General features: G+C 36.3%; 1 protein-coding gene across 3 annotated transcripts; it reads left to right on the top strand.

The window, feature by feature from the left end:
- The first annotated feature begins 6,248 nt into the window (after positions 1-6,248).
- ARSJ (arylsulfatase family member J) lies at positions 6,249-92,969 on the top strand. 3 transcript variants are annotated; one of them, XM_064383929.1, is made up of 3 exons: positions 6,249-6,294; positions 6,662-7,332; positions 90,001-92,969. In XM_064383929.1, the coding sequence occupies exons 2-3, from the start codon at positions 6,929-6,931 to the stop codon at positions 91,400-91,402; spliced, it is 1,806 nt and encodes a 601-aa protein (XP_064239999.1). In that variant the 5' UTR covers positions 6,249-6,294; positions 6,662-6,928; the 3' UTR covers positions 91,403-92,969. The 3 variants fall into 3 exon arrangements, with proteins under 3 accessions (XP_064239999.1, XP_064239998.1, XP_012329335.2); XM_064383928.1 differs by having other exon boundaries at positions 6,255-6,294; positions 6,658-7,332; XM_012473912.2 differs by lacking the exon at positions 6,249-6,294 and having other exon boundaries at positions 6,598-7,332.
- Positions 92,970-144,179: the final 51,210 nt, after the last annotated feature.

Consider the following 144,179-nt stretch of genomic DNA (forward strand, 5'->3'; position numbering starts at 1 on the left):
TGGCTTTGCAGGGTACAGCCCCCCTCCTGGCTGCTTTCACAAGCTGTCACTAAGTGTCTGCAGTTTTTCCAGGCACATGGAACAAGCTCCCAGTAGATCTACTGTTCTGAGGTCTGGAGGATGGTGGTCCTCTTCTTACAGCTCCACTACGCAGTGGGGACTCGGGACTCAGTGTGGGGACTCCAACTCCACATTTCCCTTCCATTCTGCCTAGTGTGGAAAAGGTTCTTCATGAGGGCTTGAATCTAGAAAAGATTCTTCTTGAGGGCTCTATGCCTGCATCAAACTTCTGCCTAGACATCAAGGCATTTCTATACATCCACTGAAATATAGGTGGAGGTTCCCAAGGCTCAATTCTTGACCTCTATGTACCCAAAGGCCCAACACCACATGAAGACCACCAAGGCTTGAGGCTTGCACTGTCTGTAGCAACAGCCTGAGGTATACATTGGCCCCTTTTAGCCACAGCTGGAGCTGATGCAGCTGGGACACAGAGCACCATGTCCTGAAGCTGCAAACAGCAAAGAGGGTCCTGAGCCTAGCCCAGGAAACCATTTTTTCCTTCTAGGCCTCCAGGCCTGTTAAGGGAGGGGCTGTCACAAAGTTCTCTGACATGTCCTGGAGACATTTCCCCCATTGTCTTGTTGATTAACATTATGCATCTTGTTACTTATGCTAATTTATGCAGCAGCCTTGAATTTCTCCCCAGAAAATCGGTTTTACTTTTCTATTGCATAGACTTCAGATTTTCCAAACTTTAGTGCTCTGCTTCCTCTTGAATGCTTCATGGCTTAGAAATTTCTTCCCCTGGATACCCTAAATCATCTCTCTCAAGTTCAAAGTTTCACAGATCTCTAGGGTAGGGGCAAAATGCTGCCAGGGTCTTTGCATAGCAAAAGTGACATTTACTCCACTCCCAACAAGTTCCTCATCTTCATTTGAGACAACTCAACCTGGACCTCATTGTCGATATCACCATCAGCATTTTGGTCAAAACCATTCAACAACTCTCTAGGAAGTTCCAAACTTCTCTGCATTTTCTTGTCTTCTTCTAAGCCCTCCCAACTGTTCCAACCTCTGTGTGTTACCCAGGTCCAAAGTGGCTTCCACATTTTCCGGTATCTTTATAGCAGCATCCAACTCTTCCGGTGCCAATTTACTATATTGGTCTGTTCTCATGCTGCTAATAAAGACATATCTGAGAGTAGGTAATTTATAAATGAAAGAGGTTTAACTGACTCACAGTTCCACATGGCTGGGAAGGCCTCACAGTCATGGAAGGCTAAGGAGGAGCAAAGTTATGTCTTACATGACAGCAGGAAAGAGATCGTGTGCAGGGGAACTCCCCTTTATAAAACCATCAGATCTTGTGAGACTTATTCACTGTCATGAGAACAGTATGGGAGAAACTGCTCCCATGATCCAATTATCTCCCACCAGTTCCCTCCTATGACATGTGGGAATTATGGAAGCTACAATTCAAGATGAAATTTGGGTGGGAACATAGCCAAACCATATCAGAAGCAAACTCAACTTAACATTTACTAAACCAGCAAGTTACCCATCCTACTTGGTCTTATTCAAAAAGTGAGTGTTGCTCGTGATAGCTTAATGGCTCAAAGCAGCCTAACTTCCATAACCTAATAAAGAGTTAATAATACTTAATAAGGAGTTTATTATGTCATCCATATCAAAATGATCATATTAGGACAAACGTTTTTAGGCTATCTGTATATTAATTTAAACTTGGTGACATTCCTTCATTTTTAAGTATTTAATGTACTTATAAATGGAACCAAGCAGCAATTGGGTTTTAAATCTTTGTAATAGTCTGTACATCTCTGGATTGGCTGTTTTCACAATTTTTTAAACCTACACTTCATGCTGTCCTACTAGGCATCCCTTCAAATACTTTTTTTACACATAAGAAATTTGTAAACTATTCAGTCTATGTATAGTGGGAAGTTATGGGAAATATTATTTTAATGGTGAGATTTAACATGGATGTTTCAAAGAAATACTATTTAACTACCTGCTTTACTGCTTGCTTGTGATTTTATTAGCATCTGTGTTCACTGATAGGTTACCCATACCCACTCCTTCACCCCGCCCTCCACCTCTGGGCATCCAGTTCCCTTGGTCTTTCCCTTGAGGAACCCCAGGCACCCACCCTGTGAGGCCTTATTCATGCCAACCTGCTTTGGTAGTGGCCATTCCCCCAATTTAACCTACTCATTCTTTTCTATTATCCAGTCAAACAAGGTCCTATCTTGGGTTCCTTATTCTTTCGTCCCTTTTGCCCCGCTCTTAGTTGATTAAATCTTTCTAAGTTTTTAATTAATGCCCTTCTCCCATCAGGTAACAAAACCAAAGCATAGTTTTTTAACCTAAGGAATATTAACCTAAGGAATACTTTTAACCTAAGAAATATTTACAAATTTTACACACCATGGCAGTTCTGTGATTCTAGACTTTATTCCCTCAAGTCTCTCCCTGAAAATGCCCTGGGAACACTTTTCCTATATTTTTCATCATGTCTTACTCTAATTTTTAAAAAATCAACAGGTTCTGTACTCTCAGAGTAAAGTTACAACTCTTCAAACTTTGATAGACTGAAGCAGTTCATTTGTAACTTCTATGTCTGTAAATCCATCCCAGAAATGACCTCACTAAAATATTTTATGGTGTTATGTTCTATCCAAATTATTTTATTCCTCCTAATGCCCTCAAATCAGTTTCCGGCCCTTCGTACTTTTTCAAAGCCCCTCAAATCTGGTGTCGTCTGAACTTCCTAACACTGTTTTCCATAATCTTCCAATCCAAACATGTGTTCAGTGAACTGGTTTTCTCTTTTCTTTAACCTGAAATGTCCTTCCTTTAACTTTCTCTCCTCCTTCCTAAATTTTTATCATACTTAAAGTAGGCATAGCTTTGTCTCACCTTCTGCTTAACTCTCACTTGAAGACTCAGTCCATACAGATTTCATTTCTAGAAAAAAAAATCTATTTTTCTTTCCTTTTTTTTAACTGAATCAAGTAACAGCTTAATTTTTTATATAAACATTCCACAACTAGAGTTTGTGTGTAATATGAGCATATTCAAGCTGAAATAAACCTAAGATAGAATTCAGTAAGGGCAACTGATGCCTGAGTACCAAAATGCTAATTCTAAATTATAGAGGGTCTTTAACTGGAGACTTTATGAGAATGCTAAAACTGTTGCTTAGAGTGCATGAAACCCAATCCCATAATGAGAAATGCGAAGTGTATGTACTTATAATACCAGTCCATGTACTACAAAGCCTAGGGAATTCAATAGCCTCTGATGTCATTCTCCATGACTTCCTTAGGGATGTGAAATGAGTCTTACCTACTGTGGGTAGGGCACTCAGCTGGCTTTGATTTTCCTCTTTGAGTCAGATCTCATTTGATCTACTGTGCCATGGCCATTCTTGTTTCTTGGCTCTTATTACTAATTGCAAGTAGTTCTTAGTCTTCCTTAGTGTTAGTGCTGTTTAATCCAGAAATGGCCTTTTAGGGCCTGGAATCTGTCCTTCTATCCTGAGTGTACAGTATCTGCATGCTTCGTGTGAGGATTAAAATTCTAACTCTGGCAGCTGTGTTATCTCTGTGCTATGTGTCTGGCAAAGACTTTAAAGCCCATTTGTAGGAAGAATATCTTTTGTTAAGCATCAGCTTTGAAGCCAGATAGATTTCTAAGTCTAAGTTTTCTATAGAAAGGGGTGACAAACAAAATAACATGCCCTCAGTTTAAAAGGTCACTTCCCTGAACCACCTCACCTAATAATTGTGCCCAATCTAAAGTAAGTTTTTTTGTGTGTTTTAACACTTCTTTGAAAACGTTCCCTTTTTTTTAGAACATTTATATAGTAACTATTGGAGTTGGGTGATTCATTGATCAATGTATTTCTTCTCCACCCTGGTGTATATTCCAACAGAGTAGAGACTGATTTATTTCACCATTACCTTCCAATCCTCTAGCATTGGCCTAGCTCCCCAAATATTTGTTGAATGGAAGAATACCTCATAAGATTATTTTCCTTCTGTAAAAGGAAAGTGAGTAAACTGTATACAGCACTATATAAACAAACATACCCAGTCAGCCTCTGTATTCGCAGGTTTTACATTATGGGATTCAACAAACTATAGATTGGAAACGAGAAAAGAAGAAAACTAAAAATGACAATACAACAATAAAAATAATACAGTCTAACAACTATTTACATAACATTTACATTGTATTAGCTATTATAAGTAATCTAGAGCTGTTTTAAAGCTTAGAATATTTATTAATATGTAGGTTATATACACATACTGCACCATTTTACATGAGAACTTGAACATTCATGAATTTTGGTATTCCTGAGGGTTCTGAAACTAATCCCTGATAGATAGGACTGTATATGTGTGTATGTATCAGTATATAGAGTACTATGGTTAGCACATTGTAAATGTTCCATACATTTTGATTGTTTTATTATTATTGCCTGGAATCTGAACTGAAAATATGCCTCATTCTCACAGAACATGGACACTTCTTGTGCTATGTCACAAGAAGTCACTGACTATGCCCCCAAATAAAAGTCTAGATTGATCAGAATGTTTGTGTCTTTCCCATTCAAGCACGTGGCTAGGCCCATTAAGCCTAGAACCCTACCCCTCAGTGCTTTTCAATCCCCTCATACTCAGTACTCCCATTACATATTTGGTGACTTAATTTGCAGAATTGCTAAACTCACATTTCCGAACATGTCTTCTAAAACGGACCATCTCTGCCCAGATTAGCCAGAAGGGCTGCAAGGAAGAGCATTGACTAGAAGGCCTATAGCAGCTAGCAAGGTTAACTTCATGGAGCCCCATCGCGTCTTTCAAAGTTCCCATTTCACAAAGTTTTGCCTGGGAACTCAGCAGGAACTTTAGCAACAGGAGATAATTAAAAATAAATGAGTAAATGAAACCTAGATTTATGTTTCAGTCAATTGGGAGAATCTGACACGGTGTGTGCCAGCCCACAGTAGGCATTCAGTAAGTAACTGTTGAATAAATTTAATAGTAGAAAAAAAATATCTCAGTGGCTCTTGGCATTCATCGCTTCTTCTATGAAGAGAGACTACTATACAACCCTCTCCTGCCTTTGAGAAGGGCTTTAAAACGCTATGATTCTAGTAAAATCAAGAGTATATTCACAATCAAGACGAGTTTTTACAAGGCTTTCACTCCACACAGTAAAAGAAAGAAAAAATGATGAAGCTCCCCGAATTACTGGATGGGAAACATCGGCTTCTTTAATGCAGGAATGCAGACTGGCTTCGCGGTTCTAGAAGAAATGTATAACTCTTCCTCTCCAGGCTCTTGGCTGGAGACACCCTGTGGGTAAGTTAGGGAAGAAGTAAGAGAGCGGGCAATTCCCGTTTGTTCACATAAGGCAAAGGTAATGAAGAATCAGGCTGTAAAAGCCAGCTATTAGGAGAGGAAATAAAACTTAAAAATTTGTCATCGTTAACTGTTAACAAAAAAAAAAAAAAAAAAGGAGGTGGGGACAAAAGAAATAGGAAAATGACGGTGGTGGGGGGACGAGTAAAGGGAAACCTGAAAAGGAAACTGGAAAGAGTGTCCTGCGAAATTTGTTTTTACTTTTCCTCCTTTCTCACTCCCTCCAGCAGCTTAAAAAGTTTGCAAGCGCTGCTTTCGCGATGGGAGGCAGGGCTCTTCACCTACAGACCCACGAAGAGAAGCGCCCGCTTCAGCCTTCCCCGTTCGCGCCGCCGTCCTCTCCCCCTCTCGGGGTGATGGGCAGGAGGCGACACTCTTGGGACGCGGTAGCCCAGGCGGATCCCCCGGAATCCCATCTGGCTCGAGCAGCGCGCAGCTCGCCCTCCTCCGCCCTGGCCATCCACCTCCCGGAAAAAGGAAAGATCGAGCCTCTAAACCGGCCTTTCCCCTCCCCCTCTTCCCGGGGAGCGAAGGCAGAAAGTACCGTTCTGTGATTCACTGGAGAGAAAGGAGGGAGGAGGCAAAAGAACTCGGAGTGCCAAAGCTAAATAAGTTAGCTGAGAAAACGCACGCAGCTCGCAGCGCCTCCGCCGGGTGCGCCAGCTCCGCGAAGACCAGGCGGGCTCCGCGCGGACCGGCCGCGGGGCTGGGGACCCGGCTTTGGCCTCCACGCTCCCCAGCAGCCGGGAGAAGGGATCGCATCCCGGAGTTTCTGCAGAGAAGCGGGTGGTTAGCGGTGGAGGGAGATCAGGAAACGGCTTTTTCCTCACTTCGCCGCCTGGTGAGTGTCGGGGAGATTGGCAAACGCCTAGGGAAGTACTGGGAAAAAATGGAGAGCCCTGGGAAAGTGGAGAAGGTGATCAGGAGGCCGGTCCACTACGGCAGTGGATCTGCCCGATGACAGCCAGACGCGAAGGGTCCACTTCGCAGTTCTTCCCAGGTGTGGAGACCGCGGCACAGACGGCCGATCCCACCGCCCTCCGTGCCAGCACTCCCGGGACAGTCAGCCTCGCTCCCCAACGTCGAGGGCGCTCTGGCCAAGAAAAGTTCCTGTCCAGTGTGATTCTCAATTCCTTGCGTGATTTTTTTTCTCCAGACAACTTTTTGGTGAAGACGTTAACTTTTTTTTTTTTTTTTCTTGGAGGAAGCTGCTCTAGGGAGTGGAGAGGAGGAGAGGGAACTGTGCTGGAGAAGAGCGAGCTCTCCTTGTTTTTCCGAAGTCCCACCCATTAAGCCATCACTTCTGGAAGATTAAAGCTGTCGGACATGGTGACAGACGAGAGGAGAGGAGGATTTCTTTACTAGGTAGAGTCTCCACCGTCTGTCGGGTGTACCCCTCCTGGATGCATGTGTGCGCCCGAAGCGACGTGGGGCGCGTGGTTCTCAGCGTGGAGTCTCACCTGGGACTCCAGTGAATGGCTCCTAGGGGCTGCGCGGGGCATCCGCCTCTGCTTCCGCCTTCTCCACAGGCCTGGGTCTGTCCTGGAAAGATGCTAGCTATGGGGGCGCTGGCAGGATTCTGGGTCCTCTGCCTCCTCACTTATGGTTACCTGTCCTGGAGCCAGGGCTTAGAAGAGGAGGAGGAAGGGGCCTTACTAGCTCAAGCTGGAGAGAGAGTAGAGCCCAGCACAACTTCCACCTCCCAACCCCATCTCATTTTCATCCTAGCGGATGATCAGGGATTTAGAGATGTGGGTTACCATGGATCTGAAATTAAAACACCCACTCTTGACAAGCTCGCTGCTGAAGGAGTTAAACTGGAGAACTACTATGTCCAGCCTATTTGCACACCATCCAGGAGTCAGTTTATTACTGGAAAGTAAGTGTTACTACTTCTTGTATTTATTCCTTGGCGAAATCTTAAGCATTTAATTCAGATCCAGCTTCTAATTTAAGGGAGTAACAGGAAGTATGGGTGACAACTGAATGAATGAATGATGTATGGTATTGGGTTATGGCGTTAAAATAGATACAATGTTAATGATCTTAATTTTCTAGTCACTAGTGTAGTCTAGTTTTCCTTTTACACAGGGTCAATTGTAAGTTTTTAAATGAGATGAGAACGTATAAACACCCACCAATTAGAGATTTCCAGAAATGGTCTCCTATTCCAAATCTATTCTACTTCTGAGCATGCTCAGATTTTGTTTCAGATGTCATACTAGAATTCACACTCACCATCACTAATAAGAAAGATCAAAAAACGTTTTGACACTTGATACATTCTTAAATCTAGAATTGAATGGTCAGAGCCACAGATCCATAACAGAGAAAAAGAGCCAATGAAACAGATATAGGGTAATGTAAAATATGACCAGTTTATGTATGACTGCTTGGGTCTTTGATGGGTCATTTTCTCTTACGAGATCACTAGTGAAAACCATATTTAATTACCAAAGCAGTTCTCAAAGTGCAAGAAAATTCAATAGTAAGTGCTCAACAGGAGTCAAACTTCCCCAACTTCATCTGCAGTTTTTTGCTGCTTTTCACAGGTCTGGGATTTTCTGACTAACCAACAGAAATCAGACTATTTAGATGCTTAAGTAAAGTGCTTTTCATATTGCTGCTTTGCTAAAAAGCTAAATCTTCTACTTAAAGTGTTCACATATTTTCATATTTTTACTCTATCCTGTCAGATTATAGGCCACTGCAATTAATGTGAATGTACAAATTCAGCCTGTGGAATGAAGATAAACTAGGAGGGTCAGGGATAAGCTGGACAGAGGTAGAAGAAAAGCCTGTCTTGTGATTTCAGTTGCAGGGCAGGGAACCCTTCCTTCATGAAGTTGTTTTTGGAATTGAATCCTATAAAAGTAGCCAGTATCCACTGGAAAATTAAGACTATTTTGTAAGAATCTAGGTTGTCTTGCACAGACTTTTGCTTACAGCATGATTTCCACCGCTTAGCAAACGGTCAGAACTTAGCATCATTGCCAGAAAATGAAAAAATTATTGTCCTTCCCTCTCCTGAGAATGAGAAAAGTCTCACTGTACATCAGAGTCATTTTAAAGGTTAACTGTGACATCAGAGACTCAAGGGTATTTGATATTTATAAAAGAGCAGATTTTGGCTGGAAAATCATAAGTCCATCTGGTGGCCTGGAGGTCAAGTTCTTCATGTCTAATCTCAAGCACCTTTATATTTGGCTCATGAAATAAATGTCTCGCAAAGCCTCACTGGACACCCTCAACTAACTTATAGAATTTAGATTTACACAGATAGCCAACAGTGGTTGAAAATATGTAACTGAACTATATGAATTTATTTTTCACAATAAAACGTATGTTCAAGGCTTTTCACCAAACAGGAAAATTTGTTCTTAAACATTATCTTGCACTGAAACAATATGTAGGTTTTATCTTTTAGCCATTATGTTTACTTAATAAAATGAAACAGAAACTAAGTTGGAAATATTTCCTAATTTTTCTCTTTGGTCAAAGATTGACTCATCTGTACTTTCAACGCAATCAGACATCTGATGAATTTTTTCCTCATTAAAATTTTTTATTCAGTGCAACAGTTTGTATAACTGTTTTATAGACAAAAAGTACAAATAGCTACTGTGATTTGATTTAAATTTCTATTTGAATTAAAAATTTGAAGACCTTTTCACTTGCAATTCTCCTTTTAGACAAATTGCTGGAAAATTCCTTTAAATGAACACAGATGTAAGAAAGAAAGTGGTATGGAAGCCCAGTTATGGACTTAATATTAACCCATTTTTGCCTGAGGTTGTATTTTTTTAAAACTTTTACAATCACACCCTGGTGATGACCTTGAACAGTAGGATATAAATAATTCCCACATGCTGAGGGTTCCAATAATGGAACACTAGGCATAAATGAGTTATTAATGCGGGTTTCAGAGAATATGCCATTTATCCTCTCCATGAATACATGTCTATGCCTTCTGGATCTTCTAAATTAAAAAAGGAAGCAATAAAACAAACTGAAATGAACTAAACTATTTTAAGGGAAAATGGGTTATGTGAAATGTGACATGATTCAAATATCTTCACATGACAAAGAGTTTACATAATTGAAGCTGAAGCTACTTTTCCTACTATTAACAAAACAACACTCCCTTTATATTTTTCTGGAGCAAAAAAATGTAAAAATCTATTTCCGTTTACTGCACAAATCTACAGCAAATTTCAGATTCCTTTAATAATTTACATTATAGTAGTCTGGCAATATTGACTATCAGTCAGCCTGTCAATAAACATTCATGTGTACAGACTCCTGCATTGGAGCTATGAAGAAGAAACAAGTAACTCCTAATCTCTGGATAGTAGTTTTCAAATTGTTGTGTGCCAAAAAAGTCAGTCCAAATGCTAGTTAAAATGCAGATTTCTGGGCCCTTCAGCTATGGTAGGTCTGGGGCTGACTGTAGAAATCAATAGTGATTTAATGAGCGTGTCAGATTATTATGATAATGACATTAGCAAAAATAAATTAAGACTATTAGTATTAAATGTTTGTTACTGCTGAGCAGTCAATGTGTTCCAGGGTAATGCATTGTCTCATTTAATCCTTGCAACAACTTTATGTAGTTGCTGTTGATATACCCATTTTATATTGATGTGGCAACAGATTCCAAGAGGGGTAGTGATGCAGGGATTCTATGCACTGGCCTTTGAGAAACAGCATTCTACGTGTTCACAGTTGTCCTGATAAGATAAAAGGTTGATTGGGAAAGTAGCTGCCTGTGTTTGATTTATTTCAAAGTAATTTACACACATTTAAAAAAAAAAATTGCAAGTAAATATATGGATTAAAAACATCATTTTTTCTTAGCAGAAAATATTGTGAAAACCTCAAAAAAATTATAAGTTTTGCAAAATTTAGACATGTTTATGCAGACTTTAGAGGAGGAAAGTTGACAATCTGAATTGAATTCATATCTTTGATAATAATTTTGTGTTTTTACTATTTTGTTACTCATTTATCCCACTTGAAATACCATGAAGATCACTGTTAATAAATGCAAAGGTAACTCAAATAATGTTTATATCTAATAGGATACTTGATAAATCCACTGTGCTTAAAACAATTCACTACTCAACTGGTGTCCTCACCAAGGGTAATCACTCTCCCAATTTCCTATGCCTTAAATTAATTTTGCTTGGTTTTGAACTTTATATAAATGGAGTTACAGAGAGGGTACTCTTCTATGTCTAGCTTCTTTTAGCATAATGTTTGTAAGATTTTTCCATGTTGTTGCCTGTAGATATAATTTATTCTCTATCATTGAATAGTGTTCCTTTGTATAAGCATATTATAATTTACTTACCCATTCTACCGTTAATAGACATTTGAGTTGTTTTCAATCTTGGGTTATTATGAACAGTGCTACCATAAAAATACTTGTATATGTTTTTGGGTGAACATAAGTACTCATTTCTCTTGGGTATCTGTCAAGAAGTGGAAATCTTGGGTTAATGGGATGTGTATGTTTAGTTTTGGTAGATACTGCTTAAGTTTCCCAAAGTGATTCTACCAGTTTATACTCTCACCAGTAATCAAATGGGAAGTTCTACTTGCTTCACATCATTGCCAATATTTAATATTATCTTTTTTCATTTCAGTCAGTCTGGTCATTATGCACTGCTACATCATTACGGTTTAAATTTGCATTTTCTGGACAACTAATAAAGTTGAGCATCTTTTCACATCTGTATGGACCAATTTTATATCCTCTTTAAAGAGATATTTATTCAAGTATTTTGCCAATTTTTTTCTTTAGATGATTGTTTTTGCCTTATTAATTTGTGGTAGTTATTTATATATTCCATTTGTTTGTTAGATATTAGTATTGCAAATCTCTTTTCCCATACTGTGGCTTGCTTCTTCACTCTCCTCAACAGTGTTTTGGTTTTTTTAGTGTTTTTGTTTGTTTTGTTTGTTTGTTGTTTTACTAGTTTTGGTGTGTTTGGGTTTTTTAGTGGTTTCTTGTTTTTGTTTTTGATTTTTTAATTAACAGGAGGCTTTAATTTTCTTGTAATCCACATTATAATCTTTTTCTTTATATGTCCTATTTAAGATATTCTCCCTACCCCAAGATCATGACCATGGTCTTTTTCCCCTAAGAGTTTTATTGTTTTATTTTTATATTTAGATGACAATTTATCTGAAATTAATTTTTAGTATGGTGTAAATGAGAGTTCAAGATTATTTTTTCCATGAGTACATCCATTTGACCCACACCATTTATTAAAAAGACCATACCATCTCCATTACACTGCAGCATCACCTTTTCATAAATCGGATGAATGCTCATGTTTGGTCTGTTTGTGCAGTATTCCATTCCAATTCTCGTTCTTGTTGTCTATTCGTTGTGTCAATGCTATGTTCTCTTAACTACTACAGCTTTATAATAAATATTAATATCTTGAATGTAAATCCTCCTGATTGTTCTTCAAAATTGCCTCGGCTATTTTTTACCAGTTCATTAATCGTCATAGGAAAGAAGAAAGAGTATAGATGTACAGATGCAAATAGCTTGGAAGATTTGGTTTTCGGACTCTGAAGTAGTTCTTTTTTGAATTATCCTACTTTCTAAGTAAAGTAGTAAATGAGGAAATTAGTTGAGAATGAAGCTCTGAAGGTTTAACGAGAGAGAGAGCGATACAAACTATCTGCTAGGAGAGTGAAAAAGTGAATTGGGTAAAGAAATGAAGTAAAAATACTGGGCAGTAATGACAGCCCACTTGAGATTTGTGGTCATTTTAACAGAAACCAGACATTTTTGTTAGTTTTTATCCCACCCTGTTCTGGTTCTTGTGTGCAGAAGTACAGTTGAAAAGATGGAATTAACTAGGTTTTGGGATTTGCCAAATGAATAGCATGGTGGATCGTGGACTCTGAGCTTTGCAAAGAAAGGGGGAATAATATGGGGGTGTATTTTCTCTTAAAAAGTGCTGGAGTTAATAAATTAACTATCTGGATGCAGTTGAAGTGATAACACTACAGTAAACTTGGAAAGCCCAAAAAACAGATAGTAGTGATTGGGAAGGTGTATTCATGGGATCAAAATTTAGTATATAGTATAGGTTTTGAAAATTATAGGGTAATGAGTGCTAAGGTCAGATGGAAGAAAATATCTTTGGAAGTAAGGAAGGCAAAGTATTTGAAGGAGAGTGTTGAATAATCACCCTCATGGTTATCCATTGGGAAATCATTGAGAACAAAAAGAAATAGTAGCAAAGAGGACAGTGAGCCAGTGCTGGAATCATCTGTGAATGAGGGGTCAGGTTCCGGAAAGGCCTGAAATTGGACGAAGGACTCTAACAGGAAAGATAATGAGTCTATTGTCTGTTGCCTTACTTTTCAAAGGAGTTGAGCTTTTAAAGGGAGACAAGAGCCAAAATTGTCTAGAAGTGCCAGTGAGAAACTGAGAGGGCACTCATACCTGCTCCAGGCTTTACGAATACTGGGATGTAAGTAAAAGCCCAGCCCAACTTGAAAGTATAGCAGGGACATCCAGGAGTCAATTACAGCAAAAAGGTACAGGGACTGTCCAAGGAAGAGATGAGGTTAAAGAGGATTTTGCTTTGAGTCCAGACTGGACAACATAGTGAGACTCTGTCTCTAAAAAATAAAAATAATTATCTGTGTGTGATGGCATGCACCTATAGTCCCAGCTACTAGGGAGGCTGAGGTGAGAGGATTCCTTGAGCACAGGAATTTGAGGCTGCAAAGAGCTATGATTGGGCCACTGCACTCCAGCCTGGGTAACAGAGCAAGACCCCATCTCGTAGAAAACAAAAGTTTTAAGGAGAATTTTGCTAGAGAGCAGAGGGCATATTGGAAAGTGTTAGAGAGTTAGGATGGGGGAAAGACTGAGTGAGAGTAGAGAAGGGACATACACATAGATATTAGAATCTGAATGAAAGCAGATAATTGGCAAGTTTGGAGATTTGGTAAAGAATTAAGTAAATAGGGATGAAAAATATGGCGAGATTTTTTTTCCCAGATAGTCTCTTAGAAAGTGGTGAGTGTTCGGTATTAATTATAGCCTCTTTCTGGAGATTGACTCAGCTGTGCCTTGCCAGCTACAGCTGCACTGTACAAAGTCAGGCACTCAGTCGGGAGCTCTGCAGGCCTAGTTTGGACTAGAAAGACAGGATTCAGATAGGCCTCCTCTGTGGATGGCAAGGGGCTGTCAAGGCAAGGGAACGTGTCTTCCAGTTTATAAAATATTGCTTTTAGATATTAAATTTTCGAGTTAGAATTGTCCTAATGTTGGAAACCCTGAAAGTAACTGAATTCTTTCAGCCACTCTGATAGGAGAAAGAGTTAAGTATGCTTAGGGGAATAGAGTTTGATTATTTCATTTCATAGGCATGTTTGTACACATACACTCATTTCCCATTTGCTTATTGTAAAAGGCCCAGTCACGCATGCTTCATCTTCCATCAATTTCTTTTATTCAAGGCCTAGTTTTAAGCAGCATGTTACACCCAGACAATACTCAATAAATATCAGTTACGTCAGTTACATGAGTTCCGTCATTACTTTCTCATATATTAGTTGATATTTAAACACTTAGAAAATATTTTTTTACAGTAGGGCATGAAAAAATACCTCAGTGAGGTAACACTACTGGGAATATATCTAGAATTATAAAAGAACATTGAAACAAACTCTAATTACTTAGTTATTTTTAATTGATACTTAAATATTAGTATATTTTGTTATTTATTTGATATTTAGTTGATACTTAAACATTTAGAAAAATTTACATGTTTACTGTTAGAAGTTCAGGAGAAACCAGAGTTTCCTTCAAGCCTTACTTTGACTCTGGAAAATGAATATAACAAGTGGAGAGAGTGGCTTTGACGCCTCACATATCCATTTCAAAAAGAATGGCTCAATAGTCAAATCATTTAACAAATAGCTGCATATTCCTATTTGACCATATGGGTTTTCCGATAGTAAAATTATGGTCAAGTCAACTATTGGCACACTCTTAAGATCAAAGTTTATAATTTTAAAGAGTCTTAAAAATAGCCATTGCTGGGTCAAATGGAATTTCTATTTCTAGGTCCTTGAGGAAGCACCACACTGTCTTCCACAATGGTTGAACTAATTTACACTCCCACCAACAGTGTAAAAATGTTCCTATTTATCTCCATCCCTTCCAGCATCTGTTGTCTCCAGAATTTTTAATAATTGCCATTCTAACTAGCATGAGGTGTATACCCAAATGATTATAAATTGTTCTATTATAAAGACACATGCACACATATGTTATGTTCATTGCAGCACTGTTTACAATAGCTAAGACCTGGAACCAACACAAATGCCCATCAATGATAGACTGGACAAGGAAAATGTGGCACATATACACCATGGAATACTATACAGCCATAAAAAATGATGAGTTCATGTCCTTTGTAGAGACATGGATGAATCTGGGAACCATCATTCTCAGCAAACTGACACAAGAACAGAAAATCAAACATCACATGTTCTCACTCATAGGCGGGTGTTGAACAATGAGAACACATGGACACAAGGTGGGGAGCATCACACATTGGGGTCTGTTGAGGGGGAGGGGAGGGACAGCTGGGGGTGGGGAGGTTAGGGAGGCATAACATGGGGAGAAATGCCAGATATAGGTGACGGGCGGATGGAGGCAGCAAACCACATTGCCATGTATGTACCTATGCAACAATCCTGCATGATCTGCTCATGTACCCCAGAACCTAAAGTACAATAAAAAAAAAAGAAGAAGTAGTACTCATATTAAGTCAAGAAAAAAAAAGCCATTGAAGTGAATCCCTGTTCAGGTAATTCTACTGGGTTTCCTAAATAGCTGTTCTTCGAGGTGGAAATTTATCCAGGTGCTGGAGGCTGACAATATCTTGTGTCATCCAAATGACCTCTCTTAGAAATCAAAGATAGGAGGACCCAAAGACCTAGAGCCCCTGCTTTTAATATGAGCTCAGTTTAAAAGCTGTTTTATTTCAAAGTTTGGTTTCATTCAGCTTTTTCCTATAGCAACATTCTTGTTTTTTTTTTTCTTTTTTTTTGTTACTTGAGATATTTAAAGACACATTTGGCTAGTGGCTACCATATTAGTGCAGCTGTATAGGATTGGTGGTCATTGTTTAATTGACTAATGGTATACTGTGTAAGCTGCTGTGGTAGTTTTCTTTTAAAAAAAAAAAAAAGTAGAAAAAGAGGAAGAAAGAAAGAGAGAAAGAAAAAAAAAAGAATGAACAAGAGGAAGAAATAGGAAGAGAAAGAGGGAGGGAGAATGGGAGTATTGCTTTATTGCCCAGGCTAGAATGCAGTCTAAAAATGGGAATTGAAAACCTCTTTTATGCCAATAATTGTGCTTAACAATGGAGACAGGTAGGAATAAGGGAAGAAAATAACAAACAAGCAGCCAACCAATATTTCATTTAAACCTATGAAATGCTATGCAATTATTGAGGAGTGATTTACTTAGTCACTTTTGGAATAGGTGTGATATGGAAGAATGTGTGTTTTGTGTATTTGAAGTGGAGAATTCTATAAATGTTTATTAAGTTTACTTGTTCCGGGTCTGAGTTCAAGTCCTGGATGTCCTTGTTAATTTTCTATCTCATTGATCAGTCTAATATTGCTTATGTATCTAGGTGCTCCTGTATTAGGTAAATGTCCTTCTTTGCCTCTTTTGATATTTGTTGCTTTAAAGTCTATCTTATCAGAGGTGAGAATTGCAACTCCTGCTTTTTATTTATTTAATTTTTTTGCTCTCCGTTTGGTTAGTGAATCTTCTTCTGTCCCTTTGTTTTGAGTCTTTGTGTATCGTTACATGTGAGATGGGTCTGGATACAGTATACCGATGGGTTTTGGCTTTTTATCCAATTAATAATATATATGAGTTTAATACTGCCATTTGATGCTAGATGGCTGTTTTGCCCATTAGTTGATGTAAGTTCTTCATTATGTTAATGCTCTTTACTTTTTGATTTATTTTTGGAAAGGCTGATATTGGTTGTTCCTTTGTATGTGTAGTGCTTCTTTCAGAAGCTCTTGTAAAGCAGGCCTGGTGATGGTGAAATCTCTAAGTACTTGCTTGTTCACAAAAGATTTTATTTTTCCTTTGCTTGTGAAGCTTAGTTTGACTGGATATGAAATTCTGGGTTGAAAGTTCTTTTCTTTAAGGACGTTGAATTTTGGCCCCCCACTCTTTTCTGGCTTGTAGGGTTTCTGCTGAGAGATCTGCTGTAAGTCTGATAGGCTTCTCTTTGTGGGTAACCTGACCTTTCTCTTTGGCTGCTCTTAGTATTTTCTCCTTCATTTCAACCCTAGTGAATCTGACGATTATGTGCCTTGGGGTTTGTCTTCTTGAGGAATATCTTTGTGGTGTTCTCTGTATTACCTGGAGTTGAATATTGTCCTGCCTTACTAGGTTGGGAAAGTTTTCCTGAATAATCTCCTGAAGAGTATTTTCCAACTTGGATTCATTCTCTTCGTCACATTCAGGTACACCTATCAAACGTAGATTAGGTCTTTTCATATAGTCCCATATTTCTTGGAGACTGCTCATTCCTTTTTATCCTTTTTTCTCTAATCTTGACTTCTCGTTTTATTTCATTAAGTTGGTCTTCGACCTCTGATATCCTTGCTTCTGCTTGATCAATTTGACTGTTAAAACTTGTGCATACTTCGTGAAGTTCTTGTGTTGTGTTTTTCAGCTCCATTAATTCACTTATATTCCTCTCTAAATTGTCTATTCTTGTTAGGATTTTGTCAAACCTTTTTTCAAAGTTCTTAGTTTCTTTGCATTGGGTTAGAACAAGTTCTTTTAATTCACAGAAATTTCTTATTATCCACCTTCTGAAGCTACTTCTGTTAATGGAACGCACTCGTTCTCCATCAGGCCTTGTTCCGTTGCTGATGAGGAACTGTGATCCCCTGTAGAGGGAGAGGCATTCTGATTTTGGGTATTCTCAGCCTTTTTATGCTGGTTTCTTCCCATCATTGTAAATTTATCCACCTGTCATCTTTGTGATTACCGACTTTCAAATTAGGTCTCTGAGTGGACATCCAACTTGTTGATTCCCAGCACCGAAATCTGAGCAATCCACTGTGCTGGCCAAAACAGCAGTGCTAAGATTGATGGTGCTTTTCTGCCCGGGAATCTCCGGTCTAGCTCCCTTCTTGAGTCCATCCTTCAATCAGCTCAATAGGTGACTCTGTCTTCCTGGAGTTCCAAACAACATCGGCCAAAAGGGGACCCAGTCCCGCTCACTCTGCACCAAGAACTGCAGCACCGAGGTGCTGGTAAAACCGCCGCACCGGCCACAAGAGTCTTGCTGGCAACCCGTAGGGCTCCTCTGCTGGGAATCTCCTGGTCCATGAGCAACAAAAATTCATCTGAAAGTGTGGCGTCCTCTCGTTTTCTGCACTTTCACTGAGAGCTACAATCTCTAGCTGTTAGTGATCAGCCATCTTGGATCTCTCTCCCCTATAGCAACATTCTAAAATTAGTTTTAATTTGATCTTTTTTGTAAGTACTTTATCTTGATATAATTAGAGTTTGTTTCAGTGTTCTTTTATAATTCTAGATATATTCCCAGTAGTGTTACCTTATTGAGGTATTTTTTCATCCCTACTGTAAAAACATAAATATGTAAAAGACTTTCTGCTTATAATCTTTTAATCTGTCTATTCTTTTTTCTTTTTTTTTTTTGAGACGGAGTTTCGCTCGTTACCCAGACTGGAGTGCAATGGCGAGATCTCGGCTCACCGCAACCTCCGCCTCCTGGGTTCAGGCAATTCTCCTGCCTCAGCCTCCTGAGTAGCTGGGATTACAGGCACGCGCCACCGTGCCCAGCTAATTTTTTGTATTAGTAGAGACGGGGTTTCACCATGTTGACCAGGATGGTCTCGATCTCTTGACCTCGTGATCCACCCGCCTCGGCCTCCCAAAGTGCTGGGATTACAGGCTTGAGCCACCGCGCCCAGCCTCTTTTTTATTTTTTAATGTTTTTTGAGATACGGTCCCACTGTGTCACCCAGGCTGAAGTGCAGTGGCAAAATCATGGTTCACTGCAGCCTCAACCTCCCAGGTTCAAGTCATCCTCCTGCTTCAGCCTCCCAAATACCTGGGACTACACGTGTGCACCACCATGCCTGGCTAAGTTTTGCATTTTTTGTAGAGACAGGGTTTCACCATGTTGTCCAAGCTGGTCTCTTAACTCCTGGGCTTAAGCGATCCACCCACCTTGCCCTCCCAAAGTGCTGGAACTACAGGAATGAGCCACCTTGCCCAGCCCCTCTCTCTTTTAATTTACCCAATACATTTGCTTTACTAAAATAGACTTTCATGACATCACCATCCTCAGCAAATGCCCTCCTTAGGTCCCCACTGACTACCAAAGAATAGAAATAATTATATTCTTTTATTTATTGTAAAGAAAAGAAATAATTTTATACTGAAGGCCTTCTTGTGCCAGTTGTTTTTTGGACATCCTGTTGTTTGATCTTCACATTCACACTGAAGGCAAAATATTTTTTATTTGAAAAATATCTCTAAAATACTTCACAAATGTCCACATTTTATGGATAGCCTATGAAAGTTTTAGAGAAATTATATAAATTGGTCATGGTCACACAGCTTCTTAAGCAGCACAGCTACATGAACCTGAACTTGTGAGACTTTAGCTAAACCCTTATTATTTTTCATCACCCCATTCCGCCTCCTATGAAAATTATAAGCACCTCAATCCAGTCTTTAAACAATATTTTTAACCTTGTATTTCTCTTTCTACCTTCAAACTCTACTCCAGAGAAAGGCATGATTCACAGTTTCTCAAGAACATCTCGACTTCTTCTCTTCTTTGGCTTATTCTGTTTTCACTCCCTGGAATTTGCACCCTATCTCTCTTTGCCCAAATGCCAACCACTCATTAAGACTCACCTAAAATACCACTTCACTTACACAGCTTTCCACGATTCCTTAGCCAGAAATAATTTATCTCAATGATGACCTTTCATATTTCTTTCTGTAACTGTCTCATTAGGCATGATTTTCCACTCCTTCACAGCTATTACTGAACCTCTTACTTTCCTTGCTGGTCTCCTGAGCAACAAAGCTGATTTATAGTCTCTATAAATTCTCACAGCACTCAATCCAGTGCTTTGTACTAATAGGCACTAAGTAAATATGTGAAGAATGAATGAATGAATAAATGATTATTTATTTCCCGCTGGCAGGCAATGTGATGGAGAAGAAATAACATAGAATTTTTAATAAGAAAATCTGAGTTACAGTGATGATTCAACAAATTACTGACTGAATAAATTTTTAATATTTCTAAGATGTATTGTTTTCATATATAGAATTATAGCAATGATATTATTTACTTACAATCTTAAAAGTTATTCTGCTCTTCAATTGACATAACATGTGAAAGTACTTTGAGAATTTTACATATTATGTAATTTTAAAATAAACATTCTTTTAAATTTAGAGTTATGTCTCCATAATTTTAAGTATATACGAACCTTACAAGAACTGGCTTTATTCTTTCTTCCAATTTCCATCTGTTGATTAAAGAAAAGGGTTGAAATTAAACCCTGTATATTTTAATTTTAATATATTTTATCTGGTAAGGTATTCTGCATGATATTGTTAGTTCTGAGATGTCCACTGAGGTGACTGGGGTGTAATTTTTAAAGTCTCTGCACTGGCAAACTGTTTTAATTGTTGTTAGTTGTCATGCTTGGCAGAATCTATTGGAACCCTGCTAAGCCTGTGACAAGTGAGAGCAAGTGTATATTTAAACAGTGGTGTTAAAAGTATAACACTAAATAAGAAATTGAAAATAGGGTAATGGAAAGGCCAGTGATTAATTACTTCAAATTCCTTCAATCAATAAAAATGTCAAGACATTTTGTTGAATATTATTAATATGTCTCATCCAGCTTTGAATTCCAGCTCAACCCTGGGACTACCACTCAGAAGGTACACTATAGATTTAAATTAATACATTCTTTCAGGTTTCATAGGGAGTGGAACATCTGTGCTCTCTGATCACTATTTCAATAACCTTCTAAATGATTATATTGTTTACAGCATCTGAATCCACTTCTACAATAAGACCTGAGTAAAATTCCCACAACAGTCCAAATCGTGACACTTTCCCGCTTAAAATTTTTAGAAATTTCCACTACTTGGAGACTAAAGCATAATTTTTAAGCATTCCATATAAAGACCTTCAAAATCTGGCCTCTGCTAAGGTTCTGTTGCAGGCTCCCAACAATTTCCCATTTAGATCTTCTTTGGATTATCAGTGCCAGAGTATTTGTACTTTCCCATAAGGGCTGCATCCCCATACCAGCCTGTTTCCTTCTAAGCAGGGCTTCCATGCTAGAATGTTCTTCATTCTCCTCTGGGAAAATATCATTGCATCTTTCTAGACTCTCTAGCACCCTCATCTCTTCACCAGTGCTTTTCTGGTCATTCTCTCACCCCACCTCAGGCAGAGCCAAGTGCATTCTTCTCTGTTCCTACAGTCTTTTCTTTATACCGCTTTCAGTTTTTATATTTACTTACCTCTTTCCTCTTAAATTTTAAATGTACAAGAATATACTAAATTATAAACTTCATGCACATAGTCTAATTTTTAAAAACACATGAATATCATATGTATGTACATATATATTTGTGATTAAAAGGAAAGAACTTACGTGACATCAGCCATATAACTTAAACTATCAGTTTTCTCATGGAAAAATGGGGATGATCATTATACTACCTCACAGGGTTTATCATGAGGATTAAGTAGGATTGTATACTTAAAGCATTTAGAACAGGGCCTGCCACATAGAAATCCATTGACTCTTGATAATATTGTTTACTTCCAGGATGGGAAACTTTAAGTTAGACCATAAATATTTAACAAATGTTTGCTGATAAGCAGACTTTCAATAAACATTTATGCAATAACTAAGCAAAGTGAAAAGCTCTAAATGAAAAAATATTCAAAAATTATGTTAAGTGTTTTATGACTGACATTGAAAATGTCAGAATGACATTTTATATTCATTCTGAATTTTAGGAGCTTTCATATTTTTCATCTGTTAGTACAATAGCTTAAAATTTAAGAGGAATATTTTGATTTAAAAATTGTTAACATCATATCACCATTGCTCATCAACTGAGATATGATGCCATGTTTGATAGAGTTGGATGAACATAGATATTCAGATTGGAAGCAACCCCTAATAATTGTTCAAGTATAATTTTAAATTTTCTCATATTCAGAGAAAGCAGTTATGTTAAGTGGAAGTTATTTGAGAAGCAGTAGGCATAGGATTGGATACCTACGTCTAAACCCCAGCTCTACAGTTCAAGTGAAACCTTAGGTTATTTAAAGCCTGTAGATCTTCTTAATCAAATGAGAGTAGTAGGAATTTAACAGACCATTCTTTCTGGTATGTGTATCTTATTAAATAACACCATATGGGTGAAAATACATAGAGAATTACCTGACACATAATAAATGCTCAATACATTCTTAGTTTTAGATTTAATGGAATTTTCAGTGAATTTATTTTGAATATAAATGAAAAAATATTTCCAAAGTCTCAACTACTCCTATAAATTTTGTTCCAAATGGGCATATATAGAATCCATATCAGAAATGACAGCATACCTATGAACGTTTTAGGTTACCTTGTGTAAGCTTTACACACTTTTTCTTGGTTATAATAAGATGTGGCAGCCAACATAAAGTGTTAGCATTTGTAGAGCTTGAAGAGATATTGAATATTATTATTCCCAAAACCTTCATTTTATAACAATGAACTCTCTCTTCCAATTAATTGAATTAAATGAATAATAAAATTTCTCTATCATATCACCAACATCAAATCTACCAACCAACTGGGCCTCAGGGAGACATGCCAGAAAATAATAACTAGGTCGTTGTCCCCTTCCTGAGGAGATACCATAATATGCTTTTCTTGAAACTTGGTTGTTCTCAAGCTTGGTAGAGAGGGTAACAACCAGCCACAGATGATAAAAAGCTATGGAAACTGACTTAAAGCCTGTAAATCTTCTTAATCTAAGAAGAGTGCTGAATTTTTCCATGCACAAAGCCCAAACGTGCTTGATAGGCATGGTTTGGCAACATTCAGTGCCCAAGAAGGTCCAGCCAGCACATGGACACAGCAGCAAGAATTTGGGTGGCAACCTACACTTGATTAAATTAAATTCATAACCACAGATCTAAAATAGGCACTAAAAATGCCAGCAGTCTTTTTTTTACCTTCCTATATTATGTGTCCCATTCTTCAGATCTACTATTTGCAAATTTTTCATCTCCTCAAACTGCTAATATCCTTTCATCAGCTCTTTACCTTGCTTCTAAATTCCATTGAGAATTAGAACCAATAATAGATTAGCCCTTTCATTACCAACACCAAATTTACCAACTTCCCAGCATTGGCAGCACATGTGCTACCTGCGTTTTCCGGGAGACATTGAGGCGCATGCGTCGGTCAAAGACCCATGCCTCCCCAAGACACTTTTTTCCTCCTCAAGGATTTAGTTTTCACAATTTTACTTTCTTTCTTTGTCATTTTTTAAAACTTTACTAAAGCATTTCTACCATCACATAAATAAGTTTAAGTTTCTTCTTTCTAAAAACAAATCTAAACAAAGTGCACAATTTAAATGACTAAATTTTTCTGCACTTCTACCCAGAAAAAAATTTATGAAAAACATATATAGTAACTCCATTTCAATTTTAACCTATATTAATATATACTGTAAATTTGATAGCATGCCTATACTATATTAATCATATCGACTATAAATAATCTATACTATAATTAAAAATTTTAAAATAAATTTATAATTTATTAGAAATTCATTTAAAATATTTTCCCTAATCTTGAATATGAAACGAAAGAATTTTTACATTGTTTTATCAGACTTTTAAAAATTATCTTTGGGGTTGAACATTATGAGGTTAAAGACTGTGTTATATCCTTTGAACACACCAGGTTCTTGCACAGGGTAAGGCCATAATGAATGTATGTAAACAGAGTGATTCAGACTCAAATTAAAATTTAATTTGGTTTAGATATTTTTAAAATATTTGAATATATAAACTCAAACACTTGAAATCAATGTTTTAATTTGCTCCTAGTTTGGCTGTCTCTGTAACTCTATAGTTTAATCATACATTTTTCCTAACTAAAAGATTTAGTTGAGCATAAAATCTTGTTAATGGCAATTTAACATTTATTTGGCATGTATGTGCTAAGGAATATATCTTATGTACATTACCCTCTAATATATATTCTTAGTATATCTATTTCTAAAAAATATATCTATCTCTCTATATATGTATATCTACATCTGTATCTCTTTTATACATCCTGCAAATCTCATAATTCTAGAGTAATTATTATCCACATTTTACATTTGAAAAAATCAAGCTCAGAGAAGTGAGGTCTTGGCCAAGGTCCCATGTGAGTAATGAAGCTAGGATTCCAACTCCAACACTATGATTTTTTCACGAAATTATTCAGATGGCTGACAGGATGGATTAGTTGTCTCTGCCCAGCTTTCTTTAGAGTAGAAATCAATAAGTATCCTGTTTTCAAACTAAAGCAACCCCAGCCTAAGTAGATATAGTTCTTCTAAAAACCAGAAACTCATTTTCAAACTGCTTTCTCATACAGTTTTGGGTTGATAGAAGAAGTTCTTGTTTTTTATTTGTTTCATATATAAATTAATGATGTCAATATTACCTTTCAGAATTTCTAAGAATACTTAACCTACTTATCAAACTATGCTTTCTCTTATTGAGAGATGAAATGAAGAGCTTAAATATTCATTAACTATAGATGCCACAAGGCGCTTAAAGTACAATTCAGTTCTATTTTTGTTACTGTGTCTTGAAGTAACAACTATCTAATTCCTATACAATCTGTTGTTTAAACTTGATTGTGAAAAGTTTTTATAATTTTTTCTACATATATTGTTGATCCTAACAACCTCTCAAATATTAACAATTAGATATTTAGGACTGTAAGATGTATATAATAAAGCAATGTTTAAGACTCACACAGAGAACTTGTTAAAACCTTATTCCTCTGGCTCTACCCTAATATTATTTCAGAAGGGCTAGGGTGGGGGTCTTGGCTCTGCATTCCAGTAAGTTCCCCTGTGAAGGTGAAGTTGCTGGTCTGGGAACCATACTGAATAACACAGCAGTAGAGTTTTTATCTCTAATGATCCATGGTGATTTATTACCATCTTTGCCTCTTTTTTTTTCTCCCCACCATTTATTTAACACCCACTATATGCATATGACTATTTAATTTAAATACTATCTTGGAAGCAAGTCAGTTGACTTGTGTCTTTCCTCCTATAGTCTGCAGTTGAAAGCTTGTTTAAGGTCTCATATAGTTGACTCTTGGAAGAAACATCTCTATTAATGTGTATGTGTTCTCCCATAAAATAGGTGACATATAGATTCTTATTTTAGGCATAGTAATTGGTTCAAGAGCAAAAAGAAACTGAGAACTGAATAATGAGTTTCTGTGAACTGAATCATGAAATTAAAGATACTAGGAGATGTAAACATTTGGGAGTATAGTTCTTTTTTATGTGCTCCTTTTCCACCATGGTGCAAACTTGAAGAAAATGGATGCTTATTTCAGCGTGTTGTTTAAATTAGGAAGCTATGAATTTTATCTAGTTTTCATCAATTTCAGAGTATGTGCATGTACAATATATCATAATTTTCTGAAGTATTATAGCCATCTTAGCTAGAGAATTAATTATCATTAATTACCTCTAAAAGGAAATTAGATCAATTGGATCAATAGTCTGAGATTTGCTAAAATTAGAATAATTCAATGGTTTGTTTCCAAGAATAGAGCTTTTTAGATCTGTTTTTTTTTCTGTGTCTCTGAATGATTCCAGATATAAAAATAATAAAACAAAAAAAATTTTAAATAATATTTTAAGATCAATGTTAATACACTGGATTATGTCATTTAATCCTCACCTCAAACCCATGACATAGTTGAGTGTGTTTATTTCTCAATTATATAAAGGAAACTCCCAAGGTTAAATGCATACCTTTAGAAATTCTGAAAGGGAGAAAACTATTCAGTGACTAATTTGTAACCCTCATGATACTCCATTAACAGCTAATGGTTCATTAAGTAATGGCCCTTGATTAAATTGGTGTCATTTTTATTTCCCTGAAATTCATCCATCATTCATTCATCCATCCATTCAATATTAAAAATCTACTCTTTGCCAGGTGCTGTTCTAGACACTGAGTGTTTATGTTTTGGCTTTGTTCCCACCCAAATCTCATCTTGAATTGTACTTCCCATAGTCCCTAAGTGTCCTGGGAGGGACCCCAAAGAAGGTAATTGAATCAGGGAGGTTGCCCCGCCTGCTGCTGTTCTCATGATAGTGAGTGAATTCTCATGAGATCTGATGGTTTCATAGGGGCTTTTCCCTGCTTTTGCTTGGCACTTCTCTTTCCTGCCATCATGTGAAGAAGGACGTGTTTGCTTCCCCTTCCACTGTAATTGTAAGTTTCCTGAGGCCTCCCCAGCCAGGTGGAACTGTGAGTCAATTAAACGTCTTTCCTTTATAAATTACCTAGTCTCCGGAAGTCCTTTATAACAACATGAGGATAGACTAATACACTGGGAAACACATCAGTTGACAAACCTATAAAAATCCTTGTTTCATGGTGTTTATATTCTAGTGCAAGAAGACACAAATAAGAAAACTATATGTTAGAGGATGACATGCTCTAAGAAAGAAGATAAGGCAGTAAAGAGAATTGGGAGTCACAGAGATTGAGAGGACAATATAACAAAGGTCACAGAAGTCCTTGATAAGAAGAAAGGCAAGAAAGGAAGCATTGTATGTAGTTGCTCCAGGCAGAAAGAAGAGTGAATGCATATGTCTTACAAGAGGAGCACCCCTGGTATATTCAAGTACCATTACAGGACAGACCCACTAAGATAGTTCAGAGATAGATCAGGAGAGTAAGAGGAAATGGGGTCAAAGCAGTTAAAGAAGACAGATCCTGTAGTGTGATGTAGGCCCATGCAGAGGCACTGACTTTCACTCGACTGAAATGGGAGCCATTGGGAGGCTCGGAGCAGAAGGGGAACCTGATCTAACTTAGTTTTTAACAGAACTGCTTCAGTGGCTGTGTTGAGGATACATCATGCAGGTCGGATGGACAGCAGGTGGATCTGTTAAAGAGACCATAGTATTAACCTGTGTGAGAGATACTGGAGTGGAGGGAGGTGTGATGGAAAGTGGTGGATTCTGAGTATATTCTGCACGTAGAGCAGACAAGATTTTTTAATGAACTAAAAATGCAACAGGAAGGAAGTGAGAATTCAGGGACAAATTCAAGTTTATCCATTCAACTATTAGAAAAAAGAAAGTGCTTGCTCAAGCAAGCATGTATCACAAGTTACAGGAATGTCTTTGACAATTACATTTCACATTTCAAAGCCTACCAGTAAATAGTAGTCTTTGTTTCTCCCTTATTTTCCTGACTCCGTTAGGTTTTATATTTTGAAGGATTGCAGTGACAGATTTTTTTTTTCATTTATCATAGTAGGTGGTGTCAGAAAGTCTGCATCTGAGTTCTGACTCAACCACTTACTAATACTTCAAAAGAAAGAAAAAGCAGCACAGGTAAATGTGGAGGAAGGGTGCTACATTAGGCAAGCATGCCTGTCTAGCCTCATGGCTGTCCCAGAGTAGAATGAACTGGGTAAATTCACCATTCTCCCTTACTTTACTACTTTGGACTTGTAGCCAAAACTCTGCACATTATTACTGCATCCATATGGTCAGATGGTTGGTGATAAAAAGGAACCTACATGAAGAGCCAATGTATGAATTCAACATCCATCTTTATTTTCATCAAAATGAATGTTGCCACTTCAGAGTATTGACTGCATCACATATCAAGTGTTTACACATACACAAGCACACACATGCACACACACACACACACAGAGAGAGAGAGAGAAATACATGCACACATACATGTTTTTCCCTTTCTCTTGGATTAATGTCAAGGCAAAAGAGTGAGCAGTAGTTGGTGGTTCTGCACTTACATTTTTAGAAATATAATTTTTAAGGATTTACATCTGCCAAGATTTTTGTTAAAACTTGAAGTCCATCTTTTTTGTTTTCTTAAAATGGCTAAAAATAGGTCATTTGCTTTAATTTATAGAACAGAGTCATTTATTACAACTTTTCCACATCAGCGAGCTCTTTGTTCTCCAAAAGCAAAGTACTCACTAAACAGTTTATGGGTCAACCTGAATAAGTTGCATTACTGCTGGCTTTTGCTGTGGTTTTCTGGACCAAAGACTTAACAGCTGTGCAGACACTGAGAAAGATTTCATTGAGAGGAGTGTTTGTTTTAATGCAATCACCTTAGTTACCACACATAGTATTGAAATCAAAACGTCCAACCTCCATCTGATGTAACATGTTAGCCCAAACAGTCCCTTTGTTAGATTTTAAGAACAAGCACTATGGGACATCTCCTGCAAAAGAATATTTTTTTATTTTTATTTTCTAAAGAATGCAGAATCTAGGAATCTTTTACAAGTTCAAATCCCTCCTCTAAGTCCCTTTATTTTAAATCTTAAAGTGTAAAACTTTAGGCAAGCCAGGTTGTGTTGTTAGGTAAGTGCTACTTCACTCCCTAAGTGCTGGATGCTTCCCCCGGTGTGAGCAGAGCGTGCGTGTCACATCTCCCTGGTGTCTGCTCGGGATCTGCACTGTAGTCTCTCTCCTGTTGCTTACGTTTCACCTAGAGGAGCTGCCCAGTTCACGTTACCTGTGTTTGCCATAGGTACATTGGTTTATTTCCTTGTTGGATGTGAAACTTACTCTGTAATTTTTCAAACTCTTTTTCACTGTGGAACTTTTCAGTCAATTTCTTGATGGAAAATAAGTCCAGCATATAAAACAAAAGAAGGTAGAGCTGCTGGTGCAAGTTCCAGCCTCAACCCCTTCTTTCTAAGGCAGGCTCAGGGTACTTCTGCCAGTCTCCAGGGCTCCTGGGTCATTGTTTGAAATACACTGGCCTCTTCAATCTACGCTGGGGGAATTTTCTTAACATATCAAGAAACTAAGTTACTGACTTAAGGCTACAAATAAGTAATATGTTGATAAGGCAATCATTCTCAAGAAATACCAGCATCAAGTTATAAAATGTAAGAATAATGACTCAGCAGCGGCAACAATAAAGAGCTACAGATCTATTAAACATATCTTTTGTAAGACAATGTTTTGGGTCTTTTTTTTCTACAAACTATAGCTGTCATTTTGATGAATACACCAGAATCTATTATAGCTATTAAAGTTGAGGTAGTTCACTAATAAACCTGTGGTATTATAACACTACCATGGAGGTGGGCATGAAATACCTTAACATACAAACCAGCATACGGGAGGTACATGGAAAATAATAATACAACAGCAATGTCGGTAGAGAAACTTTGCAGATGACATTGAACTTTCACATTTTTCACTTGTCATGAAATTCAATAGCCCAGTAGTGAGAAACTATTATTCGATAACTAAGTTGTAGTTAAGCATACCAGAACAGGTATAAGGAACTATACATAAAATTTATTCTCCATCAATGTGTACTTTATAAAATGCCTAATACAAATCATTGTCAATGCCTCGTTGTCTTATCATTTTATCATTGCCTAATTATTTTATCAATATCTCATTATTATTTCTCTAACTCTAAAACAGGGAAAGCAGTAGGATGTTGTCTGGATGAGAAATAAAATACTGAAAAAAACATAGTGATAACAGTAAGAATGGAAAAGAGAGCAATAATTCAAGAAATAAGCAGTGATAGAAGGAAAATTGCTTAATGCCCCAAGGAGCACAGGCTTGAAGACAAGAGAAACTGGAAGGCTTTCAGAAAAAAAAAAAATCTATTTAGGTGGCTGATAGATCATAGTAAAATTAACTAAAATACAAGGTAGGGAATATTCTGATTTTTAACGCTGCCATTTGACTCCATACTTTTATTCCACTTTTCAGAAACCAAATTCCATTTGCTAATATGCAACCATATAAACATATTCTGATGAAACAGTTAAAATCATGCTGATTATAGTTGCCAAATGCTCAAGAAAAAAATGTTTAATATACATAGAGTAAAACATACTGACTGTGAAATTTGTATTTCAATGCTACACATGATGATAAGACATGAAAACAGGGAAGTGCTAGTTCTCTCTTAACCAGCCTCTCATAATAGCTAAAAATTCTTTCTTGAGGCTGTGAAATTGTTCACAGGTTTATGTATGTCCCTAAAGTTCAGTGAAGTGTCTCAGAGAGCTTTATTTCTCTGACTCATGTTTGGCCAGATGATTCATTATTAGGGAATTGGTTGACTAAGTCAAATCTAGTGTGTGCATTTGAAACATTAAACAGAAGATTTTTGAAAGGAAATGTCATGCATATTTAGAGGCAGGGCTGTTAATTGGACAGAACACTGAACTGAGGGTAAACAGAAATTATCCCCCCCACAGTATGCTGTTGGCTTTTGAGGTTTACGTTCTTGTCTACCGCAACATAGACAGATTACTTATTTCGTATTTGCCTGAAAAGAAATGTTCTCTTCAGACAGCTCTAGTTATTATTTAAATTTTATCGTGCATTTAAATTGCTATTTTAAGAAGAAAGACATCATTTTTATCTTCCCACCCCCGCCAGGCTCCCAAAACACAAATGGTTTGATTCTGGAGAGGTTATTAAAAGGGTTGGTAGAGTAGAAATGGCAAGAGTGGGTGTAGCCTTGCAACAAAGGAAAGAGAAATGTTGTGGCAATTTAAAAAATAGCAGGTTCAAAGAAAGGATATTTTTAAGATAGAGACATATTCTTGAAGGTGAAGGCTGAGGAGAAAATGGAGGGAAATTAGTGGAAAGTAAAAGATTAAAGAAATGGGAGAGGTAAATTTACAACACAAGTCGCCACTTCTCAGCCTATTTGAAATTTTATTTCTCTTCAAAGCCCACACCAATTGCCACGTCCTTTTCTCAACCTTCCATGCCTTAAGCTCTGTTATGTATCCATTTGTATATATGGTAAGCTGAAGTCAAAATATGCAGGTTAATATCCATAGAGAAAAAAATAATCAATCCATGATGTAGGAGCCTAATCTTTATCAAAGCTGGGGGTTCAAAGACCTTCTTTGATCATCACAGGTGTCTAGTTTGGAGAAGATAGGGCAAATAGAAAATAAATTAATGGATTCTTTCATTTTTCTATAAAAAATGAACATTAGACAACATGTTGTCTCTAGTCATGATATTGATAATGCTTTTTGTGCTGCTGGTAATGCACTTAAGTTTTTTAACATTAATTTTGCTTCAATATCTTTCTCCTTAATTTGACTGAATTTTCATTGTACACTTTATGTACAACAACATTTAATAAGGAGGCTGATTTTTCATCTCCTTTTTTGCCAGGCTGCCTAATTCAGTTCAAGTTGCATCAGGCAGGAGAACTGGTTTTCAACTTGCTTTTCCATGGTTTGTTTGGAAGGAGGGCGTAAGAGGAAATAGAGTCTCCAGGCAGTGGCAACAGCTGGAAGACATCTCGAATTAGATTCCAGGCAAACTTGGGCCGCATCTATAACTTTCCATGTGCTGGCTTACAGCTTCTTTTAAAAAGGTTCCCAAAACAACATGCAAATTTAAAAAGATTTGCTGCACTTGTATATGTGACTCAATGTGAAGTTGTTTTTCTTGACCACGTTAGCACAGAACATAAACCGATAATCAGTTAGTCCTAACTTTGAAGATGTTACCCAGACAAGATGTCTCAGAAGGTCTGTGTGCTTGACTGATTTGTTGTTTATTGATAAAAATTTTTAGACTTCCATTACATCATAACAATTAAGAGATGTTTTTAAGCCTTGTAGATGAAATTCTGTCTCACTTTTAAGCTTTTCTCCGTATAAGCAATTTGGAGTCTTTTTTGCAAGTAAATGTTACTTTTATTTAAGAAGCACAAAGGAAGCAAATCGTTGTGTTCAATACACAAACAAATCAGTCACCATGAACTATGAAAGCAAATGTACATTTGTGATTTTTGTTTTGTGCTCAATGGTAGAGATAGAGCTGAGAGTTGGTGGGTTTTGCTTTTTAATGTTCTATCCTGGAAAGACTGATTTAAGATTTTTCCACTGAGTGTAACAAAAGACCACATTTGTTGCAGAAAAATGACTTTAAAGCCTCATTTCCATTCTTAAGTAAATGGTTCTCTACTTATTTTTATATTTTGTTTCCCAATACAATGTATTGCTCATTAGCTTAACAAGCATAAAGTGTTTATCTTTCTATTTTTTTCTCAGGAGAGGTATCTGAAATTAACTTTTTTAAAAGAAGAAGAAATCTCTAATATTTAAGGATGCTAATAGAGATATTTAAATAAAATGGTGGAAATACCTTCTGGTGAGCTAAAACTAAAAGAAATGTCACCATCCCAAGATATCAGACATCACATTGAAGGTTTTATTCCTATTAGCTTACTATATAAGGAATCTTCCTCAAGACCTTCCTCCCCAAACCTACCCTTGCTTGAAGACATTTTATATTATGAACTGCCCACAATTATTAATGACATTGATTATTCCAAAGGAGAATACACCCTCTAATTTAGGACGATATACATAGTTGTATAGGCCCATCTTGCTGCTACAACTGCAACAGCCTGTGAAATGCTGCTTCCCCCACGAAGCCACTGCAATTGTCTAAATTGCACTTCCCACAGTGCTATTGCCTGCCTGAAAAGCATAAGGCTATTGGCACCCTGGAGCCTGCAAAGTCACTACACCTCATCGTGTCATGAAAGACCCCCTCACAAACTGGCCCCTGCAGTCGTTCAGACTCCTTTCTCACCACTCCTTCAAGTACCCTGTAATCTGCTTGCAGTGAGCATGTCACCATTTACGAACCTACTCACTTTCTCATACTTCTACGCCATTGCACGGCTGCTCCTTTTCAAATGCGTTTTATCCATTTCTCATCCTGTGAAGACACAATTTATCCTTCAAAACTCAAATCTAATTTTACGTCCTTCGCTTATTCCTGCAGACAAGATTCTCCTTAATTCAAACATTTTGGTCATTGCTTTATTCTCCATTGTTCTTTGAGCTCTTCAAAAGGATAGGCTTTGTCATTTAAAATTTAAATTTTCCCAAATATTTGTCATTATATGATATATAGTAAATGTCCAGTAAAGATTTATTAAGTGAATGTGTGATCTTACTGATTTCTAGTATATTTATAATATTTCTTCACATTTTTGCTTTCAATGTCTTAGATCCCCTTCTCCTATTCTTCCTTTGAAGTGATTAACAATTAACTCTTTATGTTCTAGGGTAAATATATTAAATATACCCTGTAAGGAGAGGTGGTTCCTTTATTATTATGGATTTAAATTATAATCTATTTTATTCTAAGCACATGCTTCATAAAGCAGTTTTTATCTAGCTTGCTTTCAAAATCACTACAAACTCTTTGAGAACAGCCTGGGCAAAATGACAAAAACTTGTCTCTACAGAGACTAACCAGGCATGGTGGTGCATGTCTTTAGTCTCAGCTACTCAGGAGGCTGAGGTGGGATGATCACCTGAGCCAAGGAGGTTGAGGCTGCAGTGAGCTGAGATCGCACCACTACACTCCAGCTTGGGCAACAGAGTAAGACTCTGTCTCAAAAAGAATAAAAAAATTACCATATAATCCAGCATTCTCGTTGCTAGATATATACCCAAAAGGAAGGAAAACCATATATCAAAGAGATATCTGCATTCTTATGTTTACTGCAGCACTATTCACGATAGCCAAGATTTGGAAGCAACCTAAGTGTCCATCGATAGACAAATGGATTTTTTAAATGTGCTTCGTATACACAATGGAGCACTATTCAGCCATAAAGAATGATATCTTGTCGTTTGCATCAACGTGGATGGATCTAGAGGTCATTATGTTAAGTGAAATAAGCCAGGCACAGAAAGACAAACTTCAAATGTTCTCACTTATTTGTGGAAGCCAAAAATTAAAACAATTGAACTCATGAAGATAGAGAGCAAAGCTATGCTTACCAGAGGCTGAGAAGAGTGTTAGGTTAGGGTGGGGGAGAGATACAAAAATATAGTTAGATAGAATGAATGTGATCTAGTATTTGGCTGCATGAAAGGGTGACTACAGTCAACAATAATTTACTATACATTTTTAAATAACTAAAAGAGTACAATTGGATTTTTTGTAACACAAAGAGAAGATAAATGTTTGAGGTAATGGATACCCCATTTACCCTGATGTGATTTTTCCACATTGTATGCCTGTATCAAAATATCAGATGTTCCCCATAAATATATATACCTAATGTATACTGCCAAAAATTAAAAATAAAGATGTCTTCTCTATAAAAAATTACTACAACCTCTATTCTCCACAATACTATTCTTATATTTTTAGACAAAGACGTTAAATAAGATATTTTAAAACGTCTTTTAGCTTGGGTATATAACTCAATAAATAATCAACTTTCTTAATGCTAGTTTGAAAAATTAATGTATTCCAATACATGGTTTTGTTAACTTGTCCATCTACCACTTACCCAGTCTCAGGTAATAGATGAGGCTCAATGAATACTTACTTATTGTTTAAATTGTATTTTGTCCCAGGTAATTAGAGAGTAGCCTAAGTCAAGTCAGTTAGAAATACAAAGATGAGGGAAAGGGAAAGATAAGAAGAGAAATTATCATCAGATTATAGGCCAAACGGCTCCATCTGAGCGCAGTTGGATTAGAAGGATAAATATACACTGTGCATTTTCCAGATATTTTATATCCATTTGGGCTTGATCACTAACTTACATTGTGGAAAAACAGTTATATCTCTGTCTTCCATAAATTTCACATCACATATTTTTAAAGTCGTAAATTTGGGTTGTCCTTACTAAGTGAAAGCCGTTATTTTACTTGTTATAAACGGAAAGAATTTATATTTGCCATGTTACATTAACATATTAGTACTCTGATTCACCAATAAGCAGAGGTTGTATTATCTCCTTTGTCTTCTCATAAGTAAGATGATATGTTGTTATTTTAGAACAACCAGGGAATGAGTTTTATTTCCTTCTGTGGCAGCTCTGGACATGGTCCATTTGCTCATGGTAAGTTGGAGTTACATGATAGCTAAATAATCCCCAAAAGGTAATTTTCATTGAAAAAAATGTAAAGAAGAGTATTTCCTAGTCTTCTCTGATATAAACAAATCACAATGATTTTCAACCACATAAGCAGGAAAGTTGCCTTCATAACAAGTTTTAAATTCCAGCGGGGCTTCTTCTGTCCTTCCTCATACTCAGTGAGATTAGCACACATGCCATAAACCATTGCTTTCATATCTTATACTTTAATTCATTCCTTAGCCTTTATTTTCTTTAGCTTTCATCTTTGTGAAGTGTTTTTCTGTTTTACCATGTTTGCATTACACATGGAATAAGAGCTTAATAGGAAATAAATATTAATGAAACACTAGAGTTTTTATAAACTATATAATGATTTTATGTATTTATATTATAGTGGACACTTAATACATTGCATTTTTGTGACACAAAAAGAAAATGTAACAATAGCTAATCTCCTAGCTTATAAATGAACAGGATAAAATAGAATGGACAAAAGAGAAAAGAATAATTCAACCAATGTTGCGTTCTTTTTAATAGAAATTTTTTTGAATTTTTTTCACCTGAAGAAAGCCTACATCAATGAAGATCGATAAGTTGCATGTACATCTTAGACTAGCATTTAAATTCCTGTATTTCAGTTTTTATAACCTGTAAAAATGAAACTTTTGTACATAAGTGTATGTTAATAAAAATGTAGTACAATGTCAGGTGGTAAATACCAGGAAGAAAAATATAAAGCAATTTAAGAAAAAGGTGAATGAGAGGAATTGCCATTTTCTATAAGACACTCAGGGAAGGTGTCTGTGAAGAGGAACCATTTGAGACCTGAATGAAATGAAGAACAAGCTAAGCCAGAGCTGGTTCAGGCTGAAGCAGCAACAGTAACAAAGATCCTGGGATTAGAGCTGACTTGGCTTATTTGAGAAATGGCCAGGAGGCTGGTGTGGCTTGAATAAGCAGAGTGTGGTAGGAGATGAAAACAGAGACAAAGTTAGGGGCCAGACCCTAGATGTTCTTGCAACCCATGGTGAGGGGTTTGAAACTCTCCCCAAACGTGATGGAACATCCCTGGAAGATTTTCAGCATAGATGCGACATAATATAACTTATATTCCTGAGTGATTTTTCTAGCCTGAAACCTCAGTTATCTGTATGAAACAGAGGGCTACCATCTTACAAAATAAAGGGAGTATCTCTCCAAGTAGAGTGGAATTTGCTTTATCTATTCATAGCCACTTGAATACTGAGTTGGCTGGAAGGGAGCTGGTCCACAAAAGCTAAAGGTGACCCCAAACAAGCATTTGTTCGAATATGTGAATTTGGTGCACCTGCGCAAATGCACAGTCTGACTCTCCATGCGTCCATGTCCAGGCTTCCCAATCCTGCCCCAACCAAACCCAACCCAAATGTTCAGAAACAGGGAACACCTACTACACCTCATTGCAGGCTCCAAGCACCTCTGTAGCTTATTTACCTAATTCTACTCAGCTACACCACTACGGGGTTTTGTCACTGATCCCAGCCCACCAGAGGAACAGTTTAGTGGAGGTAGAGCAGCCTCAGATATAGGCAGCTCGTGGGTCATTTATGGCCCTTCACTGAGATGTCTATCCCCTGCCATCAAGGGTTTTATGGGGACTAAAGAGTCACTTTATTTTGGCATGGGGCAAGATTAAAATCTGTAAATGGAGACTCGCTGAATTGTATTCTTTGTTTCTGTTAAAATTTCAAAATTGACATTTTGCAATCTTTAAAAAATGATATTCTTGTTTTAATTACTCAAACTTTGTACACTATTCCCTACTTCAACTAAATATTTTTGTATTTTTCCCAAACAAGAGTGAATATACTTTCTTTAAAACTTGAGAATTTTCTTTAACTTTTCTTGAGTATTCCCAGTATAAAGGATTGATTTCAGGCTTCTTTTTTAAAGAAAGCATGCATTCAGCATGCCTAACATGAGAACATGTTAAGTATCTCTCAAAGATTGCATTGTATAATTAAAGACATGGTATCTATTTTTCCCTCATCTATTTAATATAGAGTATATGTCCTTTATGTTTCATTCAACAACACTGATCATTGGGAAAGCGCCTTATGCAAAGGTGATCTGTGTGTGTGTTTTGAAACCTTACTTTCTTGACACATTTTGGTTGGAATCAGTGCTCCTTTTCCTCAGGCAAAGCATCCGTTTTGTCTTGCTAGCCAATTGTGTAGAGCATTACAAGCTTCAGTACTTGGAAAAATTATTTTTGATCACAAGTGAACCAAATAACATTTTTGAATATATTTCAAAAATGTTTTCAAATGTTCAGTTTCCATACTACAAATAACTCAGAAACATGACTTCATAAAATATTACTTGCTATGGCTGGATGATACTAAAGGGCAACATTTTCTAAAAATTACATTAAAAGGTAGAATTACAACATTATTGTTGTTAAACATATTTTCAGAGAAGAACAAGGTAGCAGAAGCAAACATATTTTCAGAGAAGCACAAGGTAGCAGAAGCTCTGGATTTGGATAAAAAATTTCATTTTAGAGTTGAGATTTATGGTTTAAACACTGGTTTTTGCTATGTGATATTAACTAGATCACTTTACCTCCCTAAGCTTTGGTTTCCTGAGCTATAAATGAGGATTATAACAGTTATGAAGGTTAAACAAAGCAATATGTAGACCAGAAAAAACTCTACAGATGTTAGTCATTATTTGCATGGTATTTATTGAGTTCTACCCATATGAATTTGGTGCTTGGAAAAACCAGTCCGACTGCATCCTAATAGTAGTTCCTTTCATAATAAAAACTATGGCACAGCCCGTGCAGATGGCGTGGAACCTCGGCTTGAGTATTGCCATTGATCCTTTTTTTTTTCTGAATATCCTGATGGATTATACAGTCATTTGGATTACCATGAATCCATGTAAATTTATGACCTAAAAGAAGCTGGCAAATTGGGTTAATATTTAAATAATAGCCAATCTGTCCATTTATTTTGATACATTTTATTTAGAATTTGGGGTGAGGAGAAGGCAAGTGTATCTGCAATCACTGCTCCTGGACTTTCTCCATCTAGATTTATGGCAGTGCCATTGGATCTACTGAAACTCTGGAAAGTGGCGTTAGTTTACTCCTGACAGTGTCTCTGGTTTTCAGCTTTTGTTCTACCCTTTCATTATCTTATACTGATGTTAAAAGTGCCTTGATCTTCCTTTTCTCAGATTCCTCCAATAATTATTTTCATCCATCTGGCACAGGCTTGGAAACAGATGCTATATACTCATATATGCAAAAAATAAAAAAAAAGAAAAAACATGAAATTAAGAGGGAGAAAAAAGAACATACCTCTGTTTACAGCGTGGACAAACCAAAATAAGACAAGACAGATAAGTGCAAAGAAAACAGCAAAAGGAAAGACATGACTATATTAGAAAAATTAAAGATCATCTCTAAAAGCTTCCAGACATCTGGCTCAGACTATAGCTTTTGAATGTCCATGAACATTTTAGAAACAGCCTAACTTTTATAAGCCATAGCTCCATTTTCAGCAAGCAGGACTGCTCAGTTACTGACCAGCGTGAGCTGGGGTCATCTATCCTGCTGCTATGAGATAAATTCTCACCTACTAGTAATACTTGTGAATCAAAAAACTGCCATATTAACTGTGTCAATCTTTGGGACGATTCGTGCAGTCCAAGTTAAGGGAGATAGATGTGAACTTTTAAAGTACTCTTCTATGTTTAACCTTAAATAAAACTAGAATTACATTTCAGGTTTTTGAAATACAGAGCTTTCAGGTATTTTGATTGAGGCAGAATTGAAAACTAACATCCCGTTTATTTTTTACAAGTATTTAAAATCTGTATTTTCTGAAAAGATGAAAACATAAACAAATAATATGAATTATGGGTCTCTAGTCTATAAACCTGAAGTTGTTTTCTATTTCATATTCCTTACAAATTACATTTTTTTGGATCAGAGAGAGAAAGCTGCTAAGAAAATATTATCTATTAAATTTAAGGAATAAATGTGTACTAATTCCAAGGAATCTTTTATTTGTATATGTTGCGGAGGAAGAAGACAAACAGGAGGGAGATCATTGTTAATAGGTGTAAATACACTGAGATATGTAATGATACATTCAAATGCATAGTAAGATGTCAGTGACTTGCAAAAACCACAGGAAATCCCACCAGACAACCTAAAATGGATTTTGGTGGTAATTTATTATTATTATTATTATTATTATTATTATTATTATTATTTGAGGCAGAGTCTCTCTCTGTCTCCAGGCTCCAGGCTGGAGTGCAGTGGCGCGATCTCGGCTCACTGCAACCTCCACCTCCTGGGATCAAGCAATTCTCCTGCGTCAGTCTCCCGAGTAGCTGGAACTACAGGCACGCGCCACTACGCCCAGATAATTTTTGTATTTTTAGTAGAGACGGGGTTTCACCATGTTGGCCAGGATGGTCTCGATCTCTTGACCTCATGATCTACCTGCCTCAGCCTCCCAAAGTGCTGGGATTGTAGGCGTGAGCCACCGCGCCTGGCTGGTAATATATTATTTAATTACTTCTGTCTTGAGAAAAGCTTTAGAAACCCAGAACAGGGAAACAATAAAGAACCATGCTTGTTACTATAGCACTATAGCTTGTTTTAGAATGTTTCCAGTTTGTTTAGAAATACGGCCTTATGAATCTCAGATTTCTTGAAACAATTTTGTTCAAACATATGTATACATCTTTGAAATCAGGGACCTTATTGCTTGAGCTATCTTTCAAATCATTTTTTGAACTTCTCTCCCATTAAGTTATTTAATAAGAGTCAGTGTTTTTAAAATCCTTTTATGCTACTGCTGATCATTTTATCCCCAAATTTACTTACCTGTTGAACTCATATTAGCTTTACAAATGCTAAAACCAAAAATTCTTTTACCCCCCGTAAACATTTGCTCCCTTAACAGCTTAATATGAGTTTTTACCAGATAGATCTGGTGCCCCGTTTATGTGGCCAATATTTGGGTCAAAAGGTGCAGATCCTATTGGAAATTCAAATTGTTACTGAGAATCTTCACTGTACTAAGTTTGTATTAAATACATATAACTTTTAAAAAGCCAAACATTATATTTACAAAGTATTCATTTGCCTTGACTTTAAAGAAAATGAAATGTATTAATATGATATATTTTGTTTGTGTGGTCCTAAAAAAGCAGAATGGACTTCAAATCTGTGAAGAACTGATGAAATATGATCTCTTCCCAGAGTTCTAATTATTGAATCAGGATACAGTATTGTGTAGTCTTTCAGCATAGTGAGTACATGCCTTGCAGCTCAACTAATCTCTGTCGAGATCCCAGTTCTTCCACTTAAATTTCTTAAATCCTGTTCTTCAGTTTCCTTTTTGTGAAATGGGGAAATATTACTTTCCAAAGCTTGTTCCAAGAATGGAAGATAGTATTGGCTCATTGCTAGACATATAGTAGACACTCAATAAATTGTAGCTATTGTTGCTGAATTTACATAATTATGATCTTAGCTTTGACTGCAGACTTCAACCATGACACCAAGACTCCTGCTTCAACATCATTTTCTGGCATTGATATCAAACCTCCTAAATATATTGTTGGTGTGGCTTCCAAGTGAGTGCAGACTGGCTGATCTGTCTTGATTGAGTCCCAGTTCTATCTTAGTTCTTATGTGAACCATATCTAAAATGGAATTATGAGGTAAACCTGGGAGTTGCCTCTTCTACAGAGGATTAGTCTCCTCCAGCCTACCATTCTCTTGGTCCTTCTAACCGGGGGTTGACCAGTCCTGTAGCCGTTTCTCAGCCCTCTATTGCCCTCTAGTGACTACTTTCAGCATTACCTCGCCCTGGGGTTTAACCTTGCATGGAAGCGGCTTGGTTTCATGGGTTAACAGACTGTAAGAAGAGTTAGCTAAATTGAGAATCCAGAGTGCATCACATTATATGCCATATTTTAAATATCCATGTGTGTATGAAAATATTTAAAAGCATTCATTGAAGACTCATAAAAAGCAAGGATATCAGAATACTGAAGACACGTAGTATCTCAATGTCAAAAAGAGAAAAGTCTGGATTTTAGAAATAAAACTAATTAACAGATTGATTATGGTTCCCTAATTTAAAAAAATTAAGTTGGCTGAGAAGTTAATTTTTATTCAGCAAGTTACTACAAGAATTGGTGATCATTAGAAGTGGCCTTACATTGTTTAAAAATAATTCATGCCCAAACTATATCATTTAAATTTCTTGCAGTGGTGCATGCCTATAGTCCCAGATACCCGAGGGGCTGAGCTGAGAGGATTGCTTGAGACCAGGAGTTTGAGGCTGCAGCACACTACGAATGCACCTGTGAATGGTCTCTGCACTCCAGCTTAAGCAATATAGTGAGACCCTGTCTCTTAAAAATAAAAAAAGAAAAGTAAATTTCTTCCAGCATGCAAAATCCGGGGAGGTTATACATATGCTATATCTCAGTTCCAATAAGGCTTGTAGAAAATACAATCCTTTTAATTAGAAAAAAAATAAACTGAATGGTAAGTAAAAAGTTGAACCTGCCATTCAGGGTGAATTGAGTAACAAATCAAAGTTAACCTAAGGGCAGTTATTCAGTAACAATTTATAAGGCTTTATTCTGAGTTAGTTCTGTCCCCTCAAACTCTTGAACCCATGATTCAGATGAAGGCAACATATTTACCAAAATTAACAGGAGCGCTAGCTAATATATTGGATGACAAAACCAAGTATCTTCTAGATCTTTAAAGAGCAGGAAGAATGAGAGAAAGCAAAGAGAAACAAAACATTCTCTCTGTAGATTCATAAAATAAACTGCTCTTCTCCAAGATGCAGGACAACTGGCTTAAGAAGAGTGAATATGGAAAAAAAATAACTTGGGGTCTTAGCTGCCTACAAGTTCACGGTGGTGCCAACAGTTGACGTGCTGCCAAATCAGCTCATGTGAGTCTTAATATGTCGACTTCAAACAAGAAAGGGAGTAGTCCCATTGAACTTTGCACTGTCCAGACCACATCTGAAGGATTGTGTTCAATTCAAAGTGCCAGATTGTAAGAGGAACACCGACACCTGAAATGTGTGCCAAGGAGGAGATCTGGAAACCAGAGAGCATGAGGACTGGCTGAAATAACTGAGACAACTCAGAAACGTGGTAACTGTCTTCACATATTTGAAGCACGTTAACATAGAAGAGATTCCACATTGATTAAGTTTCCAGACAAGAAGAGCCCAGATTAATCCAAATGAGAACCTTCTATTAGTAAACTCCTCAGAAATAAATGGGCTGTCTGGTGAGACGTTGAACTTCCCCTCACTGGAAGCATTTTTGGACAGCTGTAGTAGTAAGTAACAAGTATGGCTCTTTATAGCTGTAGTGTTCTGGGTTTCTAATGCTTTTCTTATAAATCTTTATCTTTTATGATTTTGGTTTCTTTCCCTCTTTTACATTTTCTTCTTCAAACTTTTTTTAAACTTTCATTTATTTCCTTTTATTCCCAATCCTTCCTCCCAATTCTTATTCTTGGACAGAGTCGGCAGTGTTTAGTGCCATAAACAGAATTACAGGACACCACATCAGTATCCCAGTGCTTCAACTATATGCAAATTTCTTTAAGAATAGGGTGGTGTTGCATAACAAACTCCAGAGAAAATAATTCCCATTCTTATGCCTTGTCACGGTATAATCAGGAAAGCATGCTGTCTTCATGTGCAAGACTTGATAATAGCTATAAAAATAAAGAGAATACAGTTACTTTAGCATAAGTTTAAGAAGCTGATGTGTTTAATATTCACATTACAAAACCAAATTGAATTTATATACCTCCAGAATTTGCAGGCCTTTTGAAGCAAAATTACTATCTCTTCCCTCTTCCTCTCTTTCTTCCCTTTTCCTCATGTCAAATTCACCCTTTTTCCCTCTTTCTCTCTCAAGATTTATCTCACAACTGTTGGATAATGTTTCTCAGTGAATAATTCAACGTCCCTTTCCCATGCTTCTCCTGAGCTGTTTCGTTATTACCAAACCAAACCTACTGCCAGCTCCAGGGCTCATCTGGCTGGTGCTTCCTACATCTGCTGTGCTAGGAATAGCTCTTCCCTTCACCAGCCAGCCGTAAAGCAATGGTAAGGCTGCAGTGGGGGCAGGTATTAGGAGAGCCTAAGAGGAATGGGGAGGGTCAGAATAGAAATATTCTTTCTTCCCTATGATGGATTTCCTTCAGGGAAGCTCTAGACAGCTGAAATCATTTCAAAGGGAGGGAAAAGGAGAAGCCATTCTTTCAGAAGCTGGTTTCTTCTTTCCAACAGTTCCATATTACTAGTGCCGTGTAATCGCTTTTCAGTACATTTTATCAGAACTTCATTCTAGTTCCCAAGAAACCATATAGTTTACATCTGTATAGCATGCACTTCTATGAACCCCCAGAGCCTGGCCTTCTACAGTGTCTGCCTCTATTTCCAGATTCAAAGTCGGGGGAAACTAGAGGAAAGAAAATCTCCCACATCTCCTTTTTGTCCACCAAAGAACTTTTGAAATTAAGGAGAAGACAAACTGTGCTATAGCAATGCTCTTCTACTTCTCTAGGGTGTTGGAAGACATAGGATTTAATAAAATATACTTGGAGTGGAATACAGATTTCAAAAGTGCGTTAACAGTGATGAGATCATCAGTTTTCACTCTTTTTGCCTTCGTTCATTCATATTTAAATGACACTAATATGTCTATCCCATGGGACAATGAGGAGCAAATAAGGAAAGGGAGGTGAAGTCCTTAGTACAGGGACTGGCATGGACTAAATCCTCAACGACACTCAGATAGTAACATCATCTCTGTCGACATTTAAGTCAGACCTTAAGGGAGCCATCAGTACATACCTATGGGATGATGAAAGGCCAGTCCTTGTTCACTGAATGCAGATTCTGGAACTTCTTTTGGAAATGGCAGGCTCCAGCGTGCACCACCTCAAGTTGTGTTAGTGAACCTTTTTTATCTCCTTAGATGAAAGTCAAGCATAAAAAAAAGAGATGGTCTCTGGTACTCATCAGATCTTCAATTCTAGCCAGAAAAAAGTGCTAGAGAAGATGTAGAATATTTCTGGTTGTTTTTTTGTTGTTGTTTTGTTTTTTTTATACTTTAAGTTCTGGAATACATGTGCAGAACATACAGGTTTGTTACATAGGTATACACGTGCCATGGTGGTTTGCTGCACCCATTAGCCTGTCATCTACATTAGGTATTTCTCCTAATGCTATCCCATCCCTTGACTCCCACCCCTGACAGACCCCTGTGTGTGATGTTTCCCTCCCTGTGTCCATGTGTTCTCATTGTTCAACTCTCACTTATAAGTGAGAACATGCAGTGTTTGGTTTTCTGTTCCTGTGTACATTTGCTGAGAATGATGGTTTCCAGTTTCATCCATGTCCCTGCAAAGGACATGAACTAATTCTTTTTATGGCTGCGTAGTATTCCATGGTGTATATGTGCCACGTTTTCTCTGTCCAGTCTATTGCTGGTGGGCTTTTGAGTTGGTTCCAAGTCTTTGCTATTGTGAATAGGATGTAGCACATTTCTTAAAGGTGGACTTTAACAAACTCTTTGAGCATCTGTTGCAATGAAGAGATACAGAAAATTCCAAGAACAAAGCCAGATACCAAGAGGCCTAGATGGCTACAGCCAACTCCTCCGTGGCACAGTGCTGCACTGTTTCCTTTAAGCTCCTGCACTAATACAATTGCTTGGTTTTCCAATATGTGCTATGAAGCTTGGTTCTAAAATATGACCACTTAGACGTATACATACAGCTAAAATCAGTGAAGCATAATAAATAACTCAAGGCTAAGGATAGTATTGACAATATGTCTGGAAAAAATTCTAGAATATGGCTTACTTGCAACTATTATTCAGGATAAGTGGTTTAGTTTTGAAATACATAAAGCTGCTTAGATACTATAAAATATGACAGTTAATATACCTTCAGCGTTCCAGAGAATACTCAGATCTTTGTGAACTCTAAGGAAGTTTCTGAAGAAAAAATTAAATAACAATTTTAAAGTTTTTCCTGATTCAAATTTCCTCTTGAGTCAGTAAACAATTCTATAGTTATAGTAGAATGTAAATTTCTACAGGTAATTTCCTACTCAGGTTCATATAAGTAAGACAGTGGGTTGATGCTGTAAATAACCCACAAGCCTACTACTTCCTAATATAATAAACAAAATACTGTGTTAATTTTTTTAAAGACAGACTCTCACTCTGTCACCTAGGTTGGAGTGAAGTGGCAAGAATCTTGCTCTGTCACCCAGGCTGGAGTGCAGTGGCACAATCTCAGCTCACTGCAACCTCCACCTCCTGGGTTAAGTGATTCTCTTGCCTCAGCCTCCCAAGTATCTGGGACCACACATGTGCACCACGCTTTGCTCATTTTTGTATTTTTATTAGAGACGAGGTTTCACTGCCTTGCCCAGGCTGGTCTTGAACTCCTGGCCTCGAGTAATTCACCCACCTTGGCCTCCCAAAATGCTGGGACTGTAGACATGAGCCACCATGCCTGGCCAATGTATTTTAATTAAACATTTAAAGACTTACTTTTGAAAATGCCATAATTAAAGAAAATATCTGTATTCAGACAAATTATATAACGTTTTACCATATTACACTTACAAAACTATAAAATTTCTCAAGCTAAACAGACCCCAAAAAAGGTAAAATTTACAAAATAACTTGTAAAATACAGTCCACATACTTTTTAAAATTTAATGCTCAGACAGAGTAGTCTCTACCCAATAAAGATAAAAGTTATTTTTTAATTTTTTCTCCTTCCTTCCTTCTTCCCTTTCTTTTTCCCTCTCTGTCTCTCTTTCCTCCCTCCTTCCTTTTTCTTTCTTTTCTTTTCTTTCTTTCTTTCTTTTCTTTTCTTTCTTTCTTTTTCTTTCTTTCTCTTTCTTTCCCTCCTTTCCTCCCTCCCTCCCTTTCTTCCTCTCTTTCTCTCTTTCTTTCCTTGAAACAGAATCTCACTCTGTTGCCCAGGCTAGAGTACAGCTACACAATCTTGGCTCACTGCAACCTCCACCTCCCAAGTTCAAGCAATTCTCGTGCCTCAACCTCCTGTGTAGCTGGGACCACAGGTGCACACAACCATACCCAGCTATATTTTGTTTTCTTAGTAGAAACAGGGTTTTGTCATGTTGCCCAGGCTGATCTCCAACTCCTGGGTTCAAGTTATCCTCCTCCCTTGGCTTCCCAAAGTTCTGGGATTACAGGTCTGAGCCATCACAACTGGCCTATTTTTCAATTTTAAATTACTATGGGGGACCTAAATGTCACAATTTGAAATATCTGAATATATTTGAATATATTTGTCTATTGTACAAAATATCTTATTGACAAAAACTTAATCTAATGGTTTTCACCTAGTTTATGGAATTGATGAGAGGTAATGCCAAGTCTGGCCCACAGACTTTGGCCAAGCAACAGATGAAAAGAGTTCACAGACACAGGTGTTTTGCCTGTGAGATCACTGCTAGGGGACCTCAAGGCTTACAGACCCCAAAGAGGGAGTCCAGCCATGCAGCCCCGATATGCCGGACATGCTCATATTTATTTTAGAACAGATTTAATGACAAAGGTCTCAAGCAGACATCATTTATGGGTAATTAACATTGCTGACCGCCTGAGTAGAGAGCAGTCCTGCATGCAAATGATTAAAGGTCAGTTTCTGGGAGAAATAGGTAAACAAACCCATCTAGATAAATTCCTTTGCACTCTCTTGTTACCTGCTCTTTGCTATCAGCTCAAGGTAAGAGGATTAGGCTGCCTTCAGCCATAATCCTTCCCAAAGCTTTTGCAAAGCCTTCCAGCCTTCCAAGAAGGTTTGCATCTTTCCTATAATTTTCCCCATCAGCCTGACAGGTCTCCTACAAGGTAATACTTACAATTATTTTTTAGTGAATCATCAAATGTTGGATATATTGGGTACTACTTCATCTTGCTAATGCCTCTCCTCTAATGTATGAAGGTTTAAATATCATAACTTCTAAATTATATACATAACCTTGAACTATTATAATATCTTTAATACATTTATAATTGAAAAAGTAAACAAATTTTAGAAAAGAAAACAAGGAATTATAAATTACTATACAGAAATGCAAAACAGCTATAATTCAAGTCACCAAAATAAGTTTAATACTGACTTTGTTTCCTCATGGAACATCTACTGATCTCCGTTATAACAACATGTGTGAAAATAAATTGTACAGTTTATGCAAAAAATTATGGGTTCATGATTATTATTATTGAGGTCAAAAAGAAATGTAGATTTATGTAAATTAAAATAGAACTTGGAAAGTTTGGCGTATCAAATATATAGATCATATTTACTGATGTGTGTGTATGGTGTGTGTGTATGGTGTGTGTGTATGGTGTGTGTGTATGGTGTGTGTGTGTATGGTGTGTGTGTGTATGGTGTGTGTGTGTATGGTTTGTGTGTGTATGATGTGTGTGTGTATGGTGTGTGTGTGTATGGTGTATGTGTAAACCACTTTTATTGATTTATTTTTACTTTGAAATGCTCATTGGAGACAATGTGCAAAATTTGGGTTCCTGATTCACTCTAAAGCATATTCTAAAATTATCTTTAAGATCTTTACATTCTTTTCCTTTAGGCACAATTTTTTATGCTCCTAAAAATGCCACTTGGTGTGCAAAGGAGCTTTCTTGGTGTGAAATTTTAATGTATCCCTGCATCATTGTATTCATGCATAGTGATTTGCAAGTCATTAAAACATGGTGGCTACATTTACAATTTCTTTTCACTTTAATTTTGGAGAGCAAGCACAGCCCCTGTTGACAGTTTAAGAAAAGCATAAAGCAGGCGGATGATAAAGTAAAGAAAAAGACAATTAGAAAACGGTGAAGGGATAAACTCTGGCTTTCTGTTTACTTTGTTTCTTTCAGCCAGGGAAATATAGCTAAAAGTGACTTACAGAAGTGATTCTCATCATCCCAATGACCACAAAGCAAATTATTTTTATGCCAAGAAGAAAAAGTAATTCTTAAGGAAAAAAAGTTTAAAGAGAAGAAGAAAAGTGTTTTTTGAGAATTTGCTTTCCTGGATCACTCTGCCTAAAACTATGAACAAACTGACATTTATAAGCCCCCAAGAATCCTGTCAACAACAGGATTGTTGGTTCAAATCAGAACATAAGTTGTGTGGAGAATTATTTTTCTTTTCATCAGGAAGAAAGTAAGAAGAAATCAAAGAACAGACAAAATGCAAGTATACAGGGTACTTCTAAACAATGGTTTTATATCTGTTTGTATAAATATCAGATACATACAAGTAAACCGCACTCAGAATTTTGATATGTAAATGTAGCAATGGAATTTATGATAGGACTTAATCTGGTTTTCTCAGAGTTGTTTATAGTGCTGTTTTTGAAATAGAGAGCTCTCTCAAAAAAAATTTCCCTATAGCATGAATGTCTTAACATCAATTCTATTTGTACTCAAATATTATCCATAACCCTACCAATTATGATCCTATAAAAAGTTTATTTACTTCTGTCCTCTCTATGTCATTGTCAAAAATTAGCATTTGAAGAGACACCACAAAAGGGCTAGGCATGGTGGCTCTCATCTGAAATTCCAGCACTTTTGGAGGCCGATGTAGGAGGATCACTTGAGCCCAGGAGTTTGATACCAGCCTGGCCAACATAGTGGGACCCCCATCTCTACAAAAAGTACAAACAATTAGCTGGGTGTGGCGGCATACACCCGTAGTCCCAGCGTCTAGGAAGACTGAGGTAGGAGGATTGCTTGAACCCAGGAGGTCAAGATTGCAGTAAGCTGTGATTTTGTCATTGCACTCCAGCCTGGGTGACAGAGTAAGACCCTGTTTCTTAAAATATCTATATGTGTGTGTGTGTGTGTGTGTGTGTGTGTGTGAGTATTTTTAAAGAGACACCAACAAAGAGCCTATGAGTTTCTATTTGGACTTCAAAAATGTCGGCTCTATTTTTACTCTTGTTAACATGTAACTTCAAAAGCTAAAAATATTATTCTTATTCAAATATAAACAGGTCCAAGATTTTATTTATTTAAGTCATTAATTAAGGACAGTACAATTAAAATGCCAATACAAATTCAAATGGAAATTTGAAGATAGATAAATAGATATAGATATAAATATACAGATACAGATATAGATACAGATATATATGCAGATACAGATATATATAGATAGATATATACAAATACAGATATATATGTATATGCAGTCAAGGATGTTCAAATAAGTTTGCTAACTACAAAACGTTAATATTCATAGGCAACAAAATATAACGTTAGGACTCATCTTTTCTAGAAGGCAGAAATCAATTGTACCTCTACTGAACAAAATTCATTTACATTGCTATGGCAAAAATCATTTGTATTACTCTCAATCTTCTGCCACTTAACTTCTACATCTATTAAGCTGTAAAACAGTCTAGTCAATCATAAGACTCATACTCCTATAAAGTTGATGATCCCCTGAGATCTGCTAGAACACTCTACCTCCTGGCATTTTCCTAAAAGGATACCCAGTTATCTCTTTTGCCCAGTTCAAGATCGTGAACAATATGTCCTCAACACTGCATACAATTTTATTTGACATGTTGTTTTAGCTAATTTTATTTTAGTTAATGGATCCCTTTTGGTAACTAGATGACTCTAAAATCATGAAATCATGAAATCATGTTTCTTGAGGAAACCTAAGATACCTGACTACCTGACAGGGAACTATGAGATTACTGTAGTAGTCTCAAACTTTTAGGAGAGCTATTCATTTCTGTCTTTTTTTCCATCATTGGCTGTGCTGTTTAAACCTGAATCCTACGTGTCATCCTGCCTCTTGTACAGATCCATACAGCTTCATAAATAAGCATACACATATACACATGCATCCCTTATTTAGCCCAGTCACATCTCCCTGCAAATTGTTTCCTAAAGATCACTTCTCAGAGTCTCCTGGTTCAGAGACACAGCCCAAACCACAAACATCACTTTCTTTTGCACCAGCATTCATATTGTTTCCTCTTTGCTACCAAAATTCCATTATCTATAAGTCAGCCAGAGAGATTTGGAAAACTTAAATTAGATCACATTTCTCCCCAAAATTTTCAATGTCTTTGCCATTTCAATGAGAATAAAATCCAAATTGCATGATGTGGCCTACAAGGCATGACGTACTCTGTTCCCTGCCTACCTCCCTGGCCTTATTTCCTGCCATCTTCCCTAGTTCTGTGCTCCAGCTTGTCTTTCTCTCTGTTTGTGAACATACTGATCTGGTTCCCAGCTCGGGATCCTTGTGTCTACCGTTCCTTCTGCTTGAATGGCTTTTCCCGTACGTGCACTTGACTGGCTCCATCTCATTATTCAGGTATCAGCTCAAAAGCTACACCCTCAAAGAAGTCTCCCTTCCCATCTTATTTAATGTAATTGCCCTCTGTCACTCTCTGTTATTAGCTTATTTTGCTTTTTCCCATAGCAGTTATCACTACCTGAATTTTCTTGGTTTCAAAGTGGTTTAATTTGTCATCATCTGACTCCCTGTGTGGAAAGTGAGAAGCCCTGTGTTATATATACTTGTACCTGGCTCAAAGTAATGTTCACTTAATATTTTTTAAAAGAAAGAAGAGGTCAATCCCAGGAATACATATTTCAGATATTTACAGAGGAATTCTGCTCAGTTGGGGAATCCGAGCTGCTTTCTATCATGTGATGGAACATCACAGAATGGTACTCAGGGCAGTCATGATCCTAGGCTCCTGTGTTATAGAAGAGCAAGAAGCGTGGCAAGGATTCCTGCACAGGGCTGTGGCAGATAATGTAGGCGTAGGAGACAAAGTCAAGTCTTAAGATGTGAGCTAAGATCTGAAGCACTGATTCAAAACCATATCATCCCCAAGAGAAAAACAAGAGCAAGGAGGGTTGAAATTGGAGCCTGTGGCACATGTTGGCCCCTGTTAACTTTCAAATTTGTCTAAGCAAGTTTGAGCCCACAGTGATGCACTTTGACCAAAAGGAGGTTAGTGGCTTCCATATGAACACTGGCACTGATTGGGTTTGAGGAGATGTATTGGGATCCACTAAAGAGATACGAACTCTACCTTAATGAATGAATATCTTAGAATTCTTAATAGAAAGATGTTTTGCACTGCTAGTTTTTCCTTCTTTTTAATAGCTAGGTAAATTTCTGTCTCATAAGGCAAGATATTTTATTCACATATATCTATTAGCTGCACCAAAGGGGTAACAATTATTCCACATTATGATAGAAAATACACCATGGGTTCTATTTAGTAATTTTTTAAAAACTTGGTAAATTTTCTCCATATTTTTAAAATCACTTTTCCATTTTAAGAAAAACCTCGAAAATTCTAGCAGCACTATTTGTTGTGCATATGCCAAGGTAAAATGAAAATCTGGAAAGATCACGGATAGCCACTGCATGCTGAAATTGAAGAACATTCCAAGTTCTTGTTGATTGTATTCTACCTTGTGCTTAAAGGAGAGGGGAACGTCCAGGACAGACAGAGATGGCATTCAAAGTGAGCCTTTAAATACGGAAGTGGTTTGAGAACAAAAATTCATTCCAACTAAAGTCCTAGGAGTGACATTGGTTTGGGTTTATTTGTAATAGAGAGGAAATAGGCATTTGTGACTTGAGTTTGTGAAAGGTTGCAGCCATAATTTCATAGCTTAGTATTCTGAGAGATCTATACTTTGGGTAATTTGTAGGTTAACTGGTTTTATTTAGTAGTAAGATTATATCATTGGGCCTTACTTACAAAATATTGATCTGGAAGCTGTTTGCTAAATTAATTTGAAAAGAAGGACATGGGAAATGAGAAGTAGGAGTGGAAACATAAATTTAGAGGCTATTAAGGAAGTTTACATTTTCAAATCCTGTCATGATCTGACCTTTCTTTGTTTTTCCAACCTTTATCACTCACTACTCATTCTTTACATTCCAGTGAAACCTGACTGTTCTAATGCTCTTGGACTCTTCAAATTCACCTCATTTACTTAACAAGATTCCTCGTAACTGGAATCCAGTCTGCCTTCCTAGGTATCTCAACATTCTAAACAGTCTAGTCATACTTCAAGGATTTCAAGTTGTTGATACATCTGTAACCTGCTCCTCCCTCTACCCCTGTGCCTCTGCTTTCTGGAAACATGTTCTTCTTACATGTCTTCACTATCTAAAATTTTAATTTCTAATCTGTAATAAATTAATGGTATCTGCCTCAGAATTCTGCTAAAGTAGATAATGAATGAAAAGATTTTTAAGCATTCTTGTTTTGAATTGTTACGTCTTCAGGTGACAGTATTAATTTAGCATTTTATTTGCTGACAGTAATTTGTACATATAAATTATTGATTTCTCTAGATCATAATTTAATTAATATTGGAAATTGTATGTTTATTTTTGTTTCTACCACAGAGTTTTAGTTTGGTGCCTTACACATTATATATTTAATTCATGTTTTGAATTTCAATTAAATGACATTTTGTAATTTTTATCAGCACACCTATCTTAAATTATGATTTGGATAATGTTCTTAAGTCTTCTACAATGTTATTAAGTTATGGTTTTGGCGAGGCTTCTTGGCAACATACTGATACCAGACACAAGTTGTTTGAGGGATACAGGCTATTCCTTCTTGTCTTTACATTATCCTATTAAATTCCTAGTAGATTTTCTTCCATGTGGTAGAAACCAAATAAACATTTTCTGAAACAAAACACAAATATGAAAAAGTGACTCTTGCATTTTTAAAAATTACCAGAGACACCAAGAAACTATACTTTGGAGTGTTCACTTATGTAACTGCAAAGTGTTTGTTTTGCAACTTTGCAATATCCTTAGAAACTCTGAAAAGTGTATTATATTTAAAGAATATAGAGTGTGTTCTCATGTTGCTGCGTATATCACATTTAGAAGGAATTCATTCACCCTTTCTAGAAATATATTTGTAGCCTCTACAATGTTCCCAGCTCTGTGAGGAGTGCAGAAGTTTAGATATAAAACCAAATAAAAAGATCTATTTGCTCTCTGTGATAATTCTTTGAAGGCTACTCGGCTACCTGACTACCTTCTTTTTCTCTGTATTTTGGAGGTTTACTTCAGAGAGGACATTGAAGAAACTGGAAGAGAACAAAGAAATCAGTTGTATAAAAGGCCCCTGAGACCTTACCCCAAGAGTAATTTGCCTTAACATGTATGCCCTGTCTCAACTAGTATGCATGTGGTCTGTAAAAATATTTGAATTCAAGATGAAAAAAATTTATCTGATTTTAAATTTTTAAACCATTTTGAATTTACTCCTTAATGTAACTCTTTTTAGAGCCAGTTCTAGACGTAGTTTTAAAGTGGACAAAATCTGTCTTCAGTAGTTCTGCCTCCTTCTTTGGATACTCTGTCTTTATCCACATTTTTTTTTTTTTGTTCCAGAGTTCATGTACAGTATGTGCAGGTTTGTTACATAGGTGCCATTGTGGTTTGCTGCACCTGTCAACCCATCACCTAAATATTAAGCCCAGCATGCATTAGTTATTTTTCTTGATATTTCCCTACCCTCTACAGGCCCCAGTGTGTGTTGTTTGCCTCCCTGTGTTCATGTGTTCCTGTTGTTCGGCTCCCACTTTAAGTGAGAACATGCACCATTTGGTTTTCTGTTCCTGCATTAGTGTGCTGAGGATAATGGTTTCCAGCTTCATCCATGTCCCTAAAAAAGACATGATCTTATTCCTTTTTAAGACTGCATAGTATTCCATGGTGTACGTGTATCACATTTTCTTTATCCAGTCTGTCATTGATGGGCATTTGGGTTGATTCCATATGTTTGCTGTTGTGAATAGTGCTGCAATAAACATATGCATGCATGTAACCTTATAACAGAATGATTTATATTCCTTTGGGTATATACTCAACAATGGGATTGGTGGAGCAAATGGTATTTTTGGTTCTAGGTCTTTGAGGAATCACCACGCTGTCTTCCACAATGGTTGAACCCACCAGCAGTGTAAAAGTATTCTTAATTCTCCACAGCCTCGCCAGCATCTGTTGTTTCTTCATGTTTTAGCCATTCTGACTGACATGAGATGGTATCTCCTTGTGGTTTTGATTTACATTTCTCTAATGATCAGTGATGTTGAGCTTTTTTTCATATGTTTGTTGGTCACATAAACATCTTCTTTTGAGAAATGTTTGTTCATGTCCTTTGCCCCGTTTTTAATGGGGTCATTTTTTGTTTGTTTGTTTGTTTGTTTTCTTGTAAATTTGTTTAAATTCTTTGTCGATTCCAGATACCTCTGTAATCTACCTTTGTAGATTCTGAATATTACATCATTACAAATGGACAGATTGCAAAAATTTTGTCACATTCTGTAGGTTGTCTGTTCACTCTGATAATAGTTTCTTTTGCTGTGCAGAAGCTCTTCAGTTTAATTAGATTCTGTTTGTCAATTTTTGCTTTTGTTGCAATTGCTTTTGAAATTTTCATCTTGAAATCTTTGCCTAGGCCTATTTCCTGAATGCTATTGCCTAAATTTTCTTTCAGGATTTTATGGTTTGAGGTTTTACATTTAAGTCTTTAATCCATCTTGGGTTAACTTTTGTATAAGGTGTAGGGAAGGGGTCCAGTTTTAATTTTCTGCATATGGCTAGCCACTTCTTCCAGCTGCATTTACTAAATAGGGAATCCTTTCCCCATTGCTTGTCTTTGTCAGGTTTGTTGAAGATTAGATGGTTGTAGATGCGTGGTCTTATTTCTGAGTTCTCTATTCTATTCCATTGATCTATGTGTCTGTTTTTGTACCAGTACCATGCTGTTTTGGTTACTGTATTCTTATAGTATAGTTTGAAGTCAGGTAGCTTGATGCATCCTTGCAGTATAATTTGAAGTCAAGTAATATGATGCTTCTAGCTTTGTCCCTTTTACTTGTATTATGCTATACAGGCTCTTTTTTGGTTCCATGTGAATTTTAAAGTAGTTTTTTTTTTTCTAATTCTGTGAAAAAATGTCAATGATAATTTAATGGGAATGGCATTGAAGCTATAAATTACTTTGATCAGTATGGCCATTTTCATATTGATTCTGTGTAGCCATGAGTATGGAATGTTTTTTGATTTGTTTTTGTCCTTTCTGATTTCCTTGAGCAGTGGTTTGTAGTTCTCCTTAAACAGGTGTTTCACTTCCCTTACTAGCTGTATTCTTAGATATTTTATTATCTTTGCAGCAATTGTGAATGGGAGTTCATTCATGATTTGACTCTCTGCTTGTCTGAATGCTTGTGATTTTTGCACATTGATTTTATGTCCTAAGACTTTGCTAAGTTACTTATAAGCTTAAGTAGCTTTTAGGCTGAGACGATGGCATTTTCTAGATATAGGATCATCTGCAAACAGAGAAAATTTGACTTCCTCTGTTTCTATTTGAATACACTTTATTTCTTTCTCTTGCCTGATTGCCCTGTCCAGAACTTCCAATACTATGTTGAATAGGAGTGGTGAGAGAGGGCATCCTTTTCTTGTGGCTGTTTTCAAGGAGAATCCTTCCAACTTTTGCCAATTCAGTGTGATAATGGCTGTGGGTTTGCCATAAATGGCTCTTACTATTTTGAGGTACGTTCCACCAATACGTAGTTTATTATCCATATTTTCTAGGCTTTCCTGTGGGACTTTCCTGTGACTTTGATCCAGTGGGATCTAATTCTTCCTAAAGGTTAGTGTTCTTTTGTGTCACTACAGGATTATTAGCATGATTTGAACAACTACTGGGTGGTCGGGAGTGGTGGAAAAAGTATAATCAAAATAATGTGTGAACACTGAGAATCTCTAGCCCTTAAACAGCAAATATTGTAGAATCTTCCCAGCACCACTGAAATTACATCCAGAACATGTTCATAATCAATGAATATTATTCATTGAGTGAACATAGTTATTTATTAACAAATGATAGCATATCGTTTTCTATGTTGGTTAATTTTATTTGAAAATAGTTTTGTGTCATTGTTGAATTTTACAAGATTGCATGCTCTTAGCTACGGTAATGTTCTTGTGTTCTCAGACTCAGTACAACATAACTAAAAGCAAGGATGTGAACATATGAACAGATGTTAAAGATACATTAATATTTTATTTAAAATAACCAAATGCTTACTGTATTCTCAGAGGTGAATTTTTACGTTTTCCTTCATTATTATTCTGCTTTTATAAGTTCCAAAATAAAAATAGTTTGGTATTTGAGCTATGATAAACTAGCCTCACCTCTATGATTAATGACGGTGCCCTTCTAATTATTTTTAGATTAAGGAAATCCTATGATGAATCTGATTCCGATTTGACAGAGATGTATGCTACCTTTTAAATTTTTTTAATAACCAATTTTGTGGTTAGATTATTTCAGTGTAGAACAAAATTATTTTTTAAAACTTAGTTCATGATTTTTCATTCTAGCTGTTAAAAATTTCTCTTCTTTATATAGCAACATGCTCTAGTCAAATCAAAATGTTTAATGAAAAAATACTTTTCTGTGTTGAGGGGTTATAGTGGAGAAGATTATATTGTCTTCATTTTATGAACATGAGTTATAAACAAAATCTATACTTTTTTATATTCTTTGTCTGGTTTTTAGTACTTAAATCTCATTTAGTATCCCTCCCAATGGAACATAAACCATGAAAATTCAACAAATACTACTTGTCAATGATGAGTCTGTTTTTCAAGGCAAATTTTCTTGTTTGCAATTTTTACTGTCTTCTCTACTCTGCCATGCTTCTACATTATTTCTTGTACTCATGCTTCACTATTTAAGTTACACTATGTATCAAGCACTGTACAGTACATCAACAGTACAATGATAAAGATGCCAAAAAATGCCCTGCCTGTATAAAGCCTGACATCCTAGTGGGCAGCAAATGTGGGGCAAGTAACAACAGTATGATCATTTTACAGTATGCTAAAATGGAAATGAACAGGCTGATTTGATAGCAAATATTATTTAACATTCAACCTTCACTTCTGCATGTATTTATACATGTATTTGTTAAATACTTATTATGTTCAACAGAAATTACAAATCCAAGTGCCTGTATATGAAGTGTGGGAAGCAGCTATCTAATGGAAGTCATACATGTATTTTTCAAATTGTATTCATTTCATATTTTACTGGCTAAACCTGATTCCCCATTGGAATACATCCAACCTGCTTCTGGTTACCACGACATGCAAATGTCCTTTTTTGGCACTTAGTAGATATGTCTTTTTTCTTTTGAATGGCAGCCTGTTCTGTGGATACACATACATGCAAAATACATTCATTTACTCATTCACTCATTCATTCGATAACCTTTTAAGTGATAACTTTATTTCAGAATGCATGTACAAAGAGGAGAGCCACAATGGTAAGACTCAGATACTACCCTTTACTAACTTATAAGCTACATGACATGAACCCTTTCCTTATTTTTCTGTCCAGTCAGCTTCCTCTGCTTTAGAACTCCCAAAGGATTTTCTGTCTCATGTACATTTCTACTTCTTGTCTTTCTTACTTAGCTCTTTTTACATATCTTGATATTCCTCACTGCATCAAAAGCTGTGCCTTACTCACAGAAGTTGCTCAATAAATGTTTACTGTATGAATGAGGAAAAGATCAAACTAAGAGCTGTTGCCCATGTGATTACAGTCCTTTTTATAGGTTACAGCATCCTATTTTGCATTTATTTACATTGCAAATTATTATGAGGATATAACAGACAGCACCTTCTCTGATGATTTGGTTTTATTTGACATTTAATTTCCCTCTAGCTATCCTTAGTTAATTACTTCGGTGTTAAAAGAATCTTTATAATAGATTTTAAATTTTTATGCAGAATGACTTTCATAAGGAAAGTAATTTGAAATCCAGACATTGCTAATTTTTATGTGAGGGAAAGTTTGAGAATCATAGTATATACTTAGGCTAAATGGGAAAGTAAAGGAATAATTGACCCATCAATCAAATTAAGAAAGTAGATTAATTCCTAATTCGGATTTTCACTGGAAAAATGGTTTAGTTTGCTCTTACTTCTTGGGTCAATTCATATTCCAGTGTAGTAAAGGATAAATCCCAATGTTTAGAATACACAATTTTAAATTATTAATACATTTTTTGTTGATACATGATAATTTCACATGTAGCCTGAAAATATGTACATTTAATAGGTATCAATGAAATATACTCATATAATCCAATCAAAGAAAATGAAATATTCATCTTTTCCTCACAATAGGAACTTTCAAATTATTCTGTTCTAACTATTTGGAAATGTACAATCTCTTAATATTGACTATAGTCACCTTACTGATCTGTAAAACTCCAGTTCTTCTTTTATCTAAGCACGTATTTATACCCATTCCTCAGCCTCTCTTCATCTCCCTGCTCTACCCTACCCTTCTTCACCACTGGTGATCACCAAACTACTCTCAGTCTTCATGAGATCCACTTTTTCAGTTCTCTTATATGACTAAAAACATGCAATATCTGTCTTTCTGTGCTTGACTCCTTTCACTTAATATAAAGACCTCCAGTTCCATCCATGTTGCTGCAAATGACAGAAGTTAATTCTTAGTTATTGTTGAATAATATTCCATTGTGTGTATATATATATGCCACATTTTTTGTCTATTAATGAACACTTAGGTTGATTTCGTATTTTGATTATTACAAATGTTGCTGCAATAAACATGGGAGTGCAGATGAATCTTCAATATAGTGGGTATACACTCAGCAGTGGAACTGTTGGATAACGTGGTAGCTCTATTTTTTGTTATTTGGAAAACCTCCATACTGTTTTCCACAGTGGCTGCACTAATTTATATTTCCACCAACAGTGTACAAGGTTCCCTTTCTCCACATCCTTGCCAGCATCTGTTATTTATTGTCTTTTTGATACAAGTCATTTTAATTGGGGTGTGATGAAATTGCATAATGGTTTTGATATACATTTCTGTGATGAATAGCAATATTGAGCATTGTTGCATATACCTTTTGGCCATCTGCATGTCTTCTTTTGAGAAATGTCTATTCATATCTTTTGCCCATTTTTAAATCAATTTTTCTTGCTATTGAATTGTATGTGCTCTTTATATATTGTTGTTATTAATACCTTGTCAGATGGATAGCTGGCCTGTATTTTCTTCCCTTCTGTGATTTGTCTTTTCACTGTTAATGTTTTCCCTTGCTGAGCAGAGCATTTTAGTTTGTTGTAATACCATTTGTCTATTTTTACTTTCATTGCCTGTGCTTTTGAGGTCTTCCACAAAATAATCTTTGCTTGTTTTTTTTTTTTGTTGTTGTTGTTTTTTTTTTTGTAGAGATGAAAGTCTCTTTCTATTGCCCAGGCTAGTCTCAAACTCATGACCTCAACCAATCCTCCTGCTTCAGCCTCCCAAAGTGCTGGGAATACAGTTATGAATTACCACACCCAACCTTTAATCCATTTTAATTTGATTTTTATATATGTCAAGAGATAAGGGGAAGAGATAGTCATTCTTTTGAATATAGTTATGCAATTTTCCCAACATCATTTATTGAAGTGACTATCTTTTCCCCATTGTATATTTTTAGCACCTTTGTTGAAAATGAGACAGCTGTAAATGCATGAATGTATAGCTGGGTCCTCTGTTCTGTTCCATTGATTTATGTGTTTATATGCCAATACCATGTTGATTTGGTTATGATGGCTTTGTAGTACATTTAATGTCAGGCAGTGTAATACCTCTAGTTTTGTTCTTTTTGCTCAAAATTCCCTTGATTATTCAGGGTCTTTTGTGGTTCCACAAAAATTTTAAGACTTTTTTTTTTTTGCTATCTGTAAAGAATGACATTCATATATTGATAAGGATTGCATTGAATTTGTACATTTTTCTGCGATAGTATTGTCGTTTTCACAATATTAGTTCTTCTAATCCATGAGCATGGAATAACCTTCCATTTTTTTGCGTATCCTCTTCATTTCATCAGTGTTTTGTGATTTTTATTGTATAGATCATTCACTTCTCTGGTTAAATTGATTCCTAGGTATTTTATGTTCTTTGTAACTACTTAAATGAGATTGCTTTCTTTATTGCTTTTTCAGATTGTTCACTCTTTTCATATATAAATGCTATTGATTTTTGTTTATTGATTTTGTGTCTTGCAACTTTACTGAATTCCTTTATCAATTCTAGCAGTTTTTTAGAAGAGTCTTCAGGCATTTCTAAATATGAGACCATGCTGTCTGAATACAAGGTAAATTTCTTTCTTGACAATTTAGATGTCCCTTCTTTCTTTCTCTTGCCTAATTGCTCTGGCCAGGACTTCTGCTATTATGTTGAATATGCATAATACTATAAAAATGCCAAAAACAGGAATCCTTCCTTGTGCTGTTTCAGATCTTAGAGGAAAAGCTTTTAATTTTTCCCTTTTAGTATGATGTTGACTGTGGGTTTATCATATATATGGCCTTTATTATTTTAAAGTATGTTCCTTCATACCCAGTTTGGTGAAGGATTTTTGTCACATATTAAATTTTATTGGAAGTTTTTCAGCATCTGTTAAAATTGTCATATGGGGTTTTTTTTCTTGCTTCTGTTAATGTAAAATAATTTATCGTGATAATTGTTCTGTTAACACAATAAGTAATTTACTGATTTACTTATTTTGAGCCATCTGTGCATCCGTAGGATAAATCCCACTTAATCATAGTGATAAACCTTTTTAATGTGGAGTTGAATTGACTTTACCAGGATTTTGTTGATAATTTTTGCACCTCTGTTCATCACTGATATTGACCTGTAGTTTTCCTTTTTTGGTGTGTCTTTGTCTGGTTTTGGTATCAAAACCAGAGTAAAGCTGGCCTCGTAGCATGAGCTTTAATGTATTCCCTTTTCTTCATTTTTTTTGAAGATTTTTAGTAGAATTGGTAACAGTTTTATTTAAATGTTTGATAAAATTCAGCAGTGAAGCCATGAGGTCTTGGGCTTTTCTCAGATGACAGACATTTTATTACAGTTTCCATCTCATTACCTATTGGTTTGTTGAGATTCTGTTTCTTCATGGTTCTGTTTTGGCAGGCTGTATGTATCTAGCAATTTATCCATTTATTTTAGGTTTTCTAACTTGTTGGCATAAAGCTGTTGGTAGTAGTCTCTAAAGATTCTTTGTATTTCTATTGTCTCAGTTGTTATGTCTCCTATTTTGTTTCTGATTTTATTTATTTAGGTCTTATCTGTTTTCTTTTTAGTTGGTGTAGCTTAAAAATTTGTCAATTCTGTTTATTGCTTCAAAAAAACCAACTTTTCCTTGAGTGATCTTCTCTATTATTTTGTTAGTTCAATTTTAGTTACTAGAATCTGACCTCTCTTATTTCTTTCCTTCTATTAATGTTGAGTTTAATTTGTTCTTGCTTTTCTATTCCTTGAGGCACATCAATATATTGTTTATTTGAAGTCTTTCTACTTTTTTGACATAGGCATTTATTGCTGTAAACTTTCCTCTTCATATTGTTTTTGCAGTATTTCATAGATTTTGGTATGATATATACCAATTTTCATTTGTTTTGAGAAAATTTAAAATTTTCTTCTTAATTTCTTCTTTGACCCACTGGTCTTTGAGGAGCATGTCTAATTTCCATGTGTTTGTACAGTTTCCAAGGTTCCTCTTGTAATTGATTTCTAGTTTTGTTCCATTATAGTCAGAAAACATATTTGATATGATTTCTACTTTATTGAATTTGTGGAGACTTTTGTTGCCTAAGATATGGCCTATTCCAGAAAATGTTCCATTTGCTGATGAAAAGAACATGTATTCTGTAGCAGTTGTGTTAAACATTCTGTATATGTCAATTAGGACTATTAATCTAATGTCTAGTTTAGCTTTGATTTTTCTGCTGTTGATTTTGTATCTGGATAATTTGTCTATTACTGAGAGTGGGATGTTGAAGTTTCCTACTATGATTACATTGCAGTTCATTGCTGGCTTTAGATCTACTAATATTTGTTTTACATGCCTGGAAGCTCTGGTGTTCAGTGCATAGATATTTATAGTTGTAGTCTCTTGCTTAATTGACCACTTTATCATTACATGGTGACCTTTCTTGTCTGTTTTTACTGTCTTTGATTTGTAGTCTATTTTATCTGATATAAGTATAGAAAATACAGCTACTCCTGGTCTTTCTTGGTTTCCAACTGCATGGAATATCTTTTTCCACTCCTTTACTTTCAGTCTATATGAGTCATTATAGTTGAAGTCGTGGTTTCTTGTAAGTAGCATGGAAGTATACAGTTCCACTTGTAATTAGTTTATTTGTTATGAATTATCATCATTCTTTACTGATTGAGAATATTTCATTGTACCTGTGTTCACATTTTGGTTTATTTTGATTCAGGTATTAAAATTACATTTTGATGTCTCCTGGATCAAGTTATTTCTTGCATTTCCACTTGATTCTAATTGTTATTGTTATTTTTAATTGTTATTATTTATTTGGTCTTCAATTATTACTTTATTCTTGCAAATACACTGAGCCCCTTAACATGAGTTCCTGCCTGCACATAAGCCTTGCTCAGAGGAGTAATATATTTAACCTCTCCTGATTCTGAAACAATATAAAATGTACTTTTAATCATAACTAGGTAAAAATAGTTTCTTGAAGACATTAACTTTTATAGAAATACTAGTAACATAAAATGAGGCATGGAGTAATGGGAGATGACATCTCTTTGTTGGTAAGGGTGGCTTTACTCTATTGTAAGAAGGTGTAAACACTGGCTACTCCTTTCATAGCTCAATTAGTCTTCTTTTTCTCTACCCTTTATGTTTTGCTTATCTCATTAGAACTAATATCCTATTAGTTAGATATTAGAACTAATATCCTATTAGTTAGATATTAGAACTAATATCCTTTTAGTTCTGTCCCTCTAGAGAACCCTGACTAATACAGATTTTGGTACCAGGGGTGGTTCTAGAGTAATAGAATATTAAGGATGGAGTTCTCTCATTGGTTTTGGGGTTTCAGGAGTTGGCTGGTTAATATTATTATACCCAAAACACTAAGGACTCTACTTCTAATAGCATGGAGAACACTGATAGTCCTTGGCATGAACTGCTTAGAGAGTTATGCAAAATAAATTCATTTGACACTCCTTATTCATTTACTGCTTGTGAAAGGCAAGGAGTTTAGTGACTCTATACATAATATCTTTAACTACATGTGAAGAACCAAGGAACATAATAAAGCTGGTTGGTTATTCCTAAGTTCAATTGACAAACTGATGAAAGAAAATGAACTCAGGGATTCTGTCTCCCAGCTTCAGAAGCAGATACTGAGACTCAAATCCCCTAAGATTGCCCTGAATGAGAGTCTCATCTCCTGTTGAGAAAGAGCTGAAATTATGGAAAAACAGACACACTCTTTTATCATGAGAGCGGCAGACCTGCAGCAAAAGGTACATGCACAGCCTCGCCAGGTGTCTACTGTTAAACTTAGGGCATTGATTGGAAAAGAATGGGATGCTGCAACTTGGAATGGGGACATGTGGGAGGACCTTGATGAAGCTGGGGACACTGAGTTTGTAAACTCTGATGAAACCTTTTCGTCAGAAGGAACAGCTTCCCTAACCCCAGTAGTGGCAACATCCCCCTTGCCAACTCATGCTGCCATCAGCCTTTCCACCTTTGTCTGAGGAGATAAACCCTGTGCTGCCTGAGGCAACAGTGATGGCCTCCCCTGAGGTAGTTGCCAGGCAAGATAATGTTGATTCTCCTCGGGAGCCACCCCCAATATCCCTGTTTGCTTTTAGATCTATAACTAGATTAATGTCTTGGTGGGCCCCTAGAGGTGAGATTGAGAATGTGACCCATGAGGAGATGTGCTATGCTTGAAAAGAACTGTTTGAATTCTCTAATTTATATAAACAGCAATCTGGGGAACAGGCATGGGAATGGATATTAAGGGTATTGGATAGTGGTGGAAAGAACATAGAGTTGGATCAGCTAAATTTATTGATTTGGGCCCACTAAGTAGGGACTCTGTTTTTAATGTCATAGCTGGAGGAGTCAAAAAAGGTTCTAGTAGTTTATTTGCTTGGTTAGCTGAAATATGGATTAAAAGATGGCCCACTGTGAGCAAGCTGGAAATGCCTGATCTCCTTTGGTTTAATGTAGAGGAAGGGATCCAAAGGCTTAGGGATATTGGGATGGTGGAGTGGATTAGTTACTTCAGACCTACTCATCCCAGCTGGGAGGGTCCACTGACCAATGCCTTCAAAAACAGATTTGTAAGGGCAGCACCTGCATCTCTGAATATCCCTATAATTGTTCTTCCCTATATGTCAGATCTAAAAGTGGGAACCAGCCACTCAACTACAAAATTTAAATACAATGAGAATAATTGGATCCCAAGTTGGCAGGGGCCAAGTGATGGCACTCAATCATCAAAGGCAAGGTGAGCATAGGTGCCATAATGGACAGGAGAGACAAAGCAGCAATCAGAATGGTCTGGCTTATGTAGTGCTCTAGCATTGGCTAATTAATCACAGTGTTCGAGAAATGAAATTGACAGGAAGCCTACTGCATTCCTAGTTAATTTATATAAGGAAAATACTCCTAAGTTAAATAGACAAAAGACTAATTTGAATTATAAAAATAGAGAATCATAGCCCCTTAATCAGTGTCCAGACTTGACCCAATTTATAGAACCAGAACCCCTTGAATGAAGGGAGATCGATTCCTCTTGAGGAAGGACCCCATTACATTGCTGACAATTTATGCAATGAGTCTTTCTCCTGTCCTTCCCCAAGAAGACCTCCATCCTTTAACCAGGTTAACTGTGCATTGGAGAAGGGGAAATAATCAGACGTTTTGGGGACTACTGGACACTGGCTCTGAGCTGACATTAATTCCAGGGAACCCAAAACATCATTGTGGTTCTCTAGTTAAAGTAGGGGCTTTTGGAGGTCAGATAATTAATGGAATAATTTTAGCTCAGGTCTGACTTACGGTGGGTCCAATGTGTCCTTGGACTCATCCTGTCATCATTTCCCCACTGCCAGAATGCATAATTGGCATAAACATACTTAGCAGCTGGCAGAAGCCTCACATTGGCTTCCTGACTGGTAGGGTGAGGGCTATTATGGTGGAAAAGGCCATTAGAGCTGACTACCTAGAAAAATAGTGTATCAAAAACAATATTGCATCTCTGAGGGATTGCAGAGGTTAGTGCCACCATCAAGGATTTGAAAGACGCAGGGGTGGTGATTCCTACCACATCCCCATTCAACTTTTCCATTTGGCCTGTGCAGAAGGCAGATGATCTTGGAGAATAACAGTGGATTCTCCTAAGCTTAACCAAGTGGTGACTCCAATTGCAGCTGCCATACCAGATGTGGTTTCATTGCTTGAGCAAATTAACACATCTCCTGGTACCTGGTATGCAGCCATTGACTTGGCAAATGCCTTTTTCTCCATTCCTGTCCATAGGGACCCCCAGAAGCAATTTGCCTTCAACTAGCAAGGCCAGCAACATGCCTTTACTGTCCTACCTCAGGGGTATATCAACTCTCCAGCTTTGTGTCGTCACCTTATTCAGAGAGACCTTGATCACTTCTCACTTCCACAAGATATCACACTGGTCCATTACATGGATGACATTATGCTGACTGGATCCAGTGAGCAAGAAGTAGCAAACACACTGGACATATTGGTGAGACAGTTGCATGCCAGAGGTTGGGAAATAAATCCAACTAAACTTCAGAGATCTTCTACCTCAGTAAAATTGATATGGGTCCGATGGTGTGAGGCCTGTCAAGATATTCCTTCTAAGGTGAAGGATAAGTTGCTGCATTTGGCCCCTCCTACAACCAAGAAGGAGGCACAATGCCCAGTGGGCCAATTTGGATTTTGGAGGCAACACATTCCTCTTTTGGGTGTTACTCTGGCCCTTTTATTCAGTGACCCAAAAGGCTGCCAGTTTTGAGTGGGGTCCAGAACAGGAGAAGGCTCTGCAACAGGTCCAGGCTGCTGTGCAAGCTGCTTTGCCACTTGGGCCCTATGACCCAGCATATCCAATGGTGCTTGAGGTGTCAGTGGCAGATAGGGATGCTGTGTGGAGCCTTTGGCAGGCTCCCTTAGATGAATCACAGCAGGGGCCTCTAGGATTTTGGAGCAGAGCCCTGCCATCTTCTGCAGATAACTACTCTCCTTTTGAGAGAGTTCTTGGTCAGTTATTGGGCTTTGGTGGAAACTGAATGTTTGACTATGGGTTGTCAAGTCACTATGTGACCTGAACTGACTATCATGAACTGGATGCATTCTGACACATTTAACCATAAAGTGGGTTGTGCACAGCAGCATTCCATCATCAAATGGAAGTGGTATATACACAATTGGCTCAAGCAGGTCCAACAGGCACAAGTAAGTTATATGAGGAAATGGCTCAAATGCCCATGGTCTTCAATCCTGCCACCCTGCCTTCTCTCTCTCCAAGCATGCACCAATGGCCTTATGGGGAGTTCCCTATGATCCGTTGATGAAGGAAGAGAAGACTAGGGCCAGGTTCACAGATGGTTCTGCACAATATGCAGGGGCCACTCGAAAATAGAAAGCTGTAGCACTATAGCCCCCTTCTGTGATATCACTGAAGGACAGAGATGAAGGGAAGTCTTCTAGTGGGAAGAACTTTGAACAGTGCACCTGGCTGTGCACTTTGCATGGAAGGAGAAATGGCCAAATGTGCGATTATATACTGATTCATGGGCTGTAGCCAGTGGTTCGGCTGGATGGTAAGGGACTGGGAAGAAGCATGATTGGAAAATTGGTGACAAAGAAATTTGAGGAAGAGGTATGTGGATGGACCTCTCTGAGTGGTCAAAGCTGTGAAGATATTTGTATTCCATGTGAGCATTCACCAACAGGTGTCTTCAGCAGAGGAGGATTTTAATCATCAGGTGGATAGGATGATCTGTTCTGTAGACAACACTCAGCCTCTTTCCCCAGCCATCCCTTCCATTGCCCAATGAACCCATCAACAAAGTAGCCATGGTAGCAGGAATGGAGGTTACATATGGGCTCAGCAACATGGGCTTCTACTCACCAAAGCTGACCTGGTTATGGCCACTGCTGAGTGCCTAGTTTGCCAGCAGCAGACACCAACACTGAGCCCTCTATATGATCAGCCTGCTTCCTGGTGACAGGTTGATTATATTGGACCTCTTCCACATGAAAAGTTCAGAGGTTTGTCCTCACTGGAATAAATATTTACTCCATGTATGATTTTGCCTATCCTGCATGCAATGTTTCTGCCGAGACTACCATCTGTGGACTCACGGGATACCTCATCCACCATCATGGTATTCTACACAGCACTGCCCCTGACCAAGGCACTTACTTTATGGCTAAACCAGTGTGGCAGTGGGCTCATGCTCATGGAATTCACAAGTCTAACTCTGTTCCCCCATCATCCTGAAGCAGCTGGATTGATAGAACTGTGGAATGGCCTTTCGAAGTCACAATTACAATGCTAACTAGGTGACAATACTTTGCAGGGCTGGGGCAAAGTTCTCCAGAAGGCCATGTATGCTCTGAATCACCATCCAATATTCAAGGGGTGGAAGTGGAATAGTTACCACTCGCCATCACCCCTGGTGATCCACTGGCAAAATTTGTGCTTCTGTTTCCTGTGACATTGTATTCTGCTGGCCTAGAGGTCTTACTTCCAGAAGGAGGAACACTGCCACCAGGAGACACAATAATGATTCCATTAAACTGGAAGCTAAGATTGCCACCTGGACACTTTGGGCTTCTCCTACCTTTAAGTTAACAGGCTAAGAAGGGAGTTATATGGTTGGCTGGGATGATTGACCAAGACTATCAAGATGAAATCAGTCTACTACTCTGTAACAGAGGTAGGGAAGAATATGCATAGATACAGGAGATCCATTAGGGTGTCTCTTAGTATTATCTTGCCCTGTGATTAAGGTCAATGGGAAACTATAACAGCCCAATTCAGGCAGGACTACAGATATTCCAGACCCCTTGGGAATGAAGGTTTGGGTCACTCCACCAGGAAAAAAAAAAAAAAATGACCTGCTGAGGTGCTTGCTGAGGGCAAAGGTAATACAGAATGGGTAGTAGAAGAAAGTAGTCATTAATACCAGCTATGACCACGTGGCCACCTGCAGAAATGAGGACTGTAACTGTCATGAGTATTTCCTCCTTCTTCTGTTAACATGTTTGTTCATGTATAACACTTGTAATAAGAAAATATCTTCATTTTATTTTATTTTCCTTTATCTCATGACATAAGATTTATTGACTTCATATCAGCATTTAAGTATTGTTAACTTTATGTGATAATATTTGGGTTGGAGATTGGTGCACTTCTGGTTGTATGAAGGATAATCGTATTATGTTAGATATAACTATGACCTTATTATTATCTTTATTTGAAAATTATGTATGATCTCAGGAGATGTGTATGGGTTCACGTTGACAAGGGGTGGACTTGTGATGATTAATACTGTCAACTTGATTGGATGGAAGGATACAAAGTATTAATCCTGGGTGTGTCTGTAAGGGTGTTGCCTAAGGAGATTAACATTTGAGTCAGTGAGCTGGGGAAGACCAATCCACCCGCAATCTGGTGGGCACAATCTAATCAGCTGCCAGCAAATATAAAGCAGGCAGAAAAACCTGAAAAAAAGAGACTGGCCTAGGCTCTCAGCCTACATCTTTCTCCTGTGCTGGATGCTTCCTGCCCTCGATCATCAGACTCCAAGTTCTTCAGTTTTGGGACTATGATTGGCTCTCCTTACTCCTCAGCTTGCAGACAGCCTATTGGAGACTTTGTGATTGGATTGTGTAAGTTAATACTTAACAAACTCATACATATATATATCTCCTATTAGTTCTGTCCCTGTAGAGAACTCTAAACACTTACAAAATGTCAAGTGCTTTACATATATTATAAAACTTAATTCTCAAGATGATCCATGGTAATAGATTCTATTATTATATAATTTATGAGAAAATTAAAGTACAGAGAAGACAAATTCACTTTGATAGCTCCAGAACTAAAATTTGAACCTATGCAGTCTTATGCTAGAGAAACGCAGTCCAGTAGAACCTTTATTTAGTGATAGGAATGTTCAACATCTTCACTACCCACATGTGGCTATTGAACACCTGAAAGATGGCTAATATAACTAAGAAACTAAATTTTCATTTTATTTAAATGACTTTTAATGTAAATAGCTGCTTGTAGCTAGTGGCTCCCCTGTTGGACAGTGCAGCTCTTCAGCCTAATTCTAAATCACTGCAGTCTACCACCTCCTTTACTCTTCAACATGGACAATGGCAGTGCAAATAGGGTGTTGGAAAGGATGCTGGAAAGCTATACACCATTGGCAGTATTTGTTTACTAAGAAAATTTAAAAAGAAACTAAAGAACAAAAACTTTCCTGTTTACCATTTTATTGAACAATAGAGAAAATCTATTGCTAATTAGAGAAACTTGTTTACAACTTTCAATGTAAAATAAAACTTTTTACCTCTTTCTTAATTTTTGACTAATATTTTCTTTTGAAGAATAAGTAGAATTCAGTTTACTCTGATCTACATAGGCTGAAATTTAAAAGCCATTTTCCTCAAAATTTTGCTTCTATATTATTTTTTATTCTCTGAAAATTCAAGAAATATCAAAGGCCTTCAAGAATAATGGATTTCTAAGACACTGTAAAGGCATCTTTTATTATTCCAAGAAATAGTTTGTATTAGTCAGCTTTTTCCAGAGAAAGAACAACAGGATATATATGTATACAGACCGAAAGAAATTTATTTTAAGGAATGGGCTCGTGCAGCCATGGAGACTAGCAAGCCCAAAATCTCTAGGGTAGGCCGGCAGGCTAGAGACACCGGGGAAGAAGACCCAATGCAGTAGTTCAAGTCCAGAGGCAACTTGCTGGCAGAATTCCATCTTCTTCAGGAGATACCAGTCTTTTTTTTATTAAGCCTTTTCACTAATTCAGAAAGGCCCATCCACATTATGGAGGGTAATCTGTTTTACTCAAAGTCAACTGACTCAAATGATAATCTCATCTTTAAAAATACTTGCAGAAACATCTAGAATACTGTTTGACCAACTATCTAGTTACCACAACCTAGCCAAGCTGACATATAAAATTAAACCTTACATAGATGGTTTAACATTTCCGTAGGCAGTACAACAAACTGCACTGTTCCATGGAGCACACTGAAAAGAATCTGACTCATCCTAAAGAAAACTGCTTTCATATAACCAAGTAAAATTGTCCTGTTTAACAAAGCACCAGATAGAGCATTCTCAATCGTTACGTTGTTTCATATTACTCTAAATATCTTTAATGCTATCTAGTTATTATCAAATAGTACTTTCTTGTTTTCCATAATGTATGAATAAAAGCATGCTCTAAATATTATCATTTTCCAGGTAGTGAAAATATAACAGTGATTGATCAGAGTTGAATCTACCATTACTTCCATCAACTACAGACATGTCTAATAGATTTGGAGGAGAAATATTGCATAGCAATACAGCTGATGGGATGATATCATGTCACACATTTCATAATTAAACATGGAACAATAGTTAATCATGAAAGAATAATTAGAATATTTGTTAGTAATCCTCTTGTTTACATATCAAATATGAAAATTAAGTGTTAAATTACATTTCTTTGTTGATTACAAACTCCTAGTAATTGACACCGTTTAAAATTGAATAACAATATTTGATTTGGACTGGTTTGTAATTTCACACCACAGATTTCAGCACAGTATTTTTCTAACATAATATCTTTGACTAAGGCATGAGATTTTACTTAATCAGAAGATGTTCCTTGAGAAGAGAATTAGAGACAGAGATACTTCCTCGATTTTTAAAATGTTCTCTCTTGTAGTAGACATTACTTCACCTTCCTCACAAACTATGATGTTGGTACTGCTCTCTTTCATATTTATATGGGGAAGCTGGATCACAAGGTAAAGAAACAACTACCCTGTCCATGTTGTCCAAGCATGATGGATATTACTTGATTTCTTCTTAGAACTATTTGAGAATTCCTTACAGATAGTCTAAACTATTTGCCCATTTATTTAGACTCATTGTCCACCTGAAGTTTTCACCACAGTACTCCATAATTGGTTGTTGTACCCAGGTTGCCTGCATGTGGCTATTGTGAAAGATGAAGTTTCATGTCATATTTGGATCAGAAACTGCTGGGCTTGGTCTTTATTTCAGTAGTTTTTGAAAAAGAAAGCTGGCCTGAAAGTGCAGTAGCATTCTGACTAAGAAGAGAAGCTAGGCTGTGTGACAAGTTGAATTAACACAAGGCTAGTGAAATGATTCCTAAAGTGATGAGTTAATATTAACCAAGCTGGTGGCTTCATTTATAGACTGGGTGAACAAAATTCCCTATAACGAGGCATTTAATCTAATCAGCTTTGTGATATCTAAAACCCAGAGCCTTGGTTAAAAGTTGCATTCCTGATGCTTTTAAACAAATTTTGTAGTTTCAGGTGAATAACTTTGAGAGTATTTGCCCCTTCTCAATCAACATTAAACAGAAAAGCTATCATCCAAGATAACAAGAAAAACAGGCTTATATAAACGAAAAGAATCTTAACTAAGTCTTTTACTAAAACACATCGCACCCCAAAGTCCTAACAGACCTGTTCTTTGTACTCGTCCTTCTGTTACTAAAATGAATAATACTCAGCACAGTTTATATAAGTTGCAAAGTACTTATGTCAGCAAGATTCTTTTCTCTCAAGGCTTGTAATCAATTCTTTATGACCTGCAGTTTCATTTAAGTTTGAAGCTTATAATTTTTAGTTCTTTATTTTGTTTTCACAGTTATGGTCACTTAATGTGTGTGTGTGTGTGTGTGTGTGTGTGTGTGTGTGTGTGTGTGTATTTCAGGGAATTATAAACAATATACTGCACTCTCTCTTTGTTCGATGAATCTAAATCAACTCCATGCAGCACCTATACAGTTCAGCCATTTCATATTATGTAGCAAGCCTAGCTTTAATGTTCCAGTCTGTTATTATTGGTGACATTGCTCTTTATTTAATGTCTTCTAATGCTTGTCAGTGGTTCAGATTAAATTGTTCAAGAACATGAATGTGACATTTGTGGTTTCCTGGGCCTCATTGCTATTTAAAACTTCTAAAACTTCATTTTACTCTAAAATGGGATGATGTATGTAAAATGCTTGTGAGATTGACTTTCTCATAGTTTACATTCAAAGTAGACAATGCTCAGAAAGCTTGTCCCCTCATGGACTTTGATGGTAACTATGTGCCACACTTCTGTCAGCCTCCAAAGAGACATGTGGCCCTCTGAATTATTTGTGATTTATCTTTTTAAACAAAGGTTTCATTTTAGGAGAATTTAGTCTATATTTCAGCTTTTAGTGGCTAAAAAACATTATCGATCTACAGAATGCTAGAACCAAAAAACTCCTGAGGCTCCCTAATTTCAGACTCCTTATTTAATAGAAGAAATACTGTTAGTGTTTTGGAGAGTTTTCTTAATGTCGTCTAGTGTGTTTCTTTATGGTATCACCAATAGTTATTTGGACTTGTTTCTGCAAACATATTACTGTACACAGTGTATAGGGATGTTGCAAAGTGATCTGGATAATTTTTACTTTTATTGTTATATTTTATGAATGTGTGTGTTAAGTCTGCTCATCTGTACCTATTAGTTACTGAATGTTTTTCTATAGAACATCTTACATTTGAACATTCATGCAAACATGAATATTCTGTGGAAACCTTTTCATCCTCACCATAACCATCTTGTATAAGAGTTAGAGAATAATTATGATAATTGGCAGAACAATGTTTTTAATTTTTTAACTCTCAGAAGCTATAGCTATCAGCTCTAAGATTCTATGCCAACAGATATATGAAGGAATACTAATCAGTCCTCTCTTTTATTAAAATGTGAAGGAGTAGAGAGCACAGTATACAATAAACAAAAAGGAAATGCTTTCTTCCTATAGGAGCAGCTTGTTTCCAGCTCCTGAAGAAAAAGAAAGAAAGAAAGAAAGAAAAAACCTTTAATAAAACTTGACCATATTCACCTTACAAGCAGGATTCCTGCTAGGTACAGAAGTACTTCGACACCCATCATTTCTTGGTCTTTTTCAGGCTGCCCTCCTGCATTTACCCATCTTTCAGGTTCCTCTCCTTGTCATGCTGAGTCATGAGCCTCTTATTTCTCCACAAGATTCACAGTGCTTTTCTAAGGCATTACTAATTTTTCTAAAAACATGGGTTACATTGCATAGCAACAAGCTTCTGCCATCTCTCTGGCTCCCCACCTCACACATTGCCCCATTCCAAAGCCCATATAATCACACATGTCCTTTCTACCTTATATGGATAGAGAAATCTAGGTTTAGAAAGGATAAGCAAAGGAGACAAATGATGGAACATGACCTGAAAGTCATATGGTCTGACTACGGATTTGGGGCTCCTTTGGTTACTTTCACAATATCCATAATAACAGTTTATTGAGCACATTATAATTCATATAGATATTTAATTTACATTAACACATGTGATCTTTTAAGATAACCCTGTAAGGTAAGTATTATTGTTCTACTATGTATTCCATTATTTCCTCTACATATTCAGATGTGAATACATAGAGAAGTGACTGACCTAAGTCTATGGTGTAACTTTGCTGTCACCTTGGTTTAGACTTTTCTTTGAGATTTCACTACATAAGACTGATTTCAATTTCTAGTAGTACAATAGTCTCTCAGGGATTTCTGTTTATTATTAGGATTTCACAGCCTCGTGGTCACCTCTTTTTGCAGCTGAGCCCTTGATCTCAGCTGAATCTCATCTTCTAGTCTAGGACCACACATCTCTCAACTTGAGTGAAACTTAGGTAAAAAATGTATTTATATATTTATTCATTTATTACTTTTTGTAAAAACCAAAGCCAACTCTCTAGAAGCTGAAAAAAGCAATATAGAAAAATTTCACTACTGACATGAATTAGGCCAGAATCAGCCTAATGTTTTGGCATTAAAGATAATTTAAGGAAAAAATTTTCTGGGCATGGTAACGTGCATCTGTAGTCCCAGCTACTCAGGAGGCTGAGGTGGGAAGATCGCTTGAGCCCGGGAGATTGAGGCTGCAGTGAACTGTGATCATGCCACTGCACTCCAGCCTGGGTGATGAAATGAGACCCTGTCTTAGAATAATAATAATAATAATTATTATTATTATTATTATTATTATTTTCATCTTACTACAGCATTAGTACTGGATTCAGTACTGGATTCAGTATTGGATTTTAAAATCCAAATCTCATATTCTTTTTACTACAAAACATTGTATCATAAAATCATTTGTTATTTAGGTTTTGTAATGTGAAATTTTTGAAATTTAAAGAAAGAATGTTTGGCATATTGGCATTGATTAATATATCTCTTCAGAAAATTTTAACCATAAAATAATGTAAAGAAATTTACACATTAGTAGTTCTCAAGCTTTTTGGCATCAGGACCCTTTTGTATTCTTACAAATCACTAAAGACACCAAATAGCTTTTGCTTTTATTGGTTTTTACTGTAATAGAAACTAAAACTGAGAATTTTCAAAAATACATATTTATTCATTCAAAAGTAATAACAAGGCCTATTACATATAACATAAATATTTTATGAATATAAATATATTCTACAAAATAAAAGATGAGTACTGAAAAGAGTAGCATTATTTGTCATTTTTGCAAAACTCTTTAATGTCTGCTCTAATAGAAGATAACTGGCCTTCCTGTTGCTATTTGTTTTTTCTGTTGAAGTATATGAGGACAATTCAGCCTTGTGGAGATACGTAGTTGGAAAAGGAAGATGTGCCTAAGTCATGTTTTCTGATAATTGTGATATTCTTCCTTGTTACTGCACCAAAATTTGACAAGTGGCAGTTTATTAGAGATTTTTATTACGCACTGGTTAGGTAAGACCAGATAATAACTAATAGGTTAGGAAATGCAAGGCTGATAAAATTCTAACAACCATATTGAACTCCGTAACTTTTTTATATTGTGTTTCTATGTGCTAGGCATTGTTCTGCATACCTCACATATAATCATACCTCATTTAAGCCTCATGATAACTGAGAAGGCTGTTATTATTAATCTTGTTTCATGCCAATTAGGAAACTGAGGCATAGAAATTCTTTGGTATAGATTTGTCATTTTGGTTTTCAGCTGTATTGTTTTACAGGATAACAATTCAAAGTAAAATAAACCTAATAAAAAGGATGTATAATAGAACTTCAGAGTTATTGGTAAGTATATATCATATTGAAGATTCTAATAATACACTGGTAAATTTCAAAGGGAAACAATGTAATTCTCCTTTAGGAGGTCAAATCACTTATTATTCTCAATATTCCTCTAACTATATTGTGATGAATAATTTATTTTTAGCTTGTATTCCTAATATAATTTTTTTCTGAGTATGACATGTAAGAACTGCATTAATATGGCTTCTGAATATAATTTTTTAGCTAATCATTGCACTTTTACATGCATTTTCACTTATATTATTATAAAATACCCTTAAATTAACTTTGAGAATCTGAGTCTTGTATCTTAGTAGAAAGACAGCTAACACAGCATTTTGCTTTTCAGGACTGCAAAAGCTCAAGAACATGGAGGTGACAGTTTTGGATGTTATAACACAAATTTTGAAAGAAGGTGGCAGACAAGGCATAGCATGAGGACACACGATTCCTCTCATTGGTACAGGAAAGGGGATAATAGTCACTAAGAGAAGCAACACTGAAGAACAGCTTTGACTGCAGGGAATTTTAATTTATATCCCAGGATAAAATCAGCTGAAAAACCTGTGGTCAAAAATGGGTACCCTTTCCCAGAGTAATAGATGCAGTATTTGTATAATATTTTGGAGACTTATCTCTTATGATATGAGTAAAGAAAAAATATTGATGGAATATCCAAGCTGAGATTTATCCATCAGCATACCATGAATATTCCTTTAGATTCAGCACCTATCCTCCTTACTACACAATGTTTCTGTTCCACATATTTATTGTTTTGTAAAATTAAAGTTAATTGGCAAGTAACTTCTGTCTCCCTATAGAGCATTGTAAATTATTTCTTTGCATTCTTCCATAGATATTTAAAGAACCAACACTGACACATTTCTCAAATAAAAGGAAAAACAGAAAGCAGTTCGATGGGTTGAACTTCAGTTTGACAATTGCAAATTCCAATCTGACTACCAGGAAATAGAAAGAGAGTGGGCAAGATAGTATTTCATGAGACCTTTGGGTTTCACCACTTGCACACAATAGAGAAGCGGGAGGAAGGAGTGGAGTTGAAGAGATGATGGACCAGAGGGCAAAAAAAAAAAAAAAAAAGAGAGAGAGAGAGAGAACATGTAGTAACAATTAGTTATAACTAGCATTTTTATAAAATTTTACAATTTGCATATGTTTAACATGTTTTATTTCATTGTATTCTGTACCTCACCACCCTGCCCCCCCCAAAAAAAAGAAAAAAAAATCCTGTGGCATTGGTGTGTTGCTGTCATTAATATCTCCTTTATAAGTGAAAAGACTGAGGTTCAGGTTAAGCAGCATGCTGAAGGTTACAGGGCCTGTGAGGGGCAGAATTCAAATCCAGGCATTTTGATTTCTAATATTGTGGGTTCTCTCAATAGAAAAGGTAGGCCACATTGTTTCCACAATACATACTGGAGAAATTCCTATGCTGTTAAGCCATTAGGCAGAATGTCCAGAGATAAAGTAAGCCCTCTACCAATCACTCCACCCACCTGATTTATAACAAATGTGAAATATTCATTTTCTCACATACCACCCAGAAAATACCCTGTGAGACATTGGACTGTGGCTCTAACCCTGACTATGAGGGGCAAACTTGTTGCAGAAAATAAGAGAGTTGCCAGAGAGCACGTGAGAGTAAAACTGAGAGCTTTCCAGTTCGTATCCTTTCCAGTCTGTAAGCAGTGAACCCTCACTGGAGGGAAACGGTCTGCCTAGGCAGTGATCACTTTCACTTTACCTGTAATTTTGGGTTATCTTTTCTGGAAACAAAAATATGATCTCTGTTGTTGTAGAAAGATTGCGGACCATCTGCTTGTCATATTCCATGATAACAGAAATGAGGGAAGTATTTTACCTGCACCAGATGAAGGATAACTGTGATAAAGATGTTCTGATCCAGAGGTAGAGTGGGGAGAACTTCATCCTGGAGGTGTTTCCAGGCTACAAGTTTTATTTATTACAGATCTTCAGAGCATATTTATTTGTATTTTTATTTCTGGTTTTAAAAATTATTATCCTTACAATGTATTTCAAACAAAAGCTCTGGGTATTTTTCTAAATAAAGGAGAAAGATAAATGAAAGAATGATATAAAATCAAGTCAGCTATAACCATGCTACTGTACATGTAATAGATGAGGAAAGATGATCTATAATAAATATCAGGGCAAGGGGTCCATTTTAATTTGCTAATTTTCTTACACTCATTTAAAGCTACTTATAAAGTTCACTTCAGAATATAAAATGTTAATTTCATATCTTGATCTGCCAGGACTAATTGCTTAATAATATTGCTATTAATAATAAATCCTAAGCTTTTCAATATAGCTTAATATCTGCATTAGAGACAGAGCCAATAACCATTACTGTTGGAATTTACAAAATATGCTAATAAAAGGGCAAAGTCACAGATGGATTAGGAGTTCAGAAATTTACGTTTTAGGGTAAAATATCTAATACCTGCTAATTGAGCTTGTGTACTATCTTATTTTTTTTTGTACATTAGATTTGGGTTACATGTGCAGATCATGCAGGATTGTTGCACAGGTACATACAAGGCAAGGTGGTTTTCTGCCTCCATCCCTCATCACCTGTATCTGGCTTTTCTCCACATGTTATCCCTCCCCAACCTCCCCACCCCCTGCTCTCTCCCATAGCCACCCCACCAACAGACCCCAGTGGGTGATGCTCCCCTCCCTGTGTCCATGTGTTCTCATTGTTCAACACCTGTCTATGAGTGAGAACATACAGTGTTTGATTTTCTGTTCTGTCAGTTTGCTGAGAATGATGGTTTCCAGATTCATCCATGTCCCTACAAAGGACATGAACTCATCTGCTTTTATGGCTGCACAGTATTCCATGGTGTATATGTGCCATATTTTATTTGTCTAGTCTATCATTGATGAGCATTTGGGTTGGTTCCAGGTCTTTGCTATTGTAAACAGTGCCTCAATGAACATATGTGTGCATGTGTCTTTATAATAGAATGATTTATTTATAATCCTTTGGGTATATACCCAGTAATGGGATTGCTGGGTCAAATGGAATTTCTATTTCTAGATCCTTGAGGAATCACCACACTGTCTTCCACAATGGTTGAACCAATTTACACTCCCACCAACAGTGTAAAATTGTTCCTGTTTCTCCACATCCTCTCCAGCATCTGTTGTCTTCAGATTTTTTAATGATTGCCATTCTAACTGGTGTGAGATGGTATCTCAATGTGATTTTGATTTGCATTTCTCTAATGACCAGTGATGATGAGCATTTTTTCATGTTTGTTGGCCTCATATATGACTTCTTTTGAAAAGTCCACACATCTACAACCATCTGATCTTTGACAAACCTGACAAAAACAAGCAATGGGGAAAGGATTCCCTGTTTAATAAATGGTGTTGGGAAAACTGGCTAGCAGTGTGCAGAAAGCAGAAACTGGACCCCTTCCTGACACCTTACACTAAAATTAACTCCAGATGGATTAAAGATTTAAACATAAGACCTAACACCATAAAAACCCTAGAAGAAAACCTAGGCAAAACCATTCAGGACATAGGCATAGGCAAGGTCTTGATGACTAAAACACCAAAAGCATTGGCAACAAAAGCCAAAATAGACAAATGGGATCTAATTAAACTTCAGAACTTCTGTACAGCAAAAGAAACCATCATTACAGTGAACTGGCAACTAACAGAGTGGGAAAAATTTTTGCAATCTACCCATCTGACAAAGGGCTAATATCCAGAATCTACAAAGAACTAAAACAGATTTACAAGAAAAAAACAAACCTACTCAAAAGTGAGTGAAGGATATGGGCTTACGTATCATCTTTAATGATACCTGTATGAAATTGCAGGCCTCTAGCCTTGAGAGTCTGATCATACCAAATTAATGCAGTATTTACTCAATAATTCTCTTTATTTTTAGCTGAAACTGCTTTATAACACAGAATTGTAAATGCCCTTAATAAATAATGAACTGAAAGCGTAGTAAACTCAACTGATTTGAGGAATAAGCAAATATATTCTCTTCTCAACTTTCTCTAAATTACAACAATAATTCTCTACTTTGGATATAAAGTATATTTCTCATAAACTCTCGCTATTCTTTATGTTTCTCTACAGTACAGTGCCTGTAATAGTGTGGGTACTTAATAAATTTGTGATTATTTTTCTGGAGACTGCCTCATTTTCTCTACTAGGTTATCTTGAAGTTCAGTTTGTTGTCACATGGCTTGCAGCTAAAACACTGATGTGTGCATGAGTTTGACTTGAAGTAATTTCAACTACATGTGGCTAATTGCAGGTACAAAGACATTCAGTTATTTGACAGATATTTCCTAACCATGGCTGAAAGAAAGCAATTCTGCTCAAGAATGAAAGATCATTACCACTTTTTTGTCAGACTGTTTTCTGGAAAAGCCACCTAGTGAACATAAATGTGACACTCTTCATAATTTTTCTTTCTTCAAAGTCAAAGGTACAAAAAAAATGTTAAAATTCTTAAATATGGCAGTCCTACCCCTATGGGAATAACTAAATGTTAATGGATCAGTTAATGTAAAGCAGATTGAGAGACCATATTTTCAAAGTATTGAAAGGATTTTAGGCCAGGCATGATGGCTCACGCCTGTAATCCCAGCATTTTGGGAGGCTGAGGCAGGCGGATCACAAGGTCAGGAGTTCGAGACCAGCCTAGCCAACATAGTGAAACCCCATCTTTACTAAAAATACAAAAATTAGCCAGACATGGTGGCAGGCACCTGTAATCCCAGCTACTGGGGAGGCTGAGGCAGGAGAATGGCTTGAACCTCGTAGGTGGAGGTCACATTGAGCTGAGATGGCACCATTGCACTCCAGCCTGAGTGACAGAGTGAGACTCTGTCTCAAAATACATAAAAAATAAATATTTAAAAATGAAAGGATTCTAAATTCTTTTAAAGTAATCTATGTCTTACTTTGAGGATTCTAAATAATATTAAGGGTATCTTCCTTTACACATCTTGTCTATAAGGAAAGTTGGTAGTATCAGGAGTGGTTTAGTTAATTTAAGCTACTCCCTAGTATACACATCTAAGTGCATTTTCTGCTTAGAATAGAGGAGATGAAAACTTGTACGTTTCTTTAAAAATTAATTTTATATTATTCTGAGGTCATATTGAAAATAGCAAGAATAATATAAATATTATTTTGGCAGTGTGGGTACATGTGTTTTATGGAGTGTATGTATCCTTGAAATAGTCTCTATAAATTAGATAATTTAAAAATGTACCCCTGGAGTTCCCTCTTAAATTTTATTCTGTAAGTAATTTTATAAATGAGAAATTCATTAATTACAAAAGTGAATATTCGTGTCAATAGGTATTTGGTTGTCTGTAATTTATATATTAAATCTTATTTTTTTGAAGTAAGGGTCTTCAAATAAATAATAACAAAAAAGGGAAAAGAACATGGGATAAGAAGAGTCAGAGATAAGACCATCTAATAGGAAAGAAACTTACTTTCGGATGAACACTATTTCTAGAAAGGAATCACTTAACATGTTATTTGCAGCTACGTTTCCAAAGAGACCAGGAAAATTGAAATCAATGTAGAAAAAGCTTTGGTGTCCTGAAGGTTTACCCACCATAGATGAGTAAGGCAACTGCAAGGACAAATAACAGATGCTAAAGACTAGGAAAGATTATCTAAAGGCAGAAATGTGAAAAGTTACCTGACAAATTTCCTCATTTGCTGTGTGGTGAAAGGAGACATTTTCTCTGGCTTTGAGGGGTAATTAACAGAATTTATTTAGCTCATTTCATCCCCTTTTGTCTAGTCTGAAGGTAATCTCCTGAGTAGATGTCCCTGCTAGGCAGGACAGGAGATGAGTGAGTGTGTCCATTCTTTTGGCATTTAGATTTAATTTCTTTATTTCAAATTAATTAGTTGCCTTGATACAATTAGTCTGAGTAGAAGAAGCTAGTTTTCTTGAAACCTAGTCATCTAAATTTTATTTATATAGAAATTTATATAACAAATTGAAAGCTTCTCTCTTTCCACAATTATTATGTTCCCAGAAATAATCATGTTCAACAGTTTGGTATATATGTTTATATTTTTTCTTTTTCTTTTTTTATGAACACACATATACATACACACATATTCTCATTCATTCATTCAACAAATATTTATTGATGTGCTGTTATGAGCCATGTATTGTTTCAGGTGGTGTGAATATACCAGTGAACAAAGTCCCTGCCCTCATGGAACCTATATATTTTTGTTGTAAAAATGTAATAATACAATAGATATTCTGCTATAGCCAGATAGTCTTTTACTTAATAATACATCATAAACACTTTTTCACATCAGCACTTATAGTCCTGCCATATTCTTTTTTCTTCCATCTACATATCTTGAAATAGTGTACACTCACCATCCATACGTTTTCACTTTCCATTCATCTCAATCCACTATAATCTGGGATTCTTCACACACCATTCTACTAAAAATAGCTTATAAGGTCTACATGCTTATTGCCAAATATGGTTGATGCTTTGCAATTCTCTTCCCCAGCTTCTCTCTACAGTAAGTGATGCAGTTGACTCCAAAATTCTTCTCCCTACTCTAGTTCACAGGGTAGCAGATTTACCTCAGACTCTTTTAACACCGCTTCTTGCTTTTCTTCCAAATGATGGTATTTCCTAGGCTTCATCTTTGGCCTTCCACATTTTGTCTTTAGAGAATGACATGCGTTTCCAGGAATTAACCTGCCACCTAAAAGCTAATGAGTCTCAAATATCTATTTTATAATTAAATTAATTATATTTTATTATAACATTGCTTTCCACTATTTTTCATTAAGAAATACATATCATCTTAACTTAAAACATGTGAAAAGCATTATGGTGACCTGATTTGGGTAGCATAACACTCTTTTCTTTTAAATACATTTTATTGTGTATATTTAAGGTACATAGTATAATGTAATGGGCTATCTAAAACCAGTAAAATAGCTACTATGGTAAAGCAAATTAACACACTCATCATCTCACACAGTTACCCTTTTGTGCATGTGTGTGACAGGAGCAGCTAAGATGTATTTGTCAAACATTTATTTTATTTTATCCTATACATCTGCAAGTGAATATACTACAGATGCCTCTAGCTAAATGCAGGGCAGGAATCAAATGTCTTCCTATTTATTCCTATCTCTTTTCCTGGATTTCTTAACTCAATGAGAAGATTTCCTTTTACCCAGCCACCCAGACCAGATACTCTGGACTCATCTTTAACATTTCCTTCTCCCATGCTTCCCACATACAGTCTGTAACCTTATCAAATGTCTGTCTTTATAATACTTAATCTTCTCTTTACTGCATCCTCACTGTAATGAATCTCAGTCTTGGCTATCATCCTTTAACTCTTAGATTAGGACACATCTCCCTGCCTACATCTTGTTCCACTCCAATCCATTCTTCATACTACAACCAGATCTGATTTTTCCAACACAAAGCTTCAGTTGTGTCATTCTCTTTTCAAAAGTACTCTGTGACCTCCTGTGACCTTCACATTAAGTAAGAAGAGCTTAGTACAGCTCTATGCTCTAATACAGCACCCTGTCATTGAGTACCCATTTACCTCTCTAGACTAATCTCCCATCAAGACATGTCTGAATCTCTGCCCTTATATGCTAATATTCTAAATTGTTCATCTACAGAGACCCAAACTCTTTCTCTCGCTTTTTGCATTCAAACATTCTGCTCCTCTTACCAAAATACTCTGTCTTCCCTTCAACTCTTCACCTGAATGGCTCCTCCTCCAGCAAAAATCATCTCAGATTCACCTTCCCTTGTGAATGTGCTTTTGTCCAGTTGTTTCAGCTGCTTGCACTACCTGCTTTCATTCCGCATTCACCCAGATACTCCTGAATGCACTAAAACTCAGGTGAAACATGGCGTCTTCTGAGAGGTTTCCTGACTCTACTACGAGCACTCATAAAATGTCGTTCTCTACTGTAACACTTACTCCTGTCATCATAACCCTCTAATTGGTTGTCTGTTTCTCCAGTTATACTGCATTCCTTGAGAGCAGAGACCATCTTATTCACCCATCATAATCCCTAAAGCTAGCACAGTGTAGGAGAAGTGTTAAGCAATTCAATCACTCATTCATGAGATTAAAAACTAAGGCATAGATTTATTGCCACAGCCCTCCCCACTTCTACTCCTTGCCAGAAGATATAATTAACCAAAAGATAAAACTAAGGCCTGTAAATAGAATTTCTTCATAGACAAGAGTCTCTTTTGGAAGGCAGTGATAAGCAAATATCTTTTCAGAATATGGAAATCTAGCTATATTCTTCCTACATAAATATCTGAGTGATATTTGATTTGTAAACTATAGTCTCTTCCATTTATTTCCTTCCCTTCAAAATATGACTTTTCACTCCACTATTGGCCTATTTTGTACTCTCTAATCATTCTGAATGTTAGTCTGCATGAAATTATTAGTATTCATATTTTATCCCACTTACAAGAGTATCTTAAATATGTAATTAGGTTAAAACAATATTATCTTAGACAATATTTTCAGACATAGGAGAATTCATACAGTATCCAGCACCCAGTAATAGAAATTAATATAAAGAGCTATAAACCTTCATATATTCTAATGCCAAGCTAAAAGGTCTACTTAGCACTTTTCTTTTAAGTTGGCAGTAAAGTGAGAATGATGGCTATTGCCTTTAGCAAATTTGGCAACACCTCTAGGTTTACTATTGTTCATATGAAGTTTTCTTCACATAGGTAGCCAGACTGTGACAAAAAATCTAGTAAATTTCAAAATTATTTTATTTTTTAGCCAAGGTAATAGAAGCATTTGGAATACATTATACAAAAAATCTATTTTTAAACTAATTTCATACTATACAAAGAAATGTTAAATATATATTGATGTTTGTGAAATCTTCCCTATGAAATACCTGTAAATTATATTATAAACTTGATATTGTGAAGTTGTTCTGATTTTAACTGGAGATCCTTCATTGACACATTGAGCAACAGTCTTTGACTCATGGTTTATTACAGTTAGAAAGAAGCTTAGAGGTGTAGTACTTTGTTCTCATGCTGCTATAAGGATATACCTGAGACTGGGTAATTTATGAGGAAAAGAGGTTTAATTAACTCACAGTTTCACAAGGTTGGGGAGGCCTGAGGAAACTTACAATCATGGCAGAAGAGAAAGCAAACACATCCTTCTTCACATGGTGGTAGGACAGAGAAATGAGAGCCAAGAGAAGGGGGAAGCTCCTTCTAAAACCATGGGATCTCATGAGAACTTACTCACTATCACGAGAATAGCATGGGGGAAACTGCTCCCATGATTCAATTACCTCCCACCAGGTCCCTTCCACAACATGTGGGGATTATGGGAACTACAGTTCAGATGAGATTTGGGTGGGGGCACAACCAAACCCCATCTCAGAGGCCATCTAGTACTTCATTTCCAATTCAGGAATCTCTTTTACAAAATATTTGGCAAATGCTTATTTAGCCTGTTTACTATTTTTTATTTACTTTTTTTTAGAATGTTCATTTTCACATTGAGTTGAAATCAGTCTCCTTATAATATTGGCCATTAGTCCTAATTCCGTGCTTTGAAATAAAACAGAGAGGAGTTAAACCATCCACCACTCACCAGGTTATAAAAGCAACATATCTAGAAATCATTCCTAATTCCTTCTTTTTCCACTCCTTCCATCCTTCTCTCACTGATTTAGTCCTATCAGTTCTAAATCCAAATATACATTTCATCCATCCACTTCTTTCCATTTTTACTGCCACTAGATGGTAGTCCAAGCCACCATCATCTCTGACCTAGACTACTGTAGTAGCCTTCTAAACAATCTCTGTGTTTCAGTTCTCATCTTTCTAAAATCCACTTTCTATACCAGTGGTCTCCAAATTGTGTATATACTCCAAAAGTATATACACAAAAAAGTAACGTAATTTGATTCATTAGGATGCAAAAAGAAATATAAGAAATTCTACTTACATTTATTTTTATCTTATCCTTTTCAATTTCTATTCTGTGTAAGTTTTATAATGTTCCTAAATTAATACAATATGCATGAGAGCAATTTATAAATAAGTAAATATACATATATTAGGAGTACATGCTTAAATATTGAATACTATTTTTCAGATATGTTCTAATGAACATAATGGAATTATTATTCATCAGAATTTGCACACTGCCTTTATATGATGTAAAGATTAATTACAATTATAGCTCTCATTTGTCACTTTTGTTTTTTATTAAATTTGTAGGCTAATATATTGAATTTCTCAGATCCATTTACATAGTCTTACATAGCTAACAGGCAAAAAAAATTATTTTTTAACTAAATAATAAATAAATAACTTTTATTTATCCCAGTTAGATTTTTCTTACATCTTGTTTTAAATTTTGAAACAATCTTATACTTATGGAAAAATTGCAAATACAGCACAAATAACACTTTTCCCGAATTGAGAATTAAGATCCAACATGGTGTCCTATCAATACTTTAGTATTTCCTACAGAAAAGAGTATTATCCTATATTAGCCACAAATAAACATCAAAATCAGAAGATATTGTTATTCTATTTCAATCCTAAGATCCCATTTAAGTTTCACCAGTTCTCTAAATATGATCTTTATTGAAACTATTCCAATTCAAAACCACATATTGCATTTAATTGTTATGCCTCCTTAGTCCCTTTCTTTTTTTATCTTCCAGCTTTTGTCTTAGCTTCAAGGGGTTCATGTGCAGTTTGTTACATGTGTAAACTGCATGTCACAGAGGTTTGGTGTACAGATTATTTCATCACCCAGGTAGTGAGCATAGTACCCAATGGGTAGTTTTTCAATCCTCACCCTTCTCCCACCTATCACCCTTGAGTGTGCCCTGATGTCTTTTGTTCCCTTCTTTGTGTTCCTGTGCAATCAAAGTTTAGCACTCACTTATAAGTGAGAACATGTGGTATTTGATTATCTGTTCCTGCATTAATTCACTTAGGATAACAGCCTTCAGCTACATCCATGTTACTTCAAAGGACATGATTTTGTTCTTTTTGATGGCTGCATAATATTCTATCAGTTGTATGTACCACATTTTCTTTATGCAGTCTCCTATTTATGCGGATTCAGGTTGACTCCAGGTCTTGCTATTGTGAATAGTGCTGTGAGGACTTATTTTCTTGGTTGTTTTTCTTTCTTTTCTTTTCTTTTTCTCAATTAAATGAAACTCCCCTACGTGCTCCACACAAAAGCATATCAATTAAAAAACTTTTTTTATTATATTCACTGTCGTTAATATGTAAGATTATCATTCTTATCCCCAATTGCAGTGCTAACAAACATATAGTTGATTTTCCATTATTTTATTAAAAAAGAATCAGGGGCAGCTCTTTCAAATGCGAAATCATTCCTAAGCTGTTTACCTAATGCTGATCCATTTTTAAAAAAGATAATGAAGCCAACTTGGCAGAACTTTTCTTTTTTGACTTGTCTCATTTGTTATTTGAAATGCTCACAAATCATGTACTTTAAAAAAATCATTTTCAAATTTTTCAGGGATCGACGTAAGCCTCACTATCCGGTTTACAAATCCATACTTTCTTTAATTGGAAAGTTGGAACAGATTTGCTTCTCGAGACTTCTGGCATCTTTCCTCTGCTCTTTGATTTTCCAATAAGTACAGATATTAACTCTTAAAAAAGAATAGAGAGAGCATCAAACTTTGCCACTGTTGATCGAGAATCAGTTTCACAGCCTGGTGGAGCAGGTTGAGGGTGTTGGGGGGAAAACCACAACTTCTTTACATCTCTATTTTCCTATCCATAAAAGGAACTTAAGTAATCTGACTTCTCACTGTTGTAGTAAGACTTAAATGCAATAATACATATGAAAAAAATCTATAAATTATAAAGCTTTATGCAAATGTTAGTGACACCAGATTCAGCCCCCTGGGATAATAATTGCTAAAGCTATCACTGATTAAATGTACTCTTCTTACTAGACTCTGCTCCTTTCCAATGCTTGCCGCAACCCAACATGTATTATCATCCCTATTTTACAGATGAGGAAACTGAGGATCAGAGGGATTAAGTACTTCCCAAAGCCACACAGATAATAAGCAGTGGAGCAAATTGAAACCCAGGTCTGTTTGATTCCAAAACCTACACCCTTAACCCACACCCCAAATTACCTGAAATTTCCTCCTATTCCACCATAGAGGCTGGAACTCATTTAAGCAGGAACTGCCCTGAAAACCTCTTCCCTGTTATAAGCTGCTGTCAAACTTTTATGTTGCTGGTTCTAAATTTTCCAATTTAAAAACAATTGTACTTTCTAGAGAAGACAAAAACCTCATAGTTGATTAATAGCTCCGAACTCTTATTTATCTGCAAATGCTACACCATTTTCTGAAAGCAGCAAACCTCTTCTTGCCTTCTCTTTATTTTCTGCAAAATTTTCCTGTATTTTATGTTTCTCATAAGTCTCTATTCTTGTTGCCTTTGCCGCTAGTTGAGAAATTAACCGACTTAATTAGAAATGCTTAATTGGTTTACCATTTGATGAATTAAATAGACATTCCCCTCAAGTCCATATTCTGCGTAATATAATTATTTTGTTAATAACTCATCTCCATGAATGATTCCCAAAATTTTTACCCATATAGATGTCTCCCTTTTTAATTTCCTCCAAGTTTCCATTAATGGGTATTTACTGATTTGTTATGTACTTGTGTGAAAAATTAGTTTTTTTCTAATTTTCGAAAACATTCACCTCTGTCTAAAACATTCACTTGTTAAAAAATTAGATTTTCACAACTGAATGTTTTGTATCCTGGACCAGATCAAGAAAAGCCCAGGTGCAGTCACACACACCTATAATTCCAGCACTTTAGGAGGCCGGGACAGGTGGGTCACCTGAGGTCAGCTAACTGGGAGGTTGAGGCAGAGTTGTGGTGAGCCAAGATTGTGCCATTGTACTCCAGCCTGGGCAACAAGAGCAAGACTCCGTCTCAAAAACAAAAAGAAAACAAAAGCAAAAACAAAACCCAAATCAAAAAAAAAAAAAACAGTAACAATGCTTTCTAGACTTGGTACTTATAATGTTTATTTCTTTGGCAGTTTCTTACATTTTAAATTACCACAACCACGACTATTGCAAAACTGACAGCTAAATGATCAGCAGAGTAAACAGGGTCTATGTGAAGGCTGCTTTGCAGTAGTGATCAGATATCACTTCCGTGCCCGCAGAAACATCAGTGTGTGGCTGCAAGTAACACTTCAAAAAACTCATAGTTTCATCATGGTATCATTAAAACGTTAAAAATAAATTGAACTATTCATCCAAGGCATGTATAACATGTTGGCCTTTCAGGTTAAATCACTGTGAAAAAGTCACTTTTGACCTCAATATTTTTTTTGTAATTTGATTCCAAGAATACCTGCATATTTACCCTGACAATTTTCTGCAACCTTAAATTTTTTAAATTTTTATATTTTCTATTTTTAAAGTGTTTTTGAACTTATAACTATACAATCAATCAGTTTTAAAATGCCATAAACTAACTGATAAATCTTGGCCCAAGTGAAAATTCATACACTTGTGTAATAATGCCCCTTCTTGGAAAACACCCTTGGCAAAATATCACTGGAAAGAGAAAAATGCAAGAAACTAACATTCACTTAATTTTTAACATATTAGAAAGTGTTATGTTTTCTTAGACTATCCTATAAGTGATTATACTTTTTTAAAAAGGAGACACTGTGGGAAACATACATAAGGACTTATTACCTGTTATTTTTGGAAAAGTAATTCGTAGCGCCAGCTAAAACTTTTATTCTAAAATGATTTTTAAGCAATAATGTATTGTGTAGTCAGAAACCTCTTTCTTGTTTCAGAGATCTAACAGATTGGAGATTCAGAATGAACTATTGTTTGACAAACAGGAGACTTTTCTTTAATTTTTGCATGTATTTTCAGTTCTTCAGAGTTAGCTTAAAATAAATAATCTCAGGAAACTATTTAAAAGCTAATGATTTAGAAGGTCCCTAGGTTAAAAGCAATAATAATAATAATCTGATTCTATATATCTTTTCTTATTTTGTCAGTTTTCAGTCATATAATTAAGAGATTAAAGTTTATTCAAATTAATTCTATTATAAGAACTTTAAAAAGACTTCGAGGCTGGGCACGGTGGCTTTGCGCCTATAATCCCAGCACTTTGGGAGGCCGAGATGGGCAGATCACTTGAGGTCAGAAGTTTGAGAACAGCCTGACCAACATGGTGAAACCCTGTCTCTACTAAAAATACAAACAACTAGCTGGGCATGGTGGCGTGCGCTACTGGAGAGGCTGAGGCAGGAGAAGTGCTTGAACCCGGGTGGCAGAGGTTGCGGTCAGCCGAGATCACAGCACTGTACTCCAGCCTGGGTGACAGAATGAGACTCAAAAAGACTTTGAGATAAGTGAGAAAATCTTAGTTTCAAAAGTGCTGGTTTAGATCGAAATGTATTTCAATGTTAAATAGGAAGCTAATTAGATTAAGACTTGCGAGTAAAGAGTAGAAATGCTGAATTGGTCATTTATCATTGGGGTCAATTATAATTTAGCAATCATCCCCAAAGAAACATTATTTAATTTAGGAATCATTGTTTTATGTAGAATATCTCTTTTATCCTGCCCTGATAACAAAACTTTTGCTCTTTTCTTAAGGTATCAGATACACACGGGACTTCAACATTCTATCATAAGACCTACCCAACCCAACTGTTTACCTCTGGACAATGCCACCCTACCTCAGAAACTGAAAGAGGTTGGATATTCAACGCATATGGTTGGAAAATGGCACTTGGGTTTTTACAGAAAAGAATGCATGCCCACCAAAAGAGGATTTGACACCTTTTTCGGTTCCCTTTTGGGAAGTGGGGATTACTATACACACTACAAATGTGACAGTCCTGGAATGTGTGGCTATGACTTGTATGAAAACGACAATGCTGCCTGGGACTATGACAATGGCATATACTCCACACAGATGTACACTCAGAGGGTGCAGCAAATACTAGCTTCCCATAATCCCACAAAGCCTCTATTTTTATATATTGCCTACCAAGCTGTTCATTCACCACTGCAAGCTCCTGGCAGGTACTTTGAACACTACCGATCCATTATCAACATAAACAGGAAGAGATATGCCGCCATGCTTTCCTGCCTAGATGAAGCAATCGACAACGTGACATTGGCTCTAAAGACATATGGTTTCTATAACAACAGCATTATCATTTACTCTTCAGATAATGGTGGCCAGCCTACGGCAGGAGGGAGTAACTGGCCTCTCAGAGGTAGCAAAGGAACATATTGGGAAGGAGGGATCCGGGCTGTTGGCTTTGTGCATAGCCCACTTCTGAAAAACAAGGGAACAGTGTGTAAGGAACTTGTGCACATCACTGACTGGTATCCTACTCTGATTTCACTGGCTGAAGGACAGATCGATGAGGACATTCAAATAGATGGCTACGACATCTGGGAGACCGTAAGTGAGGGTCTTCGCTCACCCCGAGTAGATATTTTGCATAACATTGACCCCATATACACCAAGGCAAAAAATGGCTCCTGGGCAGCAGGCTATGGGATCTGGAACACCGCCATCCAGTCGGCCATCAGGGTGCAGCACTGGAAATTGCTTACGGGAAATCCTGGCTACAGCGACTGGGTCCCCCCTCAGTCTTTCAGCAATCTGGGGCCGAACCGGTGGCACAATGAACGGATTACCTTGTCAACTGGCAAAAGTGTATGGCTTTTCAACATCACAGCCGACCCATATGAGAGGGTGGACCTATCTAACAGGTATCCCGGAATCGTGAAGAAGCTCCTACGGAGGCTCTCACAGTTCAACAAAACGGCAGTACCGGTCAGGTACCCCCCCAAAGACCCCAGAAGTAACCCTCTGCTCAATGGAGGGGTCTGGGGACCATGGTATAAAGAGGAAACCAAGAAAAATAAGCCAAGCAAAAATCAGGCTAAGAAAAAGCAAAAGAAAAGCAAAAAAAAGAAGAAGAAACAGCAGAAAGCAGGCTCAGGTTCAACTTGCCATTCAGGTGTTCCTTGTGGATAAGCACAAATGACTTCCTGTTTGGTTAGACTTAAATCAGTTCTCATCTTTCACCTGTTTCTTAGGTAAGTCAGCAAAATTTGGCTCAATAATATCGCTGCCATAAGCATCAGGCTTGTTTTCATGCTGTGCCACTTCAGAGACTTCTGCCACCTGGAAGCCGCACCAAAAACTGCTCTGCTCAGTGCCAAAAGTGCTACTCCTGCAAGCCACACTTAGAGAGAATGGAGATGTTTATTTCTCTTGCTCCTTTATAAAACGTGGTCTGTCTTGAGTTCTACTGCTGTGCTTCAGTCAATTGACCAAACACTGCTTTAAATTATAGGAGGAGAACAATAACCTATCATCCACGAGCATGCTAATTTGATGGAAGTTACAGGGTAGCATGATTAAAACTACCTTTAATAAATTACAGTTAAAGATTGTGTCACCTCAAAGGCCTTGAAGAATATATTTTGTTTGTGAATTTTTGTATCTCTGTCATATGACACTTGGGTTTTTAAATTAATTCTATTATATATATGTGTGTGTGTGTGTGTGTGTGTATGTTTCTTTGCCTATGAAAAATAAGCTGTTTTTCTCACATATGAACAGCTTGCACCTCATTTTATCATGTATGAGGGAATGGCAAATAAGAATGTTTGAGCACGCTGCCCACAATGAATGTAACTATTTTCTAAACACTTTAAGAGAAGAACATGTGAGTATAAAAGATCTAATTTATTTTTACAGAAAAATAATATTTTGTTTTTGTAAAAAGTTATGCAAATGACTTTTAATTATTTTTCCTTTCCTGCATACCATCAGAAGAATTTTATTTCATTTCTTCAAATTACCAAGCACTGTAATACTATACTGTAATACTGTGTGACTTCATACACTATGAAAAACATCGTTCATAAAACATTATAATCATCATTGTTCAACCATGATTTTGAATGTAGTAAGATGAATATATTCCTTACAAATTACTTGGAAATTCAATGTTTGTTCAGAGTTGAGACAACTTTATTGTTTCTATCATAAACTATTTATGTATCTTAATTATTAAAATGATTTATTTTATGACACTAGAAAATTTAGTGTGGATTTTCTGATCTAACTTCTAGATAAAATTGTATCATTCATCCTAACAAACAAAAATCTTTACTAATAGGCAATTGAAGGAATGGTTTGCTAACAACCACAGTAATATAATATGATTTTACAGAGAGATGCTTCCACTTGGCTACGGCATGGAGAAAGATGTTCCCGTATAATAAATAATATTTACATTAGGTTGGTGCAAAAGTAGTTGTGGTTTTTGCCATTAAAGGTCATAATCTTACTCTTATACAAAGTGGACACTTGGGAGACACAGAGAAATGGAAGATACGGATCCTACCTGGAGTAAGTGAGCTTGTTTGGAAATCCCACATGCAAATGTGATGAAGAGAATAAAGTATTATCATTAGTAAAGTTTATCATGGGTCATCAATGAGCATAGGTTGGTATGGTTCCTGTAGACCCTGGAGTTTTCCTTGAAGTGTCCTCTCCTAATGCAGAGGCCTCTAAGCCTCACAGTATACACTTGAAAAGTCACAGATAGCTAGAATGGTGATCTTTGAAGTTATAACTTTGATAAGAAAATGTGTGTGGTGGTATGACAGCATTTATGTCACAACATACATTTATATCACAACTCACAGTTTGTGAAAATGTATAAAATAATCTGTAATCTAGTACTGAAATTATTAAATTGGATAAGATGATTTAAAGGATTTTAATTTTAATATTTTATTTCTACAATATATGGCTCTATTTTATTTTCTAGTGTAAACTTACATTTCCTAAAGTTTGTGTTTTGTTGACATTATCTTTTAAATAAGTCTTAAAAATAAAGGCATATTGTTCATGTTTTCCTTTCCTGGTGGCACATAAATAGTGTGTCTTAGATGGTATCTTATACATTTTTTAAATATAGACGTCTTTACACTAAAAAAGAGTTCTGAGAAAAATAAGTTGGGGAGATGCTGGGTTAAACAAAGTCAAATGAGTCACTTTATTACAGATTTTCTTCAAGTTTTTAAAACCTTAGCTTGCATTGTAACTCTGATAGAAGGAAAATGTTACACAGTGTTTCATAATTGATTTCACCACAAAACTGTTCTCTGTGGCACAGTGCACAGTACTAGGGTTCTAAGAAACCGTACTGTTATTGGAAACATAGTGTAAACATAGAATCTTCTAGAAGCTCCTAGAAAGACAAAAAGAAGCAAAGAGGCAAATTAGGATTATGAAATACCAGTAGGTATTACCTATTGTGATGTAATTCTAAGTTCTCAATAAAGGATTATAATCTTCTTAGTGAAAATAATTTAGCCCACAGTGTTCTACTGGAAATGGCTTCATGGATGTTGATCACTGTTTTAGAGAGTACCTGCCACCTGCCCATGGCACTAGGCAGGATGTGGTTTACCAGAAGTCTGAGTCTTGCCCTCAAGAAATTAAAATCTATTCTAATAGTCATGTATAAATCATGAACAAAAATGTTTCCAAAATGCTGTCAGAAAATCACTAGGAATTTCAAGATGACCAGAAAGGAAAATATTGCGTGCTTGAGTTTTGTGCCCTAATCAGTGATGCCATGTTCGTACAGGGCATTCATTCTCAGGTGTTAGTTTCCTAAACTGTGATCTTCAGGATGTGTTTCTAGGTTGCCTGTGGTTCTTTCAAGTGTAAACTGCACCTCTTTTAAGTCTCTGATCTTTCTTAAGGTTTCAAAAGAAACTCTCATTAGCTTTGTCAGAAAATAATTTTTGAATATGGCTATGTTTCTGGGTTGAGAAAGGATATAAAAACATTTTCTTCAAATAAAAACATCCACAACAAAAACATTTGTCGTACCTTTCAGCCAGTGAAAACATCTACCCCAGGTCTGTCAACTGTCAAGCCTAACTAAAGAACTTCTTTCATCTGTATTTACACACTCTTTCTTCATTTTTCTAAAAATTGAATGGATATTTTTGTTTTCTTGACAGGGCCCCTTTGAAAATACTTAAGAATAGAGGCACACTTTCATTGAGAGTTGAATAATTATATTTTTTGTACATTCCTCTGTGAGAATATACCATATTAGTGTGCATGCCTCCACATTATTTCTTAATATTATTGAACAGTATTTTATTATATAGATATACCATTTTTTAAATCCTTTCACATGTTAATGGACACTTGGGTTGTGTCCAGGTTTAAGCTAATATGACTAAAAATGCTATGCATTTCCATGTGCAGGTGTTCCTTAATTTTCTAAGGCAGATGAATTTTGCATCAGGATCAGCTTCCTAAGCATTTTATTCATATTGTTTTTGAACACATAAATTATGAATTTGTCAGTAGCAGTCAGAATGTGTGATGTTGGCAAAAAAAAAAGTTCCTTGCCAAAAGCAGTACAATTCCTCTATGGTAAACTAATAGCTATATTGTTTCCTCAGGGACAAGAACTTCATAGATTCACTCATTCATTCAACAAATACTTACTGAGTCTTACTCTCTCAGACAATGTTCTAGGAGCTTGGGATATATCAGTGTATGAAATAAATAAATATTCTTACCCTTGGGCAGGTTATCTTCTAGCTGAGTTAAGCAGACACTAAATAAAAAACATAACTAATTATAACATTATACAGCATATAAAGTAGCGTGAAAAAAGAGTAGATCAGGATAAGGGGAGGATTCACTCTACACCAAGATTATCCATCCATTCATTCAGCATTCATTAAGTGCCACATGGTGCACGTTGGGGTGTGATGATAAGCAACATCAGGCAGAGTCCTTGCCTTCGGGTAGTGCCCCTGCCTTCAGGTAACGTACGTTCTACCAGAAGATGCAGCCATGAACCCAATAACCAAACACCTCATCTCCGCCATCCTTCCACCACAGCTACCTGTGTCCCCTGCTTGATCTTTCTCCTTACCATTTAATATACTTCAGATTTTACCCACAAGTTTTCCTTGTTGTCTGTTTCATTCCCCTAGAATACAAGCTTCTTAAGAAAAGCAATTTCTGTAAGTTCTGTTTACATCTGCATGGCCAGTATACAAAACGATGTCCTACTCATATTTAGCACTCAATGTTTTTGAGTGAATAAATAAAGTAATCACATTTATCCATTTGTTCAGCCACATTTGTCTAAGTTTCCACTTCCTATTTCTGGTACAGGGATTTCATTGTTGAAAAATAGAACTAATCATCCTTAATACCTTTAGCAGCAACCATAGGAAATGCAGAAATTTCTAACACTATAAAAAACTAACTCTAATAATGTATAGTTATAGGAACATGGTGTTACAGCAAAAGCGAAGCAAAAATTACGCAAAATTGAGAGCAAATTTTATCTATCATCTTTATTACATAACAGGATAGAACATGATTATTCTAACATTACTTGGAATATTACAGAATACATTAGCTTAAATGAGTTCCCAGAAAAAAGAGATGGGGGCTTAAATTGCGAATTTTTTTTTGTACCAAATTAAGAAAGGAAAAAATATAATTAGCAAATAAACCTCTATGTCTTCATAGCAAATAAACCTCTATGATGCCAAATGGAATACACTTCACATCCTTGGGGATTTTATTACAAAGCTCTCCAATTCGGAAGAGCAGAAATTTCACTTTTTTAAAAATATATTTCTCTTAAACATTTTACTAGTCATAGCATCTCTATGAATTTGGTTGATTCATTGATTAAATATGGCATTGTTTAAAACACAGAACCAGAATGTGGCCTTTGGGGATTAGGTAGATTTGAACATATTTACCTAACTTTCAATTTCATATCTATGATTTAAAATTTTCTTACACTCAAATTTACTACAATTTATAACATTTTTTGTCAGTTGGTTTATGCAATTTTAGATAAAATCAATCCCAATAATTGAAAAAGACACAGGAGAATAACAAAGGCTTATTAGAAATGTCGACCCCTCGACTCTTTGCAGAAATTCTTCAGCCTATAATTCTAAGTAGGGAGTATCTTATAGCATCATCAAATAAAAGTAAGATTATTCTTTCAGTATAAAAATCCACAAGTAATTTTTACACTCTCGTCATAGTAATCTCTCTAGAAACAATGCTTTAAGAATTAAAGTTTCTTCAGCTTTGAGAATTATGAACGGGGAATACCTTTAGCTGACCTTCTAAATCCTAAACAATTGTGATTTAAAAAAAAGCTTTTTATAACCAAGATTTTTTTTAAAAACTCTTGATTTAATTTAGTATCTGAAATCATATTTTTTTAATGTCGTCATCACCAGAATTTCCACAGGCTCCCTTTCGGCAAGTAGCGTAAGTCCTCAGTCAGACAGTTATTCTGTCTCTAAGGCAGATCCCACTAAAACTTCTCTATTTTTAGCTATTCCTAACTCAAGTAATCCCTTCTAGCAACTAGGTGGGGAATTACAAGCATAAAAAGTCCTACAATTATTTCTACTATACGGTCAGACATAATAGCAACAAAACAATACAGCGTAAACTTTTGTTTCTTTTCAAGTTTTGCTCAAAGTCCTAACAGTTTAACATAGTGTTTCAGAGATTAAGGTCACTGCTGCCGAGGTATCCTGTCCTCTCCCAGCTGGCAGCAGGGGCGGCTGCAGTGGCGGTGGAGACTAGTTGCGGTGGGTGGGTGGAGAGGTTCATCCTCTTATCTTTTTATGCGGCTCCTTGCCTCTGCCCTTCTCAGCATCCCGGCCATGCTAGAGCTCTTTCTTTCTGAACTCACATGCAACCATGACTCCGCATTTTACGTTCTTGGCACCCTTCTCCATACCCGAATCCCACATCCGTTTCTGCCGCAGAAGTAGGCACATTATACCTATGTCCAATGGAGGATTCAACAAGTGAATTTTTTCCCTCCAAAGTTCTCCCAGCATAAAGGGATGAGTGTATAGAGCTCTGGGGACAAGGAGACCTGAGCTCCATCCGTAAACCTTCAAGGAGCTGAGATGAGAGTAGGAGTGAGCGGTCAGGAAGCCAACAAAGTGTTTCCACCTGCGTAAGTGAGGTACCTCTCCCTTCAGGTCCCAGCAGTTTAGCAGCTGCAATGCCCAAAACCTGCTTCAGCTTCTGAAACTAATTAATGCTTTCTCTTTCTGCCCAGAGGACAGAGCGGTGAGCAAGGTAACTTCTATTTAGGACCTACCCAAAGCCTACCTTTGGGTATTCCTTCTCCTCTTACATAGAGGAGGGAAAAACATAGATTTCTAACATTCTCTACCCACTCACCCAAAGCCCAACGGTGGGAATTACTGGACCCTTTCTTCTCTTGCTTGGAAGAGAGGGCAAAAACTAAAAGCCTTCTCTAAAACCTAAAACCATTTAGGCTGCTTGTTCCAATCCTACCCCTAGCCTTCGACCAACAAGTGTCTTCCAATTCTTTCAATCTATCTGTCTGCTATTGGCTCTTGCTGTCTTCTTTCAAATCCTGTTAGTTAGGCTGGGGGCCATCCTCTATCTGTTTCAGAAAACCACGTTTCAAACAGGATCCCATTCTTGTCAGTAAACTTGGTAAGTTTTTATGATCTGTATTTATCCTTGTTATCGTGAAGGCAACCATGAAGTTTCTGAAGCTCAGAGTCATCATATTTATTACAGCAATAATTGCAGCAGAGTCACACAGGTGATGCAAGGAAAGGCACATGTTTAGGACTACATGTACAAGGGTTGTATCATAGGAGAGGAACCCTAAAATTATGAATCTGGAATTTTATATAGGAACAGGACAGCTGCCCTCCCCCTCCTCCCTTCCTGAGAGAAAGAGAAACATTTGCTCCCTGCTCTTTTATAGTCCCTTGGACTGTAAATAAATTTTCTGAAGAAAAGAGAGGGGAAAGTACCCACAAATGCAAGCAGTTGTTTCGGAAAGAGATCAGTTTTGTTACTCCTTAAGAGCAGATGATTCTCTGTCTGTCTAATACCCTTTAACTTCCAAGGCTTTTCCTTTAACCCAGGTGCCAGTAACATTTGTCAGAAGGTCCTAACTATGTAGAAATATAAGAATATTCACTTTCTAACATAGATCAGTGGTTGAAGATGGCAGCTGGAGCAGGTACTGACAGAAAATAGGTATGAGGAAACTTCAGGGTGAAGGAGGTACTTTAAACTGAATTGTAGGAACGGTTGTATACCTGCATAATGTACTAAAAAAAAAAATCACTGTTAAAAAAAAATGTTTACTTACAATGGGAAACTAATATGGTATGTAAATTCTTCCTCAAAAAAGCTACTAAATGCCAGCCACTCACTAGAGTAATTATTCACAATAAATGTAACAACAAAAAGTCGGTGTCCAGAATATATAATGAACTCCTACAAGTCAGTAAGAGAAAATAATGGAAAGGATCCTCACAAAAGATGATACACAAATGCACAATAAATATACGAAAATGTGCTCAAAATTATCAGGCGTTAGAGGAATGTGAATTAAAACCATAATGCTATGCCACTACTTTTACATCAGAAAGGCTAAAATGAAAAGGATAATACCAAGTGTTGGTAAGTATGTGGAACAACTGAGTGAGTGTTGGTGAGAGTGTAAACTAATATAACCACATCAGAAGACTTTTTGGCTGTATCAATGAAAGTTTAACATTTATATCCCTATGACCCAGAAATTTCACTCCTAGGAATATACCCTGAAGAAATGCTTGTATAGATATTCACCAAAAGTCATGTAAAGGTATAATTCATAGAAGCACTATTTATAGTATCCTAACACTGAAAAGCACCCTCGATTATCCTTCAGCAAGAGAATGAATAAATAAATTGTAGTATGCTCATGTAATGGAATGTTACTCTATTGAGGAGGACATGTTGGGGGTTACTAAAAGAGGCACAAGTGGGGCTTCTGTGATGCTGCCAATATGTTTATATCTGCACTGCTTGTGGGTTTATGTTCAGCTTTCTAAAATTTATCCAGCTATACAGCTAGAGTTTATGTACTTTCCTGTGTTTCTTATACTTCTCACAACTACTAGAGTCTACCGTATATATAGCAGTCATATCCACTCTGTTTATGTTTTATGATAGTTCATTTTAGAAGTCAACTTGATTGTGCTATGGAATACCTAGATAGCTTGTAAGGGATTATTTCTGGGTGTGTCTATAAGGTTATTTCTAGAGGAGACTGGCACCTGAGTCCTTGCACTGATTTTGGACAACCCTGCCGCCTCAGTGTGGGCAGGCATTATCCAATTGTCTTGGGCCCTGGATAGAACAAACACACAGAAAAAGGGTGAATATGCTCTCTCTGTCACGTGGAGCTGGGACATCAGAACTTCAGGCTCTCCAGGTTTTGGACTCTGGGACTTGCACCAGTGGTTTCTCTGGTTCTGAGACCTTCAGACTTGGACTGAGCTATGCTATGGCCTCCCTGGTTCTCCATATTGCAGATGGCCTATCATGGACTTCTCAGCCATCATAATCTTGTGAGCAAATTCCTCTAATAAATCCCCTCTGATATATCTATATCAATATCTAAATCTAGATCTAGATCTGTCTATGTCTATTTATCCATTCATCTATCTCATTGGTTCTGTTTTCCACTGAAAGCTGACTAATAACACACTATAACATAGCAATTCCACTCCCAGATATTTGCCCAAATCCAGGAATAAAACTAATACATGCCTAGCAGAGTGTCTTACACACTGTAGTATTCAATTAACATGACACACAAAACAAAAAGGCCTAATTTACTCAACTGATGTTTCTATCATTTTTTTAAAACCATATTAACTAGCATACAGAAATTCTTAGGACCTAAATATCCAGCCTCAATATATATTATAGATAACTACCACCAGGGGTCATGTTAGCAGATTTGTTTCCACAGGTTGAAGCTGAATGTAATTAATTTTATAATATTTAGTAGTTCAAATCTATTTAGTAGTTCCTTTAAAATTAAATTATGAAACAAAGGTGATGTGACTAATCATATTAAATGGTAAGTGCAATAAAATCTGCATATGCATTTAATTCACAATTGAGTCATGTCCAATATTACAGTCTAACCTCAATTCCTATCAAATAATTCAAATTAAAATATAGTGGGTCCCATATTTATGGCTTTACCATTATAGTGTCCTCTACTGAGATCATGATTCCCCTTGAATTCTTCTCTATTGTTCTTATCTTTGCAGTAACTACTGTATTTCTCTGCATTGCCCACTCCACCTCACCACTATTTCCTCTGCCTACTCATCTCTACCTGCTTCTCTGGCTCTCTTCTCTTTGTCATCCTTAATTTTCCTTCTCTTTCAGTAATTATGATCTCTTTAACATTTTTTTTAAAACTAACCGAACTCATATGTTGAAATTCAACAAATTTGAGTCTGTGTACCTATCTTTAAAAAATCTTGGGCAAACTTTTATACTAGGATGCATATTTCCACATGGCCACTTATATTCCAGCCTAATCTAAGAATAAAAATGACTGTTGATCAGAAATTAATACTTTTACCTATAGTCAAAAATAGTGATAATATTTCAACCATAGATAACTTTATTTACTATTGCCAGAAAGATTGATAATTATCTTTATGTGTATATATGTTTAATTACAAGCACACTTGATTGAATTATGGTTTTCAGAACTAATTGTGGCTGTTAATGGCTATTAAATAAGAAAATGTGTTTGCAGCTCAAACATTTGTCTTCTTATATTTCCTAGTGAAAAAAGGTCTATACTGACAGGATGTCACTTTAAGTGAATTCTGCACAATAAAATAATTGTGCACAATAAAATAATATACAAAGCTGTGCTTTGTGGATTACAAGTTACATTAGTGAATATCATTTTCTGATTGCCTGCATTCCGTATTTTATATACATAATCTTTTTGTAAGTAAAATTAATATAAAATTTAATTTAAATACTTGTGAATAAAGACATGTAGCCCTGTTTTCTATTAAACACACTCATCCTTTCAAGCAAAAAGTAGTTTATTAAATCATATTCTACTAATTTTAAGGTGTTGATGCATTTGTCATATTACCTAGTTAACACTGTATTATGGGAGAATTTTTGTAACATATTTTGAATTATTTTTGTCTTAAATACAGTAACTGAAGAAGCAATAGCTGTTTTGTTATCTAACTTCACTTGTAAATTTCACCTACTCATTCTTATTAAAAACAAAGTAAAAATTTTAATAAACTTCATGTTATTAATATACTATAGTTCTCTTTTTCCCTCTAACCACATTTTGACCATTATTTCTACTATAAATTATTTTGTTTTCTTTACAATTCATAAATAAATTTTGCTTTTATCAAGATTTGTTGTGAACAATGTTCATTATGAAACAGTGAACACTGAAGAATGTTCTATTTTCCTTATAACTTATTAATGCTCATTTACTCCATAATTTATTTACCCTTTAAAGCATCTTTCTCTTTTGACATTTATCTTTAAAATCCCTTTGTAAGCAGCTGTTTACCAAGTTGAAGCATTTTATTAGCTTATTTGGATGCTGTACATGCTCATGAAATACTGCCAAGTGAATCCTTCAAAATTTTCCTGGTAGTTGCTGTCTTTTCTCTTACACTAAAAATTTCTCTATACTATTTGAGTGCAAAATACACATTTCTGAAACCTGATTTCCAAAGTCTGTCATTTCAATTAACTTTTCTTAAATGAGCTAACATCCCTTTATCCTAGAAAATGTACTGTTAGTAGTGTTTGTATTATTATTTATTTTTTCTTTAGAGAACTTTGAAGTATCCTTCAAGATATGATTCTGCTGTAGCTTTTATAAATAATAGCAATAGGGCTCAATTTGCCCTATTTTAATCATTCACCTAGCTCTCACCTCACATTCACAGCACGAGTTGTCTTTGAAATTCTCTAGTAGCAGGGATTAGGCCAATATTACACAATGAACTCCATATAACTGTGTGTGAAAAGGGAGAAAATTTCAATTACATAAAAACATCAATAGCTTCATTTCATTTATTTTACTCCCTTTCTCTGGGTCAAACAGGACGTCTTGACATAGGAGAGAAACAAAAATAGGTAGCTAGAGGTTTCACGTTGCTGGTGTGTATCTTCTATAGAGAAACAGAACAACCACCAAACACAAATGTTTTCTTGGCCAGATCAGGTTTTTCTGTTTTTTTTTTTTAAGATGGGAAAAATGATAACTTTGTGGGAAAGCTGTAGTGTTCTTAGACCAGCCATGTGTACAGAGGCTTACTTTTGTGCAAAAGAGAGAGTTGGTCTAAATTAAAGCAAGGCAGCAAAAGGCAAAATTGATTTTTCACAAATCATAATGTTTAAAAATAGATGTCACCGATCCCCTAAAGCTTGATGAATCCCTTCTGAGTTCCACCTGCGTCTAACCTCATCCTTTAACTGTAGGTGGTTAACAGAGCAACAAAGAATAAAAAGCCTGAAATCAATCAAATGATGAGTGCAACCTCACTTCTCTCCTCTCAATACCTGACACTTATTCTCCAGTCTGGAGAGACTCAAAGCCAGGTAAGTTCCTGTATCCATGTGTTTACAAAACTATAAAGTGATAAGTACATAAGTGCAAATAATGATAGAATATTATTGCTAGCAATAGGGAATAGATTATTCTTATTTATCATAATTAATAATAGAAGTACAATTACTAACAGACATATTTGAATTTCTATCATGTTAAACACATTACTATATAAGAGGCAGTAGCTTAAAGTCCTTAAAGCTCGTGAGTAGATTAAAATGTATTTAAAACTGCTACAGGTGACTCTAATCAATTAAAATTACTGGGAGACAAATTTCAGCTCAGAATAAGAAATAACTTTCTATCAAAAGTGCAGCTTTCAGTGGAATGTGGTGGCCTCTGAAGACGATGTGTTTCCTCATGCTGAAAGGAACTAATAGAAGTAGAATCATTGTATGCCTGGAACGTATATAGTCTCCACGTACTAGTAAGAGCTGGAAAAGCATCCACAGCACAGACTGCTATGAGACGTTGAGTCAAAGGTCACTTTATACAAGCAACCAGAAAAAAATTAGCTCCCACTGTCTCCATTTCCAAGGTTCCATCCCAACAGTGACTTTAACTAATATACAGCAGTTGAGACAATATAAACTTACATCTGTGCAATTTATTTTTCCCAACTTCAACTGAAATCAGTGGAAAAGAAAAAAGCAAAAGATTTGTCCCATATTCAGACACCCTCGAGTATAAGGCCCAACTTAATCTCTTCTAAGCACAACTCAAATGTTTTCCCTCATGACTTCATTTTTTTTTATTTTTTGAGACGGAGATGACTTCATTTTTGTGGATTGCATAAACCTGTTCCAAACCCTTTTTCAATCCTATCTCCAAGGGAGATTGAGCCACCTCTAATTACAGTTTACTTAATTTTCAAGTATTTTTTCCAATTATAATGTCAGCATAAGAAGATACCCCCGTTGCCAGGACAACCTAAATGCACAATTCACTTCCTAAAAACCTAACATTACCTGATCAAATTCACTCTATCGTCTAAGATAATCTCACTTTTGTGTTATGAAAATGTAAGCATTCTGCAGTTTCCCTCATCTTATTTCGCCTGTTTTTTTAGGAGGTGTTATAAATCTATCCTCTTTTACTTTGGTTTGCTGACATTTTATTTTTCTTAACTAATTCAAATATATTTCTCACCTTGAAAGTCATGTATTTTTCTCATCATTTACATATGCCTGTGTCAAAGTTATCATCTCCATTAAAAAAGATAAATAAACTTCTATAATTTAAAATATCTATAATTGATCTAAACTTCAGTGTATATCTCAAATAATTTAGATTGGTCAATAAGTTGCATTTATATATAAACACTGGAAACATACATGAGCATTCCAATCACTTTTTAACTTGAGCTTTTTCAGTTTTGTATATGGTTTGTCTGTGTCTCCACCCAAATCTCATCTTGTAGTTCCCATAATCCCCACATGTTGTGGAAGGAACCAGGTGGGAGGTAATTGAATCATGGGGACATTTCCCTCCATGCTGTTCTCATGATAGTGAGTGAATTCTCACGAGATCTGATGGCTTTATCAAAGGCTCTGCACTTCTCCTTGCTGCTGCCATGTGAAGAAGGACGTATTTGCTTTCCCTTCCTCCATGATTGTAAGTTTCCTGAGGCCCCCCAGGCCTACAGAACTGTGACTCAATTAAACTTCTTCCCTTAATAAATTATCCAGTTTGGGGTAATTCTTCATAGCAGTGTAAGGGCAAACTAATACAGTTTTGTTTTTTGTTTTTTGTTTTTTTTTTTTTTGAGATGGAGTTTTGCTCTTGTTGCCCACACCAGAGTGCAATGGTACAATCTTGGCCACTGCAACCTCTGCCTCCCACGATCAAGCAATTCTCCTGTGTCAGCCTCTCAAGTAGTAGGGTTTGCAGGCACCCACCACCCGCCAGCTAATTTTTTGTATTTTTAGTAGAAACTGAGTTTCACCATGTTGGCCAGGCTGGTCTCGAACTCCTGACCTCAGGTGATCCACCTGCCTCAGCCTTCCAAAGTGTTAGGATTACAGCGTGAGCCCCAGTGCCTCGACTAATATAGTTTTATAAAGGAATCATGTCTGCTTTAACCGACAACTTATTAGAATTTAGCATAATCATTTTTATTTTCTTTTTCGATGTTACATTATACACTGGTCCCTAAGAAGCCTTCTCACAGACTAGGGCCTCTTCCCCTACTTTGCCCTTTTCCATATCACCTCAGATATTTCTGAAGGTTTTCTTATTTTTGATAATGTCATGTATTTCAAGCCTGATCTTAAAACATGAAGTCAGCTATACTTCAAGAAACCCTCGTGTTTTAGGAATAAAGAATATGAGAAACCATGATATTGACATTAGCTCATACATTAAACCGGTCCATGTGACTATAGATGGCAGGAAAAGGGACAGCAGATGATCAAGGAAGTGTCTGCTTCAATCATTAAAGCATGTTGAACACTGGAATAGGAAAGTATGTTCACAAATAACATAATGATGTACAATATTTTAGCTTTTCCAAAACGATAAAAATGAACAAAAGTAAAATTTTAGGACAGTAATGTTTTTTAGCATATTGAAATAAATCATATACATTAACTAGAGTTTTCTGGAAAAAAAGAATAGGAAATCAGTTAACAATAGTGTTTGCCAAAAAAGAATTCTGCATTCTTCTTTTATATATTCAAACCTGAATAATGCAGCTTGAGGAACTTTAACTAAGATTTGTTTCTTTCCCTGAATGATGGGTTTTTAAATAGGTGGGTTGGAAAACAGGTCAGAGAGTCTATTATTTCCAATGCATTTTAATCAGTTAATTGCTTTAGAAAAAAACACAAAACTAATAATTGAGGGAGCCAAGATCTCAGGTGACAATCTAAAATTCTGTGGTCATAATTAATATCCCTTGTGTTTTTATCACTACATGACAGTTAAAATTTAAGCCTCTGTCACATCAATTATCTGGCCAAATAGCCAGTGGAAAAGTAAAAGGTCAAAGTAATTTGAAAAGAGTTTCATGAATGTTTGCTTCTGAATAATTCATAAGATAACAGGTATTTTCAAAATAAAGTTCTGGGAATGTATCTTGAAGACACATTTCTTCCATAAACTAAAACTTTTAAAAATGATTTCTCTTTTTCAGGGTGTGGCTTTGGGAAATTGTGAAAAGTATTGCCTTTTGTTTTAACTTCATCTGGAAACTTCAGGTACGGACCAAATATTACTAATCCAGCTGGAAGCAATTTATATGATACAGATGTTTGTGAAAAACCCTTCCCAAAGAGCTCATTAAGATGTTGCATCAGGCAAGAGTCATTCATAAACCTTAGCTGTGTTTTCAAGACCTATTGTTTTTCCCAATTACAGCAACTACATGTTTAGTAAATTCATTCATAGATATATACTGAGCATTACATCAAAGTCAATCTTCACTTTGTTCTAACTACTCTTTGCTTTTAAATGTCAATCTTTGTTCTAACTACTCTTTGCTTTTTAATAATTGAGAATTTTGTCAATGGATAAGGCTGTTGTCATAATTTTAAAGTAGAATTTCTCAATTTCCTTCTGTTTTCTAAAGAAATATAATTGTTTCAAAAGATACGAGACTTGACATGAATTTGAGTAGTTCATCTACTGATTGATGTATACATCAATCTTAAAAGACAAAAGTCTGAAATTAATTTAGTATGAAATCAGTAAGAACTCATGAATAAATAAACATTAAGTAAAAACAAATCTTACTAAATTTTGGCCGTCAGATGAGAAAGCAAGAACTGAAATTGGTTTTTTTTACTTAATTATACTTTTGGATCAATATTCCATGTGGAAGTAATTTGCCATTTTCTTAAACTAATATATAGAAAGACTAGATTACAATACTTTGCATAGCTACCCCAAATTTATATTATTATACTAATCTGGTTAAGAAATAGACTAGAAATGAAAATTTAAAAAGAATTTCCAAGTTCAATGTAGTTTAGAATAGGATACATCTCAGAAGCATAAAATTTAATTTATAAAGGAAATTAACACCTCAGAATCTTTCAGGTTGAATGGCTCTCTTAACAACTCATTCAGAACAATTGTGCAACTAGAATAATGCTCTTACCCATTGATATGAGTAAGAGTAAATCTCATCTTGAATTGTAATAATTCCCACGTGTCAAGGGCAGGGCCAGGTGGAGATAATTGAATCATGAGGGCCGTTTCATCCATACATTTCTCGTGGTAGTGAAGGAGTCTCACGAGAGTTGATGGGTTTATAAGGGGGAGCTTCCCTGCACAAGCTTCTTTGTCTGCTGCCATGTAGGATGTATCTTGTTTTCCTTTTGCCATGATTGTGAGGCTTCCTCGGCCATGTGAAACGGTGAGTCAATTAAACCTTTTTCCTTTATAAATTACCCAACCTTGGGTATGTCTTTATTAGCAGCATGAGAACAGACTAATACACCCATATTTAACTGCACAAGCTTAACTTTTATGGTTTATTTCTAATATTATTTATATTTTGATACTATCTCCAACAACCAGTTTCCCATATTATAAAACTTAAATTGTTTCATTACAAACATTAGTTCTAATATGGTACAGAGAATTCAATGATGTTAGTTATATGCTAATGTTTATACAAATGAAAATTTTTGTTCTTTAGTAAGTTATGTCACTATAGCATTGTTGTAGAATACTGGTAGAAAACTTTCTTATTGTCCCAGAATTAATGCCTAAAATCCACAGTCTAAAGTCAAATAATGCAAATGTATTTTCTTACTATCCCCAAGTTAATGCCAAGAATCCACAGTCTAATGTTAAGTAATGTCAAATTCTAAAGTCAAAAAACTACCAGCTGTGGGCTCAATCACATTCAAGAGAGGCTTGCTAAGGGGCACTATTTCAGCACAGCTGAAGCTCTTCATCATTCCAATTCTTTACTTCCTGACTTCCTCTAGACTATATAAAATAAAGGCAGGCTAGAAGTCATTATTGACAGGAATGAAAATTTGTGGAGAAGCTTCTCTTATTCTTCCCATTGGTATCAAGCATTCAATATATTCTCTTTCATCCTACAAGATGGAGGATGCCAAAACCATTACCCCTTTCAATAAGTTGTGACTGCTGATCATCCCTTGTGTGAAAATTTCTGAACTACTGAGCCGGCAGTATATCTGGTGCCCTAGACTTACAGCTGCTGACGAGAAAAAAGAAAAGAAAGGTGATGAAGAGAAAAAACTGCAAGGAGAAGGTAGGGAGGTAATCTGTATGCCTGCTCTGTCGCATGGCAAGGATACAGATATTTCTGACAATCACCTTTGGTGTTGGTTAGAAATTAATCAGTAAGATAAATTAATTCACCCCAAGAGAGTTACTAGAACAGAAAATTCCCAAACACGAGGTAATAGAATGCTCCTCCCACAGCAGAAATGAGTGGGTTAAGTAAGTGGCTAAGCCTCAGCTGACTCTCCCAAGCTAGAGAACTATAAAGGATAAGGCTCCCTTAGAAGCCTTCAGAGAACCAACGAACATCTACCATTTAGAAACCAGCAGTTGAATGCCTACCATAGAAGTGTGGCTGCAAAAAACAGAAAAGGACAAGTAATCCACCTCATGGTGGATTTGCTTAAGTAATGGAAGAGCAGTTTCAACGAACAAAATAAACATCAGCTAATCACTGTGGGCGGTTGCATATGGAAACACCTTTTTGACCCTTCTCCCTTTCCACCCCAACACCAGAGAACTAAGTCCTGGAAAAGGAACAAGGTTGTGATACATTGTTTCTCTACCACCACCATAAGCGGAAGTTCCAAGCCACTGGAACCTGAGGAAGGGAGAATTTGATTTGATTTCAAGACTTAAATTAATTCTAAAAAAGACAGGACTACATATTAACTAGCAGCTACTGGTATTTTTATGTGAGAAATACTTATTCATATTTCATAAATAGGCATTTCAAAATGAACTTTTTGAAAGATTCTGCTTAATTTATAATTCTATGATAACAGTTGTTTTCTCTCAGTACTTAGGATATATTATTCTACTGTTTTCTGGCTTCAGTTGCTGCTGTTGAGAATTCAACTGTTAATCTCATTGTTCTTCTGTTATGATTAATCTGCTTTTACTGTCTGATGCCTTAGATATCTCCTCTTTCTCTTTAATGTCTTACTTCAACTATCTATAGGTATATATTTGTTTTTCTTTCCCTCCTTGGGATCCACTAAGTTTTTTTAATTTGGTAGTGGTGCTTTCATAAAATTTTAAATGGCTTATCTCTTTGAATATCCTTTTCACCATCTCTTCTGTTTCATTGTTCTGGAATCATCATTTGGTATATCTGGAAAGTCTTCCCTCTGTCTTCCCTTTAGAAATTTTATTTCCTTCTCTGTTTGCTACATCCTGGATAATTTCTTTGCTTACATCTTACATTTAGTAATGCTTTCTTCAACTGTGAAACGGGCTATTTTATTTACCAATCAGATTTTTTAGCTTGATTTTATATTTTAATTTTTAGAACTACTCTTCGGCCCTTAACCAGCAGTATCTTGGCCTTTGTGTTTTTGATTCTCTCTTTTCTTTCCTTAAAAATTTAAGAAGGATTCATGTTTTTTCTTATTATAATTTCTATAGGTTTTACAGATACAGTTCTTAATGTTTTGTTCCTGCTAACTTTATGACTTATTTCTTCATGTTTTAATAGTATTTTGTTGTGAGATGATATTCATTGGAACTCTAAAAATTTCCTAGAAATAGTTTTTTAAGTTCTTTTCCCCATAGCAGATTTGTGTCTCCTTTTCCCAAGCTCTTGGGGCCATTAGCAATCTAGAATCACTTTAACTTAATTACTGACAGGTTTTGGAGTCCCATGGCAATGTGATTCTTGGCTCATACCTAAGTATGTAAGTGCTTCTGGTTAGGAATTTAAAGGATTTTCGTTGTTTTTGTACTTGTTTTTAATTTTACATTCTGTTCCACCCAAAGCCAAGACGTTTTAATATGTACCTGGGATTTATTTTAATCAGATATGGTAAGATGACAGACATGGAGATAACTGCCTTGAAAGAAGAGTTTGTTGCTCACGGTACTCCAGAGGATGGAGCATGCCACACCATGCAAAGCCACTTGGGGAAGCACCAGGGTCAATTAGGGGACAGAAGGGACAAAAGGAAATCATGGGCAAAAGCTGTAATTGTGTTATTTGTTTGTTTTCAGGAACAAAGGGAGAGGCAGGTTAGGCAAGTTGAGCAAGTATAAGATCGAAATTTTTAAAAAAATTTCAGCAGGATGGCCGGTCGGTCGTGGTGGCTCATGCTTGTAATCCCAGCACTTTGGGAGGCTGAGGCAGGTGGATCATGAAGTCAAGTGATCGAGACCATCCTGGCCAACATAATGAAACCTCATCTCTACTAAAATACAAAAATTAGCTGGGCATGGTGGCACGTGCCTGTAGTCCCAGCTACTCCGGAGGCTGAAGCAGGAGAATTGCTTGAACCTGGGAGGTGGAGGTACAGTGAGCCAAGATCGCACCACTGACTCTAGCCTGGTGCCAGAGTAAGAGTCTGTCTCAAAAAAAATAAATAAAAATAAATAAATTTCAGCAGGCCTTGGCCTATAGCAGTGGACTCTAGTTACCTGATACCTGGTTGGTGATTTAGAGCAGGAAGAATACTGTTATAATTTGTGAGAGTTAATAAAGGAGGTGGCTGAAGGTAGACTCAGGATTGTTTGGCTTGTATATGAAAGGTATGCTCATAGGCAAGTTGTTTGTTCTCTCTAGCAATTAGCTAGCCTTGGAAGGGACAGTCTGTCCAAGGTCAGCAAGACCCCAAGCTATCAAAGCATAATAAAATACAAAAATGCATAATATTGCAAGAAGACAGACAAGTATTAACATTTCCTCTGCAAGAGGGTTTTCCCTCAAGTTCAGTCACTGAGAACGTTTGTTCTCCAGGAAGAGCAGTCTCAGATTATTGAGGTTGTCTCTAATCCAGCCTTCTATGGAACTCAGGCTCATACTATAGATGCTTTCCTTCCAGCTTTCATGGATGCAGGCAACATTAAAATTCAGGCTCAGGTGTAACCTTGAGCCAACTATTGGCAGATGCCATCCAGGTAAACAGCAAACACTGACTTCAACCTCATCTAATTTGGATTTGTGTTTTCTTGTCAGTTCTGACCTCTGATGGCTTTTCTTGATGTACCATCTTTACCATGAGTTTTCAAAAGATTTTCATTTTTAATCTGTTGCTGCAGACATTGAATGCTGGGATGGGTTTATCTACTCAGCTAGTCAACCGTTTTCCTAAAATAAAAGTCTTACATTTACACGCTTAATGTTTCTTTGCTTGTTGAAAAATTATCCTCAATGAATTCTATTAAAAGCAAGAAAAACAATCCTAAAATAGTATCTAATGAAATGTCAGTCTTGGATTTTCTAGCTTTCAGACAGTTTTAGACATTTTGAACAATTGCCATTAAAGTACAAATTACTTAAGATTTGTGACTAAATGCTTTATAATTTTTGTTTTCTAAGAAATTTTAAAACTTTCCCGTTATAATCTGAAATCTAATTTTAAAATGTGAGAATATCACTCTTCCCTTTTCAATATTTAAACTATATTTGTGAGAATGTGAATATTTCTTAATGTACAGACGTTATTTTCTAGTTCACCGATTTAGAGCATAGAAGCCACTGACCCTATCTTCAGAATATGCAATATCCTCTAAATGGACAGTAAAAAATTCGTTTTAAAAGCCAGCCAAAGAAGACTTACTATGCATTAGACAAGAGCATAAATGTGTAGTCCATAAATTGCATCAGAAAATAAAATTTGAATTGCATAGAATGTTACAATTTAAATATAATATTAATTTTATATCACTTTGCTTTCATTTTTGAGTTCTGATGCACAAAAAGAAGCAATAATTAGATAATTCTGTAATCCTAAACCAGCCATTGCTATGTAGACTTTTTTTTTTTTTAACAGATTCTCACTTTGTTACCCACACAGATTGGTACAATCATTGGTCACTGCAGCCTCGACTTTCTAAGCTCAAGCAATTCTCCCACCTCAGCATCTCATGTACCTGAGACCACAGACACACAACACCATGCCCAGCTAATTTTTTTTTTCTTTTTTTTTTTGAGACAAAGTCTCTCCATGTTGCCCAGGCTGGTCTCAAACTCCTGGGCTCAAGCAATTGTCTCCCACTTTGGCCTCCCAAAGTGCTGGGTTTGCAGGTGTGAGCCGCTGTACCCACCTAACATCTATTCTTGATTATTCATTAGATCAGTTTGAGTTTAACTTATTTCATTTTAATTTTAGTTAAACTGGAAGTTTATGAGTCATCTTAGCATGTTTTATGTCACCAAATGAACTTGGTAATTTAAATAGCTGTCATTAATTCATCATGTTTCCATTGTCCTAGGAATCAAGCCAGGTTTGAAAGCTAGCTAGTAATCAGGAGGCTTGGAAAAGACCTGCTTAACAAAACAGATATGGACAAACATGTTTTGTATGTAATGACTACACCAAAGTCATTTGCCAATGAAGTTATCTGCCTTGTGAGAATTATTCTTGTCTGTTTATATGAAGATTAACAAAGAAAAGAGGAAGAGTTCTGAATAAACAAATATTTCTTTAATGAGTATTGGTTCAATCCCAATCCCAATCAAAGAAACACAAATCGAAATACGATATTTTTCAATTATCAGTGCAAAGAAAATGGTATAATACTGTAACCGGAGGACAGGAGCAGGGCTGCGGGGGCATTCCAATGATGCTCACTGTTCCCTGATCGGATGTGTTTTTTCCAGGTCCTTGGGCTCTTACTCACCCAAGAATGGGGAGGAGACCCAGGCAGTACAGTGATATTGTTTGAGTAGATATGGGACCCAAAGAGCTTTGCAGAAAAGTGAATTATTAGGCAGAGAGAGAGAGAAAGAAAAAGAGAGAGAGAGCTCCCACACTGTTGTGGGAGGGGATTCAGCAATGGAGTCCACAGAAGGGTGTGTGTGTGTGTGTGTGTGTGTGTGTGTGTGTGTGTGTGTGTGTGTGTGTGTGTGTGTGTGTGTGTGTAGAGGAAGAGAGAGAGAGACAGAAAGAGAGAAAGGTACCCACGCTGCCATGGGAGGGCATCCCAGAGAGGGAAATCGTATAGGTAAGGGAGTAGGGGGAGTTTAACCCCATAGTTACTCCCACCCCATTCAAGTTCTTGTCCAGTGAGAGGAGCTTTTCCAAACTTCCTCTCGAGTGATTGATCTTCAACTCTGAGGCTGGATTGGTTGCCTGGCTTGCAATAGAGCCCCTCCTTCCAAGGCTTTTGGTGGTCTTTTTAAACAAGCTCACCTGGGCTGTCTATCTTCGTGCATGGGAAAGTTAGACAAAGAACTCTAGGCTCCTGGATGGGGAGGTGGATAGAGGTATGGCTCTGGGAAGTTCTTACCTTTGAAACCACGCCCCTTGTGGCCCTGAGAAGAGAAGTTAACACAGTCCCTTAATACCCAGGTTAGACAAGGGCGAAGTGAAATAGACGTTTCATGCACTTTTGGTTTAAATATAAATGGCTGCTAGTCACAGAAGGAAAAATTGGCATTATATAGCATCAAAAATCTTTTAAAAACATGTATATAATTTAGCCAACTACACTTTCAGAACTATTTTAAAAAGTGCAAAGATATAGGAATGTAAGTGTTCATCACAGTTTTACTTATAATTGTGAAAATTTTGACAAGAGTGAGGGCCTTTACTTAAGACATAGGCTAAAGGATTTCTATAGTTCTGCTCCTTTAAGGAAGAATGTACCTTCAAGCCACCTCTAAGCAAAATCTTTCTTTACTAAGGTCTCCCAGTAGTCTACCTACACTGTGATTAAGTTTTCTGTCTTTACTAAACATTGATTTCTATAGTTCATCACCTCAACAATGACTTAAAATTTATTATTAACTTATATAACATTTACTCCTAATTTTTATTCTAATTTTATTCTTATATTCTGGATTTTCTGCCTTTCTTATTTTTCTGCAACTTAAATGCTGACTCCTACATTTTTAATAAAAAGTATTTAATTTTATTTGTACATTCTTAGAAATTACTTTTAGTCTTAATAATCTCATTTATAACTTTACTTTTTAGATCTAGCTTTTTATATTGCACCTGTTTATTTTCAAACATTTTTTAAACTTAATTGCTTTTTATGTATTTTAAAATTGATATTTTATTTTTAGAATAAACTTTACCTTAAATTATATTTTATTTGTTTTTTCTTTAGACTCATCTCTTTAAATGTCTGTTTTCGATTTATTATTTTTAGTTTCTGTTTGGTTTTATTATTTTTTGACAGTTTCTTGTTCTGTTGCCCTTGACTTCTTGAACTCAAGTGATCCTCCTACCTCAGCCTCCCAAAAGTAACTACACCCAGCTAATTTTTGTGTTTTGTTGTTTGTTTGTTGTAGACACAGGGATCTCACTATGATTCCTAGGCTGGTCTTCAGCTTCTGACCTCAAGCTATCTTCCCACTGTGGTCTCTAATAGTGCTGGGATTGTAGGCATGAGCCACAGTGTCCAGATGATTATTGTTAGTTTCCTCTTCTGTTGAACAACTTGATTCCATGACTCATAGTCAAGATGAGAATCCTGGCCCTGCCCTGCCTACCAATGACTTCTACACCCATCTGAATGAAGAGATTGGGTAGCTTTCTGTTTTTCTTAAACTTAATTTTTCACGAGAATTCAATTCTCCTTTTCAGCCCATTGAAACTTAACTGTGAGTTAACTTGAAATCTAACTGGCAACACATTATAATTGCAATCTCCTTCTTGACAAGGTACACTTTAAAGATGCATAATCGATTGAGGATCGCCTAAAAGATATCCAAACCTTCTAAGTCTCTCTAGGAGCTTCAGTGTGAGTGCGTGGGTTCAGCCAGATTATCAAAAAGCTTGCATGTGATTATGTAGTGCTCTGGTCCCATACAAATTAATTATACAAAATTATGCTTTGGTGTTCATTTATTGGTCTAATTTAAAGAATAATATAAGAAATTGCCCTATGAAAAGTACCAATATATTTACTGTGGAGAAATTACCAGTAACATAGTTTCTCTGGACCAACTTCTTTGTTTTGATTTTGTGCCTATTGACATGGTCAGTTTTATCTTATTGACCCTCTGAGTTGTGTATGCTAAAGCACACTGAGTTGAAATCATGGCCTATATCCAATAAGCACACATTCTCTCTTGGCAAGCAGTTTGCTACTCACTTCTAGGTTTATTTTATTTTTCTCATTTCAAGACATCTCCTCCCTTATTTTCTTGGTTATATATTTTTTTAATTTATCTGGACATATTATATGCATTCTGACACTGTACCTTAAATAATTTTGAAACAAAAACACTGAAAGAGAAACAAAAGGTCAGCATTATAATCCTATTTTATGCTTAAGAAAAACAGGACCATGTGATAATCATAGGCAGGTAGTCAGTAGTGAAACTGAAACTGGAACATCCATCTTCGAGTTACAAAATGACTTAAAACTCAAGAATCCAAAGCCATTAGACTGTATTGCTATGTTATTATTGCCAGACTCCTATCAACACTGGAGACCGACAGTCAGAAATAATCAAATACCTTGTGCTGAATTCTCTACTTTATTTTGAATAATATTAAAGTTCCAGAAATATATCAGCCCAGGCAAAGCCAGTGAGTATAAGTAACTGAAAGCATCGTCTCCCACCTCTTCACCATATGCTCAGAAAAATCTTAGACAAGTTCAACTGGATATTTTGTGAACCACCCATCCAGAAACACTGTAGCCTTTAGGAGGCGGGGTTTTGTGGTAATTTTAAGGTGCATAAATTTAGTCAAGGATATGTAGATGAGCATAACACAAAGATACATTTTACCATGAAGATCTATTGTTGCTATTAATATTTAATATTAAACAAAATATTTAAAGAATATTGATAAAATATTTTTCAAGTTGTGTATAAAGTTATTCTGACAGGCCCTATTTCCTTTTTTTGGTTGAGGGGCGGCGGGGATGTAGGCTCACTCTGTCAGCCAGGCTGGAGTACAGTGGCATGATCGATTTCGGCTCACTGCAACCTCTGCCTCCCAGGTTCAAGCAGTTCTCCTGCCTCAGCCTCTCAAGTAGCTGGGATCACAGATGCATGCCACACCTGGCTAATTTTTTGTATTTTTAATAGGAATGGGATTTCACCATGTTGGTCAGCTTAGTCTTGGACTCCTGACCTCAGCTGATCCACCTGCCTCAGCCTCCCAGAGTGCTGAGATTACAAGCGTGAGCCACCATGCCCAGCCTGACAGGCCCTTATTCTAAGCTACAGAAAAGTTTGAAACTCAACTTCTGTTCTATAGAACTTTATATTTGTCTGGAGGTCAATATTGTATTAATATTATCCAGAGATTTTTCTACAGCTCTTTATGCTTTGTTTTGCTGTCTGATTATAATGTAATTCTTCTCATTGTAGAAAACTGAAGAAGTAAAAAGTATTTAAAAAGAAATGAAAATCAAAACATTCTTCATATAAATGTTTAATGCCAACATTTATTAAACATTTACTGCGTGTGAGCACAAATCTAGGCATCTTATACATATTTTTACTGCCTTCCAACAGCCCTACAAAGTAGATACATTATGTAACCCTATTTTACGGCTGAAGAAATAAGGTGTGGTGAGACTAATTAAATGATTAAGTGAAATGATTACTAATCAAATTTCTCAGTGGCATTGGATGCATTCCAGTTTTATTTATTCATTTATGATAGAGTTATAGATCACAGGATCTTCGGCTTCCCCTGTAATGGAAATTAACATGAAGCCAAGCAGATTTCCCAGACAAAGCTTTTATTTTGGGACTTGTGCTCAAGTGCAAGGGAGACAGCAGAAGTGAGGTGTAAGAATTTTCTGTCTGGCTCCTTAAAAAAAGCCAGTAGTGTTTTTTGTTTGCTTGATTAGGCAAAGCAGAGGAATTGACATCAGGGGTAAGGTATGCAAGCTGAGCTGGGCAAAGCACATGATGGGTAGGGTATGCAGGTCAGTACATCTTGTTGCTATGGTTATCTTGAGTAATGGGTCACCTGGTAGTCTGGCCAGCAACAACGAGGCTGTAAATCAACTGTTCAGCATTCTTTCCCAAGGTGGGACACACTGCAACTGTGGTTCAGTGTTAAGATTTTCTAAGGCCAACTTTTAGAATTTTTTAAATAAAAAGCATGGCTAAACATTATGAAAGCACAGAAGAATGGCTATTTTCTATATGTGGCTAGAGCCTCAGGATTCATGGGTATAACATCAGCAAGATAGTGCTGTGGATTTTGTAAAGAGAATAAAAAAGAAAAAATACGTGAAAGAGGGAGCCACATCCAACTCCTATTCTATCTCAATAACGCCCTGAGAGATTTTGTTCTCCTTATTCTTAGGGTCAAAGATCTCATCTTCTGAAGCTACTTCCTACTGAATAGGATTGTCATCCCTGCCTAACCTTGGAGGGTATGGAAATTTTTCACTGACTGTTCTAAAGGTCAGTAGGGACTAGGATCCTCCTGCAGTGGTAAGGGTTGGACTCCTTGGATGATCAGTAGCGTGACTTGAAACTGTTAAAGCCTGAACCCATAAACTTTAATTATCTGCACCCCCGTTGAATAAAACAATGATTTTAAAAACCAAATAGCACCCAGTGATTAATAAAATGCTTAAGTTCAGTTTAACAGTGCTTTTAAGAAGAGATCAGATGCCATTTTAAATGTAAGTGAATAGGCTGGAAAACCACCCTCCTGTTGTCAAAATATAAGACAGACTTTTAATAAGAGACATTTATATGGAAACAGAAGAAAACCAAACATTAATCATGGGCATCATCTATGCAGATGTTAGACTCAAAGCATTGTTAGTTGCAGAGGAGGAAGATGCTGGCAATCTGACACATTTTTCTTGCCTGTGTTGTAAAAAATAAATGTCAGTCTGCAGGGCCTTAGAAAAGAGATACTAGCAATTTTATTGTGTTTAGCTCAGAAAAGTAGAAGAAAAATTTTAAAATGTTAGTTTGGATACTTTTCATAAAAATATTATGGAAAATAATAGTTAAAAGCTCAGTAACAATGGACAAGACTAGAATCTAACAACAGGTGTGTTACAGTTGTTTTGTCTCCAGTCCCTCATTTTTATCAAAGACAAATCGTGGTAGTACTGACTGTTTGCAAATAAGTTTTAGTCTTAATATACTTGGCCTGATTATTTGCATAAAGTACAGCAAGAATAATTATTTGTCATATAGACTCATTTGTTGTTGTTTTTGTTGCTTTTGGCTTTGCTGCAACTTTGTTCTAAAGGAACCTTAGCTTAGACATTTTAAAGCCTTGAGCCTAGCCACTGATTTACCTGTGCCTACAATTACTTGCATGAATTTTGTAAATTCCTCCCCTCTCAAGGTCCCGACATAACTTGGAGTTCCAGAACCTGTTGGAAAGTCACATTTTTTTACTTAGCACAGGTCAGAAACCCTATACAGGGACTGCATAGGAAAAGTATGAGGCCAGTTTCTCCAAGGAGTTTTTTTATCAGCTTTATAAGTCAACCTCAGTTTTTGAAAGCATGCTATTTCAGTCAAAAAACTAGTAAAATAACCAGTGTCCCCAGTTGTGTTCTGTTACAAAAGAAAACAGATTCTTATTGACCTTATTCAAATAACTATATTGCTATAAGTTAAGAGTAGACACAAATAGTTTCCAAATTATGGAGAAATCAGGCAGAAGGAAAGAAACATGCTCCAAATTTTGCTTATAGGAGTGTATTGTACTCAATTGTTAAAAGCTATAACTAGTTCAACAGGAAAAATGTTCCTTGACTCTGAAAAACAAAAAGATCAGCAGAATTTCAGGAAATTTATAAAAAGATTATTTCAATTTTCTATTCATTTAGTTCATGCAATTCTTGTTCCACTCAATATTTATTAACACATAACATCTCCAGGCAAGTCTTAGAAGTTTTTTCCTCTATTCTAATAGTCCAACCTCCAAAGTTATCAGAGACCTGCTTTTAAGACCACCTGTCAGAGTCCAATAGTTGATTATAAATTGCCTTTTGAAAATAATCAAAACAAGATAACAATTGACTGTGGATCACAAAAGTCTTATGATAGACATGACTAACAACATAATCAACAAAAAAACTCATAATCTCTGTGGCACACAATAATTTAACATAGCAATTACAATTATTGATAACATATACCAAGGCATATCAGAATTATAGGAATCTCATATAATTTTCAAATACATGTTAACACATGTTTCTTGCATGGGTTTAACATACCAAATGAGTCAAATATATCTCTTTTGGACCTCAAAGGACCAAATGCTTAATTTGATCTTGAAAGGTTTGTCAGATATCAAAAGGTTTAAAACACTTGATAAAACAAGATAGAATCCCAGGCTACTATAAGCTATTTGTTTGACTAAAATGATAATTCTAAAAAAAATTTAAGCCAAAAACTTTTACTCATTGATAGTGGGGAGACTCAGCTTTCCAAACAGTAAGACCCAATAAAGACAGTATGAGGCCATGTGAATCTATTTTCCCCTCTCCCTTTTTTCTGTAGCTATGTAAAAGGCAAACAAAAATCTTTTATTTGCTTTCCATGTAGGATGATTGGTCTCTTGACTACCTGTTCCCTGTCCTAAAAAATTGTCAGAGAGGCAACTTCAATTTGTATATCTAAAGGGACAACTCTTAGGTGAAATAGAGTATTTCTATTTTAAACCAAGAAAATATGGTGTGAGTAAAAGTTCAGACGAGATAGCCAGGAAAAGCAGATACCCCATGCATGGAGATTTTTAAGAATCCCATTTTTACACCGAATCTTGGGTCCGCAAAAAGAAATACTATGCGATGAGACAGTGCAACATTTTCAGTGTTTTATTGTAAGGACATTTCTCCAAGGCTGGTGGGCAACCCAGCTCCAATCAGCCCACTCTGTAATCAGCCCATTCCCCATTCCATACCTTATAGCTCAAGAGCATGTTTTTCTTATCTAAATGCACAAAGTAAGGAGTACCAACTTGTAGTAGTAGCCACTCACTATAAACAATTGCAATTAGACATTTTTAAAAGTATATCTCTTATTTAGCTATTACACATTAAGATTTTTTTTTAATTTTGCAAAGTAATTTCTGATGCCCACAAAAGTCGAAGAGGTTAGGTAACACAATGCAACACAGAGCAGAGCCTTAGGTTTTAAGAGGGATCTGTCCACGTACAATTATTTGTGTTCCATGAGGAAAACAGAGTTTTCTCCCAAAATGGGGCTTTTGGGACCTCCTCGGTTTTTCCCAAGCCTGTCAAAAATTACCTTAGTTCCTCTCATGTAGACTTGAGGGAGACAAGCAGACAGAAGTAAATGGAGAAACAATTCAATCAACTGAGAATAAAATATATATATACACACATACATACATATATATGTACATGTTTATGTATACATCTGTGTATATATATATATACTTTCTTTTTCAAAAAAGATCCAAGAAGAGAAAAAACATAACAGCCTTTTAAGTATATGTATAGCTTAGATATCATCTTTTAATTAACTCACTTCTAAGCATAGAGCTCTTTCATTTAAAAATTGTTTTCAACCTTTTATTGCCAGATTTTAGCCAGGACAAACAGCTGACACCTCTAGCTTATAAACCTTTTGTTTTCCCAAAGGTATTTTCCTGAGTGAAACCAAGAAACCTTAAGTAAGGTTATAACTTAACCACAGAATCACAAATTGTCTCCTAAAAGATGGCAAGTTGTTTTTACAAGAGCTAGAATTGCCCCAAAGGTAGCTCAGAGAAAGGAAAATTCAAGAGAGAAATTCAGAAGTTGTTCATGGAAGAGAAAAGAATCAATAAGTATTAGAGGTCACACAATTATCAAATCAGAAAAAGTGTTCAAGTGTTGCACTTGAACGAAGGCCACACATCATGAAAGAGCAAGGCCTATAGCTACTGAGCTACAGCACAGGGCAGTTGCCACTGCTCTTCCCAGAAGGAGCCTAGAGCAGTCATTTTTTAGTTTGCAAAGTATTTTAACTGCTTAATATAACGTTTTTAAAAATTTTGCCTTTCTGTTGACCAGGATGCTCAAGATCATTTTTAAGTCTAGCCATGACATTAGTATGCATCCTTCTTTTATTTTAAACCATTTTTTTCTTTAATTGTTGAGAATAAGAGTCCTCTAAAGTTCTTTTTTTTCTTTTGATGGTGTACTTAGTTCCAATAGTGAGTCAATCCAAAAGCCTTTTGAAGCTCAGATAGTAATTTTAAAGGTTTTTACTATATAAGCAAAAAGTATATCTAGAGGGAGTAGAGGGGGCATCTCTATGGTCCCCAATAATTCATCCTCAGAAATAACCTAAGATAGCAAAAGACAACTAAAGCCACCTAGGGATGGGACCTTTTAAGACAAAACTCACCCAAGGGCATGACACATTCAGGACAAAGAATGTGCTGATGCAGCTCATACTCCCAGTGCTTTCAGACTAGCTGCCTAACATGAACCCCAAAATTCCAGCCCTCCAGATGGTGGAAACCCCGAGAAATATCTGCACATGGTCATAAGGTCGGGTTCCCAAGGACACGAAACGAGATGAGAGGGAAACACCATTCGGTTTTTGTTTCAAGGACCCACAGCAAAGTTTGTAGCTGAGCAGTCTGCAGGTCTGACTTGCAATAGAAGGCTTACTGATGACCTAGGCCCGTGTTTTATCCTATGGGGCCACCCTTTATGACACAACAACACAGAAAGACAAATTTATAGCACAAAGTGCACCAGATTTGCTACAGCTGAATTCTAGTCTCACAAATTCTTTTTCCCATTAAAACCTTGCAGGGGAGACTAACAGTGGTTTTTACCATTAACTCAATGGTTTACACAGAAAGAGAGGCCAGGAGTCTGGCAGGTAAGAAATTTTTGGCCATTCTCTGGCATGTCAGGTTTTGGGGTTCTCTCTCTTTGCAGCTTCTGAAAGACCAGAGTGGCTTTTGATGACCCTGCTCACTGTGCCATAGCTGTGGGGGCCAAGCCATGCTACAAAAAACGAAATACAAACAAACATCTTTTTCTGCTTTATGGAATTATATACAAAAGTCTCTCATTTTTACAAGATGCCACCCAACAGGTGGCATAGGGGAATATGTTGTCAAATCAAACACATGAAATGGAAAAATGGATTAGGGTGTGAGCGGCTCAAACTCTGGAACCATGTGCTGTCAATTCTTTCCTCAAAAGGCAGCACCCAGAGTCAGTAGGATAACATGCCCAAACATATAGACAACAGAAAAGTCCACAGGCTTCCCTTCTCCACAGATGTGGGAAAGGGAGGGAAAGTGCTTAGAAGACTTAAAGGTGACGCTCCTACCTACCAGCTGAACCAATCAGCCATTGGAAACCGTTCTGCACAGGTGTCTATTCAATTTGAGTCAATAGAGTTAATGAAAAGTGAAGAAAAAGTAGGAGGAAAGAAGAAGAAGGAAAAAGAAAGGCACAACAAATAGGGGACAGGAGAGAGAAAGCATTGTCTGGCTGTCTGGCAGCCTTGGGAAGGAGAGAGGAAAAGTCACCAGTTGGGGCAATGCTGAGTCCAAGATTCAGGTGACAGCCTGTCAGCCATGAAGAAGGCACACGTGTCCTGCCATCCTGCTGGCTCACAAGCCTCCACCTTAGAGAAAAATACTCCCCACATCCCATAATCCCTTCATGGTTGCCAGAGAATCTGTTACAGACCACAGGCTCTTTGGCTCCCGTGTAATGGAAATTAACACAGGCCCAAGCAGATTTCCCAGACAAGGCTTTTATTTTGGGACTTGTGCTCGAGCACAAGGGAGACAGCAGAGGTGAGAATACTCTGGCTAGCTCCCTGAAAAAGGCTAAAATCCCCAGCAGGTATTTTTTTTTAGTTAAGCAAAGGACAGGAATTGACATCAGGAGTAACGTACGCAGGCTGAGCTGGGCAAAGCACATAAGGGGGAGGGTATGCAGGTCAGTGCATCTTGTTGCCATGGTTATCTTGAGAAATGGGCTACCTGGTAGTCCGGCCAACAGCTACAAGGCTGTAAATCAGTTATTCAGCATTCCTTCCCAAGGTGGGACTCTTCACAAGATTTGTTCAATGTTTAGTTCTCCTAAAGCCAATTTCTGGAATTCTTTCAGTGAAAGGCATGGTTAAACATTACAAGAGCACAGAATGGCAGCTATTTCCTATGTGTGACTAAAGCCTAGGGTTAGTGGGCATAGCATCAGTGAGGTAGTGGTGTGGTTTTGTAAGAGAAGAGGAAAAGAAAACCTACATGGAAAAGGAGTAGTAGCCCACTCCTATCTCCAACAGATTTTAAAATAGACAGAAATAGATACTTTTCTTACTGTTAGTACCATTATGTTTGAAACCTGAATCTGCTATATACAATTATATCATAAATTTTTTGAAGTCTTAAAATTCTAACAAAAATTTTAAAATCTGCTAAGTCAGTTTAAATTACATTCAGCTGCAAGGAACAGCAACCTCAACAGAAAAATTTAACACATAAACATTTATGTCCTTATTCAACTATAAGAATTCTAGGGATAGACAGAGGTGAGGAAAGCATAGCAGTTCAGGGATGTCATTAGCAATGGCTCTGGGGCTCATACTCGCTCTCTCTTTCTCTCTCTCTCTCTCTCTGTCTCTGTCTGTCTCTCTCTCTGCTATCCTTAGCATATAGGTCTTCATCCTGGTGCTTTTCATTTTATGGTCATAAGATAGCTGCTGCATTTGCAACAATCCTGTTTCAGGAAGGAGTAAAAGAAAGGAGCAAAAAGAAAAACAAGAAAACAAGACACATGCCCATAAGCTCTGTGCCTCAGAAGCTCCTCTCCTCGTTAGCCAGAACTGGCTCACACATTTCAGTTACCTCCTGTTGTATAACAGAACACCACAGTACTTAATGGTGAGGACTAAAATCTAACCCTTTCTTCTCTTGCCAAAATTCCCATCTAAGGGGCCTTGAAGGCTCTGCCCTACGAACCATAAAATCTCATTAGATGTTTATTATTAACCAAGTATAACGTGGCTTACTTTCCAACCGACTGTGTTGTAGCATCCATGACAGATAGAAAATCCTGAAGGAAATCAAAATATTTTACCTCAAAATATATTTATTTGAGGTATTTAGGAATAGCTACCACAGGGCCAACTGGTTGAAATGGCCCTGCAAAGTCATATTTTGTGGAGGAAATTTGCATCTGTAGAGAATCTCCCTTATTGCAGCCTGGTCTTTCCTTTTTAGGCCTTTCCTGGATCTAGGAGAGATTCACTGTGAGTCATACACATTTAAGATTTGAAAAGAGATATTTGGCCAGGTGCAGTGGCTCACGCCTGTAATCCCAATATTTTGGGAGGCTGAGGCAGGCCAATCATGAAGTCAGGAGTTTGAGATCAGCCTGGTCAATATGGTGAAACCTAGTCTCTACTAAAAATACAAAAAAATTAGCTGAGTATGGTGGTGCACACCTGTAATTCCAGCTACTCAGGAGGCTGAGGCAGGAGAATCGCTTGAACTAGAGGGGGCAGAGTTTGCAGTGAGCCAAGATTGTGCCACTGCACTCCAGCCTGGGCAACAGAGCAAGACTCTGTCTCAAAAAAGAAAAAAGGAAAGAGAGATTTATCATCTGTTCTCTCCCAGGGCTGCTACCTAAGAGGCTTCATCTATATAACAAAAATCTTAACTCAAGCATTCCTTTCTACTGACTCTGAGTCTATGGGCAATATCTTAACTCTCTCAATCAATTGTCAACTAAACTATCCCTAAAACCCACCTGTGACTTACAGGTTCACCACTGCACAACCCCCAACTCCACAATGAGATATCCCATCTCACCCTGCAGAATCTTCCACATATAAACCCAAAGTATAACCTGACCACCTCAGATACACTTTCCCAGGATCTCTTGAGGTTGTGTAACCCCAGGCCATGGTCACTCAAACTGTCTCAGAATAAGCCTCTTTACATCTATTTTGGCAGAATTTAGTTTTATTTCATCATCAATGGCTTTATAAAACAATAAAATAGCAGACAGTTCTTCCATTTGCATAGGCTTTACCAGGAAAGGCTAGACTCTGGGGCAGTTTAGCTGGGATTAGAGGATCCGCAATAGCTTTATCCATAAGTCTGGCATTCAACTGGGATGGCTAGAATGATTGGGGGTTGGCTGGACCTCTCTACTTTATGATTTTTCTGCCTAAAAGATTTTTATCTTTGTCCCTATGGACTTTTTTCTAACTAATAGTTGGAATTCTTTACATGATGAATGGCTTCTAAGAGAGTGACAATGGAAGCTGCAAAGTCTCTTAAGATCTAGGTTCAAGCATCAACCAATATCACTTCAACACAGTCTACTGGTCAAAATAAGTCACAAAGCCAGCCTGTATTAGTATTTTTCACAATGCTGTAAATAAATATCCGAGACTGGGTAATTTAGGGAAGAGGTTTAATTGACTAACAGTTCCATATGGCTAGAGGCCTCAGGAAACTTACGGTTATGGCAGAAGGCAAAGGGGAAGCAAGGACCTCCTTCACATGGCATCAGGAGAGAGAAGGGTGGAAGAGCCATTATCAAACCATCAGATCTGGTGAGAACTCACTCACTGGTATGAGAACAGCGTAGGGGAAACCGCCTCCATGATTCAATCACCTCCCAGAAGGTCTCTCCCTTTATACGTGGGGACCACAACTCAAGATGATATTTGGGTGGAGACACAAAGCCAAACCACATCACAGCCCAAATTCAAGGGCGGAAGAAAACAGACTTTACCTTTCGATAGAAGGAGGGGCATATATATACAGAGATGGAAGGACTTATCTTTGCAAATAATCCACCACACATACATAGCTATTCTAATTGCTGTTCAGAAAAAGCTTTAGTAGATCAAAGAATGGTCACAACAGTGTCTGCCTTAATTCAAATACTTTTTGTTGAGGAATTTCCATACTTTTCTTTTTATAACACACATGTATATAGTACAGCTTAATTTTAACTTATTCAGTTTAATTTTAACTTTAAAGATAGAAAAAATATCATATGTAAAATATTTGTGTGGAGGAACTATAGGTAATTTTTTTGTTATGTTTTCCATTATCTCTGATTTTTTAATAATAATACTTCCATTTTATTAAAAAAATAATAAATGCTCTTTTCTAAAAGCCAAATATTTTCTAGTGGTACCTTTTATAGATGTAACAAAAGTGATACATACATTCCCTTATAACTGGATATTTAGGTAGTTTATAATTTTCTCATTAAATCATGCAAAGATAAATGTATACAAATTTGTTTTCCGAAAAATCTGTTTTCTTTTCCTTTTTTTTTTTTTTTTTGAGACAGAGTCTTGCTCTGTTGCCCAGGCTGGAGTGCAGTGGCACAATCTTGGCTCACTGCAACCTCTGCCTCCCAGGTTAAACCGATTCTCCTGCCCCAGCCTTCCAAGTAGCTGGGACCACAGGTGCATGCTACCACAACTAGCTAATTTTTTGTATTTTTAGTAAAGATGGGGTTTCACACTGTTAGGCAAGATGGTCTTAATCTCCTGACCTTGTGGTCTGCCTACCTCAGCTTCCCAAAGTGCTGGGATTACAGGTGTCAGCCACCACGCCTGGCCCTGTTTTCTAAGAAATAATATTTAGATTTAGATTTTGACCAACAGTATATAAGATAGTCTGTCTAATCATATCTTCAGCAACATTGAGGATTTCTGTGTTTTTGGCATTTATTACAACTTATTTTTACTTGCTTTTCTTTTTGTTCAAGTGATTCTCCTGCCTCAGCTTCCCGAGTAGTTGGGATTACAGGCATATGCCACTAGGCCTGGCTAATTTTTGTATTTTTAGTAGAGATGGGATTTCACCATGTTGGCCAGGCTGATCTCAAACTCCTGACCTCCGGTTATACACCCACCTTGGCCTCCCAAAGTGTTGGGATTACAGATGGGAGCCACTATGCCTGGCCCCATACTTGGTTTTCTATGATTAGTGAGTTTAAAGAGTTTATACAATTTGTTGTGGCCATTTGTCTATTTTATTGTATGAATTGCCTACATCATTGCTAGTTTTTCTGTTGGGAACTAAAACATTTCTTCATTGCTCTTTGAAAATCTTTACATAGTAAGCGTATTAACTTCTTGTGTATAGCTTATTACATTTTCCTAGTTTCTTTTTTGCCTTTTGGATGTTTTTCCCATACAAAACGTTTAAATTTTGTATTTCGTTTGTATTTTCTTATATAGTGTGTATTCTTAGATATTCCACACCTATTCTGTTAATATTTAAATTTTCTTCTAGTATATTTTAGAGTTTTTTTATACTTAAGTTTTTGATTGACTTGGGCTTGATATTGGTACATGATGTAATGAGAAGGTTTAAGCTAACAACTCCCATTCCCACTTTGAAGAAAAAGGCCATTTCTCAATGCCATTTATTAAAGAATCCATTCATCTACCTCTATATGTATAAATTCTAATTAATATTATATTAAATAAACATAAATATACAACATATGCACTATAGTTTTATTATTATTATTATTTTATCCATTCTTCTGAGAACAAATAATGTATTTCTAGTTTTAAAATATATTTTTAAATTTATTAGGCCTATTGTCTTAATAGGCAAGATTCCAGTTTATTTTTTTTTTTTCAAAAAAAAAAGACATTTAGCTCCTTTAAGTTTTTAAGCATTCCAAATAAATATTCAAACCTTTATTCCAAAGTCCTAAAATGATCCTACTGTTCTTTTCACTTAGAATAGTAATGAGCGTATAAATTAATTTGGGAAGAACTGACATCTTTAAAATACTCTCATAAGGAGTATTTTGTCTCTACACATACGTTTTCTCTTTTGTTTTGTATAGTTCTGTAATTAATGTGACTCATAGTATTTCTTCATAGGACTCTCCCTTGATAATATTTTGTTGCTATTTGAAATGAAATAATTTTATATCATTACATCCACTAAGTAGTAATTATCACATTGAGAAACTCTTGTTTTTTTGTATCTTTCATATACCTGATCCATTTTTCTAATCATTTTGTTCATATGAGGGTTTTCACATCATTTTCTTGGATATGTTTTGTATACTCCATATTGCTAAGAAGTAAATATTTTTGTCTTATTTACTGCAAAATAAAGACTTTTTTTTTATTTAATGTCTTATACATTGGCTAGGATTTGAGAATAGTATCATGATATATGTATTCATTCAACTAATATTTAGTGAGCAGCCTTTTTCTGGCTCCCAATCTGCACTAGAATTAGATCATATTTCAATTTCAGAACCCCATACTTGTTTGAAGTGCTCATCCTTTTTTTGTAATTAGGGTTCCCGTACCATTATTCAGGCTTTCCATGGGGAAGAGTTTTTCTTTTTTCTCTTTTTGTCTTTATGATCTTTACACAGAACCACAGAGCTTCAAACATCAGATATCGATGTTTTATGAATGGAGGAATGAATGATGTAGTGTGTGGTCAAAGACATGTCTATGGAGAAAAGCTGAGAAGGATGTGTTCATTTAGTAAAAATGCACAGTATTTCCATCCACTAAGCTTCATTGACCTCTAACCAAAGAGCTGTAATTTTGAAGAACAAAAATATTATGAGCAGTACAGCTGAAATGAAGGGACTGTCATGCCAGGGAATGATCTGTGCAGTGAAAAGCAGCAGGAAGCGTGGAGGTTTTGCCAAGAAATCTTATTTTTAGACTGCTTATATGTGAGATGTTTATGCCTCTCTTAGCACTGAGGAGATTCTAAGGAACAAGATCATAACACCTTCTCTTTCATATACCTGATGTTGCATTAACTGTGAGAATGGAAAGCAGGGTAGCCAAACAAATGAAGCTGAAGATTTAGATGTTGACTTGTAGGCAAGGTTCAAATTAAACAATGATAAGGTTGGTTAATATGGAGAATTATGGGGAAAGTATCACTTTTTAACCTAATTGTCAAATTATATCTAGGGTTGTATATATGAATGGTGAATCTATCTTTTAAGATCTTAATCCCAAAATGTAATTTAGAGATTTAAGAATATATATAATAATTATTTGTCTTTATTATAACTAGTTTTCAATATGTAGGCAAAGTCTTTAACAACCCTAGTTCTCAATTCATATATAGAGTGGTTGGGGAAAGAAAAAAATGGATTCTCTAGTCTACGACATTGGTTTTCAAAACAGGTCTCATCTGTTTCTGTTGGGATGAGATGTCTTAAATAGGGTTAAAGATTCCATAAAAACTACTGCTATAGACTAATTTTATAGCTACATAATTTTTTCTGAGTAGTAGTTCTTGTATTTGTGCTGGCTACCTTAGGTCATTCTGTTCAGGCTGTAAACAAGATGATGTTTGTGGTCTTTTTTGAAGAATACTTTGAAAGGTTGGTAATAGTGGGCCAGGAGAAAAACAGTTTCTAAAAACAAAAAAGTCTGCCCATGAAACCCACATTAAGCAAGGAATTCAAAGTAAGTATGCTTTAGGTAACTTAATTAGCTTTTAATCTGCTTCATTGAAAATAAAAGATTTGTTAAATAGAAAAGGCTAGGGCATTTCTTCTTGATTAGTACCAGTGGATAAATGTTGTATAATAGCCGAACTATTTCTTGACTACTCAAAAATAATGAGATGATAAAATCAAACTAATTGTATTATTTTATTCCTTAAAATAGAATACATATACCCTAAGTATTTATGAAGAAAGTTTCTAGCACATCCATCACATATAAATTGTCTCATGAGAGTAGGGAAAAAAAGTTTCTTTTCATTATGAGTAACACACAGTTACTTCATTGTGCTATCATAGCTTTCAAAAATTGTAATAGAAGAAATTGCACACTGATACTATACTAGATAATAAAATGAACACAAAATGATGTGTCAGGCACAGGATTTTAAATTAGTCAGGTATGTTGTTGTTATGTTCAATATATAGGATCTGGGGAGATAGAGTGAAATAAATAATTTTCTAATGTAATATTATGCACCAGAGAGAGCCTAGATGGTCAAAAAAGAATATAAATAATAACTAAGGTTGATCAAGAAACTAAATAGTTTATCCCCTAGGCTTCAATATTAAAAAAAATAAATTCCTAAATAATACCAACCCTCTTTCACAGAAAAAAGAAAGCCATGAGAAATCAGATATCATTAATAAACAGTGGCTCTGTAGCTATATTTTTATATTGAATCACACCTTTAACCATTACAAAAATTATAAATAAAATATGAAACCTTTGCTGCACACATTAGTAGCCAATGCAGCAATACATACGTAAATTATTTTTCACTCTATACATTGAATCTAGGCATAAGAAAGAAGCACCTACTATTTTAAAAGTCGCTAGCCTTATTTAATCTAGGCTACTGTGAATAGTAGAAAAATGGTTGCTAAAAGATGGCAGAGTTCACTCAATCCAATAAAATTTTAAAACATCTCAAAGTAAACAAAGCCAGAGATTTCATCAGCTGATGCTGCCTCCTGAGGTTATCTACACGTGAGGTGATTCCAATGGCTACGGAGCTGACTTAGAAACACTAGTGCTTTGAGAATAAATGTGAACCATATTGTGGCTTGTAAGATAAATATTGAATGTGTTGTGGTGCTGATTTTCAGTTTTATCTTTTTCTAATACATTATCTTGAAGATTCTCATTTTCATCTATCACTTAGTAAACATTACATTAAGTCTTCAATAGCAAACATTCTATGACTGAAAATTATGATTAAACATAATTATCATTTTATAATTTAACCATTGCTAGCACCCTTTATATACATGTATTTGTATATATAAAGATGCTAGCAACTGTTATATATATTTATACTTATTTATTTTATATATTTAAATATATAATTGCTTATATGTGTGTGTGTGTATATATATGTGTGTGTGTGTGTGTATGTATATAGATGCTTCTTGACTTACAATGGGCTTACATCCTGATAAACCTATAGTAGTCTATAATATCATAAATGGAAATACATTTAATACCCCAGTAAACCTATTGTGAAGTAAAAAACTCATAACTTGAACTACCATAAGTCAGGAACCATCTATGTATAACAAATATATATATATATATAATATAACATATATATATAGAGAGAGAGACACATATCATATAAGCAGCTTCCACATACATAATACGATGTGCCAGCTCCCTTTTATATACTTTATATGTATAAATTAATTCTCTCAACAGTGCTGTATAATAGGTACTATTATTTTCCCCATTTTACTAAAGGAGAAACTGAGAAACAGAGAGGTTAAGTAACTTATCCAAAGTGATACCTGTTGTAGGTAGTGAGACTAGAATTTAAACCCAGGTGGTGCAGTATCAATATCCACACTCCTAACTCTGTATAGAGGATATTTTAAGAGATTATAATTTTATTTGCAAATAAGGGATGAACTTTAGTAAATAGTGACCAGCCAACAGCAACAATACAATGCTAACCTAAGGCATCATTTATTCTGAAATATCTGACCAGGAAATGACATGGTATGTGTTTGCTTGTAAGCATGCTTGAATCCTTTTGTACGTTGCATGTGAGATAATCCAAAAGGCAGGTTAAGCAGCACTTTTTAGAAAAAGATTAAACCACCACGGCATGTGTATACCTATGTGACAATCCTGCAAGATCTGCACGTGTATCCCAGAACTTAAAGTATATAATAAAAAAAAGATAAGTTATTAAGGAACACATATTATCTATCCATTTAGTCAACAGATAAAAAATTTTTTTTCTCCCTAAAAGGGATCTATAGACCCAAAGTGTCTTTAGACATTCTCTTCACTTTGACATTTTTCATGTATTCAAATGCTTATATCTCTCAGGATTTAGTAGCCCCTCCTACACTTCTTGTAAATTCTTCCCTGCCTGTAATACTTTGGATCAATCTTTTTCTCATCTTAGTTCCTATAGCACATATGCCATGTACCATTCATTGGGAAGTAAATGTTTCTTGTCCTGCGCAATCTTCTGTCTCATTTTTAAATCTCATTTCATAATTTGAATTCTTATCTCTTTAGCTGGACTGTAAACTCTTTCAGGAGTTCTACTTTTTTCATAATGCATAGAATATTATAAAATATTTATTGATATAATTTTCATTAAATAAACTTGGATAAGCTGTTCATTTAGGAAATCCAGAATTCATGCCACACGGAGATTAAGTGAATTATCTATGATTGCACTTACATTTTTTAAATGATCAAAGACTATGTTTCCTCACTCTTTATATAATTCTTATCTGCATAGATCCTGCTACTTCTTCATCTGGAACATAATTATCAGCATCTCAGTCTTTTCTTCACTCTGTACTACAAAAAATGAAAATATATCATAAATCCAGTTAATAAACATTAAATGAAAACAACAATGCTTGAACTTAGCACAGAAATCTGGCAAAACCTACAATGGCCAATTCTATATCACTATCTCATAAAATCATACTAAACATTTTTGCCTATTCTATTTCTTGGGATGTTTTAATAGCCACTCGTGAAAGTGGGTGTATTAGTCAGGGTTCTCTAGAAGGGCAGAACTGACAGGATACACACACACACACACACACACACACATACGTGAAGGGAAGTTTATTAAGTATTAACTTACATGATCACAAGGTCCCACAATAGGCTGTCTGCAAGTTTGAGGAGCAAGGAGAGCCAGTCCAAGTCTCAAAACTGAAGAACTTGGAGTCTGATATTTAAGGCCAGGAAGCATCTAGCACTAGAGAAAGAGGTAGGTTGGGAGGCTAGGCCAGTCTTGCCTTTTTAAGTTTTCCTACCTGCTTTATATTCACTGGCAGCTGATTAGATTATGCCCACCAGATTAAGGGTGGGCAGGTCTTCCCAGCCCACTGTCTCAAATGTTGATCTCCTTTGGCAACACCCTTACAGACACACCCAGGATCCATACTTTGCATACTTCAATCCAATCAAGTAGACAGTATTATCCATCACAGTGGACCACTAGCAGTTAGCTAACATTCTCCTCCATTATGCTAAAATTTCTAAATGAGAAGCCATGCCTTCCTCCTTCACTGTCACATGGGAGTCTGGTGCCTAATCTAAAGGTGTAAATAAATATTTATAAATATCAAGTGTAAAATGAATGAATAAAGACCATTTATATTGAGAACTTCTTCATGTATTTTTTTTAATTCCCACAAAAACTGATCAAAAATGATGCTCTGGGATAGTTGCTGCTCCCATAAAAAGAAACAAACTGAGAGAGGTTTAGCTGAGCTGCCCCTGGTTACAGAACCACTAGAATTGAAGTCTGGGTTTTTTTTTGTTGTTGTTGTTGTTTGTTTTTTTTTTTGAGACGGAGTTTCGCTCTTGTTACCCAGGCTGGAGTGCAATGGCGCGATCTTGGCCTCCTGGGTTCAGGCAATTCTCCTGCCTCAGCCTCCTGAGTAGCCGGGATTGTAGGCACGTGCCACCGTGCCCAGCTAATTTTTTGTATTTTTAGTAGAGACAGGGTTTCACCATGTTGACCAGGATGGTCTCGATCTCTTGACCTCGTGATCCACCCGCCTCAGCCTCCCAAAGTGTTGGGATTACAGGCGTGAGCCACCGCACCCGGCCTGTTTTTTTTTTTTTTTTTAATTGCATTTTAGGTTTTGGGGTACATGTGAAGAACGTGCAAGATTGTTGCATAGGTGCATACGTGGCAGTGTGATTTGCTGCCTTCCTCCCCTTCACCTATATCTGGCATTTCTCCCCATGCTATCTCTCCCCAACTCCCCACCCCCCGCCGTCCCTCCCCTATTTTCCCCCAACAGACCCCAGTGTGTAGTGCTCCCCTCCCTGTGTCCATGTGCTCTCATTGTTCAACACCCATCTATGAGTGAGAACATGCGGTGTTTGATTTTGTGTTCTTGTGTCAGTTTGCTGAGAATGATGGTTTCCAGGTTCATCCATGCCCCTACAAAGGACGTGAACTCATCGTTTTTGATGGCTGCATAATATTCTATGGTGTATATGTGCCACATTTTCCCTATCCAGTCTATCATCGATGGGCATTTGGGTTGGTTCCATGTCTTTGCTATCGTAAACAGTGCTGCAATGAACATTCGTGTGCATGTGTCCTTATAGTAGAACAATTTATAATCCTTTGGATATATACCCAGTAATGGGATTGCTGGGTCAAATGGAATTTCTATTTCTAGTTCCTTGAGGAATCGCCACACTGTCTTCCACAATGGTTGAAATAGTTTACACTCCCACCAACAGTGTAAAAGTGTTCCTATTTCTCCACATCCTCTCCAGCATCTGTTGTCTCCAGATTTTTTAATGATCGCCATTCTAACTGGCATGAGATGGTATCTCAATGTAGTTTTGATTTGCATTTCTCTAATGACCAGTGACGATGAGCAATTTTTCATATGTTTGTTGGTCTCATGTATGTCTTCTTTTGTAAAGTATCTGTTCATATCCTTCGCCCACTTTTGAATGGGCTTGTTTTTTTCTTGTAAATCTGTTTTAGTTCATTGTAAATTCTGGATATCAGCCCTTTGTCAGATGGGTAAGCTGCAAAAAAATTTTCCCATTCTGTTGGTTGCCGATTCACTTTAATAACTGTTTCTGTTGCCATACAGAAGCTGTGGAGTTTGATTAGGTCCCATTTGTCTATTTTGGCTTTTGTTGCCAATGCTTTTGGTGTATTGGTCATGAAGTCCTTGCCTATGCCTATGTCCTGAATGGTTTTGCCTAGATTTTCTTCTAGGGTTTTTATGGTGTTAGGTCTTATGTTTAAGTCTTTAATCCATCTGGAGTTAATTTTAGTGTAAGGTGTCAGGAAGGGGTCGAGTTTCTGCTTTCTGCACATGGCTAGCCAGTTTTCCCAACACCATTTATTAAACAGGGAATCCTTTCCCCATTGCTTGTTTTTGTCAGGCTTGTCAAAGATTGGATGGTTGTAGATATGTTGTGTTTCCTCCGAGGCCTCTGTTCTGTTCCATTGGTCTATATCTCTGTTTTCGTACCAGTACCATGCTGTTTTGATTACTGTAGCCTTGTAGTATAGTTTGAAGTCTGGTAGTGTGATACCTCTTGCTTTGTTGTTTTTGCTTAGAATTGACTTGGCTATGCAGACTCTCTTTTGGTTCCATATGAAGTTTAAGGTGGTTTTTTCCAGTTCTGTGAAGAAGGTCATTGGTAGCTTGATGGGGTTGGTGTTGAATCTACAAACCACTGCTCAACAAAATAAGAGAGGACACAAACAGATGAAATCTGTTTGCATTGTGCACACTAACCTCACCTAGAAAATAACAGCTCCAAGCAGCCCCCGTCTTGGCTTTTCCAGTTTATATTTGAGTCCTTCTGCAAACACTATTTTTTCTTGAAACTTCACAGGTGTCAAGAGCCCACATTTTTTATTATTTTGGGTAGTTGTGACAGGACGTATTTTGTTAAAAAATATTTATGTGAATTTGTAAATATTCTGGAGGAAATTCTTACAGCACAAAAATTCCTAACTTGAGAGTATAGTCCTATCTGATGCTGCTACTATTTACTTTAGTTACAAGTCAAGTTTTATATTGAGAAATCAAAAAAAAAAAAAAAAAAAAGCCAGGATTGTGTACTTTTGTAAAGAATTAAAAGATATGACAGATGAATGAATTGATAAATAATACTGAGGTTCTGGCCTTGAAACTATTTGGCTTATGAGATAACTTGTTACTGTGTCAATAACTAGTGAACTATGGTAAAAGATGGTTATTTTATTTTTACTTTATTAGAACATTTGTATTACATATTCAAATTCTGAGCAGGAATGCTAAACATTTCGCCATTTATCAAATCTAAAACTTACAGCTAAATGAACTGAAAGAAGTATTTCAGAATTACACTTAGGAATAATGATTCCTACAAGCTAAATCATGAATGATTCACTGTAATGAAACAAAATAAGTAAAAATTGTTCTTAGCATGTTGAATCAAATTTTTCTTTATTTTCTTAACTGCATTATTAATTTGTGTAAGTTTGGACAGAATAGAGCCCATAAGTAAACTCACACATTTATGAACATTAAATTAAAAATATACTAAATATACTAAAATAAATATACTAAATATACTACATTGAAGATATATTAAAGGACATTTGGTTTAGAACATTAAATTGAAAATATACTAAAATAAATATACTAAAATATACTAAATTGAAGATATACTAAAAATAAAATGTTCCTAAAATGTGTAAAATGGTGGATTAATTTATGTCAGAGCATTTGAATATGAAATTCTGTTCTATTTGATGTTATATTATTTCTTCTCATTCTTATTTTGTATCCGACAGCCTAAGATTCAGTACCAAATGACCCTCAGGCAAAAAAGACGGTAGAGCAAAATAATTTGTAAAGTAAAACTAACTTTTAGTGAATTCTTCAAGGAATTCACTGCTTCTTAACATTTCAAATTAACCTTTTCATGTCACACATTATTAAAAGTGAATCCAATTAAATTACATAGCTTCTGTAATTTCTCTTTGGACCTAGGTACCACTTCTACCTCTCCAGGGAAAATGACATTTTTAAAAATCAAAATTAATACCAAACTTGAGAAATCATTTTAAACCTGTGTAATGCCAATATATATTTTGCATTTGAAACTATTACTTCCTTATACATCCATAATTTAAACAGCTCCCTTTAATCAAAAATACCTAACAACATGACCTAATTCCCCCATACAACCAAGACACGGATAACCACCACTGTAGAGAGTATCTGAAGAAATCTTATAATTACATTCTCATTTTTTAATATTTAATTTCTTTTTTCTTTTGGAGCCAACATTTTTTTAAACAAGAGAAAGTAGGTAAAGCAAGATGATGAATAAAATGAAGAGATAGCAACAAAGTAATGAAGGAATTAATAAATTTTAAGCTTTATGGTAGGCATTTTTTTAAGTGTTTAATATGGAGACAGTAGAAAGATCAGTGGTTGCAGGGTTACAAAGAAGAGAGGGATGAATAGGAGGAGCACAGTGGATTTTTAGGAGAGTAAAACTATTCTGTACACTACTGTGGTAATGGATTTATATCATATACATTTGTCCACATCCACAGAATGTACAAAACCAAGAGTGAACACTAATGTAAACTATGGACTTTGGGTGAAAGTAATGTGTCAATCCAGGTTCATTGATTGTAACATATGTACCACTCTGGTGCTGGATGTTGATAGTGGGGAGATTGCATGTGTGGGGGCTGAGGGTATTTGAGAACTCTCAGTATTTTCTTCTCAATTTTGCTATGATCCTAAAACTTCTCTTTCAGAGAAAGTTTATTATTATTATTATTATTAAAAACAAAGCGATGGATCCTAAGAGATAATGTTGGTCCACAGACACTTTCCCCTTACTCCCTTTCTGGGGCCTGAGTAGGAGATTATCCTAAGATATAAAGGATCTCCTATTCCATACCTGAGATCCAGAGCAATGCTTACTTTGCAACACTCATGCATCCTTCTAAACGGCCTTTTAAAATTTTAGTCATTTGTGTTCTTGTTTTCAAATCAGTGTGCATTTTTGAAAGCACTAGCTATGTAATAAGTTCGTACCTTGTGTACAGAAAACATGCTCTACATGTGGTTAGAATACCTGAGTTCGAGCTTAGATTTCACACTTCTTGGCCTGCAGTTAGAATAAATCCTTTAAATGCCCTAAGCGTTACTTTTCTCATGTCTAAAACGGAGATAACCTCAATAAATGAAGGTCAGATGTATAATGTATCTTGTCTATAGAAAAAGCACTAAACAAGTGCATGTTATCATATTCCTAGTATCAGAAATTGTGTCTTATTTATTGCTTTTCATCTCTTAAGGTCCTTAGTACAATGCTTATCATGTAGACAGTACTCAACAAATAATAAAATTAGAATCATGTCACATGTCCATGGATTAGAAAAATTAATGTTAAAATGTCCATATTACCCAAAGTGATCTACAGATTCAATGCAATCCATATCAAAATTCCAATGATGTTTTTCACAGAAATAGAAAAAAAATTCCTAAAATTTATATGGAACTATAAAATAGCCAAGGTAATTTTGAAGAGAAAAAAATCCAGAGGCATTATTATCTGATCTCAAAATCTACTACAAAGCTAAAGAGTTCAAAACAGCACTCTACTGGCAAAAAAAAAAAAAAAAAAAAAAAAAAAGGCACATAGACCAATGGAACAGAATAGAGCCCATAAGTAAACTCACACATTTATGATCAATTGACTATGATCAAAGTGCCAAGAATACAGATAGGGGAAAGGACAGTCTCCTCAATGAATGGTGTTGGAAAAACTTTTTATCCAGATGCAAAGGAATAAAATCACACACCTATCTCACACCATATACAGAAACAAACTCAAAATGGATTAAATACTTAAATATAAGACTCAAAACTGTAGAATTACAAAAAGAAAACATGGGTGAAAAGCTCTATGATGTTGGTTGGGGCAATGAATTTTTGGAAATGACCCCAAAAGCACAAGGAACAAAAGCAAAAATAGACAAATGGAATTACATCAAACTAAAAAGTTTCTGCACATCCAAAGAAACAATCAATAGTGAAGAGATAATCTATGGAATGGGAGAATATATTTACAAACCATACATCTGATAAGGGGCGAATATCCAAAATATAAAAGAAACTCAAACAATTGAAGAGTAAGAAAATAAGTAACACACTTTAAAAATGGGCAAAGGATCTGAGCAGACATTTCTCAAAAGAAGACATACAAATGGTCAACAAGTATATGAAAAAAAGTGCTCAACATCACCAATCATCAGGGAAATGTAAATTAAAACCACAATGAGCTATCACCTCACATCTGTTAGAGTGGCTAATATAAAAGAAAAAAAACAAGATAAATGTTGGAGATGATACGGAGAAATGGGAACAATTGCACATTGTTGGTGGAAATGTAAATTAGTACAACCACTATGGAAAACAGTATGAGAATTTCTTAAGAAACTAAAAATTGAACTACCATTTAATCCAGCAATCCCATTAGTATCTGCCCAAAAGAAATCATTGTATCCAAAAGACACCTGCACTCCTGTGTTTATCGCCTCACTATTCGCAAAAGCAAAGTCATGAAATTAACCTAAGTATCCATCAAAGGATGATTGAATAAAGAAAATGTGGTATATATACACCATGAAATACTATGCAGCCATAAAAATAATAAAATCATGTCTTTTGCAACAATGTAGTTGGAGGTGGCACCCATTATCCTAAGGGAAATAACTCAGAAAGAGAAAAATTGAATACTGCATGTTCTTATTTGTAAGTGGAAGCTAAACAATAGGTCTATATGGATATAGAAAGGGAAATAATAGACACTGGAGACTACAAAAGTGGGAGGGTAGGAAGAGGGAAGTTTGCAAAATTGCCTATTGGGTAAAATGTTCACTATATGGGTGATGGGTACACTAAAAGCCCAGGCTCCACCACTGTACAGTATATCCATGTAACCCCTGAATTCTTTAGGCCCAGTCAAGCCTTCAGATGACTGCAGCTCTGGCTAACATTTGACTATAATCTCAGGAGAAACCCTGAATAAGACCCACCAAGCAAAGCTGCTTCTGCATTCCTGATTTTGAGAAATCTTTTGAGATAATTAACATTTATTGTTTAAAGCTTCTAGATCTTGAGGTCATTTGTTATGCCGAAATAGATACTGATTCAGTGACATTATGATGTAAAAAAAATTTTTTTATGAAAAAATACTATAAATGAAGAATTTTATATTATCTTTATGTTTTGACATAGAGAATTTGGCAAATTATTGGGAGCTTTTGCTTACAGAACCGTTGAAAACTCAAACTGAAAAGATACAATTCTGTTAGAGATATTGAGAAACATAAATGGGCCATATAACTTCATTATAGTCTTGGCCTTGACCCTGTCCAGTGCCATAATGCATCCCACTTGGGCAGCTCATTGTCATATACTTTTAAGAGCTTGTCTGGCACTCAGTAAGTATTTGTTGAATGAGGGAACAATGGAAAAGATGAGGAAGCACATAGGTCTGGGAAGAGTACAGACACCCATGTTAGGAAGTCCTTATATTATTCAAGAAAATTGATTTGAAATTATCCACTGCCTAAAATTTGTTTCAGAAGAGGGTAGAGAAAAGGAATCTGCTGGAAATAAAAATGTGCATATATCAGGCAGAACAGCAAAAGTAATTATATGAACCAAACAATCCTAGAAAGTGTGCATTGTCAATATCTCAGATGAAATATGTTTTCCTAGACCATGTGATTTTTCACAAAGAGAAAAAACTTAGTAAACCAGTTTGAATTATTGGAATGCGGTTTTCACCACTGTTCATTTAAAACTACCTGGTGCCCAAAACAATTGCATCAATGAGACCTGCTTGCTTACCATTATCTTTACTGTTGCCAATATAATTATAGATTTTTTTTAAAGTTTGTTCTTTATGTCAGCATACTGACCTAAAATACACTTAAAGATAAAATAAAATGATGATAAATTAAAATTTAAAGATGTTAAAATATGTATTGGTTATATACAAAAATACTTTACTGAAACTGTGTATTTGAATAATTTATAAATGTATATTCCATTAAATGTCACCACCATTAGGATCTAAATATATTGTTTGAGTTCTGAAAGAAGAAATTTGGGCTTAGATCCAATTATGTGTTTTCACATCCTTTCTCATCTACCTTCCACTGGAGTAACAAGCATCAATCTTGCTACCTATGAGAACTAAATACTCATCTCTCAAATGACTTGAGCCAGGTGAGGTGACTCACACCTGTAATCCCAACCCAGGAGGCTGAGGCTGGAGGATCACTTGAGGCCAGGAGTTCAGGGCTGCAGTGAGCCATGATTGTGCCATTGCACTCTAGCTTGGGCAACATAAAGAGACCTCAAGTCTAAGAAAAGTTAACAGAATAAACAAATGACTTGTTTAGAACATTTTAGCACACTTTTTAATTTTGTTGTTATGCAACTCGTGTTCCTTCTAATTCCAAAACCTATATAACTTTGAATTACACCTTTTACCTAAATAATAATGACAAAGATAAATAAATAAATGGCACAATAATTTATATAAAGATCCTGAGCACACCTCTCTTACATACGTTGTTCAGCTCAATCATATGCCGTACCTAAGAGGAGTTCGATGGCAAACAAGCAACATTCACAGAATGACTTTCAGATCTACCCCTCCATATTTTGCTCTTTTTTCTTGTTATCCCATGGTGGACTTCTGCCTTGTTCCCTGGTTTCCTTGCTGCTCAGCTTGACACACTGATTGGCTGCCATCCCAGTTCCAGATTTTGGCTTGATTCCCAGAACTGGAAATCACAGCTCTTCTTCCTAACTTCATCCCAAATTATTAACTGATAATGAGCTCTTTTTTGGAAATGACTCCCTCCTTGCTGCAATACTTACCATCCTGGTGACTGACATTTAGCTAGGCCTGGCCTGCAGAGTAGGTACAAGATGTTGTAGGTTTGGCATACTGCATATGTGAGAGATTATCCATCCATGATCTGTGTCATGTTGTTGGACCTGCTCAGTAGAAACAGCCTCCCGCCATCTCCAATTCTCCCTATATGCCAGTCTCTAAGGAGATCCTGTTTCTGAAAGTGCCTGCCTAAATCTCTCTCTCAAGTGCCAGATTATTTACTCTCAGTCAAACTCTCAAGGTCTAAAAAGTAAGAACAATTATACATTGAAATATATCCACACCTTATTTTAAAAAATGAACTTCTGCCCCTGAAAAAAATATAGTTAAAACAAAAACCACGAGTTGGTAACTTGGAACCCAACATTAACATTTGCCAATCCCTGATATACGCAAACACACAAACAATCCAAAGTGCATTGACTCGAGCAAATGAGTGATAGTAGCTCATACCAAAATCTTTAGGCCTTCAGTTTCTGAAACCTGAAAATAACTACTTGAAAAGGAATATGTAAGGAAAAATGACTCTAAGATCAATATTTTCCCGTGTGAAAGGAGCTTGTATGCAAGAATCTATAGAGGGAAAACAACTTGGCCCTTGGCCTGTGAGTGTTTTATCTCTTTACATGGCCACACACTGGTATATCCCAAAGAAGCTGCAGGACATGAATGGAACCTGGCAGTTAATGCAATTCAGCTTATCCATTCATTCAACAATTACCTTTTGCACTCCCATGAAGTGCGGCATCATCAATGTCCTTGCCTTCACAGAGCTTACATTCTCCTGTAGGAGACAGACAAGAATCAAATAAGTTTAGAAGACATGGCAAGTAGTGCTAAGTGGTGAGGAAAAAAAAAAATTAAGCAGATTAAAAAGAAGGAGTGTTGCAAGTGCTAAATGTTAAACAGTGCAGCTGGGGAAGAACTTTCTCAGGAACTGATATTTAATCAGGGATCAGAATGAGGCAGAAGAGAGGAAGCTGTGCAGAGGTGTACAGGGAATTTCAGGCAGAAGTGATGAAGAATGTGAAAGTCCAGGAACAATATACTGGGAGAGTACAAGGAATAGAAGGACCAGAGCATCTGCAACAGAGAAAGAAAAGTAAGAAGTGGTAGAAAATTATTTCAGAAAGGTAGCTAGAGGCCAGATAATATAGATCCTTGCAAGCTGTGATAAAGGCTACAGTTTTGGGGGTTTTCTCCAAGTGCCACTGGAAGCCATTTTGGGGAGACTCTGTTACTTCACTTGTCTGTCATAGAATTACACACTCATATCCTTTGCCATATTTTGTTGCAGTGTCCTCCTATGGAAGTAGAGTGCATTTTCTCATACCTTTGATGCATGTGACTTGCTTTGGTCTATGGAATGTTAACAAATGTGACTCGGAAGCCTTAAATATGGTCACATTTGCTGTCTTGGTTTCTGGAGACATTACCTTGATTACCATTTGATATGGTTTGACTGTGTCCCCACCCAAATCTCATCTTGAATTGTAGCTCCCTAATTTTCATGTGTTGTGGAAGGCACCTGGTGGAAGGTAAACGAATCATGGCCGAGGGGGGTGTGTGATCTTTCTCATGCTGTTCTGGTGACAGTGAATAAGTCCCATGGGATCTGATGGTTTCACAAAGGGGAGGTCCCCTGCATATGCTCTCTTGGCTGCCACTATGTAAGATGTGACTTTGCTCCTGATTTGCCCTCTGCCATGATTGTGAGGTCTCCCATGTGGAACTGTGAGTCAATTAAACCTCTTTCCTTTATAAATTACCCAGTCTCGAGTATGTCTTTATTAGCAGCATGAGAAAAGACTAATATACCATTTGAAGAGAAGGCTGCAGGTCACTGCCTCTTCAGCAAGGGCTTTAGAATAAGATTGATGGAACACAGCAGAACCCATCATAAAGCCTGAAGCAGAGCTACCTCAGCTGCCTGGGGGGTGAGAAAATTAAAGCTTAATATTGTAAACCACTAAAAGTTATGGTGGTTTGTTAAGCAGAATTGTCAAAGCAAGAGCTGACTGATATACAATTGTAGGGTTTAAATTGAAAGAATAAAGTAATCTGAATTATATTTGTAAATGACTACTCTGACAGCTGTTTAGAGACTAGACAGGTGAAAGACAAGAGGGCGTACAAGAGACCAGTCCGGAGCCTGCTGCAAAACTCCCAGTGAGAGATGGTGGTGGCTGAGACCAGGGGGAGAGTGATGGAGTTGACCAATGGAACGTAAAGTCTGTGATAAAGGAGAGTTACAGCGTTGTCTTATAGCAATTTTATCATCCAGCTTGTTATTTCATCCATCTCACCAGCCCAGCCTACGTTTCTACACATAAAAATCAGCATATAAGGAGTGTTTTTGTCAACTGCTATATATCCAGGGACACAGTTGCTATAGCAGCCAAGCAATTCTCTTTGGGTAGCCAGGTGGAAACCAAAGCATCTTGAAGAATCCTAGAACTGAATAGGGAGATTTTTCTCCAGTGCCATATGACAAACTTCATAATTGTCTTTTTAAATGTTTTATAAGACTGTCTAAATCAGAGGGCTCTGGTCTGCCACAGAATTATCTCTTATGAAAATGACTCTGTTTTCCCATTTTGCAGTTTGTGCTGAGGATTTCACAGAGGTCGCTGCTCCCTCAGGCTTACTCTGTCAGATGCTAGGGCAGCTCTCTCCTCCACTGAGTGGGTACCTGTCCTGCATTTCCTGCGGTGGCACAGGCCAGCATA

This window comes from Aotus nancymaae, unplaced genomic scaffold (assembly GCF_030222135.1).
Source record: "Aotus nancymaae isolate 86718 unplaced genomic scaffold, 86718_ANA_hifiasm-v0.15.2.pri h1tg000033l, whole genome shotgun sequence".
NCBI lineage: Eukaryota > Metazoa > Chordata > Mammalia > Primates > Aotidae > Aotus > Aotus nancymaae.

What these genes read in the sequence shown, in the direction of transcription:
- ARSJ (XM_064383929.1), top strand. Translation starts at nt 6,929, where the DNA reads ATGGCTCCTAGGGGCTGCGCGGGGCATCCGCCTCTGCTTCCGCCTTCT. An exon ending in AGTCAGTTTATTACTGGAAA is followed by an intron (nt 7,333 to 90,000) that starts GTAAGTGTTACT and finishes TCTTTTCTTAAG; the next exon opens with GTATCAGATACACACGGGAC.